Source organism: Quercus lobata, chromosome 5, assembly GCF_001633185.2.
Source record: "Quercus lobata isolate SW786 chromosome 5, ValleyOak3.0 Primary Assembly, whole genome shotgun sequence".
Taxonomy (NCBI): Eukaryota; Viridiplantae; Streptophyta; class Magnoliopsida; order Fagales; family Fagaceae; genus Quercus; species Quercus lobata.
This window is the reverse complement of record NC_044908.1, coordinates 85,081,359-85,187,356: the sequence shown is the minus strand read 5'-3', so window position 1 is coordinate 85,187,356 and position 105,998 is coordinate 85,081,359. Positions and strand designations below refer to the sequence as shown.

The 105,998-nt window shown below is 34.5% G+C and overlaps 6 protein-coding genes across 8 annotated transcripts; 1 reads left to right on the top strand and 5 right to left on the bottom strand.

Moving 5' to 3' along the window:
* The first annotated feature begins 25,847 nt into the window (after positions 1 to 25,847).
* LOC115991352 (shikimate O-hydroxycinnamoyltransferase-like) lies at positions 25,848 to 29,280 on the top strand. The gene is made up of 2 exons (XM_031115054.1): positions 25,848 to 26,291; positions 28,274 to 29,280. Exons 1-2 carry the CDS (start codon positions 25,848 to 25,850, stop codon positions 29,243 to 29,245), a joined length of 1,416 nt encoding a protein of 471 aa, XP_030970914.1. The 3' UTR covers positions 29,246 to 29,280.
* A 16,597-nt stretch (positions 29,281 to 45,877) lies between these two features.
* On the bottom strand, positions 45,878 to 48,436 carry LOC115988882. Its single transcript, XM_031112509.1, has 2 exons — positions 48,061 to 48,436; positions 45,878 to 46,397 (listed from the first exon to the last, which is right to left on the bottom strand). The coding sequence occupies exons 1-2, from the start codon at positions 48,295 to 48,297 to the stop codon at positions 46,233 to 46,235; spliced, it is 402 nt and encodes a 133-aa protein (XP_030968369.1). The 5' UTR covers positions 48,298 to 48,436; the 3' UTR covers positions 45,878 to 46,232.
* Positions 48,437 to 56,473: 8,037 nt separating this feature from the next.
* On the bottom strand, positions 56,474 to 58,854 carry LOC115988886. Its single transcript, XM_031112515.1, has 3 exons — positions 58,337 to 58,854; positions 57,463 to 57,507; positions 56,474 to 56,763 (listed from the first exon to the last, which is right to left on the bottom strand). Exons 1-3 carry the CDS (start codon positions 58,780 to 58,782, stop codon positions 56,706 to 56,708), a joined length of 549 nt encoding a protein of 182 aa, XP_030968375.1. The 5' UTR covers positions 58,783 to 58,854; the 3' UTR covers positions 56,474 to 56,705.
* An 853-nt stretch (positions 58,855 to 59,707) lies between these two features.
* On the bottom strand, positions 59,708 to 67,437 carry LOC115991582 (protein HIGH CHLOROPHYLL FLUORESCENCE PHENOTYPE 173, chloroplastic). 2 transcript variants are annotated; one of them, XM_031115387.1, is made up of 13 exons: positions 66,532 to 67,437; positions 65,308 to 65,520; positions 64,986 to 65,190; positions 64,753 to 64,828; positions 64,489 to 64,624; positions 64,271 to 64,375; positions 62,817 to 62,897; positions 61,714 to 61,803; positions 61,544 to 61,609; positions 60,634 to 60,690; positions 60,409 to 60,486; positions 60,283 to 60,330; positions 59,708 to 59,983 (listed from the first exon to the last, which is right to left on the bottom strand). In XM_031115387.1, the coding sequence occupies exons 1-13, from the start codon at positions 67,183 to 67,185 to the stop codon at positions 59,912 to 59,914; spliced, it is 1,881 nt and encodes a 626-aa protein (XP_030971247.1). In that variant the 5' UTR covers positions 67,186 to 67,437; the 3' UTR covers positions 59,708 to 59,911. The 2 variants fall into 2 exon arrangements, with proteins under 2 accessions (XP_030971247.1, XP_030971248.1); XM_031115388.1 differs by lacking the exons at positions 59,708 to 59,983; positions 60,283 to 60,330; positions 60,409 to 60,486 and having other exon boundaries at positions 60,634 to 60,706.
* Positions 67,438 to 68,678: 1,241 nt separating this feature from the next.
* LOC115991724 (histone acetyltransferase HAC1) lies at positions 68,679 to 82,574 on the bottom strand. Of its 2 annotated transcripts, XM_031115593.1 has the most exons (18): positions 82,190 to 82,574; positions 81,686 to 81,955; positions 78,849 to 78,966; positions 78,583 to 78,635; positions 78,353 to 78,537; positions 77,769 to 78,278; positions 75,772 to 77,627; positions 74,813 to 75,109; positions 74,442 to 74,720; positions 73,212 to 73,340; positions 72,906 to 73,106; positions 72,662 to 72,804; positions 72,255 to 72,567; positions 71,901 to 72,040; positions 70,964 to 71,042; positions 70,460 to 70,846; positions 69,558 to 69,775; positions 68,679 to 69,439 (listed from the first exon to the last, which is right to left on the bottom strand). In XM_031115593.1, the coding sequence occupies exons 2-18, from the start codon at positions 81,889 to 81,891 to the stop codon at positions 69,325 to 69,327; spliced, it is 5,229 nt and encodes a 1,742-aa protein (XP_030971453.1). In that variant the 5' UTR covers positions 81,892 to 81,955; positions 82,190 to 82,574; the 3' UTR covers positions 68,679 to 69,324. The 2 variants fall into 2 exon arrangements, with proteins under 2 accessions (XP_030971453.1, XP_030971452.1); XM_031115592.1 differs by having other exon boundaries at positions 78,353 to 78,635; positions 82,190 to 82,572.
* Positions 82,575 to 91,233: 8,659 nt separating this feature from the next.
* LOC115991734 lies at positions 91,234 to 103,191 on the bottom strand. Its single transcript, XM_031115611.1, has 13 exons — positions 103,003 to 103,191; positions 102,647 to 102,907; positions 99,382 to 99,511; positions 99,171 to 99,273; positions 98,701 to 98,824; positions 97,915 to 97,980; positions 96,798 to 96,836; positions 95,918 to 95,998; positions 95,746 to 95,793; positions 94,178 to 94,228; positions 93,990 to 94,058; positions 92,368 to 92,613; positions 91,234 to 92,057 (listed from the first exon to the last, which is right to left on the bottom strand). Exons 2-13 carry the CDS (start codon positions 102,824 to 102,826, stop codon positions 91,806 to 91,808), a joined length of 1,389 nt encoding a protein of 462 aa, XP_030971471.1. The 5' UTR covers positions 102,827 to 102,907; positions 103,003 to 103,191; the 3' UTR covers positions 91,234 to 91,805.
* Between the last annotated feature and the right edge of the window lie 2,807 nt (positions 103,192 to 105,998).

Here is a 105,998-nt window from a genome sequence, read left to right as displayed (position 1 = left end):
ACACATTTAGTGCTTAAAATTTAAATCCACTCTCCTCCACGTATTGAATTGTAAATTAAAAAATTTTTTTTTAAACTAATCTATTTTGTCTACTATAAAAAAATAATATTGAACAACCTGACTAAGGATCTCACTAATTCGGGCTCAACAAAAATCATCTTGGCCCCCAAACATATTCCTTAAATTCTTAAACAAAAAAAATAGAAATAAAAAGTATAAACCCAAATTGCAATAACAAAAATTAGCCCAATAAACAACAAGATTAGCCCAAACATACACATATGAATAAGTACTATTTATATATGAAATTTTTTTTGATTGTTAGATGGAAACTAAGCACAACATTAAATTTATATTATTATGTATTTATCCCTAAATTTTATTACATATACACAAATTTTATGAAGGAGAATAAATTTTCTACCAAATAACTTTTAAAAAAACCCTATTAATATTTTTTAATTCACTTTTCAAAGATAATAATAATGTTTTTTTAATATTTTCTTTTTTCCTCTAGCTACTTTCATTCTAGCTTCAAACTACATTGGAGCCATCTTTAAAAAAATTCACAAAAGCGATCAAGGCTCTATTTCCACGTTGACATGATATGGAATAATGCATTATTTAAAGGTAACTAAGAGAATGCTTTATGGTTCATTTGGATTTAAGGGAAGGGAGGGGGTGTAGAGTATAGTAAAGTAGAGTAGAATTGACCTAAAATTAACCTATTATTAGCCAACTTACTCCCCTCCACTCTCCTCTCAATCCAAACAAATCCTTAATTTCAACACTCACATTGACTAACTGATGGCATTAATTTTAACTTGACGGAGACATGCTGTTTTGGTTGAGAAATGAATAAAAATAAATAAATAAAAAACTTGCCTTGATTGTTTTTTTTTTTTTTTTTTTTTGAAGACAGTGATAATTATACAATATGAGTGCACCTAATAAAATACATGGCGGTAGCATGGGATATAACATAGTGCAATTTTTGTATTAGATGTACCTACCACTACTGAATTATGTGTCATTTTGAACTCTGATGCTTCCGGTCCTTACTACTTAAAGCTTTCAACCATTACTTCAAAAAAAAAAATTCCCCAACGCAACCCATAATACGCTCAGTGCCCTATGAACTATCCTTGTTGGAGAGAGCTATCCGCTATGGCCTCCAAATAAAAATGAGGTAGGGAACCAATTGGTGCACTGGCCATTGGCAATTAGATAAGTCTTGCCAGGAGGAAAAATTATTTGGTACTCAAAGTATATGGAAACTCCCATTTCTCATATGATTGATGACTCTCATCAAGAATTTAATGAGTAAAACCATCTATTATGTGAGTCGAAAAAATATCACATCTCTATAATTCGTGAGTATTGAATAATTACTTAGATAGACTAATAAGACTAGTTATGGCCTTTGAGTAATGATTAGCAACAATTTTGGGTGGATTTAAGTAAATATCCAACCTACTAATTGCTAATTCTTATGCAAAATTAAGTATTAGCCAAAAGTCTAAATAACATTGTTTAAATTGAATTAAATTCTAGAAAACCAAGTGACAATGAGTCAAGTCAATGGCAGCGGAAAAATGGAGAACGAAGATTTGGGAGTAAAGGTGGCAGCCCCACGAGTATTACTTCCCTTTTATTTTAGACCAATCAAGTATATATTCTGATAGCCCTTTTTTTTTTCTTTTTTTTCTTTTTTTCACACAACATTTGATAATACACTTAGTTGTACAAGTTATTCTTATAGACTAGCGACAATTTAGAGGCATCTTTTGGAGAATTAATTTTTTTTTTTTTTTTAAATGTCAAGATCATTAAAGTTCAATTGACACTTTCTGATAACGCTTCTTGGTGCTTCTAATGAAGACAACATGGTTCTAATTCTTCCTTCCCAGATATCATTTTCTTTAATAAAAAATGAATTAATTAAAAAAAATTATCAATTTAAACAAGAAGAAGTGAGTTGTGAGCGTTTGTGTATAAAAAAAGATGCATTGATCGAGAGAAAGAGTCCTTATTATAATTTATAGGTGTTTCAAGATTCGTTATTTTCAGTAGGAATTGAGGGAATGACAAGGTGAACAAATTGCCAGATGATATGGCAAATTCACACTATGAATTGAGGAACAAGTGTACCAGATAACATAAGAAGTCGAACTCTCAATCCATTCCCCCTAGTGCCAATAATTTCTGATAAATTATATGTGTTTTCTTACCTAAATTAAAATCATTATGAGGTTGGAACTATTATTAGAAGATACCAATTTGTAATTCAAGAACTCAAAAGTGATCTTGTTTGAAAATTGAAACATAAAGAAATATAATATACATTCAATTCTACGATGACAAAGACTGAGCAAGCCTACATCCTAGTTATTTGCTTCAACTTGCAAACAACTACCTAAACAATTAATATGAGTCAGTCAGTGCCTTAACTTTCCACCTTAAGGTTATTGCTCAAGAATGTACTGATCAGTGATTTCACCTCGTATCATCTATATGTTACTGAGTGATATAAGGAATGATGAAAGTGTCAAAGATGAGTCCCACGAGTTCATACTTAGAGACTCGTTAACGGGAGTTAATTTTCTAATATACCGACTGCCTTATACAAGAGTCTTTGGAGTGTTGGAGATATCATCATGATTAGTAAACCTGGCTAAGTTTACTCATAAAAAAAATTTAAAAAAAAAAAAAAAAAGAAGGTAAACCTGGTTAAGTAACTACAAGTAAAATTACTAAAAACGTCACTAAAAAGCCATCGTGTTCAAAAGATTGTTAGAAATTAAGACTCAAGAGTTTTGAGTTTTAAATATAAATATAACGTTCTAATTGGTGTAATTTTAAAATCCTTCTGGTTATATCACACTTTTGAATACATTTGTATTCAGAATACACAATTTCTTTCTTGCAAGTCTCGCAATCTGATTGGATTCTGATCTTTGATTTTTGTGGTTTCTATGACTGAGTTTATTTATTTATTTATTTTTTATTCCTTATTTGTTTGCATTTTCTAAAATGTAATTATAGATCTTTGAAACCAATGCGACGCCGTTTCACATAAGCCTATTAAAGCTTGCTGCCTAGTGCGACAGCGCTTTATAACCAATCTTATTAATGAATAAGCATACTTAAACAGTTTCACTTATTGTCGTTGGACTGTAATATAAATGATTTAAATGAATTTTAACAGCATTGATCAGGAGAAAGAGTCCTTATTATAATTTAGGCTGAAATACAAAATACATCTTCTAAGTTTCACCATAATTCATTTCAATCCTCTAATTTTGCTTTCGTTCAATTTCAAAAGTTTTCAGTTAAAACCTTAGTTAACATTCCATTAAATTGTCCGTTGACTCTCATTAAAATTGTGTTTGTTTTGGTCCATTCACAATATTTAATTAATAACCTTATTATTTTATTATTTCTTTTGAAAAAGAAGATAGAATTTTATGCATAAATGTAAGAAAAGACTGAACAAAGAGGCCAAGACCTAGCAACATGGATTGATAGATGATACCGCAGGGTCACACTACGAATTCTCAATCCATTCCCCTAGTGTCAATAAGAGTTTGGAGCTATTATTAGAAGATACCAGTCAATAATCCAAGAACTTGAAAGTGATCTTGCTTGAAAATTGAATCAAAAAGAAATATATTTTCGAATTAGTGAATCTAATTTCTACAATGACAGAGACTGAGTAGGCCTACATCCTTATTATTTCCTTCAACTTGATAACAACTACCTAAACAACTTGAGTCTGAGTCAATCAGTGTTTTAATTTTCTGCATTGAGGTGATTGTTGAAGAACACCTATCCATGCACATTCATATTTTGATTAGACCATTTTTTTTTTTTTTTTTTTTTTTGCAATAGATGCTGAAACATTAATTCTATGAAGTAAAGATAGTTGCATACTAGAGAACGAATGTGCATGAAAGACTTAAAAGGAAAATGCAAAACTAGACTTAGCATTTGACACATGAATTTTATGTTAGGACCCTATTTCCTCATTGACATGATATGGATTGATTAGAGCTATATCGTTTGCATTACCTTGCTGAAAGCAACCAATGCATTATTGAAGGTATCTACTAAAATATCTAAATTTCCATATTCACATGAATTGGTATACTTTTTCAAACTTTGATGGAGACATGCCGTTTAGCGTACTCAAATTGCATTTTCAAGTCTCAAGTAATAATTGGATGATTGAATCTCAACAAAAATGTTTTAAAATTAGAAAACCCCTCTAAAAAGTTTGTTTTAGCCATTAATTTCAATGTTAAAATTGAACCAACCCAATCTAGCAAGTGTATCAAAAAATAAATAAGTTTTACTTTAAGGGAGATTAAAATGTGGGTAGACGTATAGGTGTAAGCAATTTTTTTAAATTTTTTTTTAAGGAAATACTAGCAATTGTATTTGTGAATAGTTAAAGTTTTAAAATTTTAGATAAGTTAAAACTTAAGACTTTTAAAGTTTAGTTAAGGAGTAACTGAGTAAGAGAGATTTCTAAACAATTTTAAAAGTATTCTTTTTTCAAAAAATGAAAGAAAAGATAAGGATTAGAACGTGTGGTGGCGGACGTTTGTACTTTGTATTTGTGTAGAAGTTGAGTATTTTAAATGTTAAATAGGTATGCTAAATTTTAGGAAAATGAGGTGAATTTTTTATTTTAATTTTACAAAGAATTTTTTAAATGACTTTTATACCCTTATTTATTTATTAGTTTAAAGTAATGTTAGGTAAAGATTAAGCGTGATTTTGAAAATTCAAAGAACAGGTAACTAACTTTGTGAATCCACAGCTTCCTTATTTAAGGTTAATTTGCCAATCATGCATAAGTCCTACAGAAGATAATATTCTATTACATTTTACGGCAATTATATAGAAGTTTGCAGAAGACCCATAATGTCTATTTTCGGCAGAAGTCCAAGCGTAGAAGTTGGGCAGTAGCAAATCAGGTCCATAATTGATTGATTTTTGTTTTAGGGTGCGTTTGAATCGACTTCAAACGATTTTCGGAAATCAATTTCCGGAAAATGGAGCGTTTGGCTGTGACGGAAAATATTATTTTCCGGAAATCCTTTTCCTGTTGACCGAAATTTGAAGCCTTGACCACGGAAATTAGAATCTGCCTTCATTTTCACTTCATTTCATTTCCGGAAAAAGAGAGAGAGAGAGAGAGAGAGAAGAGAGAGCCCAGATCAGAGAGAGAGAGGGACGATCGCGCCGCTCGTCCGACGATCGCATCGCGCCGACGAGCGGCGCGGTGGACGATCGCGATCGTCGATCGAGCGACGCGATCGACGATCGCGATCGACGAGCACAGACGAGCGCGCTCGTCTCTCGTCGATCGACGATCGCGATGGACGAGCGCGCTCGTCGATCGACGAGCGCCGCTCGTCGGACACTCGTCGATCGACGAGCGCCGCTCGTCGGACACTCGTCGATCGACGAGCGCCGCTCGTCGGACGCTCGTCGGACGAGCGTTTCGCCGGATTTGATGTATTTTTGGTAAACTGATTAAACGAACCAAACACCAAAATTAATTTTCCGTAAAATAAATTTTGTGACAGCCAAACACATGAAAACGTTTTCCTTTCCGGAAAATAGCATATTTTCCGGAAATGATTTTACGCGAACCAAACACAGCCTTAGTTATTTCCTTATTTGTAAAATCATGTCCTTAATTCATTTAGCTGCACCACAAGGCCCCAACCTTCCTATGCATCATATGTGGTCCCAACGTCCCATCCCACTCTTTTAACATTTAAAAAAAAAAAAAAGGAAAGAAACATTGTTTTATTCAGTGATAGGCAATTTTGAAGTGATAGACAATTTTATCTTAACGAAAGGACTTTCTTCAATAGATGACATACGAAAGTGACCTTGTTTGCAAATTGAAACTTGGAGAAATATACTTCCAAATGAGGGACTCTGATTCCAGCAAACGACGTTTTCTTCAACTTGCAAAAAACGTCCTAAATAATATGGGTCAGTCAATGCATGCCTTAAATTTCCACATTGAGGTGATCGTTGAAAAACACTAATCCACACTCATATTTTGATTAGACCCTCTATCTTTTGCAATACGATGCTGAAAACAATAACTTGCAGATTGGACAAAGAATGCGCGTGAAAGACTTAAAGGAAAATGCAAAACTTGAATTAGCATTTAGCGCATGAATTCAAAGTTTGGAGTCTATTTCAACAATGACTTGATATGGATTTAGTAGGCCTTAATTAATTGTATGCATTTCCTTGCTGAAAGCAACCAATGCATTATTTGAGGTAACTAAGAAAAATTCTAAATTTCCACATTCACATGAATTGGTGTAATTTTAAACTTTAATGGAGACATGCCATTTAGTTTACTCCACATTACAATTTTAAGTCTCAACTAATAATTTAATGAACAAGAATTGCATCTCAGCAAAATTGATTGAGAAGTGGAGCAAAAAAAAAAAAAAAAAGACTAAAGTGCAAACTACACCCCTAAAGTTTAGGGGTCTTTAAATTTTACATATTGGAGTTTCAAAATTTGGATTTTAGCTTCTAAAGTTACATTTTGTTTGCATCAGTAATCTGATAGAAAAATGCATGTGCACAACGAAAAATTAACGGATCTACTTTATTCAAAATTGATAACATGTACTATATAAATTTCAGAATATGAGAACAAGAGAATTTCAAAACCAAGATTGTAAGCACTTGGGAATACTTTCAATCTTCACTCAAATTCCACTAACACCCAAGATATGTGGTCTCTCAATCAGTAATGTGAATTTGTTCAAGAGAGAATTTGAGAGTGTCCAACACTCACATACACCATTTCATGCAAGTTGTTCGTATTCAAAATCCGTATGTTTCTCTCTTAATAACTAATTATCTAATTGGGCTAGCCTTTTGGGTCTTTCCAATTGGACTCTAGTACATGGCTTGGAGTGGGACCAAAAGGGACCAATAAGACACTAGCTCCAATGGGCCTTAGGCTTTTCTGTCAACTCTTGACAAGTCTAAAGTTACCATTAACTATATTTAATACCACTATATAAATATAGTTGCACTCTAGGTCTTATCTATAAATTATATCCCAAGACTTTATTGTACATGCAACCCCTTTATAAAATATTCGTAGTAAGACAAAGTCATAAATGTAGAATGCCACTTTGTAGATTACTACATATTAATCCTTGAGTATCCAGTTTAATCCTTTTAAGTTATTCATCATATATTTATGAAATCCAATTTCATAAATATATACTTTAGTAATTTCTTACCAAAGTGGTTAGGCCTAACTCTTTGAATAACAAACCCATTAAACTTATCTCAAGGGAATATTTTGTATCTCCGTTAAGAGACTATGAATTCCATCTTGAAAATATATGTTCCATCAACATTAAATATGGCTGTCCAACATACGAAGGTTTTGACCGTTACTTTAGATCTCACTCCTGATATATCAAAGCAACCTACACTTTATGATCAAGTCCATTATTCTCTCAGGATTAAGAGTTCATGTAAATATAAGTCGTGAGATTTATTATTCAATTAATAGTCATTACAAGAATAATAAATCTCACAGCGGTCCAGTTCAATATGTCTTAACTCTTAAAACATATCAACATATCAACTAAAAGTCACCACTTCCATGATCAAGACAAATCATCTTAGTTGATATGTTATAGTTTTTGCAGATGAAACGCCCAATTTCATCACCAACTACAAATTACATTCTGAGTTTACAAAGAACTTGTAATTTATATCTTCTGTGACTTTTCACATAAACCACATTCTATGCATCTCATGGACTATATGATAATGTCTGAATATTCATGTTACCATTATTTCAGATAATAATAAAACAGCTTCATTAATTACAATATTAAGTCATACATCATGTCATACATAATGTCATACATAATATTACATATAGCATCAAACGATAGGATTTAAGGGCACTAATCCTAACATAATCGTACCATCTATATTTTTTGTTAAGTGCCACATAAGCTTGTTACACGTATTTAGTTTATCCAATAAAATAGTTTTTCGTCATTTCTATTATGTAACATGGCATTATTCTATTAGATGAACTAAACATGCATGACAAGCAAGCTTACGTGTCACTTAAGTGAAAATATGGATGGATGAGCTACTGATGCAATAGAATATAACTTCAGGAGGTAAAATCTAAATTCTAATCACTTACATCTGAGGATTGCATTGGTGTTGGAGATGAATTATCTCTCATGGTGCAATTTTTCTCCAATGGGAATTCACAAAGAAATGGATTTTTTTCATAGTTGCTTGCGTCAAAAGTTCCAAATTGTACTTTAATACCCGGGGTCCTACCTGATAAGTTGTTGTTATAAGCGACACTAAACACCACCGGAAAGGTAAGCTCAAGCAATTGTGGAGGGATGAAAAAGATCCAAGCTCTCTAATTCAGCCAAGTTTGACAATATCTTTGGAGTGGAACCTGTCAACTAATTGTGAGACAAGTTTAGTGAATGAATTCCTTGTAGCTGTCCAAGTTCAAGTGGTATTTTACCTGTTAGGTTGTTGATACTCAATATTTAGAGGGCATTTGATAATGCACTCTTTGTACAACTTATGCTTGTCGCATAAGCATAATTTAAAGGCATCTTTTGTTTTGTTCTGTTTCTTTTTTTATTTTTGAAAGACAAAGGCATCTTTTGGAGCATTTTATAATTAACAAATTATTCCAATGTATTAATTATAAAAATAAAAATAAAAAAAATAAGAAGTGAAAGTTTCTCGTGGCTAATGAATCTTAGAGTAAGAAGTTAGTGTTTTAATAAAAATAAAAATAAAATTGAATCACGAATTGACAGGGAGAAAGAGTTCTTATTAATTTATAAATTATTTTAAGTTATTAGTAGGTGCTAGGTAGGTAGGCGAACAAGTGTCTAATGAATGAGAAATGGGTAGGAGAAGATGTAGTGGAGATGGTATGAAATAAAGAAATGATCGGTCATTGACCTATTAAATTGACTAGATATTTTGCCCATGAACGCTCTTTGAAACCCTTCACCTAAATCAATAGTACAAGTAACTCCAGCCCATTTGATTAATTACCATCAATAGTTATTAGAAACTCTCCTACTTAGAATCATGTGCCTCATTAACCATAAGAAACTGAACCAACATTTCATTAATTGGGGCCATTACATTTGGAACTTGGGAGGCCCTATAAGCCTATAAATAGAATGGACCATATTAACACCAATACCACACACTTAACATAATCACAAGCTATTCTTTCCAAATAAATAAATAAATAAAATAAAATAAAAATTGATATGACCTTTAGCCCAGCCCAAAAATATTAGATTTCTAAGAATGGAGTTGGTATGAAAATGTGATATGACCCTTAGACAAGCCCAAAAAAATGGACGGTAAATCTGTGAAGGTTGTAGGTAGGATAATTGAGTCAAGTCATGGCACATTCATCGTTTATTGTCAAGTCATTTACTATTGTTGTGCTAATTGTATAAGTTCATATTTTATTTCCTTACATTAGGAAGAGATAGGTGAATAAATCTGTCAAGAAAAAATGGGTCACTCACTCAGTGCCTTAGATTTCTACATTGACGTGATCATTCAAGAATCCACGTTCATATTTTGATTAGGCCTTTATTTATTTATTTTGATGCGTAAAGATGTAGTAGATAGTGTGTTACTTTCAACATTTGTATGGATTAGTATGTTTTACTTTACATGTAATTTTCTATTGGGATTCCTTTTTCTTTTCTTTTTTAAAGGATCTTTTTGGAATAATTCACAGATTTTAATTTTATTTTATTTTTTTGGCATTACTAATCTCCAGTTATTATTACTTATTTGGAGAGCAGTGATTGTTTTAGTGTCTTGTTTCTTGTTTTACCCTATGTTTTAGTTTTACAGCTGTTCCTCAAACGTTGAATGAAATTTCTTAGTTACATTAAAATTGTTAAAGACATTATAAGGTTTTTTTTTTTTTTTTTTTTTTTTTAAAAAGACATGATAAGTTTTTTTTTTTGAGAAGGAACACGAACAGACAACACACACACAGAGGGAATGGGGACAAAGGCATAATATCACACAACTTACCAACTACAAAAGCCGGTAACTCTTGTAGTGTGTATGAAGGCTTTATACCTGTTTTTGAACTCACTATTAGGCGATGTGGTACTACCCACGTTATTTTTCTTTTGAGAAGGAACACAAACAGACAACACACACACATAAGGAATGGGGACAAAGGCATAATATCACATAACTTACCCACTACAAAAGCCAAGACATGATAAGTTGAATATAAACACAAATCTGCCTCCATTTCTTGTGTTACTAATATAAAGTTTCTCAAAAAAAAAGTGGTATGACAAAAATGATATTATGGATGTGGCTTAAGATTTTCAAGGAGCTAAAACTCTTGATTTGTCTTGGAATTGTTTTGGTGGTTGAATTGAGAATTGTAAGGCCACGATTTGTACCGACCCATAATAGTGCTGGGTTCGCACGTAAAAAGGCTCAAACAATATCATTTATAAAGCGTGGGTTTGAAAGGCTAGGCCTCAGTCACCAGACGGTTGGTTTTTCGTGGTATTCATACATAACTAAATCGTGATCACCATAGGAGTCTTTCTCCTGGAGGTGGGCTGGGAGGCTCTGGTTTTTGGCCATTTTTCTCAGCCCCCTTCTTGGCGCACTAACCTTTACATTATATAGCCCTTCTTGGTTGATCTTAGGCCTCCACTTGTTAGTCAGGCAGGTGCCCACTTCTGTACCCGTCCCATCAGCTGTCCCTCCTTGCTTTCTATTAGTTGCGATGATCGAAGTCACCCTGTCCAGGCATCTTTTCTCATTAACATGGTCAGGACGCTGGCGGGTGCATTTAATGCGAAGGGGACGTATTTACCCTGAACCATTTTTGCACCGTACCCCCACGTGGGTCCCATTCTACTCGCACTTCCTTCAGGGGGCTTTTTGGGGGCAGCCTTCATCGAGACGTTGCTCTTCCCCCTGAAGTCCTGGAGTGCTGAGGATAGGGTCGTCCTCGACTGTTCCCCTTAACACTTTGGCCTTTCCCCATTCGTCCTCGGCCCGCACCCTCCTCGGCATGGGCCCGAGCCCTAATAGAGCGTGGGCCTGATCATAAGTTCCCTGGGTCGGACCATAAGTTCCCTGGCCCTACAAGAATAAAAAAACACAAGTATGAGGCAAAATTAACGTACCTTTATTCTCAATAAATCCAATTCCAAGATAAGTCAAGACCTTTTACCTCGAAATTCAAATAGTGGGTCTCTTCTCATTGCTGTGTTTGGGGTTGAGAAAAAAAAATGAACTCTCTTTTGGATCTTCCACAAGTGGGAACGGGATTAAGGAGAAGCAACTACAACTTGTTTGAATTCATTTCATTAAATTTACTCATAAGATTGATTCACAAATGGGAAAAGAACCATTTCGCCAAAAAAAAAACAAAAACAAAAAAATAAACAAACAAATAGGAAAAGAATCATCAACTTACGCCAGAAGTGAATTTCAAATCAACCTCACCACTCCCAAGAACCTTGGTTTTGCTAGAGTCACTAAGCATAACAGTTTTTTCTTCTTCAAAAGAAGCGTACAATTTGAACCAATTTTTGTTATAGCAGATGTGCCTATTAGCACCAGAATCTACCCACCTCCTTTCAACATATTGCACCATATTGATGTCTGTAATCATAACCACTAAAGGCTCTTCGATTAAGTTAACCTGCGAGACAGATTCACGTTTCTGAAATTTGCAAAATCGAGCAATATGCCCACTCTTGCCACAGACAAAACAAGATCTATTAAATTGATCTTGTGAAGGGGGTCCTTGGTTCTTATTGTAATTTTTATTTGGGTTTCTCTTTTCTTGAGGTATATTATTATTTTTGAAAACTCTTTTTTTAGGCTTCAATTGACCATTTCTAGGAAAATGATTTTTGGGCATATTATTATTGGCTAAAATAAGGTTTACCTTTGTGGTGGAATTACCATTGCCCTCTTGTGTCATGAGTGCATCTTGTCTTCTAGCCTCCTCTTCCACACGGATGCGTGTGATCAAAGTCTCCAAGGATGTCTCCTTTTGTTTGTGCCACAAAGTCTTTTGGAACTCCCTCCAAGATTGTGGTAGTTTATCAACTATGCCAGCTACCACCAAATTGTCTCCAATCTTTATGCCTTCAGATCTCAATTCTGCCACAATCATTTAGAAGTCTTGTGCTTGATCTACCACCGATTTTCTATCCACCATCTAGTAATGGAAAAATCTACTAGTAACAAACTTCTTTGCACCAGCCTCCTTGGTGTCATACTTGTTTTGTAAAACTTTCCAAATTTTCTTGAAAGAAATATAATTTGTATCATAATAATCATAGAAATGATCGGCAAAGACAATTCAAAAGATAAGAGCGACAATTATATTCATCTTTTGTATATTTATCTATTTTTTCTTGATGGAGACTAAATTCTTCCTCACTCATCTCATCAGTAGAAACCTTTGATAGATTCTTGTCAATAAGGATGTAGGCGACTTTGAGAAGACTCAAGTAGAAGAGGATCTTTCCTTTCCACCCCTTGAAGTGGGCTCCTTTAAAGAGAAAGGGCTTGTTGAAATCTCCGACAATCTCATTTGATTTCTTTTGTGTAGGCTCCATATTTGAGTCTCCTTAAAATTGTTGGTGCAAACACAATAATAATGAAAATAACACAAGAGAAACTGAATAATACTTCTGAATATTATTAATTTAAAGAGAAAAATTACACAGCACAATTTGGGCTGAGGCGCGGCACTTGCTCTCTTTAAGGAGATTCAAGTCCTTGGTTGGCTAAACTCTACTAGAAAGAACACTAGAAAGAACACCATTCCTTACCAAGAACCTCTATCCTTTACCTCCTCTTTGCACACGTATCTAGTCCAACATCTAAGTCAATTCATAATAACTCATTAATCACCACAATTAAAAAAAAATAAAATAGTCTCTCTCCTTTTCAATGTAGGATTAAACAATTTCACAATTCCTCATTTTTCATATTCACTCCCACATTTTTACATTTATATTATAATATTTATTCATTTTAATTAATTAATATTAAAATGCTCCAACAATTGATTACTTATACAAAAATCTTATAAAGGAGAATAAATTATTACATAAAATTTTTGAAATCTTATTAATTTTTTTTCATTTTACTTTTCAATGATAACAATAATGTTTTTTTTATTAGCCTTTAAACAACATTAAGGACTAGTTTTCGTTCTACTTTTCAAATGAATTTAACATATAAAAGAGATAAAAACGCTGGCCTTTAACTTGTGATTTGTCTTCTTCCTCTGTTTAAGCAGTCTTAAAACAGGGGAATAATTTTTTCTCCTCAAAGGGGGAGTGCTTCTTCTCCTGCGAGTGAGCTTTTCTTTCCACTCTTCTTCTCCTAATCTAATAGCACACGGAGTTTGGAGGACTGGAGCCACAAAGCTTTGGCTGTGTCACAAGAAACAACGCCATGGATTCTGAAATAGTGGACCGCATTCAACGGATGCAACTTACGATGGATGAAGATGAAACCATTACAGGACGTACGTCCATTGAGAAGAAAGGAGATCCTGGAAGAATACTCCTTGAGTTTAATCGGTAAGTTTCTTACAACTAAACCGATTAATATTAGAGTAGCCAAGAATTTACTGAGATCTATATGGAAGATGGGGGGGAAGACTTGAAGATGGTGGAACTGGATGACGGTCTACTACAGTTCAAATTTTCAATGGAGTGCCAACTGAATTGGGTTTGGAACAACAGGCCTTGGTGTTTTGATAACCAAATCCTTGTTTTGCGGAGATGGGAAAAAGGTATGACTGCCCGTTCTGTGACCTTCACCCACATGCCGATTTGGGTCCAAGTTTGGGGGCTGCCATTTGATTTAATCACTGAAGAAGCTGCGCACGATATCGGGCAAGGGCTAGGCAAGGTCATTGAGGTGGACTGTAAAGCTCTCAAAACAGACCAAGCCCGTTTCCTCCGAATCAAGGTAGAGGTGCCGCTGGAAAACCACTGAGGCACTTTATTACGTTCCTATTATGCATGGGGAATAAAGACACAAACACGTGCCTCACTGTAGTCCCACGTGCACATGGAGTAGACCCACACGTAAAAACCAATGCCTTGTGGAAAAAAATCCCAAGACAAAAACTAAACACCAATACCTCACAAGACACCTCAGCGGGGACCAATCCAGTGGGAAAAAAGAGACAAGCAACCCAGGTACGCCTAGATGATGCTCAAGGTGACAAAGAAAAGACCAAACGGCTCAAGGTGGTGGCCGACCAAACATAACCTAATGTCCAAACGGTGGAGGCTGCGGCACAGCCCCCGGTCACAATGATCATTATAGGATGAAACTGCTAAGGGCTTGAAAACCGCCGGACAGTTAAAGTTTTTGCCGAATTGGTGAGAAGAAAAGCTCCCACAATTTTGTTTCTCATGGAAACAAAACTGAATGTTCGAGAGATGGAACCAATAAAGACCAAGTTGGGTTTTCAATCTATGAAAGATTGTATTTGTATTGTATGTTTCGACAAGGCCAGAGATGTCATAGCCATACTACCATATTTATTGATCAGCATCGACCGGCTAAAACCATGTCTTTTTATTATGTGTTAGATTTTACCAATTGAAAATTTGAGCCACATAATTAAACTGGACTTTAAATTGCCAATACTAATTCCACTTGAGGTCTAATTCGATGCAAAAGGTTTATTTAGCATTGCTCTGTCAAACATCGAGAAGACAAATTTCCTTGTACGTTCTCATGCATGGTTGTAAAACTAAGCTTTATTGTTGATAGCTAATTAACCAAGCTTGGCCACTTGGGAATATTTTTAGAAAACCATACCAAGCGCGGCCACCAACAAACTTTGAGGCTTTGTAGCTCTAATTGCTCAAGCTCCGATGATTCCGAACTACCCTCACTCTGTCCTCACCACCAAGTCTCATTTCACACAACTTGTTCTCAACTTTTACTCTAGTTTATCAGACCTTGCTGGAGGCCACAGCCTACGGCCTTCAACATTTATGTATTTAGACAATCTGTTAGTGGAGCAATTAGCAGCATCATACATTATTCTATTGCCATATTTAATTTTGTAGTGAAGGGCCATCAATCATCTTCACGCCATACCAAGATATTCTTTCCATTATATGTTATGTTTTGTGTGAATACTTTTCATTTCTACGATTCAATCTTATGCATGGGATGATGAAGGAGAACATCCAATTAATTGAACAGAAAAGTAATAACAAGTAACAACTCAAGGAATGCCATACCCCAAAAGTACTACCCTAGTCACAATTTAGGTTTCTTGAAGTTGTTTATAAAGCCTGGATGAGCTCAATATATGTTTCATTTGGAACTCTGCCCAAGCCACACAACGTGCCTAACAAATTCAATATCAGTCTGGGACCTCACAAAAGTTTTATGAGAGCTGTCTATACATGAACCATATGTTGCGGGTCCAGCCCACGTGATAACCTATACAATGGGCTAGCATCAAGAATTCTACTTCAAGTAGAATTAGGAGTCAGTAAAATCCTAGGAAAGCTAAAGACCTAATTCTATTTGAAATAGGAGACCGTGGTTAATGGTTTGCAAGACTCCTTATTTGACTTGTATTGGGATTATGGTGTGCAGCTTGGTTTTTATGGTTTTGAGCTATTTTAAATTGCTAATATTGTTAATAATATAATTCAGGACGTAACACCATATAATTTCAAGGCCTTGGTAGACATCTCTCACAATGATGTTCCTGGAAACAAAAACATGGTTTGTACCCACAAGAAGGAAGGTCTTTCATTGTGTAATGGGTCATTAGGATTAGTCAACCTTCTTAATCAAAACGTACGTTAGTTAGTGGAATTACTGATATTTGATTGTGATCGATCGCAATGCAGTTGAGAATTTGTCAAAAGCTGATAATTAGGATGGACTGATGGCAGACATAAAAAATATAGGAACTATTCCAGGGCTGAAGTTTAAACTGCTGAAATGGTCATCGTGTTATCCTAATTAACCAAACGTAGGTTACATGAAAGACAAATGGTGTATAACCCGATGACACATTTGTTCAATTTGAATTTGAAAAAATGGGCATTAAATCAGTCTACTATCGATAGGTGAGATAGCATTATTAAGACACGGTCGCGAACAATTCTTCATCAACCCCCACTTTTGTAAGTGGAAATAAGCATCATTTAGCCCCAAAGACACAAGGCATGATAAAGTGTTATCATAGGACTTTCTTTATGTTTTAATAATTTGTCATCTATTGAGGTGATAAGGGTCCTATTTCCCTACTTCAAGTTAATAAGATATTAGAATCTCAACATTTCCTTTATATGCTGGTCTATTTTCTTCATTGTGAATCTGACTAAACTTCTTGAATTTATAGCTGAGGTTGATTCTTTTCCAGAATTTTGTTATTCCTTTCATCAATGAGTTCCTTATGTGTATGTCTATGTTCACAGGACATTAGACAATACAATCTCCTCGTTACGAAAGGAATAAACACGAAATTACCAGATTTGTGAGATGCAAAAATAGAGAAAAAATATATACCAAAGTAAATCAATCACATAAGACAATATTTATATGGTTTGACAATTTGCTTATATCCACAAAATTGTAAAGATTTCAATTTTCATAGGAAAAAATACAAGATACGATAGTACAGACTTTTCTCTAAAAAAACAACACAAAACTTTAATCTCCAAAAATAACGTTTTTTCCAGGCATTGTCCTTAGACCCCCAATGAGGCCTCTCCATGAGCGCCTTGACTTAGGTCTATTGGCCCAAGTTTTCACTCCATGAACTAAGTCTCAGAAAAACTTTCATTGAAAACCATAACAATTTTATTTTAAGTCGAATCATAATCCAGATCAAACACATCTAGACTCTACAAAACCCAACATGTTAGAGATGAAACTAGGTGCAGCTTGCAACTAGAGCCCCCAAAGAAACGATTAGTAAGGAATAAGGATCTCCAATTACTGGTTACAAAATAAGGAAGTGAGCAATGAATTGAAGGAGTTCCTGAAGTGGCTCTTGTTTCTAATCCAAATGGAAATCCTTGAAAGTCAAAGCAGTTGTGAATAGTCAATATATTTACTGTTTATTGGTTGAACCTTATCTAGGCCTTGAATCATGTAAATGTTGTAATAAGGGGCACTACTGCTGTAGTACTGCATTTCACATTGGCCTCTATTCCTGTTTTTTTCTTTAATAATTTATTTATTGTTTTTTTTTTTTTTGAGAAAGTATTTATTTATTGTTGAATGCCTTCTCCCAAATTGTTTATTGTTCCACAATTCTTTTCTAATTAATGATTGAAGGTTTTTCTCATATACCTTTGAATAAAACATGGGTCCTGTTAATTGGTGCTTTTAAAATAATTATTAATAAATCATTTTATATAATTTTTATTGGAAATATAAAAATTTGTCAAAAAACAAATAGTCGTTTTTTCCCCCATAAAATATTGATGTGGAATATTTATAGCTCAAATAAGACTTTTCTTTAGAAGGAGGTGGTATACCATGTATCAGATGTAAGTTTCCTTCCTCCATCTCCATGTGAGAGGGAGGAAACATGCATCTAATGCATGTTGTATTCTCTCCTTTAGAAGGGTAGGGTGATGCTGGAAGCTGATGCCATGATTTGAAAGTGAATGTTATCAATAAATTAAAAAGAAGAAGAATATAGCAATTATAAAAAATAAATAAATAAATAAACTTTGCTATATATAAAATTTGTAATCGGTTAGATGCAATATAATCTTCTTCTGGGGGCGGCAGATAGCTAGATTAGGTAGAAAATAGCTAGGCCATTTTTAAAAAAATCATATTGGCTTTTGTATTTCAGTACTAGTTGGGACTTGGGAGTTTATTATTCGATTGTTAGGTGAATAGTACTTAATTTAATTTTATTGTTGTTAATTAATTTATGAATGAGGAGTTAGAACTTAGAGCATCTCTAGTAAATTCATCAAATTTTTGTACGGTTTGGAAAATGAACAATAATTTTTACCTTTTAGCTACTCACTTTTTCAAATACACTTTTCAACATATTCTTTATCCCATTCACTATCTCATTTAAATATTATTTCTTCATTAATTATTTATTCTTTTTTTAACAACTACACATCTTCCAACATTTTTTTATTCAATACCTGATAATTATAATAATAATAATAAAACATTTGAAAAATGATTTGATGGGCTACTGATCATGAGTGATGAGCTCAAAAAATTCCAGGTATAGAGAATCCATTAAAGACTATTTTTATGATGTCATTCTCTATTATAGAAATTTTTATGCATTTATACATTTAGCTACACCATTGAAAATGCCCTTATAATAAGTCATGTACCGGCCGATGCATGCACAGCACTTGCAACTAACTAGAGGATCTGAATCCGCCCGTAATATATAAAGATAACCACTTAGATTCCCCCACTAGCTCTTGCTCAAAAAAAAAAAAAAAAAAAAAAAAGATTCCCCCACTAGATAGTTTTATAGATTAGGATGAGCTTATATTATAATATTAACTGCTATGTACGGTGATACCAAATATTTCTTTTTAAAAAAAAAAAAAGTCATACCGATTACGCAAATATTTTCTTCTCAAAAAAAGAAAAAAGAAAAATGCAAATATTTAATAAAGAAGAAGTGTACGTTTGTCGAGACATACATATACCCTATCTAAAAATACAAAAGTTGCTTGTTACTTTTTTTTGAGGGGCAAGTTGTTTTTTTTTTTTTTTTTGGGTAATTGGTTTATAGGGGATTGACCCCCGAGCTTGACAAGGCACTAAGGCTTGGGTACCACTCAGGCACAAGACCCGGTGGTAAGTTGCTTGTTACTTAATGCTATATAGTTGCAGTATTTACATTAATGAATAGTAGAACATTATATTTTTAACGATCAAGTCATGAACTAAAGATTCAAAAGTGGAAAAAAAGAAAGTGTGGGTCCGAGAGGTCTGCAATCCGGCCCAAACTCTATCTGGGCCCAGGGCCCGTGCCGAGGAGGTATCTTGCCGAAGACGAATGATCAGTGGCCGAGGTAGCAAGGGGAACGGCTGAGACCTTACCCTGTCCTCGGCATTCCAGAGCTTCAATGGGAAGACCAACACCATGGTGTAGGCAATCCCCAAACAGCCCCTTTAAGGGGATGAGAACGGAATGGGGCCCATAGGGAAGCAGGGTGTGAAATTGGACCAAGGAAAATGCGTCCCCTCTTCAGTAAATGCACCTGCCAATACCCAGAGTTGTTTAATGAGAAAAGACGTTTGAACGGTGTAAGCCTCGATCCATGCCACTAATAGAAAGTTAGACGGGACGGTTGATGAGATGGATACAGAAATAAGCTCCTGCCTGACCTACAAGTGGAGGGTCAGAATCGACCAAGACGGACTATATAATAAAAAGGAAGGTGCACCCACAGGGGGGGGAAAGATGGCCAAAAACCAGAGCCTCCCAACCCGCCTCCAGGAGAAAGACTCCAGGGGTGAAGGAAAACTTAAACTTGTACGAACACCACGAAAAACCCACCGCCTGTCAACCAAGGTCTAGCCTTCCAAACCCACGCTCTACAAATGATATTGTTAGGGGCCTTTTCACGTGCGAACCCGACACCGTTACGGTCCGCCACGAATCGCGTCCTTACAGAAAGAATGTTAAAATGCAAAACTGACCTTTTAACTTTTTTCAGATTTCATTTCAGTCCCTAACTTTGCTTTCGTTCATTTCAGTCCTTTAAATTTCAGATTTATTCAATTAAAGCATTTTTGTTAACTTTTGTTAAAAAATTTTGAAAAAATAATATGAAAAATATTTTTCAATCATTAATTGAATTTTTTTAATTTAAAAAATTTGAAGAAAAATTTATAAAATTAAAAAAAATTAACTACAACATATAACAAAAGTTAATGGAAAACTCTTAATTGAATAAACTTGAAAGTTAGAGGACTAAAATAAAATCTCAAGAAACTTAGAGGATCAATTTTGCATTTTACCTAAGAAAGAAAGAAAGAAGTTGGGTTCAGAAACAAAATGTGGTGCAGGCAAGGAAGCGCTGTCCTAATTTGACCAACTCATATATATATATATATATATATATATATGGTGCTGTTAGATTGTTCATGTTTATTTCTTTCCTTTATATATGTAAAATGCCAAGAAGAAACGAACATGCTTTATTGCATTTGTCAATTTCGTCTGCACCATTTTTGTAATTTTGTTGCACTAGCTACTTGATTGGCTATATAACCTTATAAACTAAAAGCAGCATGAGGGACGTCCAAATCTTTTGTTAGATTTTGACTGAAACAGGCAAACTATTGTAAATTTCTAGTTTGAATGCATCTTCCTTTTTACCAATATGTATATATATATATATATATATAGATGAAGGAACGAATCTTCCAAGACGACAGTAGTCCTGTGGCTTACTTTCCAGTTCAACGCTATATAATTATATAATGTCTTATATATGACTATTCGGATATATATCTGCAGCTTTACTCCTCACACCATTCCTTTCCCACTGGAGTACTAGTACGTTCATTGCGCAATAATTCGTTATTATAAACTTTTTACTCAGACTTTGTTGTATTTGTAGAAAAACACTAATTCAAGACCAATAAGTCTAGTAGTGACTTTAGTTTGGGCGGGTGAAAAGTGGGAAATGAAAATGAGAGAACTAAAAGTGAGGAGAAAATAGGGAAGGAGGGAGAGGGTCTTTGATGGTAAATTACCCATCTACATCTCTCTTCCCTCCATACATATCTAGAAGTTTTAATTTCTTTATTTATTTATTTTATTTAATAGGCATATGAGAGTAAATTTATATAAATTACATTTTTTATATTTTCATTTTTCAATCATGGAAAAGAGATTTTTATCCCTCATTTTTTCATTTTCCCAACTAAATACATATGATAGAAAATTAGATTTTTTTTTTTCTTTCTACTATTACTTTTCTAATATCCCCAAATCAAAATAGCATAAAATTAAAAAATGCTTTACAATTATCTCTGTCACAAAATATTAATAGTGGATAATAAATTAGTGTTAATGATTTTTTTTTTTTTTAATAGAGTGGTGGTGGTAACGATTGACCTATATAAGAACTAACAATTATGAAGTTTATTGAGAAAAATATTGTCTATAGAATATAGATTACTCGTTCAATATAATATTGTAGATTACTCATTCAAGATAAACAACTTACAGCATTTGGATATATATTCGCTTTACTTCTTTCTTAAGAAAAGAAAAATAGTACTAACTGATCATTAATTAGTACTAGTTCATCAACATAAAAACCAAAGAGGAAGTACGTTACATATATTGTGATTCGGACATTCTTATTCTTCTTCTTTTTTTAATTTTTTCACGTTGCTAAATAATTACTTATATCATATGATAGACTTTAGTCGCACCAATGAGTCATTTTAATTTTATACAAATGCATCATCATCATATATTCAAGTGAGATGATGCATTTGTATAAAATTATTGAAGTGATGATGATGCATTTGGCTATGTTCATCAAAATAAATGTCCCTTTGGCTATATTCGAAATTTACCATTTCTATGATCTGTGAGATGATGCATTTGTATAAAATTATTGAAGTGATGATGATGCATTTGGCTATGTTCATCAAAATAATTGTCCCTTTGGCTATATTCGAAATGTACCATTTCTATGATCTATTTCTGCATTTTTGTCGGAAGCATGGTTGTTAAAAGTCTAGGCAGCGGAATTTGACCGTAAAAAGCTACCATAGGACGTTTGCAGCGGAAATTGAGGATGTGACAAGAACGACCAGTTCTGGGTCAAAAAAAAGAGAAGAAAATAAAAATATAATAATGAGCCCATTTCACTTGCTCCCTGGAATGCCACAAAGGACCAAATAAGTTTGTATGTACCTTGGGGCTTGGGCATTCAGCAGGCATATCTAGCTGTTATATATAAATATAATTTTTTACATATAGCTATATCAAAATTATCAATTTTGTTTGGAGGCAGTTCCCATTTTTTTTTATTGATTTTTAAATTGTTTATTTTGATAAAATATTGAGTGATGTAATATTATTTAAAGTTGCATCAAATTTAACTTGAACTAAACTCTATTATTATTATTATTATATAACACAAAGTAATAATTAAATTTTTATTGCATTGTATTATACAATTTTCAGTATCTATCAATTCAAAATCAAATTAAAAAAAAAAAAAGACATTTTTAATGAAAAAAATGTCATATGTAAGCAAAATAATAAAATTTCAAATATTTTAAAGAAAATATCAAACTTTTATCGGACTTAACAAAATTTCCCTTCCTTGATTCGACAACTCCACCAATGCCTTCAAGTTAGGTTGGAGATTTTCTGATTTAAGAAAGTTGGACCAGGTTGGAAAATACCCCAAACCTAACCTCACCTCTATCTGTGAGGATGAGCCATCTATATAACTTTCCTAAACATGATTTGGTTACATGTAGGCTACTCTTCAAACCTTTTTTTTTTCTTTAGAAATTTTTTTAAATTACTATAAATTTTATTATAAATGATTTACTAATTAACATTAAAATAAATGCAATTGGTGATTTTTGTATAACGTTTAAAAGTTGACATATTGGTTTGTAAAATTTACGTAATGAAATTTGTAATATTCCTACAGAATCACTTCTTTGATGTAATATCCCCGTAGCATCAATTTTTTGAAGTTGATTTACATAATTGATGATGTGGCTTGATGTGCCTTTTTTTTTAGTATTCACCAACATTACTTAATTGAATAACAATCACCGCCTATCATGAAGACATCAGGGAATATTTTTTTTATAAAATTTATTGCATATCTAGACTTATTGTGTTATAAAAAATTGTGAGTGGTTGACTCATATAAAAGTGATTTAGTCTAATCAAAACTTGGCATGTTAGCAATTTTTTTTTTTTTGGTGTCCCTAGCATTTTCCCTAAAGTTTTTATTGTTTCTTTGGACAACAAAATAACAATAATGAAATAGATGGTGCAAGTATTGTCATGCAATTTCTTTGTTGTGAAAAAAAAAAAAAAGGTTGGCAAACAATATGAAAGTAATAAACAATTACTCATAATTTATAACGTCAAAGTTATGACAAAAGTTAAAAATTGCGACTCAAAAGTTTATTATAAGTCTAAGTGTGGCTAGGGTTTAGCTTACTTCCAGTACTTTTTTAATTGAAATATCCTTTTGTTTTAATAAGAAATTGTCACATCGTCCACTAACTAAATAAAAAGTAGAGATTAAAGTCCACTATCACTTACTATTTTGTATTTAAAATAAAAGCAGATATCCAATTAAAAAAAAAAAAACTAAAAATAAGCTAAATCCGTGTAGTTGATAGTGACATCCAGTATTTTTTTAACTGGAATCTCATTTTGTTTTAATAAGAAACTGTCACATCGCCCACTAACTAAATAAAATGTGGAGATTAATTAAAGTTCACTATCACTTACTAAACCCATGTAGCTGATAGTGAGATCCTCCAAATTAAGTTCAGATTAAATCCAGCAATCAGGTGGTTGTAAGTGAAGTGAGTCTTTTTTTTTTTTTTTTTTGGTTGATGAGATTGAGTCCTTGTTAAGCTAGGCACATAAAATTATACAAATACGCAAGAAGGGTCCAAATTAAATTATACACCCTTTGCTTTCTTTGTTTATATTATTGATTTTTTACACACGGCAGTTACTTTGTTCGTATCGTAAGGGCTATATATAAGTGTGCGTTTGTTTCAGCTTTTAGGAGCTGAAACGCACATTTTTATAAAAGCTGGAGACAAATGTGCATTTGGCTCAGCCCAAAACGTAACCTTTTGGAAAAAGTTGCATTTTGGACCAAGGCAAAAAACGCACTGAGAACTCGCAAATGTTATGGACCGCAGGAGGCCCATAAACCAAAACACGCATGGAAATTTTAACTATCCATTGGGCTAGATAGTCAATTACGAAAATACCCTGATAAAAAGTTATCAGTTCTCACGCCTGAAGCACTCTCATGCCTCTCATCTCAAGCATAATCAAAATACAAACTCAAAAACATAATCAAACCACAATAATAAAAGCAAAAAAATTCTTGCTCTCATAAAACTGATATAATTTAAACAACAAATCTTAAATCAAAACAACAACAACAACAACAGCAGATCAAGAACAGAAAGAAAAAAAATTAGAACAACAATAAATGATCAAGAAAAAAAAAATAGAAGCCGATTTGACAAATCTAAAATCAGAAACAACAACTAATCAAGAACAAGAAAAAAAAATAGAAGCCGATATGACCCCTGGTTGCATGCACTCTGCAGTGAGGAGGAGGAGCAGCGGTGGTGGTGTGGTGGAGCAAAGATGATTTCTCCTTTCTCTCCATGTGTGTTTGTGTGTGTTTGAAGATAATGACACCAAAATGCAAGCAAGATTATGGAATCAAGTATCACACAGAGAGCTAGAGAATTTATGGAATCAAGTAGGGGAAAAAAAAAAAAAAAAAGAGAGAGAGAATGAGAGAGCTGGAGAAATAAGGAGAAAGGAAGGCTCTGGAATCAAGTGGAATGTAAAGGAAAAAAAAAAAGATGACGGAATCCTATGGGTATACGTGTGTGGTGGACAAAATGCAAGAGGAAAAAAAAAATGAGGAAACGTATGGATGAAAGAAAGGCAAAGAATTAGAAATCACTATTTAAAAATACTACCACAATATTTTCACAATAAATTTTAAGTAATTAGCTAATATTGGTGAGTAGAAATATAATTTCAATGGTGGATTCAAATTAGAACTAGTAACAACTTTCCATATAAGATTTTGTTATGATTCTTGTGAAAGTATTGCAAAAAATATTGTGGATGTAATATTTTTTGTTGAAAAATATAATTGTTGAGAATAAATAGAAAAAGAATAAATAAATATTAAAAAAGAATAAATTTGATTAAAAAATAAAGATTAAAAAAGTGGGTAGGCAAAAGGTAAATGTCACTGTTGATTATCCAAACAATACAAAAATTTACCTAACCTGCTAGAGATACTCTTATATATACATTGTCCTTTTTGGTAATTTATCCATCAAACTACCACTTTTATAAGTACTAGCCAAACACTTAGCTTTTTCGAAAAATACTTTTTAACAGCTTTTACCAAACACTCAGCTTTTTGAAAATGCACTTTTTTATTATGCACTTTTTAAAAACTCCACTTTTTCATTATGCATTTTTACAAAAAGCTGAACCAAACTCACCCTAAGTGTCACTCCCATGTTGGACAGTTGGGGAAGCCAAAGCCTTTGCTTTGTCTTTGCTTTGAACAATCAGCTACTGTCGTGATGATTACCTTTTTCTTTTATTTATACGAACTGTCTTGTATTTCATATTTCTATTTTCTAGCTTTACTAGCTAAAAGATTCCCGCTTTTACCAAAAGAAAAAAAAAAGTTTATAAGAAGAAAAGATTTTAAAAAGTTTACCCAAAAAAAAAAAAAAAAAAAAAGATGCTTGTGCAAATTGATTTTGGTGCTGCATGGCTCTTTCCTAGGTGTAATACTTTTCTATTCTACAAAAGCCTACCTTGACTAAATGATTAATTAAGAAATATCTCACACACAGTCCCACACAGGGGCCTCTATATATCCACTCCCCTATGACCTATCAAACCCCATCAACCATATAGTCTCTTACTGCTGTCTCTCTTTCTCTCTGTAAACATGGGTTCCGAAGGAGGTGGAGGAGAGTTGATTGTGAAAGTGAGCAAGAGGGAGGTTGTGGCTGCAGTGCTGCCATTGCAAGAGTATTGGCTACCACTATCCAACCTAGACTTGCTTCTACCCCCAGTTGATGTGGGTGTGTTTTTCTGTTACAAGAAGAACACCAGCTTATTGGGAAAGGACCTCTCTAATAATTTTGGCTCCAAGGTTGGGGTTCTTAAGAAGGCCTTGGCCCAAGCTCTAGTGACATACTATGCTTTTGCTGGTGAGGTGGTGTCAAACCCTGTTGGTCATGAGCCTGAGATTCTTTGCAATAACCGTGGTGTGGACTTTGTCGAAGCTTTTGCTGAGGCAGAGCTTAAAGACCTCGACTTTTATAACCCTGATGACACCATTGAAGGCAAACTTGTGCCCAAGAAGATGCATGGTGTGCTCGCTGTCCAGGTTCGTCACGTGTTTCTTATTCCCATGTATTCACGTACACCCCCACACGCACACGCACACGCACATAGCGGTAATATTTTTGGCTCCTGCTAGAGCCAAAATTATCTTAGCGTATAATCCCTATCATATTATAACGTCAATCTTTCTCCAACGGCTAATACATCTCAAATGAACCTTTTTTTTTTTTCCTTTAAAGGGAGAAAATCCTGGAAACTTTTTTTGGATATAATTTTTTTTTCTCCCTAAAATGTGTTTTTGGAAGATGCTAGCCACATAATTTTACATGCAAACAATTCAATTTCAATAGCCAGTAGAGTATTTTGCGATGAACTAAAAATCTGGAATAATAAGAAATGAGAATAGTTTTTGACACTACTATGAAAGAAACATTATGCCTTTTTTATTTATTTTATTTATGATTATCTATTTATAAATAAATAGATCAAAACCAAAAATAGATTTTATCTTAATTAAAACCACTTTTAATGAAAAAGTATTACTTAATTTGTTTTTAAATCAGAAATATTCCTTGTCTTTGTTTAGGCATCTCGTGGAATCCAGTTTAGATGTTACATTTACTTTATTAAAAAATTTGTGAGTTATGCAACAGTGCTTAGAACCCAAGTTATCCAAACTCACAAATATCTGAAATTAGATGCGTGGCTGATCAAAGTTTGCCGTACCGTCCCCACACAGTATATGTTTGTATTCAACTGAATGTGGTGTTTATGTTTTGCGTTTTCAGATTTTTTTTTTTTTTTTTTTTCTGTGCATAAACAGTAATATCACATTATTTTAGGAAAAAAATACTGTTTACAGGTCCCACAACACTATTCATATATTTAAAAATTATTTTACTATAGTACTTTCAGTTTTCAGTTTTAACAAAAATAAGTTCAATCTAAACATATCCACATAATGCGTTTTACTTTTTGGCTTCTTCCCAAATGCCAAACTGCTGGTTTTGAAACTTTGAATGTCACCTTTCATTTGGATCGTACGGTTATTCGTAGTTTCAGTCTGCCTTTGTTTCTAAACCATGCCGGCTGCCGCACCTTAATTTGCCACTTCAATTATATTATATGGATTTTACTAATGTATTCCCTTATGACATACATTAATTTCTATTTTTGGAAATGATTTTCTCGATAATTAAAAAAGTAATGACAGTTTTTTCAATTACCAAGAAAATATTTTCAAAAATATAAAGTTTAATGTGTGCCCTAAAGGCACACATTAACCGAACCCTTAATTTAAATTATTTTTTTTTTTTTTGAGTGTGAAAATTAAATTTTATGGTTCGTGATATTGAACAATAATTCATAAATTTTTTTATTTTCTAATGGTCCTGGCATGTATGGAAAATAAAAGGTAAATTGTTATTGATAAGAAAATATCTTATGTGTCGGATATGTGTTCCTAAATATTGTGTAGGTTCCACTTGCCTATAAAGTCTATGTTAAAGATGAAATTTTTTTTTTTTTTGGGTAAAAGTAGTTAAATTTCACATTATTATTAATATTTTTTGTTTTTACTCACTTTAATTGAATTTGTCAAAAGTAAGGCATTATTTTCACACAAGTGATATTGCTATAGTTAATTATTATTAACTATTTAGAAAAACAAGCTGTAAAAAATGGATTTTTTTTTTTTGGGTAATAAAAGAAAAGGAATCTATTATATATGTTGGACTAACAAACTTCATAAATTAATCATATTTCGGAGAGAAAAAAAAAAGAATAAAATTAATTAAAAAAGAAAGGCTCCTTTTGATATTAATTATTATATACCAAAAGTCATAACCTACTAACCCAATAAGTCAGTAACTTGTTAAAATTAAAACAGCAACCAATCCAAATAAACGCAACAAGTACATGAATTTGGTGAGGACGAATTAGTGAGATATTAAATGTTTGACAAGGCACGTAGTAAATAAATAAATACTAATACTGACATTTTGGTTTTATATTTGGAATATGCAGGCAACCGAGCTCAAGTGTGGCGGGTTGGTTGTGGCGTGCACGTTTGACCATAGAATTGCAGACGCCTACTCGGCCAACCTATTTCTTGTGTCATGGGCTGAGATGGCTCAGTCAAAACCCATCTCTACGGCGCCATGTTTTCGTCGTTCTTTACTCAATCCTAGACGCCCCGGTTCAATTCATCCATCTTTGAACGACATGTATGTTCCAGTGACCTCATTGCCTCCACCCAAAGACCCACAACCTGGTGATGATTATCTTATTAGCCGCATATACTACATTAAAGCTGACCAACTCAACCTGCTCCAATCACTAGCTACCACAACCAATGGTTGCAGGAGGACTAAACTAGAGTCCTTTAGTGCCTTCTTGTGGAAGATGGTTGCTAAACATGCTATTCTTAACAATGTGGACAAAAAGGTAACCAAAATGGGCATTGTTGTGGATGGTAGGACAAGGTTAAGTGATGGAGATATAGACAAAGCTTCACTCATGGGGTCTTACTTTGGAAATGTGCTATCCATACCCTATGGAGGCAAGGAAGTAAATGAGATTGATGAAAATCCATTGAGTTATGTGGCCAATGAAGTTCATGATTTCTTGGATGGTGCAGTGACCAAGGAACATTTCTTGGGGCTCATAGATTGGGTGGAGTCTCATCGTCCAGTGCCAGGGTTGGCTAAGATATATTGTAGTGGGAGTGAAGATGGACCAGCTTTTGTGGTATCATCAGGGCAAAGGTTCCCGGAGTCAAAGGTGGATTTTGGATGGGGTAAGCCAATATTTGGGTCATACCATTTTCCATGGGGAGGTGACTCAGGGTATGTGATGCCAATGCCAAGTCCAAGTTGCAACGGTGACTGGATTGTGTACGTGCACCTCTTGAAAGGCCAAGTGGAGTTGATAGAGACTGAAGCTGCTCATCTCTTTAGACCCTTGACTTTTGATTATCTCCAACATTGTGCTATTTAATTACTTATTTGTCGTGCTTTGTTCAATTTGGACGGCTTCAAAGGGTGGAGTTGGAACCTTGGAAGTCATATGCGTACTTATGTATGTAACTAAGAGTGCTCAATGCCTAGTGGGATTGGACAATCGTTCGCTTCGCAACTTTATCTTTTACTTTGTTGTATTATATTATGATGGTGATCTTTATCTACTGTTTGTAATTACCTTTTTATTATTATTATTTTTTTATTCAATGTACCAACCCACCATCTCTTTATCATTGATAATATTAATTGACTACTCTCTCAACTCTTTCAATTCTTCTTCTTTTTCTTTATTTATTAATTTTACATTCATAAATGAAATTTCGATGTGCCTTCCATTGTCTACCGCCTATTACAAGCAAAAATGATAACAGCTACTCAGGCGCAGATCGAAATTCTTTGTTTGGAGCCGAATTTTGGTATTAATATATTAGTTTCGAGTCAAAATAAACCATTTTACACATACGTAAACATACATACACAAATATAAACATTAATATTTTGATACTAAAGTAAGTCAAATATATATATTCGCAAGATAATTTTTTAAGGAAACTTATCATTTTTTAAACTCTAATGAGTATATGTGAGCGTTTGGGCAGGGCTGAAAGTTGCGTTTCAGCCCTGTGTTTTCATGCCTTTTTTTTTTTTTTTTTTTTTTTTGCTCTACACGTGAACAGTAAAATCACTGTGCAGGAGACAAAAAACACTATTTACGCACTGTTCACGCACTGTTTATGTACTGTTCATAGGTCCCACGACACTATTCACACATTTAAAAATTATTTTACTACAGTGTTTTCAGTTTTCAGTTTCAGTAACAATAAGCTCAATCCAAACGGACCCCATAAAAACTGTCTAATTTGATATTAAACATGTATAAAAAACGAATTAGAGGAAACAAAAACTATCTTGTCTCTATAACTACTAGACCAATTGACAAATTCTATTGGTTTTTAAGAGCATTATTGGACTAACTCAAACATTTGGGGGGGCCTAACTTCTATTTTTGTAGCCAAATATTTAAAATTTTAATACTTATACATAATATAAAATAATTTTTTAAAATTTTGGGTGCCCCCACCCCCCCAAGCCATGCTATAGCTTCGCCCTTGCAGCTACTATAGTAATATGATATAATATTGCCACATTTTTAAGGTGCAGTTTTTGTGCTAGACACATATATTATGATATATAAACAGCATTATGATTCATTAAAATAATAGGGGTTCTTTTTAAGATACAAAATAATAGGAATTAGGAATATTACAAATAAAGAGTGATGTTATTGGAACTACAAATTTTACTAAATTTTAAGTGACACCATATATATTTTTGTCATATCAACTTATAAGTATTATGTAGTTAAAATTTATAATAATTTTAACTATTTTCCTAAATACGTAATTATTAATGCCTATTTTTCAAAATCTAAATTAATCTCGTGTTATGTTATATTATATTATATAGCCCATAAAAATGAAATCTATCTCGTGTTATAGACGAGTCTTTTTCTTTTATTTTTTTAATAAAAAACTTATGTACTTTTCGATTCCTTTTCCATTGTCTATATATATGTAGTCTATAGGTTCTAACGGGATTGACGAAGTCATTAATACTGACGAAGTAACCTTCACAGACGAAACAACTAAGCATCCCTGACGATACAACCATGCCGCTGATGAAGGTAGAAAAGTCATTCAATACAGTCAATAAATGAGTCAGGCGGTTAAAAAGCCAGTTGTGCAAACCGTTGGAAGCCCATTAAAGCCCACATTTACTTGGGGTAAGGTGTTACCCAAAGGGGAATTAAGACCACCATAATAGCCACAACGGCTAGGAGCTAAGAGAATGTATATATATATATATATATATAACCCTCACACTTCCAACAGAAGGTACATTGTTTCTGACACAAAAACAGCATCCCTAATTATTTTTACTCTGTTATCTGTTATAAGTTTCTCATACTGACTTTGGCATCGGAGGCGTTGTGGCAAGCACCACACCGGTGACCATTGTGAGGAATTGCTACTTCCACGGTGATGCAAACGAATATCCAACTCCATCTGGACGTGTTCATTGCAACTGACAAATCTACACTTCATCAGGTTCTATAGTCTATGCTAGGCAAAAAGAAACGTCTAGTATGATTTATGAACAAATGACGCCATGCATTGTTTTCAAGATCTATAAATCGTTCGACCATTACAACTTAAAGTATAATTATGGCTGGGTTTGTATTCCACTTTAAATGTGTATCTGTGTTTTTTCTGTGGGTCCCATGTACTGTTCATAGGATCCGTAAATACAAATTCCAGTAAATTTTTTTTTTTTAAACTGGGTCTTACGGCAATATTCACACATTTAAAAATTATTTTGTTACAATGTTTTCAATTTTCAACAATAAATGGTATCCAAACAGACCTATATATAGGGAGAAAAATACCTGCGTTTGTGCCTTAGCAAGAATCATGAAGAGCTAGGGAAGTTATTTTATGAGACCCATATCAGGCACAGATTCCTTCATTTTGGGACCTAGAGTGAGTTATATTTTTTATTAAATACTTTGTTGTTGAGTTCTATTAATGGTGTCCTTAGAACATTTGTTAATGAATAATTTTAGGAAAATTTTGATATCATTTTCATGGAAAATATAAAAAATTGAAGAAAAAAAAAACAATTGCTTTTTTCTTTTCGCATAAAAATTTTCTAAGGATATTTCCTAAAATAATGTCCTTAGGGTATCCATAAAACACAGTTGGATTAACCTAGTTAATTAGCCAAGTGATTACTTAGTCCAAATTTCAGATCTAGGTTAACACAATCATATAATCATATCAATGTAAAGTGCGGAATGTAAAAAACACAAAGATATGATGACCCAGGAAACCACACCGGTAAAAACTTGGGGAGGATTTAACCTAGCTATCCTCAAGGTAAACTGAATCCACTATAAAAGAATCGAAGTTTTACAATAGCGACTTAGACCACTAACATCCTATTGCTACCTCATGTAGAAAACTTACTATCACGACCACGTGACAACTCCGAGATCACAGACTCCTTCTTTCTTGGATTCTCCAACAAGTACAAGCACTCTCGCTTGCATATCTTTAAGCTCTTTAGTGCAGCAACTAAATGATCATCAAGCTCTCAATGAAATCTCCTTCTTGATAATCCTAAGCATGTGTGAAGGCAACCACCTCTCAAATCTCACAAGAGATTCACACGCACAGCAAATAGAGTAACCTCAAAAACGTGACTAGGGTTTCCCTTTTATACTTAGGGCAAAACATAAAACCCTACATGTCATATGAGCTTAGGGCTGAGTTGGAAATTCTGCAAAAAAAACATTCTGCCCGACTTTCGATCGGTCGAGTCTAATTCTTGATCAATCAAGCCAAACCGAATTGCACAATGAATTCTACAGCAACTCGATTCCAACTTTACATAAAACACATACTTTAAGCAAGTCTAAAACAAGACTAAAAACCTGTTTTGATCATAGTTTGCCAACAATACAAATTAGAGTTCTAATACATTAGTTCCTAAGTACTTAGAACCTAACAGGGTTGATAAATGAACTCTTGTGGATCTTCCACAAGTAGAAAGGGGATTAAAGAGAAGCAAATACAACTTGTTTGAATTGATTTTATTAAATTTACTCATAAGATTGATTCACAAATGGAAAAGAACCATTTCATCAAAAAAAAAAAAAAACAAAAAACAAATAGGAAAAGAACCATCAACTTATGTTGGCTTGAATTAAGCAAAGACGGTGTCGTTTTATTTACTATTGGTTACATGACCAATGGTGGAGTTGCAAGTTGTTGGGTTCTAAGGCTTTAAGAACTAAATGTATTAGAACTTCATTTTGTATATGTTGGCAAACCATGATCAAAATATTTAGTCTAGGTTTAGACTTGCTCAAAATTTTTTTTTATGTAAGTTTGTAATCGAGTAATTGCAAGAAATTACTGTTCAAATTCTTCAAGGCTCGATCAATCGAAGAATAGACTCGATCGATCAAGAATCGTGGATCAGAAATTTTCTACAGAATTTTCAAACGCAACCCAAGCCCATATGACGTGTAGGGTTAAATGTTTCACTCCTAATATAAAAGGAAAAACTCTAACCACATTTTAGAGGTCTTTATGGTGTTGTGTGTTTAATCTTTTGTGAGATCTAAGAGATGTTTACCTTAGAACACACGCATAGTACTACCAAGATTAAGATTCACATCAAGAATTGGTAGGTGATTCAGTTGCTGCATAAAGAACATTCAAGGAGATCCAAAACCTTTGAGAGGTGTCTCAAAGTCACAACTAGGAGAACTTGTGCTGGTGTAGATTCAAAGGAAAGAAGTAGTCCATGGACTCGAAGCTGTCACGTGGTCATGGTTGTAAGTTTTTTACACTACGTAGCATTAGGATATTAGTAGTCTAAATCTTATTGTACAAACTTCAATTCTTTCATAGTAGATCTATTTTTACCTTGAGGATAGCTAAGTTAAATCCTCTTTAGGTTTTTTACCGGTTTGATTTTCCTAGGTCATCAGATCTTTATGTTTTTTACTTTCCGCATTATATTTGTTTTGCTCACAATAGTTTAACCTAGACTTGAATAACAAACTTGTTAATCAACTTGGCTTAATATTAGGTTAAACATATTGTGTTGAAGGGTCTAAAAACCTAACACAGGTGACTCACTCCCACTCACAACACTCACTCTTATGGTCATCAACCCATGAAGGAAGAAGATGAGTTGCATAATTGGTGTTGGACCTGACAATCTCCTTGATTTCTAGCAAACCCATCCTCTCTTCTTCAAAGCAACCTTTGTGTCCATGAATTTGAACTAGAACTATCAAACCCCACAATAAGCTCTTCTTCACCAAGGACCGTTTCATTGTGAAAATGAAGTAATGGTAATACTCCAACATTCATTGCTAAACTAGTTTACATACAAGGCAGGAGAATCCATTCAAGTCATAGTGGAAAGCCAATGGTGAAGAAGACTAGGAGACTAGGACTGTAGTATTGAGGCAAGCCAATGGTGAAGAAGGGAAGAACAATGTATCAAGGAGTTTGGAAAGGGAACTACCTTCCATTTTAATTTAGTTTACTCTTACTCTTACATTTGCGTTGGGTTTGTGTTTGCATTTGGAATTGATTTCAAAGCAAGAGATTTGAAAAATAATTATTAGTAAGAATTGTTTTGTATAAACTTAACTACACGTGGTAATATGAGCTTTGAATAATTTGTTCAAACAAAAACATTTGTTATATCTATCATGAATTTAAAATGACATCTTACACGAAATGGTTTTCATTTCACATATTAATAACGTTCAAATCCTTTTGTAAATTTCTTCAATAGAAAAAAAAATATTATATCATTTCATACTTTATAGTCAAGTAATTTAAATTAAAAATTGAAATCCAAATTCTTCTATCCAAATTGACCAATGTTTCACAAGTTCAAGTTGTGTTAAGTATAAATTAGATAGGCGAAGAGTCTTGTAAGTTATAAAACCTACTATTATTTCGAGTAGAAACATTCGAAGTTCAAAATTCAAATGCCCCCTCCTCCATTAATCCTTATTGGACTAGGAAAGCCCAAGGTTTGTGTAAACCTATTTGAAATAGGAGAGCCCATTAAGCTCCTATTTAAAGGAGGTGGAAAAAGAAAAACCAAACCCTAGAGAGTTTCATAAGGTTTTCTTTTTGAAACCCTAGCCTCCTCCTACAGAAGAAAGAGATCTTGTTGTATTTCTTGTACGCCTTTGGGTTCTATAACCAAGCAAAGACTCTCACACCATCATTGAAGATTTTATTGGTATTTCTATGTGAAGCTACTACAAATCAACTACGACAATCAAAGGGTTGTTGTAGAGTTAGTCACCTACTAAGATCTGTGCATCATTAGTTAGTCATGTACTGGGATCCATGCATCATTGGATAGTCACGTACTGGGAGTCGGGCATTAAATGGAGAGATTGCCGCTACATCACAAGTCCAATTGGATATTAGGGTAAGGGTTCAACTGTAGGTTGATATTAGGTACTGGGATTCTTTTACTTGTAACCGCTTGTTTTGATAATAGTGGATTTTAGGGAGTGGTAACCTTAAATTCACCTGGTGGGGTTTTGCCTCGGTGGTTTTCCCCATTCGTAAACAAATCACCAATGTCAAATTTATTTTCCGCTGCATTTAACTTAGTTGGTGATTTGTTTGTGCTACCACGCTTATTACATATAATTGAATCTAATTAATTTCACTTAGCTAAATTAATTGATTAAGTTACTAAAAGGGCCAATACATTCTTGGCCTATAGATAATTCACATTCGTGGGATTGCCTTTGTTTGGTTTTCATTTAGGCTCAACACTAATTAAGGTCCATTATTCATAAGTATAGATATAAATATACGTAGAGTAATGCCAACACAAAAATAACAAGAATACATGCAATCCACAACTAAATTGAAGCACCACAATCGCCAATGAGGGTTGATATAAAGAAGAGTAATTATTCTCAAGAAGAACAAATGTAAGTTACCAAAAAGCTATTAAAAAAGACTTTGTACTTATGGATTGCTTTTGTTTAGAGCACATTATGATGCATGGCATACACTTAATTATTTAGGAAGAATATGTCTTGGTATATGAATTGGGTAGTTTCAGCCTTACACTATTGTGAATTGAAAGTATAGGTTGCTGTAAGAGTTTGTTATATTACTAAATTTGCATTATCTAAATCTAAAAGATTCAAGTGTAATAAAAAAATATATATATTGCAACACACCAAACTCCTATGACAACCTATACTTTCAATTCACTAGTCTTTATATTCATGCATATTCACATTACTAATTATGTATATCTCCACCTTACACTATAGTGAATTGAAAGTATAAGTTGCTATAAGTATAAGTTGCCATAGGAGTTTGTTATATTGCTAAATTTTCATTATTTGAATCAAAAAGATTCAAGTGCAATAAAAAATATATATTGCAACACACCAAACTCCTATGGCAACCTATACTTTTAATTCATTGTACTCTTTATATTCATGTATGTTCACGTTGCTAATCATGTATATCTCTGCGTTACACTATAGTGAATTAGTATAGGTTGCCGTAAGAGTTTATTATATTGCTAAATTTGCATTATCTGATCTAAAAGATTTAGGTGCAATAAATCCTAATTTTTTTATCCTGTTTCAAAAATCAAATTTTTTAAGGGAACATTATTTATTGTCTTATATGCCTTTAAAAAATGTATAAGTTTCCAAAACTATCCTTAATAGATATTAGTTACAATTATTTTGAACAAATTGAAATAGAAATAAAATCTATAGCTTACCATGCGATGATAAAAAATTGTCCACCCTTCATATAAATTGGGGGAAATTGAACACGTGTATAATCCGTTGACCCCTCTCTCATCACGCAGACCACGTGCTAATTTCATTCGTCCTTCGTTACCCCGCCTCCTCCCCCAAGAGTTCTAAATGTCAAAATACTTTTGACCATTTTCTTCATCATATCCCCTTATCACTATTGCATGCCAAACATAAGGGTCATCTATTTTTTCAAGTGCATCATCCTCTCCTTCATAGATTCCACATCCATTCCAGTTTTGAAATATTTGCCCAACCTTCATATGTGCTATTACTAGCTGAAGAGCCACTCCTACCAACAAATATCCTTCATTAAAGTTAGGGATCCTCACAAAACCATCAATAGTTATGATTTTATTTTTAGGTCTTTTTGAGCGTAAGCCATGCGTCATTAGGTATCCCAAGCAGAAGTCACTAAGTCCACCATTTGAGAAATCATGTGGATGACAGTATAAAATTTCCTCCAATTCTATGGTAATATCATTTCCATAAATGGTTTTATAAAGACTCAACTATAGAGATGACGGAAATAGCAAAGCAAACTGTTTTTGGACCTTGATCTTTGACTGTAAAAAATGTGTTCCAATCATAACGTGGAGCCAAAACCCATCTGCCCCCATCAACCACTACATCAAAATAAGTCTATTACATCAAGTGGTAATATTAGACATAATATTACATCTACAAATTAAAATTCGTTGCAACAATAATTTAAAAGTGGTAAATTATTACATTAATAATAATTAGTTAAAATAACTTGTAATTTTTAGTTGCAATAGAGGCTTTAATACTAAATTGCATTAAGAAATATTTTTTGTAATAACTTAAATTGAAGAAATCATTGTAATAACTTGGTACCAATTATTTTGCAATCTATTACAATAGAAATTTCAAAGTGTTAGCTTATTGCAACAAATATATTATTGCAATAACTAAATATCAATTATTTTACAATCTATTGCAATAACAAACATGAAGTTGCAACAAATATATTATTACAATAACCTAATACCAAAATTATATTTGTCAATTATTTGCAATCTATTGCAATAAAATTCGTGAAATTATAGTCTATAGCAAATTATAGTCTATTGCTACAAGATATTTGAAGTAGTAAATTGTTTATTATAACAACAAATATAATATTACATCAAAATCGTCATTAAAATATTTAAAATTTATTGCAACAAGATTTTTTTAACACAAACCTACTACCTCAAATTTTATTGCAACATTTTGCATAAACTATTGCAATGACTTTGATGTTATTACAACAATTTTTTTCGTTGTAATAAACATTTTTTTGTTGTAGTGAACTTCTAGATTCAAAAGCTAGTGTAAAGAAAATAACAAAAAAACTAGATCAAGTTTCAGTTGTTTGAGAAAAATTGGATGAACTATAAAGAAACAAGAAAATAAAGTACTATACACATAAAATGAAAGGGAAGAAACAACTTACAGTCAGATTTTGTAAAATGAATTGAGCAGCATCATGCTTACTACCAAAAAACGCAGCTCCAATCTCTCTTTCTCTGGGAGCAACAGTACCCCATTTTCTATCAATAACTAGAGTAGACTCTTGGATGAACCTAGCAAGGAAGGTATTCCACAGTTTAGTTGCCTTAGGCCAACTAATTTCAGCATTTATCATCTCAATGTCCTGCATTGGTACTGAAACAAAAACATAGTCAGTATATAGAAAAGCTCAACTGCAACAACACAATAATTCCACAACCTAAATAAGCACACAATCAAAACAAAACAACAGTAACTGTCAATGAAGACACTGTTATATGCATGCACTGTTATATATACGCTGTTATATGCATGCATGTGGGTGTGTGTATACTGTTTCTAAATATGAAGAGACAATCGAAGCATCTACAAAAATTTGTATCAAAAGTGTTAAAGAGTATTGTGGATCAATAGTATTGCTTAATTCTCTTAAAGAGGAGAACCTAGTTTAGAACCCCCATAGTGACTTGGTGACTTTCTTTCTTTGATAACGTCTAAGTAAGAGCAATGCCATTGGATTCCAAGCAACTAAGTCATCTAAACAATTAACAAGAATGCAAAGCAATGAACAAATCAAAACCTAAGTGGACATTCTAAACATTGAATTAGGTTGATTCATTCGAAATTCTTACCTCCTATTGCGTTTGCAAGAATGAAGAAAAAATTACGTGGATTTAGATAGGGTCATTTTTTTGGAGACTCGCGTTTAAGAGATGAGTTTTGGGGGGAGGAAATTGTCAATATATTCATGGTTTTGATCTGCGTTTGTCAAGTTTTAGCTCTAGCTATATTGGTTTTTGTTTATGGGAGAGAAATAGTTTTTTTTTTTTTTTTTTTTTTTTTAATACGGCTGACGTTGGTTTGAATGAAGTGGGAAAATTTTTTGTGTTTTTAACTACTAGTGATAACTTCACTACATTTTGAGCCAAATAGACCTGTCTTTGGTCATGCGAAATTTTTTTTTTTTTTGGTTAATCTTAAAAAATAAATAGAATTGGCAAATTATCAGGTCGGATTGAGTTAGGTTTAATTATATTGTAGGTTAAACGGCATTTTAAACGGATTAACAATGGGTTTGGCTAATTGGGTTATGGGCAATTCGAACTGACTCGTATTTTCATATGAAAAAAATAAATAAATGTCAATTTTTTAGAAATAAATTATACATAATACTCTTTGTTTTTTTCTTTTTTCATTAAGTGACTGTGTAAATTTTATATTTAGTTGTACGTATCTCGAGAATGAATGACGAGAGTGAATGGTAGTTGTTGTGTGTAAAGAAATGAAATTTTTTTTTTTAAATCAAGAAAAATTAATATTTTAATGAAATATAGTGTAAACTAGATAATTTAATGTGGGGTGTTTTGAAAAGTGAGTATGTAAAATATAAAAAGTAGATTCTTATGTTAAAATAGATAAAAATTTTTGCACGAACTAATATGAATGTTCTTACGATTATGAGTGATGGGGTGATAAGTTTAGAGTGATGAGATATGAGAAAGCTTGTTTTTCTGAACTTTTTTTCAAGTTTTGAAAAAATTTTGGTATTTTTATTAGGGGTTGTAATTTAGAGGATTGAAAAATGTAAAATTTAAGTGACAAAACTAACCGCCTTTTTTTTAATATATTTATTTCAAGCGTGTTTTAACTTATTTCAAGGGTATTAAAAACTTTCAAGATAAAATTTAGTAATATTACTTGGCTTACTTGTAGTTTAGTATTTGTATCAACAGCTTTTAGTGAACATTCGATAAAAGTGGGCCAAAATAAGTTTTTTTTTTTTTTTTTTTTGAAACTGAAAATGAATTTCAGTTGACCGAAACTAGGCCAAGTTTAAGCTCCAATAGCGAGTTTGATTAAACTATTGGGAAGGATGACACTCAAGGGGTCAAACGAAAGAAATAAATTCTGGGGTTTTTTTTTTTTTTTTTTTTTTTGTCATTTAGCATGATTTTAGCAATTATTTTATTAGTTGACATTTTTTGAAACATTATTGTAAACATTAAAGTGCCTTGACATGGCTAATGCCGGTGACATATGTAGGGCAATTTTTGCTAACAAATTTTAAGGGCCTTAAAGTGCCTTGGACATGGCTAATGCCAGTGACATTCTTTTAGACTTCAATAATTGAATAAGAATAATTTACCTAAAAGATAACTAAGAAATACTTAACAAAACTTTCAAAAAGAATATTGAGTATCATAAAGTTGACATGGTATAAGAAGACAACTATCCAAAGAGATACTAATGGTTTACTTTAAGATGATCATCTCTCAAGTCATAACTAGTTCAATTTATTTGGGCTCATATATATGGGACATTGAGGAGTTATAGAAAGTTGTGATAAAGTGACTGAGAAAAAGGAAGTGAGAAGATTCTAAAGCTTATGTAGTTCCCCCTTATAAGTTATAACCTATATTCATATGGCGATACCCTAAAAAACTATATTTTCTTATTTTTTGAAAGTTTTTTTTTTTTTTTTTTTTGGTTTATTTTGGTAATTACAACAATGGAGAAGAGGAGCCTATAAAAGAGATGATATCATGTCATTGACCTATAAGACATTTGACTTCAAATTTTTTATGTGATAATACATTAAAATGGAATATATGTTTATAACATGGATTACCAACAAAAGACAATGATATTTTGAGTTTTAAATTGTAGTTTAATTAGTTACTTCAATCTCCCAACTTTTTCTAGCAACTATTCATGTTATTTTATCTTATTTGGCAATCATTAACTTGATTTTTGGTCTTCAATGATATAAAAAGTAAATTATACTTTCCTACATTCCCTTCAAATTGTACATAGAATTTTTGATGAAATGTGCAACATGCAGAAATTTAATCTAATTTTTGAAAGTATTTTTTTAGTCTTTCGCCTGAAAGTTGTTTGTACTTCTAATTCTTTATTATTATTATTTTTTGAGGTACAAGTTAATTATATATATATATATATATTTATATATTTATTTATTTATTTATATATAAAAAGGAGGACCTCTCTTGAGTAAGGTTCTAGCGAGGGTTTGGAGGTTTTTGGCGCAAGTTCAACTCCCATAAAAAATAGGGGTTCTGAGCCAAACCTGCGAGGCAAGAGAGATATGGATCATGAGCCTATCACATGATTTTGATAATAATATGAGGCCTGGGCCCAATTCATGAGGTGAAGAAATAATACAAGGCATGAGACCATTACATGATGTGCAAAATATAAGGGTTGTAAGCCTATTTTGCGAAGTAAAAAGGATTGTGGGCCATGAGCTGCCTTGGCATGTACTGTCCAACAATGTTGCACCACGTGGCCAGAGGAAAACAGTGGGCGCTGAACAATAAAATACTTAAAAAACAGAGGTCTAAAAAATAGTAGTAAAATAGAATTAATTTAATTATTGTGTTTAATCTTGTGTTTTATGCTTATTTGGAATTTAATTATATTGACATTTATTAATTTATTTTCCTGTTTGTTTATGAGAAAAAGTTTGAAAAATAGAATCAAGTACTTAGCATTATATATACATGTATTGTTTTGTAGTGAATAGTCATGCAAGAGATGAGGTTGTCATGGTATGCTTTCATTGGAGAGTGACACGTATATATGGAATGTGCCTTTTTTTTTTTTCTTTTCTTTTCTTTTTGTGAGTTATGCCATATGTGGTATTGAGTGGTTGCATGAGAAGTTAAAATAGGCCAATTGTTGTTACAAACTCTTCATTGCACACTCTGTACAAACACTGACTTGCAATGAAAAAACACGATTTTAGTCAAAATTATGAAAATGGAAAAAAATCATGTTTTCATTTCACAATTTTTCTTGAAATTGTGTTTTCAAAACTTCAACTCACATAACAGTGTGTACAATGATTGATGAGTGTGGAATAACCAGTATGTCATAATCATTACCCATTATATTATGAGGATATAAAACACATCCAGTCAAATGTGTAACAAAGAGCATATTCTTTTCAATTATTTCTTTATTTTTATTTTTATAATAACAATCTTTAAAGATATTAACACTAATGGATGTTTATATTTGCTTTCCTTGCTATATGACATAACAAATGTTTATCTCTTATGTTGTCTCTGCCTACATAAAACTGCATATTACCATTTCCTATAAATCAAGTAGCCCTTACATCACTTTTTCTGGTGGATCCCATTAAGTTAGCTCTTTTCATCTACTTTTGTTTGTGGAATTCTGATGATTGCATCTGAAATCTTTATTTGGATCCAATATCATCCAGATGCTTTAAGGCCTTCACAACTTTTGACTTTTAATTTGTCTCATCTCATTGTTTTGACCTATGGAAGTGACATTCTTATGAAAATTGAGTCATGGGCAGTTGAAAAATATGTTAGATTCTTTGTATCTTTACTCTTGTTTGTTAGTGTAACTTATCATGTTTATCCGTGAAAGTGTTTCAAAACATATTGCTGAATCAGCATGAATTAACCACAGAAAATTCATGCTCAGCCCCTCTGTTAAACAAAGGCATTTAACTTTAGACTTGTTTACTGAATGCTTACTATCTAAAAAGTTTTGCAGCTTTATTAGTCGCATTTATGCATCTGTTTTTTGCTCAAAACACATCAACTAAAGGAAGTCTTTGCGCGTGTCTGCTCACTTAAATCACATCACATATGACGATCCACACGCTAGACATGAATATTGTTGGTGATTTTCATAGGAATGTATGTATAAGTTATAAAATCTCATATATATATATATATATATTAATTACTTGATTACTTGATAGTTAGGGGGATTTGAACCTGATTCTCTTAGAAAAGAGCAGACAATATCATTAAGCTACAAGGCTCTTGGCTATAAGAGTTCGAATATGTTTATTGATAGATATGGATTTTTTGTAGAAGGTGTCAGTATTTATACACTCTTAGGGCTGTAACAAAGACCTTAGATAATCCATTCTTCCTTAATCTAATGTGTGAGAGGGATCTAACTGATGCTTAACATGTCCATTGAAAACATCCCACCGACCAAAAAAAAAAAAAGGATATTGGGGACGTTCAATTACTAAAATTTTAAAAAATAAAGGTCTTTTGTTACCAAAAATTGATGGTCTGTGCATTGCGTTTAAGGTGGTACATGGGTTCTTGATACACTTTGTGATGTTGCAATGTTCTGGATGTTATGGGATAGACTTGGTTTTGTGTGTAAGCGGGGTTCAATTTGCTTGTTAAAAAATTGGCCAATGATGCTTTAAAGACATTTAATAATCTAGCTTTTGGAATCCAGAGAAGACACTAGAAATGAAATTGCTCCTCTTTTGTATGATATTTCTACAACGGTAGTGTCTTTGTAGAGTTATTAAAGTGAATAGTTCTGTTGCTAAAAGAAGCTCATGACTGTGCTCCTAAAGCTTTGTTAAATAAATGACTTGGTGATGACATACAAAGAAAATTCATAACCAACATTTTATCAAGTTTTCTATCATTTGTCTGATATTCACTTAAATATAGAAAGGTTAGTTTCAATATACAGGGCGTAGCCAGGATTTTTAACTTGGGGACCGAGTTATAGTATTTATACAATAATCATAATTCACAAATATATTGAATACAAAGTTATCAACTATAATATATCCATAAATTGTCTAATTCACTATAGACATACATAATATCCAAATATATATATATATATATTTTTTTTTTTCATGACGATAATCTTTCATAGAATAAATTTAATCTATTATCATCAAATTATGAATTCTAAATGTTGCTACAGGCATCTTAAATTCAGCCACCATCATCAAATCATTAAAGAAGAACATTTTGCATTTAAAAAAAAAAAAAAAAACATTTGTTGCTACAAGTGTCCTAAATTTTAAATTACTAATATCTTTAATATGACTCAAGAATTAACCTAAAAAGAACCTTAATTTTTTTTCTCAATTATGTAGATGTTACTCACATTAAAGAAAAACAAATTCCACTATTATTTTAAGCAACATCCACTTTATCAGTCATATTATTTATTTTTTAAATATTTTAATGAATTATCCCCCAACACAAACCCACATCCTCACACACTTCCAAGTTCACTACTCTACTATAGCAGCAATGAGATGGAAAAAAAAGGGATAGATTTGTTTTTACTAGCTGTGAGGGTTTTCAGTTTTGTGTGACTATGTTGAGATGAGTTTTGTTTTGTTAATATTAACTAAACAATGAGGCTGACAACAATATTGAAGAGAAAAAGGCCAAAAGCACGTAGCTTGAGAATGAGAATGAAGAGCAAATGTAAAAGCTTTGTTTTGAAATGGGCTAACATCTATTCTATTTGTAGAGAGTAGTTCATTGTCTACTAGATAAATTACAAGTCTTTGGATAATTGGGGAGCTCAACTATTCTTCTATTTGAGAAGAAGTTTTACCTATTAGACAAAATTTAAGTCTTCTGAACAAATGGAGAGGGATATATATATATCAAAAGGGTTAAACTTTAAAAACCTTATTTACTCTTTAATTTATGTTAACATTTAATTATGCCCTCCTATTGACCATTGTGGCCGTACATATGTCAATTTATGCTTTATATATATCAGAAGGGTTAAACTTTAAAAAGCTTATTTACTCTTCAATTTATATTTAAATTTATGTTAATATTTAATTATGCCCTCCTATTGACCCTTGTGGCTGTACATATGTCAATTTATGCTTGGTTGAACGATGCTCCTTTTCTTGTTCCATTTATACATACCTCATATTTTATTATTTTTAACTAGTTATGAAAGACAAAAAATAAAAAAAAAAAAAATTTATGGGCTTCGGCCGAACCACACAGCCCAACTGAGAGAATGTCGGCGCCACCAACATATATTAGACTATTAGTATTATTGTGTGCGGGTTTTATTGGGCCTTCCTGTTCTTATATAGGAAAGGATGCTCTTATCATATTTGAATAGACCTACTAGTTTTTTTTTTTTTTTTTTTTTTTTTTTGAGAATCAATAGACCTACTAGTTTATTGTTCAGTATATAAATATTCATCGTCTTTAGATGGAAAATAAGATGTAAATATAGTTTTTTGTGTTTTTTAATGTTTGATAACATCAAAAAAATGTGTCAAAATATATATATATATATATATATATAAAACTTATTTTTAAATATTGTTTTTCATTAAACTTTTTATAAAAAATAAAAAAATTATATCTCAGTCTTACAAAAAGCTAAATAAGAAAAGTTAAAATTTTGTTTTTCAACTCATTTAAGATGCTACCAAATATGAGAAAATAAAATAATTTTATAAAATAATTTTTGAAAAATAACTCAATTTCTAAATAAATAAACATTTAAGTTTCTACTCTTAATTTATTGTTTTCATTGCTAGTGCATGTATGAGCCACATCATTATCTTGCACTTTTTATTTTGGATAGTTAAAAATATATATATTAATAAATTTAATATGTGCTATCATCAAATATACCAATGAAACAGAATTATTACCACATTACTAAACTTTGCTAATCAAACTTAATAATAAAATTTCAACCCAAGAAGATACATATGGGGTAATGTAATCATTCGTCATATATTAAAAATCCATATCAAATTGCAAAAAAATTGAAAAAGAAACACAGAATCAATCTAATTACTATGTGTTTCTCCTCACCACATGTATCTCCTTGTTTATATCATCTCATCTCCAAAACCAAATGTGACAATTTACAAGAAAATTTGTGTGACATCTAATAATTTTCCTTTGGGAGGAAAGTCAAGTTCAACATCATTTAAGACTTTTATTAACACATAGAAAATCAAAGAAAGAGAGAGAAAAAACACATTCATGAAAACAAACATTTTCCATTATTCTTGTTACAACCTAAAAGAAGGTTTGAAAGAAAAGCTGCTCCTCATCTGGCACCTCAATCTCATCCTTTGGAACTTTATCAACTTGAACAGTTCTCCTTTTTTCTTGTTCCATTATTTGACTGTATATGTTATATATACCTCATATTTGAACTAATTAAGAAAAGATAGGAAAACAAAATAGTTGGGGTGGGGCTATTCAAATTCTCATCAAAGCCTTGAAAATGGTTTATTAACCAGAGAAGCAAACAGAGAGGAAGCTGGGGACATATATGGGGCCTTGCCATTATGTGGTGGTTGATCATGAGCTCCATCCTCTTCACTTGCAGACTCTGTCTGATCTCCATTAGCTTCCTTCTCTGCATCATCTACCATCTGTTCTTTGTCATATAAACATGACAATATTTACATTAAAATTAAATAAACATCAATAAACTAAAATTAATTTTTACTTGGAACTGCTATAAAAATTAGAAATTTTATGGATAGGTTATGCAATGAACAAAAATGTACTCGATTCAAATTAAAAACCTTTTGAAGTAATCACTTGACTAAGTTTCATACTTCATATTGAATAGAATCATAGAAAAGATGATCACCGGGTAAAATAATATTACCAAACACAATAATTTTATTGAAATATTAAAATAAATATATTCTTACTGTAAGGAATAGGATTAAAAGGAAAAGTCCACTAGGATGGAAAGGGAAAGGATGAAAAATGGGGGAAGATTGGTGTTTTTCTTTTCTTCTTCTTCTTTTTTTTTTTTTTTTTTTTTTTGAGAAAAGAAAAAAGAGAATGATTTTCCACCCAAGCCTGCAAAACATAATCTCCCTAAAATTGGGGGCATGCATGCGTCAAGTTGGATCAGAATCAGATTGCAGAATTTCCAACCTGATCCGACCTCACTGGGTTGAGAAATACTCAAACTCATCCCAACTCGTAACAAGCATAGAAGCCAACTAGAGTGGGGTGGAGATTTTAGATTAAACATTGCATCACTAGTAAAAAAAAGATTTGCATTCACTATTTAAAACACTTTTCTATTAATAAATTATTACAGTTTGCATAATGTGCTAAAATTATATTCCAAATTTTCAAATACATTAAAATCAATTCTTAGAAATAAGTGTAATATAATAATTTTATAAATATATGTTGTGTTAGATTGGATCAGATGAGTATATAAAACTATCAATCCAAACTCGACCCAACACATGACAAAAAGAAAGTATCAACCCATAAAAACCAATCCAAGGCAGCAAATTGAATTAAATTGGATCAAATTGGTGAGTTAGATACATACTCTACCCAAAATGGGGAGAAAGAAAAGGAAGAGGGTGGATGCAAACTTTTAAAACAACTTTTACGCCCTTTATCCAAGTCATTGTCAGCCACTTATGAAATGTTGCTTTATAAAGAGTCAAGGAAAAAAAAATTATTGTAGTGCATTTTTTTAATATATAGATTTAATGAGACAAATTTTTCACGTGCACCTCTCACGTCTTGAAAGTGTTAGTCACCTCACCTCTAGGATTTGAGTTTAGTCACCTCACCTCTAGGATTTGAGTCTTTTCTGTTCATTCATTTATATTATCTCATCTTACTTGCAAAATCCTATTGATGAATTTAGAAATTCACTGTTATTTGCTGAACATCTATGCAAAACCAGATAAATAATTAAATATGTACAGTCTACTTGAAAATAGGATAAGCTTATATTTATTAAACTAAAGAAAAATCCTTAAATACACTGTTATAGTTAGTTCACGAGGGAGTTTAGTCCCCTAAGTTTAAATTAATAGGGGACTAAAAACTAAAAACTAGCATATAATCACTTTACATGGACTAAAATACATCAATTTAAGTTTGGTAGGGACTAAAATTGATCACTTCAAGTCTTTGAATTAATTTTAATTTCAAGGACTAAATAAAATCGCTCGTGAGCTAAAGTTTAGGAACTAACACCACATTTTGGCCCAATCAAAAAATCACAATTACACATCATAATTGTATGAGAAAGAGAAAGAGGAAGACCTTTCTGGTGATGGCTGGAGAGAGGGAAGGCATGATATCAACAAGACGTGTCTTAATACGATGCAAGGCATCCTTGGTGAGGCCTTGAGCTGCCACAGTCACATCTCTAACCACACCCTCCAAGAAGTGTTTCGCGTTGTCCAAAGCATCAGCTGGGACAGAAGCTGCAGCTAGTTTCTCCAATACCCTCTCCTTTATGGCTCCAAAGTTCTTCCTTATATCAGTAGCCACACCCATATCACTAGTATTCCCTTCTGTTATCTCTTGCTGTTCTTCCTTTTTGTTGCTCTTGCTCTTGTCCACAAACTTTGAAGTTGAATTACCATCTTTGTTTTTGTTGGTAGTTGTGTCGGTGCTATTTTTAGTAGTCTTATTATTAGTGGTTGTGTTTTCTCCAATGGGATTTATCTATCTATCTATCTATCTATCTAACCATCTATGTGACTATCTTGTTTTTTTGCTTGAATCGATTTTGTCGAGGTCTTTGTTTTGACAGAGATGGGGTTGTCTTAATTCTAATGTTTGATGTGATTTTTGTGTCTTTAGAAGGCAATGGAAGGACCAAGGCAGTTTCAACACCACTTAGCATTATATACATATATTGTTTTGTAGTGAATAGTCATGCAAGAGATGAGGTTGTCATTGTATGCTTTCATTGGTGAGTGACACATATATATTGTATGTCTCTTTGTTTGTGAGTTATGTGGCATTGAGGGGGTGCATGAGAAGTTAAAATAGACTAAGCTTTGATATACACTCTTCATTACACACTCTCAGTGAAAAAACACATGATTTCAATTTAAATTGGAGAAATAATAAATCTTGTTTTCATTTCACACATTTTCAATTGAAATTATATTGTCAAAACACGATTTCAACTCACGTGGTAATTTGTATATAATAAGTATACAATAGCCAGTGTGTAATAATCATTACTCATTAAATAATGCTATGGCAAAATGTTATCTTCATATACATGTTTTTCTCTTCTTTGCTTTCCTAGCTATATGGCATAAGAAATTAAGTATGCAAGATGTTGGACGTGACTAGCCAACCAATCAAAGTGGACAAAAATGAACCAAAGTGATCTAAATGGACCAAATAGAACAAAGAGGACCTGATGGAGAAAATAGGACCGAAAAGGAATAAGGCAGACCAAATAAGAATGAATAGACCGAATAGGACAGAAGTGAACAGAATGGACCGAATAGGACCTAAGTGGACCTAATAGGACCGAAGTGGACATAATGGACCGAATAGAATCAAAGTGGAAAAAATGGACCAAATAGGATAAAACTGGACCGAATGGCCCGAATAGGACTGAATAGAACCAAAGTGTACAAAATGCAGCAACTAGGACCAATGTGGACCGAATAGGGCCAATGTGGACTGAATAGACCGAATTAGACCAAAGCACATTGAATGAGACCGAATGGGCTGAATTGGACTGAATAGAACTTTAGTAGACAGAATGGACTAAATAGGATCAAATGGACTGAATAGGACTAAATTGGACCAAAGAGGATAGAATCGACTGAATAGAACCAATGTGGATTGAATAAAACTTTTGAATATTTATCATTTTTATTGCATTTTTAGGACTTATATTTCCAATTTCTAATGTCTATTTTAGTATTTTTCTTTGTATTTTTTTTAACTAAAAACTAAAGAGTTTAGCCCAACTATAATAAAATTTCATATTTTTCAACCAAAAAATGAAAAAAAAAAATTTTGAATTTTTGAGCTAAACTTGAAAAAAAAAAAAAAAAAAAAAAAAAAAAAAAAAAAAAAAAAAAACCCTATAGAAAGAATCAATTTAAGGCCCAAATAGTCTAAAATGGACTAAAGGGGGACTGCAATTGACCGAGTGGACCAAATAAAAATTGTTTAATTTTTAGGGAGAACAAATTATTTTCAAAAAAATTACACTTTATATTATGTGGGGCCCAAATGATTTACGGGCCGGGCCCATCTACCTGGGGAAAATCTGAAGGCCCAAGCCGAGGAGGGCTATGGCCCAAGCTCGACAAAATAGCCTGTGGATATCGCCGAGGACGGCTCAGTCCTCGGCAGACCCAAAGTCCCCTCCCCCCTGAAGGAAGGGTAAAAACGGTATAGGACCGAAACCAGGACGAAAGATCTAAAATATCCGGGGAAAGTTGCCCTTATTGCCATTCAATGCTCTGAACCTGACAAAGCCGCATTCTTTGGCTTTTACAGCCACCCCCAACGACTTTGAATATGGGCTGATAGGACAAGTATCAATCTTGGAAAGGTTGACCCTATACGTGGACGAAGGACAATGAACGCAGGAAAATATAAAAGGAAAAAGAAGTAACCTAAAGGGGAGGGGTTGGGAAAAATGGCAAAAAACCAGAGCCTCCCAGCCCACCTCCAGGAGAAAGACTCCAGAGGTGAAGGAAAACTGAAACTTGTATGAATACCACAAAAAGCCCACCGCCTGTCGACCAAGGCCTAGCCTTCCAAACCCACGCTCTACAAATGATATTGTTAGGGGCCTTTTCACGTGCGAACCCGACACTGTTACGGTCCGCCACGAATCGCGTCCTTACAATTGGCGCCGTCTGTGGGAAAGGCTTGTGTGTTGGTATAGGAAGTGGGTCGATAGAGTTTCTTCGATATATCTAACCGTTGGTTATAGAGTTCTAGTATAAAGTTCTGTTAGGGACTGCGTTTCTTGACTAGGGGCTTGGTTGAGGAGCTAACTCCCTTAAAGCCAAGGTCCCCCGTAAAGAGCAAACTAGGCACTTGGTAACGTTAACCGTATGGATAAACTCTAGGGGCTTGGCTGAGGAGTTAACTCCCCTAAAGCCAAGATCCCACACAAAGAGAAAACTAGGTTTTGGACAGAACCAAGGCATTGCATAGTCCACGGACTCAAACCTCTGGGGAAACCAACTACCTGGATGTGGAGAACTAGGTTTTGGACAGAACCAAGGCATTGCATAGTCCACGGACTCAAGCCTCTGGGGAAACCAACTACCTGGATGTGGAAAACTAGGTTTTGGACAGAACCAAGGCATTGCATAGTCCACGGACTCAAGCCTCTGGGGAAACCAACTACCTGGATGTGGAGAACTAGGTTTTGGACAGAACCAAGGCATTGCATAGTCCACGGACTCAAGCCTCTGGGGAAACCAACTACCTAGATGTGGAGAACTAGGTTTTGGACAGAACCAAGGCATTGCATAGTCCCCCAGACTCAAGCCTCTGGGGAAACCAACTACCTGGATGTGGAAAACTAGGTTTTGGACAGAACCAAGGCATTGCATAGTCCACGGACTCAAGCCTCTGGGGAAACCAACTACCTGGATGTGGAGAACTAGGTTTTGGACAGAACCAAGGCATTGCATAGTCCTCGGACTCAAGCCTCTGGGGAAACCAACTACCTAGATGTGGAAAACTAGGTTTTGGACAGAACCAAGGCATTGCATAGTCCTCGGACTCAAGCCTCTGGGGAAACCGACTACCTGGATGTGGAAAACTAGGTTTTGGACAGAACCAAGGCATTGCATAGTCCACGGACTCAAGCCTCTGGGGAAACCAACTACCTGGATGTGGAAACTAGGTTTTGGACAGAACCAAGGCATTGCATAGTCCTCGGACTCAAGCCTCTGGGGAAACCAACTACCTGGATGTGGAAAACTAGGTTTTGGACAGAACCAAGGCATTGCATAGTCCTCGGACTCAAGCCTCTGGGGAAACCGACTACCTGGATGTGGAAAACTAGGTTTTGGACAGAACCAAGGCATTGCATAGTCCTCGGACTCAAGCCTCTGGGGAAACCAACTACCTGGATGTGGAAAACTAGGTTTTGGACAGAACCAAGGCATTGCATGTCCACGGACTCAAGCCTCTGGGAAACCAACTACCTGGATGTGGAAAACTAGGTTTTGGACAGAACCAAGGCAGTGCTCCTCGGACTCAAGCCTCTGGGGAAACCAACTACCTGGATGGGGAACCAACTATTTAAAAAAAAAAAAAAAAAACTATGGCACATAAACCTCAAAATCCATCCGAAGAGAGCTCCGCGTTAACAGATGGGTTAATACCTTGATTGCGTGGATTCCTCGGTCTACCCCCTGATCCCCCAATATCAAAGAGGTTGATGCGATACGGCGCAACATATTATCCAGAAGCACAACCAAAGCCCCTCGCTACTCGGCTACCCTCTCGGACGAATTACTTAGAGTTTATCGTACTCGGACATCGCTCTAGCACGCATCGCGCAGCACTCAGCCGTTATCCCGGTTAGTTCCAGGAGTTTAATTTATTGATAATTAATCTTGTTATGCTTGATAATATTTGTAAGTCTAAACTAGTAGGAATCTGTGTTAAGGCGTTTCTCTACCTAGAATATCATTAAGGGCAAGCTCATATTTAATATTCATGCATAAAGTAGTGGTTACGGAGAAGAAAGATATGTATAGAGAAATAGACACATATTTTATTAAGACAAAGAAACGGTACAGTGTACAATGGAAAGCTGAAACAAAGCCTACATCGAAGCCAACTACGTAAATAACGAAGAATACAAGAGAGTGAAGATAAAGCCGAGGAGGTAACACAGAGGAGAAGTTGGCTACTACCTCGAGACCTTATTCCTCCTCAGTACTTTTGCACGCCCATAACAGAGGCAGCAAAAGAACCCAACTTGGGGCCTGCACCGATGAAGAAAAGGTGCAGGGAACCTGACCTCAGGCTAACACCATCTACAAAAAAGGTGCAGGGAGCCGGAAGCTGGGAAGCCCCCGCAGAAATTTGCCTGCTACAAGGCAGACAGCGCTGATGGCGGAAATTCCTTTTTCTGACATACCAAAAATCTGGCATGACCAGAACCTGCTTCGGATTTTGACTAAAAGAAGGAGGAGGAATACCATCTTCCTCCTGTCAAGACGGAGGACTGGCTTGAATCTGTGCCATCCTTGTCCATACCATATCACCTTGAGGATTCGGTGCCTCTGAAGCGTGCGGAGACCTTTCATCCCTATCCAAGCCTCAAACATCTTGCTTTGAGGCAGTGGCACTAGAAAGAGAGATCGCGGATATGGAAGAAATATAGTTCTGAAGGGAACGGGAGAGTTCATGTGCAAGTGAAGTGATCCCCTATCCCATTTATATCCAGAAGTAAACCGGTGGCATTTAATTCGCGCAGCGTCCCAAGGAACGCTACAGACAAAACGTCTCTGGCTCGATTTCCAACGTCATCTGCAACCCTGAGGTTAAAGGAGTCTCAAGAAGGTGCACCTCGAACACTGGGACGCCAAAAGGTACCGCGTGATCAAAGGTTATGGAAACACCTCTTAATTTGTGGGCCCAGTAAATTCGCGGCCCGGGCCCGTTCAGCATATGGGCCCAGGGACAGAACCAAGGCCTTGAATGGTCCTCGAACTCAAGCCTATGGGGAAACCAAGCACGAAAAATTATAAAAATTACAAGTTTTGGACAGAACCAAGGCCTTGTATGGTCCTCGGACTCAAGCCTATGGGGAAACCAAGTACCAAAAAATTATAAAAATTACAAGTTTTGGACAGAACCAAGGCCTTGTATGGTCCTCGGACTCAAGCCTATGGGGAAACCAAGTACAAAAAAATTATAAAAATTACAGGTTTTGGACAGAACCAAGGCCTTGTATGGTCCTCGAACCCAAGCCAATGGGGAAACCAGATACTTGGATAAGAAAAGGTTTGAATCTCGTAAGATGGGTTACTTGATAAAAATGTCAGGTCACTTCATCCACGGCTTAAACACCATAAAAGGTTAAGGCCAATAAAGGTGTAAGGAAGGGGGTAGAACGCCCCAGCACTTAGTCATATAAGAAGGCCGCTCATTTGGTGGGTGCTATATTTTCAAATGGTTATTCCTTACATGACATCAAGCCTTCGTTTTTCTCCTCGGCTAGCATGGGGTAAGTATTACTCTTCACTGATCGGCCTTATTATGCCAAGCATTTCTATTAAAGTTATGGCGACGTCTTTTTATTATCAAATCTTTTGGTCTTAGCCGTCATTGATTTAGATGCTATATTATTGTGCCGAGCAGCGTTTGTAGATCCAAAAAAAAAAAAAGAAGGCATAGAGACAAAACATGCGAAATAAAATAACAACGATTTTTATTAGTACGAAAAATTATTACAATGTACAAAGAAGGGCTCGAACGAGCCTATACAAAATGTGAACTGCCTAAGCGATAGTTACATCCGTAGTACAGATAAGTAAACTGCTAGGCGTCTTTTAAACTCGTCTTCAAAGTCTCTCCAATCTTTGCCTCAATACTGCTCATATTATGATAAGAACCTTCTTTGGGAAGAAATGGCGGAGGAGGAAATAGTAAGGAAGAAAGGAAGAAGTAGAGACACTTAGTCTCTGCCTCGATCCTGACTCCCAACACACTGGAGCCATACTAGGTATGCTCATAGGAAAGCGGTTGGTACTGATGATGGGTGTTCTCGACTCAGTCACGCCGAAAGTTTGACGTGACGAGTCCCTGCTTCGGATTTTGACTGAAAGAAGGGTGAGGTTGATTTTGAGTCTTCGCCATCCCTGTCCCGATCGAGCCATAATGAGCTTTATTGGAACATGGCGTTTATGGGAGGGGTTTGGCTCCTGCATCACTCGTTGTTATGATAAAGTGTATCACGATTTAGTTTGTGAACCAGTGGGTAAAATGAACCCTAGGGGAGGCCAAATATTTCAAATCTCAGAAAGATGAGAGGGAATTCTTTACAAAAACAATAACCTCCACGTTTCCTTCTTATACTGAGGGTGGAGCGGGAGACATTTAATAGGTTCAGATATCCAAAGGAATCTGCCAACACAAACATGCCGATTTCGTTTCTCCACCCCATCAAAACAAACCGCCGAATTAAAGCAGCCTCGTAAATAGTGGTCATTAAAAGCACGTTTTGGGATACCCAAACGATAAGAGCGCATCAAGCGCGAAATCAAAAAGCTGCCTCATAGACCGACGCATTTCTTGGATAGATGAGGAGCCGCCAGCATTATTAAAAGGCCAAGTTGATTGGGCCGTAGGAAGAGGTTTGGCATCACCAAAACCCCCCTTTCCAACCAAGAGGTTGAACAGCCGGGTTTTGAGGGGCTATTGTGGGGTCCAAATGATTTACGGGCCGGGCCCATCTACCTGGGGAAAATCCGAAGGCCCAAGCCGAGGAGGGCTATGGCCCAAGCTCGACAAAATAGCATGTGGATATCGCCGAGGACGGCTCAGTCCTCAGCAGACCCAAAGTCCCCCCCCTGAAGGAAGGGTAAAAACGGTATAGGACCGAAACCAGGACGAAAGATCTAAAATATCCGGGGAAAGTTACCCTTACTGCCATTCAATACTCTGAACCTGACAAAGCCGCATTCTTTGGCTTTTACAGCCACCCCCAACGACTTTGAATATGCGCTGATGGGACAAGTATCAATCTTGGAAAGGTTGACCCTATACGTGGACGAAGGACAATGAACGCAGGAAAATATAAAAGGAAAAAGAAGTAACCTAAAGGGGAGGGGTTGGGAAAAATGGCCAAAAACCAGAGCCTCCCAGCCCACCTCCAGGAGAAAGACTCCAGGGGTGAAGGAAAACCGAAACTTGTATGAATACCACAAAAAGCCCACCGCCTGTCGACCAAGGCCTAGCCTTCCAAACCCACGCTCTACAAATGATATTGTTAGGGGCCTTTTCACGTGCGAACCCGACACTGTTACGGTCCGCCACGAATCGCGTCCTTACATATTATAATACTAAATAATTGTTTATTCTCACGCATCGCGTGAATCTGCGACTAGTAATATCTAAAAGCTGAATTACTACTACGCTCTTGTTGACCCACACCAACATAGCATTTTGGTCTTTTTGGTCCATTTCAGTCTACTACCATTCATTTAGGTCCAAATCAATCCATTAACTAGGATTAAAATCTTTTTTTTTTTTTTTTTTTTTACTCCAAATTATCACATGAAAGTTTAGTGATGGTTTCTAAAAAGCAGAGTTAATTTATAATCACTCTGACCACAAAGAGAGAAATTTACTTTATTTATTTATTGTTATTATTATTCTATGTTCTATATAGCTTTGTAATTAGTTATTGCTCGTATTCATTTCAAGTCATTGATAGTCCACTAATTCTTGAGCTCCTCTTCTTTTTGTTGGGACGAGCTGTAAATGTTTGACCCACAATTCGGCTTTGCTAGGCTGCCTTCCATAAATGGGTTGGGCCTCACCCCATATCCTCTCTCCCTTATTTGCTCTTTGTACATAGATATTGAGATGGGCTTGGCCCACTTTCCTCTTATGCTTAATAATAATATATTATTCTTATTCATTATTTTTTATTTTTTATTTTTGGAAGGAAAAAAAAAAAAACCATTTCATGCTACATAGTAAAATTTTAAAAAGATACAAATTAATATTTCCGATTTGATGATTCTGCATACATATTTAACTTTAATTTAGGATGTCATCATTTCAACCATACCAAGTTGAAGACTGGAGAAAGAATACAAACATTACAAAATTGATAGAACTCAAAAAAGTACCTCTATACATTCTTATCAGTGGGAAAAAAGAATCTGTCTACAATCAAGATTCAACTGTTCCGCTAAATAAATCACATATAGTCTTTAAGGTCCATCATCACCATCCCCAATCAAATTGCAAATATCTGAGCACTCGACCAAACTACAGAAAATACAGATTACATGTAAACATGTTAAAACTAGAGTATTCAGAAGTATCATGTTGAATAGAAACAAAGAATAGCTGAAGAACTAAAAATATAAAATTAGTCCTAAACATTTTCAGATTTGGTGACTAATTTTAGACATTGTGATTAGTGAATTCGAAATTTATTATTGGAAGCACACTTTTTCTTTTAAAGGGAAGGAAATAGAAGAGGGATAAAATGACAAAAGAACAGTATAAGCCTTGGCTTCATTGAGGTTCTAAATGTTACCCTATGTTAAGTTTTGTGAAGTCCTGTCTTTATATGCACTAATTATCTTGTTGAAGTAAATACATTCATCAATTCCTTAGGAAAGAAAAGAATCATCTCAATTTGAAATGTATCCATTTTATAATTTAGATTAAATATTACAAATCTAAAGGATCCATTGTCACATGATCATGTCATTTAAAATTTTAAGTATTGTTATACTTTGTATAGTGTTAGATTCACAGCATCCCCCACAACAACCCCCCCCCCCCCCCCCCCCCCCCCCAAAAAAATAACAAGTTTTTGATAACTGATATAGTTCTTTTTCTTTTTCTCTTGAAGTTTGACATGGTTCATAAAGACCATAAACTTCATTATTTACTTTGGCTTTCTTTTAAACACAATCAGCATTTGGAAAAAAGGGATGTCAAGATTAGAACAATTACCAGTATTGCCGGCTTCGAAACCCTTGCTTGAAAACAACTAGAGGTCTGCAAGAAATTACAAAGGGATCGCAGTCAATATATCCACTTTAATTTACATGTTGAAGACAGCACCTACATTCACTACTCTCTAGTACTATTCAACCAAATTAGGTTGAATACCTAATTCAGAATAAGAAAAAAGTATGAAAATTTTCTAGTCAAACAAGCAATAAAAAAAAACAAATGGATGAAGCCTAATCACATTTTATTTCTAAGAAAAAAATCTTGGGTGCATTAACAAATGCTATCAAAGCCTTGGCTTATATGAAGATGAATAACAGTTAAAAATAGCCTTAATTAATTATATTTACACATTAACATGGACAAAATATATAATTAAAAGTCTGACAGAAATCCTTGTTTATGATTTTCTCTGCTCGTCCTGCCCATTTTTCCCCCTTATATTTACAGGCTAAATTCAGAGATGAGATCACATTTGCTATAATTTTGTAACATATAATGCCTCTTGAATCTAGATCAAAGTCAAAGGCTATCAACATCGTCTTCATAAGTATCTATCCAAAAGGGAATCCTTATCTATGTGCTCCATAATACATAATTTTAGTGTATTAATTACAAGAAAATTTTCATTCTATTTATCCGTTAATTACATGAACTGCACCAACACAATGGCAATGGAAACGTATTGAAAGTTTAAAATATAACAAAGTTTCGTTTTATGATCATAAATTTTGCAAATGCTATTATAACAAAGGAAAAAAAAACGCTATTGAGAATACATAAATAAATGGAACAAGAGTTTTTTTTTTTTTTCCTGAATCTAAAATTCAAAAATGCAAACTTAGGAAAATCATACTGTGGATAAACCTTATACCTTCTGACATTAAAAGGGCCTTCACCAGGGGAGCCTTCACCACCCCGGATGCAAGTGGTGACACATTTGATAGTGCAAGACTCAGCTTTCCTTGACTTAGGCCTTTGAATCCTAGCTTTCTTGCAATCCTTTGGCAAAGCACACTCACCTGAAAGTGTTTGTGGTATATTAGACAAAGTCTCTGATTCTTGGGGTGCCTCAATTGCTCCTACTCCTGCTGCAGAACTTATCACTACAGCAGCTACAAGAAAGCCAGTTAGTCCCACTCTACAGCTACTGCAAGCACCAATAAGACTTGTTGTAGTGTTCTTTATGATGCTAATACTACTGCTAGCAGTGTTCTTGTCGATGATGCTTAGAGTGTTATTGTTGATATTGCATTTGACACTTCTAAGATATGTTGAGGTTCTATGAAAAATTGCTGGACATGGGCTATGAATTAGCATTCTTTCTGCTGGTATAGAACCAAAGAGAGAGGAAAGGAACAAGCCCCCTCTATCAGATTTTCCTTATCTTTTCAGTTTTAACAACGTAGTGCTTGTGGTCCTAGGCCAACGGGGTCCATGTTCTTAGATTGTGTCTCTGTGCTGATCTACGTGTCATCTTTGGTTGCCAGCATATTGAGGGTCTATGTTTACAACCATGGTCCAATCTACATCTCTGATGGAGACCCATTTGATGATGGAATGGAGTGATTAGACTGTAATAATGGAGCACCCTCATATACCAGATTTATTTTTCCTTCGGATGGGATTATATGAAAAAAAATAAATAAAAGGAATTTTTGTGACTTTTAAGTAAGAAAAAATTGCAAATTAGATGTTTTTTGTAATTGTTTTCTACATAGCTCAATAGGAAAAGTCATTGCACCATTAATGGCAAAAACCTCTTGGTGTTGAATGTTAGTATGGCCAATGTCTCATCAAGTGATGGTCTTCTTTGAAGTGTGTATTATCAAAATTTGGATTGAGAAATAACTTGCCACTTCACATCACATTGCAATGAATTCTAGAGATAGATTGTAAGAATTTAAAAAATTAAATAATAAAAAATAGAACAACCTTTTTCTTTTTTCAAATTGTAAATGAAATTATAAAATTACATTTTAAAAGGTTGTGTTACGGTGTATATATTTGTATATTTTCCGTTTAGTAAAGTATTAATTTTTAGAATTGTATTTTTTCGATTAGTCAATATATTAATTTTTAGAAATTTAATAGATTATTTAAATTTTCATTAATTATGACATTGTCATGGTTCTGACTTTAAAACTTGAACCTCTTCATTTTTTATTTTTTTAATTATTTTCACAATTCGGTTTTAACAGCCTTGCTCATATCCATATCCCATTGAAAAATGTCCGGACTTTGCTTTTGAATGTTGTAAGATTGTACTCATCATCATTTGTATTATTGTCCATCTACATTTGGATTTACAATAAGAATACATACACATTGTATGACAGGGTAGTTACATAGGTGGCCAGAAAAGATTCAAAGATAAATTCATTAATAACTTTGCAAAAGAAAACTATATTTAAGAAACATATATCAAACAAGGTTACTAAAAGAATGATCAAGTGTTCTTCTCTAAAACAGACAACGCAGGTGTCAAATAGTTATTTGCTTTGTCAGGCAAATGTGCTACCTGTAGAGAGGACAGAAACACACTATTAGTTTAAATTTAAGCCAAGCCTAAGGGGAAAAAAATGAAAGTATTTATGGACATACACTTTGTTATACATTTTGTCATAACTTGATAACATTTGCAACTATGAATGGTAGAGAAACAATAGTGGGTCCATGTGCGACTAATGGTTCACCAACCATAATCATACATGCCATCAAGTTGTGGCAAAAGTTGTGACAAAATGTGTGGCCATAGAGGAGCTGAAAAAAGAATTTATATTGGCTTTTGTTACAAATTACTGATTGATTTTCACTCACTAGCTCATAGAGTTCCCTCCCTTGCTCAGCAACATATTCATAACATACCTGGACATGTCAAAGAATCACATTAGATTTATCCCACCTAAACTAACCACCAAAAAAAAGAAAAAGAGTGATACCCACATCAAAGCTCTTGTTTCTTGCTGTTGAGTCATGTAGTGCCTTCACACAGATATCAGCTACATCAGCACAGCTGATGCCCTTCATTAAGAATGAAAGTAGTTTCAATTAAATGCTATTTTATGACTTCAGAGGATAAATCATTCTCACTATACAAAAAGTATTCATTTTACTTACCATAGAGAGAAAAGATTAAGGCATTCTTAACCAAGAATAAGTCATTCTCACCTGAGAAATCCTGTTTCCTTGATCAAATATGAGGGCGCGTTGACCACCAGGTTCCTCCTGCAAGAACCAATTACTAATATTGCTGATCAGTTTTGCAGTGGAACCAACCAAACAATCTATAATAGAACTAGATAACATTATCAGAGTGGCAACATTTACATAACTTGAGGAGTGAAATTCACAAGTATCATAGAAAGTATAGCACAAATATATTGACTAGGTCTAGGTATCCTTAGAGATCTTTTTAAATACTTCCCAATACAATCTTTCTAGTGCATGTTTGTTAGAATATTATTGCCCAAAACATTATACCAAGGCTGAATGGAATACAGCTTATCAATACCAAGGTCATTCTTGGGTTTGTAATATAGCTTGTGTATACAGATGCTTCACCTATACTACATTATCTTTCTTGTCATTTGTAAAGTCCACTCCTACTACAAGGGCCGTCTCATATGCTACACATACTGAATGGTCAAATCTTTTGTTTCTTAACCTCTTAATCTTTCATACATTAAAGAGCATTTTCCATAGAACTTAACAGCAAGTGGAACTATTTTGTTTGAAGTTTCCTAATGCGAAAAGGAACTTGGAAGTTCTACATCTCCCCATGTAACACGAAACAGCCACCATTAGAGCATATATTTCAGCATTAACATAATAAAGGTAGTCATCAATGTATCTATTTCCAAGCATCAAAATGCCTAAGAAGCTGTGAAACTGATATTAGCAGCGTCAATGATCTAAGGTTAAATATTCTGAGGAATCAATCTTCCATGGCATTGTATATAGTTTTGTAAACATGCAACAGATACACACACATTCTCCAAACCAAAGGAAATACAAATAAAAGAAGTTAAAGAAAATTGACAAACTTGCCTAAATTTTGGGTAACAATTATTGGCTTTACCTTTAGGGGACCAGGACGAATGATTGTGTATCCAAGGCCTGATCTTCTCAATGAATCTTCCCCAGCCTGGGAACATTTTAAGAAAGAGAACATTACTTATGTGAGCAAATGTAGAAGTGAACATTATCTATTACAATAGTAAAAGGAACAAAAGAAAATAACCGACTAACCCTCTTAGCTTTAAGAACCTGCTCCCTTCTGGTGGGTTCTATCCCTAATCCTGTACATGAAACTAAGATAAAGTCCGTTTCTTGCCCAGTCTGCAATACATCAATTATCATCTCAATAACAGCCCGTTGAAAATACATATATACATCCTAGTCTCCATATAAAGTCAATACACAAAGTTCTGTAAAATATTTATTGTCCAGTGAGTGACACATTTTTCCATCTTGATGCAAACATAATATAAATACACTATAGCATGAAAAAACATCAAAACATAATTTCTAATTAAGATTGTTAGAATTATGGTTAAATAATTAAATTCACTATTTCTTAATAGCTTAATCTTTTGGGACAATCAGTAGCTTAAAATTTTGGGAAAATCAGTAATTTAACAAAGATAATGATAAGATATGTGCCACACAAACACTTATTAAGGTACCAAAGCCAGCATTGCATAATTGACATAAATGGCAATGCATCTTCAGATTACTGGACAATTGTTCAGAGAATAATAATCATGGTACTGTTTCCTCTGTAGTTTAATTTTAAGAGCTGACTCACTTCACAATATTTCTTGAGCTAGATGACCAAAAAAGGGCTTAATCAACATAAAAGTCATAAAAACACATTGACTAGGTTCTCAACAAGGTTTGTTCAAATCAAGGAGAATCTGTAATTGTGAAAACAAGAGCTATTATTTGAATTTGATGTCATGAATTTTCAATGCAAATTAACTTTTCCATCTATTTTTCCAGCCATTGTGAGAAGTGAGGGATTTGATATTGATTTATTCAGCATTATAAGTATTTTTTAGTGTGTGTTATGGTCAATTCTAAACTGAATTAAGCTTATATATTTTCCTTCATACATAATACATAAGAGAGACACACGAAGAGAGAAAATAAAAGAAAGTTCCACGAAAAGCAATATTAAGAAAGAATTAAGAAGCTATTTTAGCTATATTAATGACTAGAAACGGTGAAAATTAAAACAAATTATTTTGCAAACATTTGAACGGATGGTATAGCATACAATGTCCTTAACTAGTTTGTAAGGAAAACTGATTGTTTCTGATTTGCAAGAAATAACAAATAAAGGCACCTACAGGCAAGGCCTTTATATATTCAAATATAAGCTCAAAACTTCTCAGGTCTTGCTTCGGTCCTGTAGTTCCTTCATTAGGTCTCTGCAACAAGAATAATAAATTGAATCAGTGTGTGGACAAAAAGTAGTACTCCATCAAGGGGCAAAAGATAGGCTATATGATTGGAAGTCATGGTCCCCAAAATACTCAAGCTACACCAAAAGATATGAAGAGATAAAAGGACTTATACGGCTTAAGTTGTGACTGCTCTCTTTCACAATTGGAAAATATGGAGACTGCACTGTATGAGTGGTTCAATTAAGGGGTATTTTGAAGATAATATAAAAGGAAAAATCAATGCATTTTTGCAGTGATTAACAGATGATAGAATCAATGTAACAATATGAAAGAATATGGTAATGCAAGTAAAACACAATGCAAATCAAGACTATATTAATAACTTTTGAGACCTTACTTCTAGGAAACAGTATGTGATCCTGGTTGCATGAAAAAAAAATATTTAAATTCCGTCAAAAAGAAAACAATTTCAAATGATGATGACAGAGGAAGTTAAAAGAAGAAATTCTAAGCAGTAGTATAGCATACACAGTTTGTCAAAATATCTAACTAATCAATATTTAAAGTACTTTCAAGGAAAAAAAAGAAGAAAAAAAACATGACACTGTTGCTTTTTGAAGTGGTTTATGGTGATACTATGATAGAGAATACCATTCGAAATCACTCTATGCTAGTAAAGAAGTAGGTCTAGAAAACTATCTAATGTTCTGGGCCCTTCAGAATTCACGGATTTTCTATAACATTAATAGCTAGTGATCTATTCAAACCATTTCTCAGTTAGTACAACTTAGCCTTATGGTTTTCCAAAAAAATATGACAAGGTAGATAACCTTAAAATGTAAGATACTAGAGGGGGGGAAAAAAACATGTATGAATAAGCATAAAGGTGAAAAAAAGCAACAACCGAATACTGCAAAGTTGGTTCAGAGGGTTCCTTCATATGTACTGAAGACAATATTATGTTTTTAAAAAGGAATGACACATTTCAAATTGAATGTGGTGAAAGGGCATTGGCAAGGCCAAAACTACTTGGAATGTTGCCAAGAAAAAAAAATATTATGACTTATTATGTCATAGCGACAGTGTAACAAGAATGAGAAGGATAGTGTAAACAATGTATTTGCCATACCCTGACCATTATGATAAAACTTTGTTACACCAAACTTTATATTTTTAAGCTATAGAAACCTACTCTACACTGTTCTAAGCTGGATAAACCAAATTCAAGTTAGAGTAATAAAAGAGACTCAATTAGTATGCAAAAGTAATTTTATCACAACAGTGTCAATAGTGCATGTAGAAATCCCATGCTATTGTTAAAAGCCATAAACAGAAATGAAGGAAACAACACATTAACCAAATTCAAATCCCTGCAATCAGTCAGGTAATCAACAAACCTGTCTTCTAGGCTCAAACCGTATGGTCATTGTATGTACAAGGAATGGATCTAATGGTGGATCATCTGGTTTCACCGGGCGGAAGGATGAAAATGGTACTCTCACCTGTCAATTACATACAGTCCTGACTTGTCAAAAGGCTTATAAAAGAAAAAATGGGAACACAATTTGGTGGCACCAAAAGAAACAAAGTTTACTAAATAAAACAAAGGACCTACCCTACAAAATCCTGCCTTTGTATTAAATCTTGAAAAGTACAATTTGCTTTGAGTTGTATCTGCTGTAGGACCAGCTTCAAGAATTAAAATATAAGACCTTCCATTTCCACCAACAGAGAGAATAAGGCCCTCATACCTAAACAAGAAAGTTTTGAGCGTGGAAGAATGAAAGCCTTTATAGTTGAGGTATAATTAGTCATAAAGCATCCATAAAATAGCCATCATTCAGAGCAAGTTTCCATCAAGATTTCAAGTATGGCATACCTGTCAAGAGTGCGACCCAAAGGAAGTGAAAGCTTTGTTGACAGTTCAACATACCCTCCCCTGGTGAAAACATATCCTACAGTAGAATATGATAAACAAAGTTAAAGAAAGAATAAATACTGATTCTTTTGACATCATCTCCCCATTGTAGCACTTGTAAATCTAGTAATTCTCAGTTCTAATTGCCCCAAACTGAACATACATCATGGTTGCCTAATGTCCACCATTATTACCTGAGAAGACAGCATTTCCAGTCTCAGTGTACTCAAATTTAGCATCCATTCCACCATCATACTTAGAAGCAATCACATCCTGGAAGTAAGTTCCCTGGCGAACTTCCCACCCTTTCAATGAATCTGCAGATTTAAACTTTGCAAGCAGAAGCTTGCTTTTGCTGCTTTTTCCTGCTCGTAGTTGTGCTAGTTTATTGTTGTAGTCCTGTATTTCGAATTAGGCATCAATTTTATGCCAAACTTTAACAGAATAAATGTGTGTGCTAACCGCATTTTCAGAATTTCCAGAGAAAGGTTATGACGTTTCAGTATGAGGCCCTACCTGAAATGCTTTGGTGAGGTTGCAAACCCCTTTGTAATCAACTCTAACGAGATCCCCAGTGATGGCAGAACGGGCCGTAGCACAATATATTATCTTGCTGCATCCTTCCACAGCAGCATTGAGTGCGTATGGATCACCCACATCCCCAGTCACAATCTCTACTGACCTTGGAAGCATATTCACCACTTCCTCCTCCGCCTTCCTCACTAGAGCCTGATAATCATGAATAAGAAACCTTAAAACCTCTTGTATGGAGGCCTTCTATAAAATTTTGTATTATTAGGTTAAACTCAATGAACCAAATTCACAATTCATGTATACAAAGAGATTCCATTCATAAAAATTTACATCTGGAAATAAGTGAAGGATTTCATATATACTAAGAGACCGCAATGAATGAGACAGAGTTATGGTTTTTTGGTATTAGTATATCAGTTGAACAAGTTCATTCTGTACATTATTAAGTCACACCATCTGAATGATATTTGAAGGGAAATAATCAGTTAGATTTTTTCAATCCACCAACAATAAATGCCCATTCTCAGATGTTATACTATCAGGGTTCCCTTTGCTTGCTTTCTCTTAATGAATAACTTTGAACTTCCTCATAATACTCTATTAGTTAGAAAAAAAATCTAGCTACATGAACCAGTTACACAAAAGGTTCCTCACATCATGATTTTGGATTAATGAGCCATATACAGCCAGATTTAGACATTACAGGACTCCAAATCAGACAACAAAACCATTCATGATATTTCCAATTGGATTTCAATGAATGGCTGTCTCTATATATATGAGATCAAGATTTTGATTTGAGAAATTTTTTTACTTGATCCTATAAATCATCATCACTCCTACATGTATTATAGTCAATTGCTTTTTATTTAACTAGGACTAGCCAATTCACAAACATATTGTAAAACTAGAAAATAAAAACCTTCACACCATATATACATACCACAACATACAAAAAAGGGGATCAAAAGTGTTAATTTACCAATTCTTGCGAAAGCCTCGGCTATTACAAAAGGGTGAATTTAATCATTTACAGTGGAAATGGTTACTTAAAATATGGAAATCGTAAATTACCAATTCTCCCAAGGAAAGCTATTAAGAAATAGTAACTTAAATCATTTAGTCATCATTCTAACAAAAAGCAAAAGAGTAAGCACTTATATCAAAATAAAAGAATGCTGTAAGGAAAGAAAGAAAAAGACAGACCTTGACAGTGTAGCCTCTGAGCATGAGCTTGCGCACAACAATACGACCAATCCTGCTAGTTGCTCCAACAACAAGCACAGTAGTATTCTGAGCCCCAGGAATAGCAAACTCACACATAGGACCTTCTCTAATGAGAAGGGCATCAAGGGCATCCCTGTCATCAGCTCTAGTTGTTCTTGATATCTGCCCCAACCCTGAAAACTTCCTCCACACCTCATCAAACAACTGCCTTGACTTCCTCCCCAACCCCACAGGGTTCACATCATCCAAACTTATTGAAACTGAAGGCTGCTGTTGCTGTTGTTGTTGTTGTTCTAGTTTTATGGGCTCAGTTTCATTTTCATTAGCAGGAACAGCATTTTCATCCTGTACAAGTTTCTTGTTACTCTTTGTTTTGTTTTTCTTGTTCTTGTTTTTGTTGTCTTTGCCAGTTTGGGAAGCAGTGGCCTTGGGAACTAGTAGGAAGTTATTTTGGTTATGACGGTTGTTTTGGGCACGATTGGTATTTGTGCACCTACTAGTAATGTAGTAATAGGAGCTGGAGTTTGTGAAAGTTAAGGTACCAAGAAAACTGTTTGTGGGTCTTTTGTGATTGGTTTGGTAATGGTATGTATTGCTGTTACTGAAACTGGGACTTGTTGTAGTGGCATTCATGGTGTTGCTAATGATGCTTCTTCAACCATTAACAAACTCTCAAACTTGTGTGTTTTGAATATAAACCAAAAAAACAAAAACAAAAACAAAAACAAAAAAAAGAGAGAATAATTAAGAAGTGGATAATTCTATGAAAGGATTTGTATTTGGTGTATGAAAGAGAAATCTAAGTCAGAGAGAGGAAGCCAACAGTGGAAGATGGATTTTAGATCACAGAATGCGATTTGTGGTTTGTAAGAGAGGGAAGGAAAAGAGAGAGAGGGCATGCGAATGTGCCACGTAGAGTACCCACTTTCCTCTTGTTTACTTTCATTTTATTGGTGGTTAATACTTTCAGATAATGTGTGCACAGTTGAAAAACCATGAGAAATACGAGAAATTATATGGTGTTCTGATGGACCATATCACTTGTCTACTATTCTACTAAAGGACTTTTACTTGTTTAAAATTGCTTAATCAGTAATTAGTTTCTGTATATAAAGAAAGTTTTACTCAACAATTTTAAACAGGTAAGAGCTTTGTAATGGAATGATGGACCACGTCACTTGTCCACCATAAGCACTTTATAATTTCTCAAGAAATGGCCACCAAGAGGAAAATTTATAAATCAGATAATGAATTTATATATATATATATATATATATAATGAAATCTGACCCAGAGTCAAAGAAAAAAGGTAAAAATATATTTTTCCTCACTGAATTTAATCCAAATACGATTTTCATTTCTCAAATTTAAAACATTTCAATTTAATTTAGTCTTTAACATTTTCACATATCTCAAATTTAAATTGTTGCAATTTGTTTGTCTTTTAAAACTTTTAAAAGAGAATCGTTTTCACATATAACAAATGGAGTGTTGATGTGGCACATTAAGAAGGGGAAAAAAAATAAAAAAAAATAATAATAATTTAATGGGAGACAGATGAAAGGATGAGGTTAATATATTTAAAAAAAATTAAAAAAAAAACCTATAAAATCGATCTTGTTCTAAATTTTAGGGATTAAAAATAAATTTCAAACCAAAACTGAAAATTCTAGGAATTGTCAAAGTAACTCAAGGTAAAAAAAGTAAAACACAATTGAAGCCGTCATATCTGAATATTAATTTTGTTAGTGTTGAGTGCAAATGCAAGAGTGAATAACGAGTTAAAGTGAAGAGCAAAGCCAGGTGATTTTATTTGGCATCTCTCTCCATTGGAGACAATGAAATGCGAAAAGACTATCATGTAGATTTCCAAGGTTGATTCTAGTCCATGTGGTACTGGAATTTCCAAGTATAGGTGGCCCAAATTGTACCAAAAATTGCTAAGACATCACAGCTTCTGTAGTACTGGCTCATACATACTTCAAAGTTCATATTAGTTGAGCTTATTACAGTTACAGTTGGGCTTACAGTTACAGGATCTATAGGATTTTAGCACAATAATCATGGAATGAAATGTTTTCTGTGCAGAACCTATAAAAGTACAACCAACACAGCAAAAGAAAGAGTAACAATCAAAAACTATTTGTTCAATTACGTATAGACCATATAAACATAACTGTATCAATCAAAATGAATGCTTCAGTTTTGGAGACACTACTTATTTTTCCTTCTTTAAATAAGACATTCTACAAAAAAAGGTCAATATAAAACAAAAAATATAAAAAAGGAGGGATTTGGAACTAACATCCCTCTGACATTCCTTTGTAAAGAAAATATTTTTCTAGAAAGATTAGAACAATTATAGTACAATCGCCACCCAAGGATGACATTCTTACAGAATACAAGAGGATCATAAAATCAAAGAATCACCAAATCGGGCCAGAGTGAGAGACGCAGGCATCAGTACTCTAATACTCCGAGCAGCACTGTTAAGTGGTTGAAGAGGGTAGCTCCGGTCTATATACTTCACTTGCTGAGGGAGAAATGAGTCGTGGAGATATAAATGAAAAGAATATTTCCCTAAAAAGTGAATACGAACCAATCTGTTGTAGTGTTCTATGCTTATCCCCTTCCAACCGTCTAAACCCACCACTTTTACCATCACTGCCTGGTTTCCAGCAGTGTCATGGTGGAGCAGCACAAAAACTATGGTCTACCTCCCTCTAACTAGAGGGTTTTCTTCAAAACTCCATATTAGTATGTACAAATTGATCATCCAGCATTGCTGGCAACCTCTGCAGCTCTCTGTCTCATCATCTCCATCACGGCAGCTCTTCGGCGAGAGTCAGACTGCTGCTGTAGCCTCCTCAAATGTTCTTTTAGATCTCTGAACAAATTATTAAAAAGAACTCTTTAATATTCAAACACAAAATGAAAAAAAGGAGAGAGTTAAAGGAGCAAAGTTGGCAAGTGATTGATAATAGTAAAAATGTTGATTTATAAACCTGCAACGTGGTACATTGCACTCAGATTCTTTGCAAGCTCGAGCATGAAGTTGAAGGAGATACCACATTTTCTTACAAAGAACACAACCTCCAGATGCACGGGTTTTGCAATGTATCCCATGGCGAAAAAGACCCTTCACCTTGCGACAATTTGGGTATTGGCAATGTGAGGAACGACATTGTGATGCATGCACCAGAAGATCAAGCATCTTCCTAAGCTGCAATGTGAAATAACCAATGATGTTAGACCGAATCTATAAAGATGCCAAGGTCTCCAAATTGCATGTTCATACGGTCAATATATGATAGATATAATTAACAAACTTATTGCAAAACCTTAGACAAAAACATCCCGATTACTTTGATTGGACATGCAAAACCGCAAGGAAAGATGGGGAAATTTTTTGGATAATTTGATAATTGGGGGTGGAGGGATTTGAACCCTAGATGTCTCCATTGGGAATACTAAGAAGTGCCAACCAATTGAGCTACAAGGCTTTGGGCGAAAGATGGGGAAAATTTTGGAAAAACAATAGACAATTACAGTATTAACGTTAGGATAATTATAGGAAATATCTAATTCCCTCCCATCACCATACTTTACTAGGCCAAATCGATAATAGAGGACTAAAAACTAAACATGTAACAAACTGTCAAGTAAATACCCCACATAGACATAGTGACTCATGATAATACTAAACAATGAGGGAAGAAAGGGGGAATGTGATGTTTTCAGGTAAAGGAAACACAAAACAAGTATATTAAAGCATTGCAGCTTGTAGAGGTACTCACGTGTGCAGAAAAAAATTGCAATGAAACATTGAAAGATTGACCAAAGCAAGTGACTAAAAATATTATTTCACTGTATCTTTAATTACAAAAAAGATAATGATATGCAGAACCTGTTGAACTCGTATTTGCCTTGCTTCTTTATTCTGAGCATCACGGTCAGCTATGGATGGATGGTTTGTCAACCTATGAGGATGATCAATGCCCTTTTGATAGCATCCATTGCATACGTCATACTCAGGGCAGACTTCACATCTCCAACCCTGACCAGTTTCAATATCAAGATGACATACATTACATGTCGTCACAAATGCAGGAGCAGTTGGGTTATGCAGATGGTAAAGGACCATCATCGAAGAATGTTTAGCCCGCCGCAGGGTATCATACTGATAATGATTTCCTTGACAAAGACTCAGAAATGCTTGTCTAGTGTCAAAGAATTCACTCTCAAGGATCTCATCTTTATCCTTTGTATCAACAGGTACATCAGTAATTTCAACCTGCAGGGTTTAGCAATGTTCCATTTTTCAGTTAAAAAATTGCCAATACAATTTTCTCAGCTGTTTTCAAAACTGCTCACTTTCAAAATAGAAGTATTTTGTGGTAAAGGAACTTACTGGATATAGGACATGTTTTTCCCTCTGATTGTTTGGATGTCTTTCTCTTTCTTCACGTTTCTGTTCTGATTCATAACATCTGTGAGATATATGCAAACATCAGAACTAAAAAAACCATCTCAGGAAAATGTATAGTTATTTTCAAGGAACAGAAAGAGCAAACCCATCAATGTAGTTTACATTACTCCACCAAGCTGGAACCAAAGTACAAAGGGAACAGGATATGCAGATAAGAACATATTATTAAATCCTAACAAGAAACTTGCAGTGTAGAGTAACAAGTATACAGTTTTAAGAATAAAGGATCCAACAACGACTAAAAACTTCTGTTAATTCCTAGTCAGAAGCAAACATTTATTAAACAGCTCTTTCATTACTTACCAAAAAGGAAAGATAATTTATCAGCTAAAAATAAACCAGACCATTCTATTAAGGAAAATCTGCATTTTTAAATTTCAGACTTAAGCAAGAAACATCAGTTCACTTCCTAAAAGCTAGCAGAAACAAATATTACTTAGAACAAAACCCACTCCCAAAAGAAAGGTCTTGAAAATATAATATTAAAAAATTAACCAGTCAAGAAGTCCATTTTACATATTAATGAGCATGAGATTATGAAACCTTTTTTTCTTTTTTTTTTTGATAGGTTATGAAACATTTGAGAAAATGAAAACAGATTTACAAGCAGTTTTGCCACAAAGAGTGCCTAGAAGGTTTTGGGAAGCAAGGGCATATATGTAGCATTTTTGTTAAAAGTATATTCCGCGCCTACGATCAAATATCTGTACACTGGTATATCAGATTTAGGATAATAAAAAAAGTTTGAAAAATATTTATAAATTTTATGTAGTTTGTATTGTCAGTATCAATATATTGGGAACTGAATGATTCTGTAAACTATCTATAATGATGAAGGTAAAGATTGCAGAATTCTTACTTATCACACAGCTGGAAATTTTTGCACTGGTTGCAAACCCATCGATTTCCAGATACCATTAGGATACAACAGTGAGTGCATGCATGCTGCAAATGAACCATGATAAAATCTTCCTTCATTGGGCAGATGGTTTCACCAAGCTGGGGGGGGGGGAGAGAGGAAACCCTTGTAAGAACAAAAGATAAAACCTCCAAACAAACCAAGAAAAGACCATTTTGATGCTGTAGAAGTCTATAAGATTTTGATATAATTTATCCTTTTTTTTTAATAAGAATCACTTGAAAATCAGCAGATCTCCGAAAATCTGATTAGCAAGAAAAACGATAAGCAGAAAGATATGAAATAGAAAATTACTTTATGCATGAGCAGCAGATCCTTTGACGCGTTACCAGAAAGATCAGACTGACCAGTAGCTTTTAAAGCCCTCTTTGTTATGGTCTTCTTAGTTGTTCCTTTCTTATTTTGTTTTCTGCCATCTTCTTCTTGACGCATCTGATAAATCAGATCTTCCGCAGCACCAGGCCAGTAGTCACCATCAAAATATGGCAACCTAGCAGCAGTTACCTTAGCCTTACATTCACCAGTAGTTACAAAGAAATGGTCGTACAAATTAGTGAGATCAACCACAATATTTTCCTTGGCTGCTTTTCTTAACATTGCTAAATACCTGATACAGAAAGCATTCCAAGCAAGAGTTAAATAAGAATGAAAAAATGATAAAATGATTTAAAAAGTTAAGTTCTGAGAGTTATAAGGCTCACCATTCCCGGAGCTTATCAGATTTAGGTGTTTTTTGAATTTCTGGATGACAATATAAAATATAATCTTCACCCTTTAATGGAGGGCAAGCCCATATATAGCAGCTTGTAAAACCTCGTAACTTGCAATATTCAAGGTATCCAATCTGAAAAGAGCATAATATATGAAGGTCAATAGCTCAGATTGAAGATTCCAAACAAATGGTCACTTAGAAGGTAATGACACAAATGAGAGTCTGGAACCTACCAGAATTTCATGATAAACAAATGTACGAAGAGCCTCTCCAGTAACCGCTTTAATCTCAGGTCTGAAATACTTGACAGAGTCCAGGTATGAAAGATAGACGCGACGCTGATTTGGAAATTGAGATTCGGATCCAAATTCTTGAACATACATGCCAAACAGGCATACTTCTACACCTTCAATCTTCTGAAACAACAAAACTACCTGGAACAAAAAAGACTTAGTTAGTGAATAACTACTATTATAGCAATTTTGTGTTGCCTCTGTCAATATTAAAGACATACCAAACTCAATGGAGATTCTTCATACCTTGGATTTATATGGGAATTCAGTCGGATAATTCTCTTCTTGAAATATTTCAAGAAACCGCTGCTTCACTTCCAACTTTTTGTCAACGGATGAAACAACTCTAATTACAAGTGATTCTGCCCCAGGAACCTAGCAATATCAATTTAATTGAAATTAGCTAATAACAAATATCAGCTAGCAATATCAAGAGATTCTGCTCAAGGAACCTAGCAATATCACTTCCAACTTTTTCCACAGTACCCCCCATAAACTGGAAGTCAATAACCCCAGTTGCTATGGGAAGATCATTTAGTTGACCTGCACCAGAGTGTTAAACTCTTTTGGGGATTTTCCCTTTCTATGAGCAATCTGTTTAAAGTTGCCTCCTAGAGAAATAATAAATATATAAATACCCCAAGACATTGTAATCCCACCTAAATGACTGAACAAGCTACCTCCTATGTAGCATCTAGTATAGACAGGAAAGTAATCAGCTCTGAAACATACAGAAATAAAGTAACTACCCAAAAAAAATCTGTAAATATCAGGAGAGAAAATTCCAAGGAAGTGCCAGGAGCTCAAGCTAATGGACACTTGGCAAGTAATTCAGCCTTATATTGACTCCTAAAGAAGACCCTTGTACAACATGCTTCAATGAAAGGATGGTAACTAAATCAGCTAGATCAGAACTTCACTAACTCAGAAACAAAACCTTCATTCTCCCTAATGAAGATTAAATAAATAAATAAATAAAAACAAACCAACTTCCTCACCTCAGAACTTCAGGTTATATTCAATGCATTATGACTGTTTCATAATATTTAACGTCTATAGTGTTTACAAACAGTAACATTGATCCATTTTTAGTAGAACTTTCAAAACTATACACTAGTTAGGATGTGTCTATGCTGAGTGTCATATATTTGTTCACAACCGGTCTCAAGCCCAGAAAAAGGAGGGTTGCAGTAGGTTGACTGTCGTTGTAAAATTTAGTCACAATTATGAATGGGTTAATGGACTATTTGCACCCAAGTTCAAATTTGGGATTAAGGCTTGGTGGTTGTACGCACTAGTTAGAATCTGCCATCAAAAACTGAACGCTGACTTAATAAAAAATTTTATATAATGGCTAGCAGCTTTCACTTAACATTCTTCAGCAAAGAAACCCCATATGATGCCATGATGAAATGCAACATTTTATATCATCTTCACCAGAAAACAATTAAATGAGAGCATGTTACACGCAATCACCTCATCAAAACCTTTTCCATGAAGCCTTGCCCTCTCTTGTCTTTCCTGCTTCAGTCTCCTAAATAACCGCTGCTCTATATGGTCACTAAGAATTGTTCTTGGCAAATCTTTGGCCCCAAGAACAGCACTTTGTGGCAAGGGCTTACGCTCTCCTCTTTCAACCTCTTGTATATAGCAATTTGGGCAAGTGTATTCAGCTTGTCCACCATCATTTCTTCGACCATTAAATAAAGCACAGATTTGATGTTGCCAAGCTTCACACTTATCACATTGAACCCACTGCACAAGATCATTGACGGTTTAATACAAAAGAACAGTCGGTAAAATCATGCAATAAACCAATAAAAGCAAATTGAAATGAGAGAACATACCCATTCCTCAGTCTCTTCATCATTTTTCTTCTTTTCTAGCCTTGCCTTTGGAATCGCAGTCCCGTCAACAACTATGGTGTCTCCACGAGCCTCGTTATAACATGGAATACAGAAATAATGTCGTGTATCACCAGCACCCATGGTATAATACATTGCATTTCGCTTGATGCGAGCACCGCATGGAGTGCAATATATAGGTGGTGGTTCAAAAGTGAGCTTCTCAACTGCACACAACTGACAAGAATTCTCACTCATTGCATGCTCCATTGCTTGATTCTTTTCAGCCTTTGCTTTACTCTGTAAATAGGAAAAAAAATGAATTATCATCTAATTGGGATTATTGTCATCTAGTTTATTGGACTAAACTTTCTCATAAAATGATATTATAAAGAAAAAGGTCCAACAGCAAAAGACCCCCAGAAATCATAATTGGAATATTATAGTCCATATTACTTGCCTAGAACAATATACTAATATATGTAAGACAAGACTGTAGGACAAGGTGGCATACCAAGGGTAAAATATACAGGATATATTTTCTAGTGCACAACAATTAAAACTATTTTATGCAGATAAACACCAATAATCCATGTAATGATCATAGAAGACTAATTGTTTTAATGAATATTCACTTTAACAAAAGAAGTCGTAAGGGAGGAAAACAAACATGAAGAACATATATTATAACCAAAAGTTATTATGATAGGTAGTGGGGAAGAAAAAAATCCTCACTACCTCAAAGATGGACTCCCTTGTTTTCTCTCTAAAAGCAGGCCTCATTTCTTTTATAAACCAATTCAATGATGATATTTTAGTGAATCTCAAGACTAAAAAATAAGTTCAGAAAATTGTAAACTAGACCTTAAAAAAATTGTAAACTAATGACCTTTCTATAAACCATTTACATAAATAAAATTAACAGTGTGAACTTAGCTGCAAAGAAAATCCGAAAAACTTACTTGGCCAACCCACTGCCTGAGACCTGTGATATGCTCCCTAACCTGCTCTGGAGTGAAAAGTTCAGTCAATGATACACCCTTTATTTTTGGTTTCCCAGATTTGGTGGTACTAGCCGCATTTTCTGCAGGCTGTGTCGCAATTTCTTGCTTAGCTGGATCAATCTCTTTCTCAAGTTTAATATTTTCTTGCTTAGACAAAACAGAAGGCTCATTATATGCAATAGATTCACCATCAGGCCTTTGGTTGCAGTTATCATTTGCATCGTCCTTTTTCATCTCACCAAGACTTTCTTGTACAGAACTTTCAGCAATTTCCTTCTTTACCTCTGGAAACTCAGATTTAACGGGCATACAAATCTCATTAATTTGGTTATCTTGGAGGTGGACATCCTGCGACCCATGGGGCTCACTAAATGCAGAAACTGATACTGCAGAACTTTCACTCTCTGGAATAAGAGATTGGGAGGGCTGCTCTATCTTCAAGCGTTTTGAAGAGGGTAGTATATCTTCCGAAGTTTCAACAATAGAGGAAGTCGTTGACATCAATCTGGCCGAAGTGTCTCCGGTATCATAGGATTTACTAGATGCAGTAATTGAAGTTGGCAAACAAGCAGACTCCGTTCGAGAACGTGCAATATATCGTGCATTCAATTGTTGTTGCACTATATAGTTTCTTACAGGAACACAAACAGGGCAACTGGGATTCCTGCATTTCTTGAAATGTTCAACCAAGTCCTTGGTATGACGGCAACGAGGATACGTGCATGAAGCCAGATTGCATTTACGAATGTGCAACAACAACTCTTGGGCAATTACACATTGAGGTACTAGACATTTCCCTTTGGGGGATGTACATCGATTAGCATGTCGCAAGAACAAGAGCCATTTCTGTTGGTTTCTATACATCGCGTCAAGGCTAGGATTTCCAGATCTACAGGTAGCACCAGTTAAATTAGGGGGCTCAGTGGTGCTTCTACAAGCAGCAGTTCGACCAATAATAGATCCTTCTGATGATAAGTTATTGCACTGAGCTTCATCTTGCCTAGATATTCTCTGACGGAAATCCTCTTGCACATGATGCTCAAGCGGCATACTCCTTGGTACATGATTCCTGTCTTGTGATTGAGGATGCCATTGACCCTGCAGTACAGATTCTGATTGTGCTCCAACAGAAAGGCAGCTATAATCGCTTTGGGAATCCGTAACCAGTTGGTTTGGATGTAGCAACTGTTGCATTTGTTGAGAATTTTGAGACATTGGCGAGCAGATATCATGCTGTGAAGACGGAAGAGAGATCTGTTGAGCACTCCTGGATCGATCTTCAGCAGAGTTCTGCGGGAATTGGTTCTGCGTCTCAGACAATTGGAATTGTTCAGAAACTTGTGAGTTCATAACTTCATTGTGGTGCTCCACCCCAGGTTCACGTTTCACTTGGTTGCCTATATCGGATGTCAGTTGAGACTGACCAAAAGTATCATTATTTAGCATATTCTGGTGCTGTTGAAGCTGCTTTTGTTGGCGTTGCTGTTGAACAAATTGCTGCTGTTGAAACTGATGGGGCTGCTGTTGAAATTGCTGCTGTTGATGAGAGTGTAGTAGATTGTCTCTTGAAGTCATTGAAGCTTGAAAATTCATCTTTTCCGATTGATCAACTGATGGAGTCTTTATATAGGCAGCCTGTTGCGTTGCTTGCAAATTTGACTGATTGCTTATCAGAGAAGAGTTGGTTTTGGATATAGAAGGCAAGCTAACTGAACTCAAGTTCTGAGTATTCATCTTTGATCCAACAGATGTTGCAGCACCATAGAAGTTTCCAGACCCAAAAGAATCGGAATTGCTCATTCCATATCCATCACCTAATCATTAAATTGTTCGTTGTGAGATTGCTGATTTGTGTCAAAATTAACATATATCTTCCCACATAAAGTATGATGTAATACACAGAAAAGAAGCTATAAACACACACACAAAAGAAAGGAGGGAAGGAGGGGCATTACCCTGCATTATCGGTTGCTGATGTTGATCAAAGTGAGGCTGAAAATGTTTGGGTGAATTACTATAAGATGTGGCAGAAAGATAGCCCTCAGAGGTACCACGTTCATTCACAAGTTGTAAATTATTCCCCATCAACCCTAACCCACCACCATTTAAAGCCCCATTTGCAAACCCATAAGCTTTCTGCTGCAAGCCAGACCTAATTCCACTTCCCATTTGACTACCAAGGCTGTGCAATATGCGGCTATTTTGGCCACCATGATGCTGCTTTTGCTGCGGTGGTTGTGATACCATCGTTGACTCAACATTGGAAAACCCACCACCATTATTAGAAGATTCCATGTTCATATAAGACTGGCTGTTATTAATATTACTGTTATTGTTATTACTATTAAATCCAGGAGTGGGAATCATTTGGCTTGTAATTGTTTGAGCACCCATTGATGACAAGTTTCCACCAGAACTAAGGGAAAAATTGGCAGGAGACTGCTGATATCCATTAGACAAAGAACCTGCAAGAGTAGAGACTGTAATGCTGTTGCAAAGAAGCAAAGAGAAATAACATTTGTAAAATAATTGCAATTACCATCAGATCTATTAAAGGAACCACCATGTATGCCACCACTTGGCAACAGGCTTCCAGGGTTGACAGTCGTAGGTGCACTAGCAGCGATCATTGAAGCATCTACAGAAGATGCAACAATCATGGTTGAATTCCCACTGTGTGACATGCCAGGTGTTGGTATCATTGTACCAACAGGGGAGGAAGAATTAACAAGCTGTGGATATGGAGTCCGAGGATTCATATGTGAGCGTTTAATCAATTGATGCAAACGGCTCTCAAGTGTATCAAGGTTCATGTAATCCTCCTATGACAGAATTTACAAACATTAGATAACAGGAACAATATAGTCAGATAGATATATAAAACTCCTGGGAACAATGCAAGAATGCAAAACATTTTCAGTAAAAAAAAAAATATTATAATAGCAGAAGCAAAGAAAAGTGATATGCTTTTAGCGTGACTTTGAGAAACAGTGAGGACACCCACTTGCTTAAATAAGGGTAAGGGCAACAAAAACCTTTGAATGAGCTGATCTCAATAAACCCTCCTCTAAACGCTTCACAATATCCTTAAACTTCTTTCTTGTATTTTCATCAAGTGGCTGCTGCTGGTGCCGCTGCGATAAGATAGTATAGCTGGAAAAAGAGCAGAAGATCATAAAGTTTTATCAACACTGAGCAATAAAAAATTGCACAAATGTCTAAAGCAAGTTCTTGGATAATAATCTAACACTATTATAAAAGAACATCAAGTTCATATTCATACAAGAATGATTCCTCAATAATGGTCCAATAGCTGTCCCACATTTTCTGGACAATCTTCCCCCTCCCTTTTCCTTGTCCCAAGGGAAGGGGATGGGGAATTTAAGATAAATGATTAAACAGAACTTTAAAAAAAAAAAAGGATTAAATCAGAACCAATTTAATCATACTACCATTAATCATCCATTCCCCCACAAATCACTCAGATTTTTTTTTAATAAAAAAGGGAAGTAAATAGAGCTCAAGAAGAGGATTAAATCAGAGCTGATTCAACAATACTACCATGATTCATCCATTCAACGATGTATCACTCCTAGTTAAAAAAAAAAAAAAAAACATATTTACGCTGTCTATTCTAGGCATATGTTGATAGAAACATCTAAAAATTTCTGTCCACATAAAAGACAGAGTCAAATACTAAAACAGCATATTCTTGCGAATGAATTTCATCTGTAGCCTAAGCAAAGTTAATTATGAGAGACATAAATCATACTACATAAGTTATGTGGCACACTTAATTTGCAAAAATTAACCTTTTTTTTTTTTTTTTTGAGAAATAGCAAAAATTAACTTAGGAGTATTGTACAAATACAATTGGTTTTGCAATAATTGGGATCCACCGTTATGTGATTGTATGCCTCCCATATGTGGAGTAAAATCATATTATGCTTCATGTGCCAATTAACTCCTGTTTACACTTTAAACCGTCAAAACGGTGAAACAAAAGTCGGGATATTGATGGACATCCACCAATACTATCATTTCTTAAATTTTGATAAGTAGTCCCTGTTACAAACACATTGAGAGAAATCTTGAAATGTCTAGCATATTGGGAAATAGTTTTTTTCCATATATATAGATTAATGAAACCTTTATTAAAAATAAAAATTTTATTTTAAAAAAAAAAGGTAAAAGAAACAGCACAGACCATGCCCAATTCACACAGGCATATAATAGGGAAGGCCAAGAATACCAACAGAAAGTTCACAGATCTAAAAATTTGACAAGCAAAGAAAATGAGAGGCCACTCATCACAGACATCCAATCATACAAAGTAAGCAAGAAAAAAAGTTTCAGCTCCAGAATTGAAAGATCCTCCCCCTCAAGTATTCGATGGTTCCACTCTCCATATAGTCCACATGAGACAGTTTTAAAATAATAAAAAAAAAAAATTGAATAAAAAAATACCCTAAGAGAGTGCTTAATCACATCCAAATACCTACACAAACACTACCAGATCCTTCATTAATAAACCCACATCCAAGCTACTGACAATCTACCATTAATTAGTAACATTTGCTTTTCAGTAAAGACTATTTTTTGTTAGGGGTATCAGTAAAGGCGAACAATGATATGATGAAGATCTCACATTTACATTTCACAGATGATACGCTCATTAGGAGCTCAATTCAAAGCTAAAGCTATTTGAGATGGCATTCTTGAACAAATTAAGAAGAGATTACAGGGTTGGATAAAGATTTTATCTCTCAAAAGGGAGAAGTTTACTTTAATTAAAAGCACACTTTCAAGTCTTCCCACCTACTTTATGACTTTCTTCCCTCTCTCCCGGCTAGTGTGGCCTATCCTATGGAGAAAATTCAGACAGATTTCCTTTGGGGTGGTTTGGTAGATGAGTTAAAATTCCATCATGTTAATGGACTCAAGAGAGAGGTTTAGGGATTAGACCAGATTTTCTGGAATGGACAGCTTTACAAGCCCATGAGTCTTATTTTTGTTTAGAGTTCTTTTCTATAGGGTTTAAAATTCTTGATTTCTTTTTAGTCTTTCTAGGAAAAGGTCATTTAGAGTCATGATCCTAGGAGTAGTTTTTTGATAAGTACAGAAAGTTCACTGAATCAGAAACATCCGGTACACAAAAAGTATACTAGATGAATCAGTCTAGGAAGCACGGACACTTCATTTAGAGTGCCGTACCCATGTTATATCTGTATCGTGCCCACCGTGTCATACCCATGTCCTTGTCCGTGCTTCCTAGTGAATCACTACATTAAGATCTAAATCTAAGAGTACAATCACAATCCATAAAATCTAAGAAATAAGAGAAAGGGTATAGCCTATAAAAGACATAGCGAAAATGCTTTTAATAAATCCCAGCAGCTTATATTAAGCTATGAGGGTGTGATTGCCTTCTTCTACAAACTGTGATTGCTTAGAATAACCTAAGTATGATTACCTAGTACTTTATCTTTATCTATTTCATGATCAATTAATTGTTTTAATATCAACACACCCCCCCACCCCCCCACCAACACATTCAAAACCCCATCTTTTCAATATCTAAACCCTTAAACATCGAACCTTACTCAAGAAACCCTTCAAGATGAAGACCTATCAACCAAAAAAAAAAAAAACCTTCAAGCTTCGGTCGTGCAACACTAAACATTACTCAATTGGGTCAATATCTCTTAAAGCTTAACTTCCACTAGTAACATTACCCCACATTCAATTCAAAAAATGTAAAAACAACAAAACAAACACTAACAAATCCCATCTTAACTTAAACTTCCAATAGTAACAAAATAAGCACATTCAATTCAAGCATAACAACAATCAATCAAACGATCAAGCTTACATTTTTTCTTGCATAAGAATCCGAGCTCTAGGCATCTCATTATCAGCTGCAAAAAAACCGCGCACTCCGCCACCTCCACCTCCTCCAGCACCCAAATTCTGCATCTGTTGAACAAGCGTGTTCCCGTTCTGCGATGTGGCGGATGCCGCCGCCTGGTTCTGCGCAGCAGCAGCAGCGGGACCCGACATATGCGCCTGCACATTCATCGCCTCTTCTTTTTCCTTCTTCTCAACAAGCTCCACCGCATACCTCACTCATAACCATCCAACACTACACCCAAAAAATCAAAAATCCCCAAAAATCAGCACACAAAATCAAGAATTTTTGGAATCGAATTTCAACAAAAAAATTGGTGATTGTAATTAGGTAGTGACAGCAAGGGCAATTGTGTAATTAACTCAAAATTCCGAATTTGGGGGAAAATTGCCGTGATTTTTAAACCCTAGGTTTGAAGGTGAGTGAATCGAAATTGAAGAAACCAAAAAAAACCCTAAGGAATCGAACCTTGGGAAGTACAACCGAGAGCAGCAGCGATCGGAGGTACAACACACAAAAACCACTGACGATCGGCGATTTTTTTGGTTGTTTTGCAGTGAACAAAGATTTGGGGGAAAAGATTGAAAGGTAACGAAAAAAAGCAAAATTGAAAGCTTTTTAAGGGTTTGTACGAATTGGGGAACGAGCTCGCACGTGCGGGGAATTTCACACGAGCGAAGATTTTTTTTTTTTTTTTTTTGGGGTTGCGAAGACGAAGAAGAAGAACAAAGAACGAAGGGCAACGAAGATGAAGGAAGAGAAAGAGAGATGGAATCGTAAGGGAACGAAAAAAAAGTCTGTGTAAGAGAGAGAGGTTGGGGAATTAATTTTGTTTATTAATTTTTTTTATTTCATGTGGGTAATTGTAATTGGGGATTTGATAAGGGTTTCAATTTAGGGATTTTTTTTTTTTTTTTTTTTTGAGATAGAGAGAATAAAATTATTGAATAAATATAAATAGTTATAAAATAAATAAATTATTTATATATAAAAAAATTATAATTTTTGCTTTTGTTTGTGTGTGTGTTTCTTTTTTTTTTTTTTTCAAAGAGTAAAAGTAAACGGATGTAGAGAGGAGTTGGACTTTGGGTATGTGGGATTTTTACCATATTACCCATGAATTTAGCCACCAATCTTTCCCTAACTTCTAGGTATATGTATGATTTACAGGGTAATTACTTTAAATAAAAACTAAAAAGATAATAATAAAAAAAATAAAAAAATAATCAGTGTGTTTTAGGATAAGTATGTGCAAAATCACAAAATTTTATCTTGGTTTTCAAATTGAATTTTGATGTTACAATTACATCAATCCTAAATTTATATAGGATTTAAAAAATTTGTAAATAGAGAACGTTTTATTGTACCTATTCTTATCTTTTTTGCAAGTTCCATATTTGCATGATCTTAACTATTCATTTATATACTCTCTATCAAAAACAAAAACATTAACCTCTCTCTCTCTCTCTCTCTCTCTCTCTCTCTCTATATATATATATATATATATTACACTAGATAGAATTTCTAGTTTAACCTAATTAAAATGTATATGTGTGTGAAGCTACCTCTAGAAAACTTAAACCTCGAAACTTGTCATCCACACTCCACAAATACTTATACTTATAGAGTGAATATTAAGTATTAGAATTTTGTGTATATGGTTCATATATATAGGGCATAAAATATATGGTAGAAATCTCTTATAAGTATTACTCCCAGGCACATCTGGGTCACATTGCAAAGGACGTACAATACATTGCCTCTTTTTTCCCCAGCTTTTAGCTTTTCTCATGTACATAGTCATTGTAACAATATTACTTATTCACTTGCAAGATGAGCAATTATAGGTCCTCAGTTGTTAGTTTGTATGGAAGATGTTCTAACATATATTGAATCTGTACTTCCAACTGATTTAAAAAACTTCCCTTAATAATAAGATCTAACCTTCTTCTCAAAAAAATTATATTGAATATTAATAAATATATTTTATGGGGCCCAATAATTCATGGACCAGGCCCATTTGCCCTTAGAGAGTCCAAAGGCCCGAGCCGAGGAGAACTGTGGCCCAAGCTCTACAATACAGAGCACAAAACAATTTTGGGAGGCAGCCGAGGACAGTCCAGTCCTCGGCAAATCCTGAATCCCACCGGAATAAAGGGGTAAAACTGGTATAGGGACGAATTTGTAAGGAGATCCAAAATATCTTGGGGAAGTTATCCTTACTACCCTTCCAGATAAGACCCAACACATGACAGAGCCGTACTCTGCAGCCTTATCAACCATCCCCAACAATTCTGGGATTAGATTGATGGGACAAATATCAGTCTTGCAAAGATTGACCCTACACGTGGACGAAGGACAATTAACGCAGACGAGTATAAAAGAAGAAAGTAAGTAAATCTAAAGGGGGGGATCCCACCTCCGAAAAAGAAAGACTACATGGGGGAGAATCTCTCAACAACACCGAACCTCACTGAAGAAAGTCCGTCGTTGGGTAACCGGGATAAGGCCTCAATGGTCCTCGGATCAACTCCGAGGAGTCCCATCCCATAGGGTGCGACGCCTTAGGGCTTAAATGTTCAAGCCCAACTCCTTTTCCTATAGGAATCCCTCCAAAACCAGGACCGGGCACCGCCCCGTGACCAACGGCTAGCTTTTTCAGGCCCACTCTCTACAAATCATATTGTAAGGGATCTTTCGTGTGTGAGCCCAAAAATGTTAATGGGCCGCAAAGGAATCGTGTCCTTACATATTTAAAATCAAAAAAAAATTGTAAAAAAAAATAAAATATCTAATTTAATTATAAATTATTTAGTAAATATAATTTAATTAAATAAGAAATTGATTAATATTAGGATACTTTATCAAAAAAGACAATGAATTCTAGGTAGTTCAAAATTTATTAGGTGACTAAGGAAATACTCAACTACTATAAAGGAATTGTCACATCTAAAAGGTTCTCTTAATACATAAAGAGTGTTGGATTGTGTGGATGGCCTGGTGAAACCTGATATGGATGATGTTTTGTAGCAACGTTTTACAGTTGATGAGGTGATAACAATGCCTCTTCAAATGATCAAAAACACCTTGTCTATATTGTATGTTAATTTTTCTTTTATCATACTTGTTACAAATCTTTGTGACTGTAGTTGTGTTGTCCTTTTTGAATTATGGTCATTTTTTGCACTCATCTCATTATACTTATATTGTTCTTATTCCTTATAATCTAGTGTCCTTCAATCACTAATTACCAATCCTATTATTTACGAAATATTATTTTTAAGTTGATCACAAAATTTTTAGCAAATAGAATAAAACAAGTGTTTCCAAGGATATTTTATGATAGTTAAAGTGACTTCTCAAATATTATAAAATTACCCCTAATTTTTTGAAAAAAAAAAATTTCAAAATATGTAGTCGGTCCCTTCAAACTTCTCAAATATTAGACTTTTATCCCTAAATTTACCTAAACTTTACAAAAGAAATATGGTTAGTCCCCCAAACTCTTCATATTTCTTGTATGACTCAATTATATTAGTTCAATTTTTTATTTGTTATAATTTTGGCCCCCTTATTCATAAAATCTTAGTTTTGCCCCTTCTTATGCATAAAGTGGTTCGAAGGGAGTGATGAATGTGAAGTTGGGTATGAGCAAAGTTATGGTAAGATTAAGTGGCCCTTCATAAGGGAAATAATGGAAAAGTTGGGTTTGATAATAAATGGATAAAGTTAATTATAGGTTGTCTTGATAAATTACACATTCTCCTAGAAGCTTATGTTCTTAAAAAATTGTAAATCTAATCATTTAACCATAATTTTAACATGTCTATCTTATATTTCCTATTTAGTTCATCTTAATGGTTCACCTAAAGGATATAATATCCTTATCCCTACTAGGGCCTAAGGGTTAGAAGTAGGAGGATCTTTTATCCTGTTGTCTATTTCTTCCTTGTATTGAGGGGCTTACATCTTTAATCAAACAAGCTAAGGTTAAAGACTCTTTCAAATGTGTTACAACAAATAGAATTGTTCATCATATCATTTATTTGCTTTTTCATTGATGACAACCTTATCTTTAGTAGAGCTGCAAAATAAGCATATACCAATATACATGCTATTGATTTGTTTGAGGCCACTTTAGGACAAAGGGTGAGTAGAGCTAAGACCTCCCTTTTTTATTTCCCAAGTTTGAATACCCCTTAAACAACAAAAGAATCCATCATTATTCCATTAAGGACTCAAGATTTTAGGATATCTCAAGAAATAACTTGGCTTCCCTAATTTCATTAGCTGAGGAAACAAGCATTTTATGAGTTGAAAGATATGATGTGGAGGAAAGTAAGGGGTTGAAAGAAAGAAAGTCGTCTCAAACTAGGAGATAGAACTTATTCAAGGCTATGACTTTTATTTTTCATAATTCAATTATGACTTTAAAACCCTAATAGATTACACAATTTAACAAAGAAAATAATTTTTTTAAAGATAGATAGATGTCACACACACACACACACACACACACACACGCACACACATATATATCTTCTGTGTATGCTTTTAAATTCCTCTCTCTCTCTCTCTCTCTCTCTTTCTCTCTGTTTTTCATATTCAATTTTCTATTGACTAATTTGTTCGAATTTTTTTTTTTCCATTTAGCCTTAAATTTTTAACAATTTCATTAGTGGTGATGTTTGTAAAACAATGTGGAAAAATAGCATCTCGAGTTTGTAAGACTCAAGTTTCATGATAGAACTCGAGTCTTAAATACTCGAGTTCCTAAGCTAGCAAACAAAAATTATCCACGTTGAATCCACCATTCTAGATTGTTCCCCTTCTTCCTTTAAACTTCTTCTTTCTCATCTACTTCTACAAATTCTTCCTCTGTTTTTCAGATCGTTCTGCTTCTTTGGATCTCTAGATCTCTGTTTTTCTTCATCGGATCTGCATTTTCCAGATTGTGTTATCTGTTCTTCCTCTTCCTTCAGTTCTGGTTCTTCATCTTCATCTTCAGATTCTTCTATAGAACTCAAGTCTGAGAAACTTGAGTTCCACGTGGATAAATTGCTCCACCTTAACACTAGAACTTGAGTCTTTGAGGCTTGAGTTTGTCACCAAACTTAAGCTTTACAGACTCGAGATGCTAGTTTCCTAAACGGTTTCATAAATGTGCTTACTAACAAAGTAATCTCTAAAAGTTATGCTAGATGGAAAATATCCCCTACTTTTTTCTATTTCAATATGCAATGGTTTGAAGGAGAAAATTGGCATATAACACCAATTTTCAAACATATTTGTTAGTTAGCACATTTCCAAACTTATTAGCAAACTAACATCTCAAGTCTCTTAGACTCGAGTTCACTATAGCAACTCGAGTCTTGGAAACTCAATTTCCATTATTAGCAAGTGGAAATTGATTATTAAAAACTCAATTTCCTCAAAACAAAACTAAAAGAACAAAATTCACAAACAACTTTAGCTCCTCACGCGTGAGCTTCAGGTCTCATTCTCACCTTCAATTTCTCATAGGACTGTATAGCATCTTTCTAGTTCTCACCTTCAAATCCTTCATAGGTCTTCACCAACAAGACCAAACCCAAACCCAACAAACACACCGATCGGAACCTGCAAAACTAAACCCAACAAACACGCTGATCAGAACCTAGAAAACCAAACCCAACAAATGCACCACCACCTCATCCCAATCCCAATCGTCGCCTGGGTTCAAACCTTATCCCGATCCTAATCGCCATCTGGGTTCGCCGCCTGGGTTCAGTCCGAGCTACCACCTGGAACTTGAGTTTGTTGCATCGTGTTACTATTTTGATCTCATTGGGTTTGTTGCTTCATGATTCTGTTTTTGATCTCTCTGATTGTTGTGGTTTCTGTTTTGATCTTTGTGTTTCTGTTTTTGTTTTAGGGAAATAGAGTGTTAAAGAATCAGTTCACATGGAACTCAAGTTTGTGAGACTTGAGTTGCTATAGTGAAATCGAGTCTAACAAACTCGAGATGTTAGTTTGCTAATTAGTTTGAAAACAATGCTAACTAACGAATATGTTTGAAAATGGGTGTTATTTGCCATTTTTTTCCATGGTTTGAATATTATTTTAGACAAGAATAGATATTATGGTCCATTTAGTGTCAATTTTTTTTAAAAAAAAATATTGGGTTATTCTTTTCGTTTCTCTTTCCCCCCCCCCCTCCCCTTTTTAAAAAAATCTTTTTGCATCTTAATCTGGATGTGGTTGGATTAGGATATAAGACTTATAAGTATATCCTAAGCAAAATATATCCTAATAAAAAAATAGAATAGCAATTGGTGGGCTGGGCCACGTCCAATGGACACGTTAGATTGGGCCTCAAAAGTTTCAACCTTGCATCCTCCATATTCATTATCTTTCTTAAAATGTACAAACTTAGGACGATTAAGGATTAACCCTCTTTTTAGGACTATAGGATGATTTCAATTCCTAGTCTCCTACAAGGCTACAATCTCCAAAATGTGTTGATCTTTTTCTATTTTTGAAAGTGTTGATGTTAGATCCCTTATTATTATTGCTTAAGGTGTGTCGACATGTATGTGCTTGCCTTCGAGTGTGAAAACTTATATAATGGACCATGCATGTAATTTTGTGAGGTTTAAGTATAGGCTCTAAACTAGGTTGGCATCCTTCTATTGAACTCAAAACAAAATGCTTTTTGCATTGCTTACTTATAACAATTCCACGCAAACAAGTGGAAGCTGTTATTACAAGATACATGTGAAACATGGCCTATTACTTAATAAGCATTTATGCACTCTATTATACCATTTTATTAGAAGTTTTTGTTATATTTTTTAATTGATAAAACTTAAGTACAGCTTTAGAACAGAGGTATTGTATATTAGGTTTCATAATTAATTTAAACTACATTACAATATTGGGAAATAAGCCACATAGTTAAATTTGGAGAACATAACACATCTTGTGTTGCATTGACCAATGCAATCGCATGAATAAATATAAATGAGGAATTTTTATGGTACAACATCTAAGCAATGGTATATTAATTTAAAATTTTATCCTTTACATCTAAGCAATGGTATGAAAATTTTTAAGAATCTTTGCTATTAATGCAATCAATGGTATAAAAGTAAGTCACTAATTCATCAAACACAATAAATCATTCCGTGTATAATTTCAAGACATTTGGTAAGTATTGTGAAATTATATAAGGGCAAAACCTAGGTACATTACTTAGGTGTAGTTCTTTAGATTCTCTTTTTAAAATTCATTCTTATGACTTTTTTCTCTGTATTTTTTATAGGTAATAGATATTTTCATTAATAAAAAAGTACATCATGTTCACGATGATGAACAGACTGTACTTGAAACAAATCAAAGAGAAACAGAAACAAATTGTAGAAAATCAAATACGAAAATACATTGTGTAAAACCCCAAATATGAGACCACCCAAATAATGTCCCAACTAACAAAAACTTCAAAAGATCAACAGATTTCTCAATATCCTCAAAAGTGTGAGTATTTTGTTCCCTCCAAATTAGCCACATCAAACAGGTTGGCACCATATTTTAGACCGAAGAAGAGTGTATCCCTAAATAGTTCTCCCATGTACAAAGAAAAGAAACAACCGTCCTTGGCATCACCCACTATATACCAAATATTAAAAATAAATAAATAAATAAACTTCACTCCATACGGCATGTGCAAACTTACAATGAAGTAAAAGATGATCCACTATTTCTCAATCACAGCGGCACAAATAGCACCAATTAACCAAAGACAAGTTCCTTTTTACAAGGTTATCAATAGTAATAATACTATCTCAAGCTGTTGTCCATAAAAAATTAAAAAAAAAAAAAAAAAAACTCTTTTAGGTACCTTAACACTCCAAATTAGGGGTGTGTAGCCAACCCGCCAAAACCAACCCGACTCGACCCAACCCGCCGAGTTTGGTCGGTTTTTAGTGGTTGGTGGGTTGGGTTGGGTTATGAAATTTTTTTTAATAATGGGTCGGGTTGGGTGCGGGTCATAACAATCACAAACCCACCTAACCCAACCCGACCCACCTATATATTTAAAATTTAAATTATATATATTTAGAAATATATTATATAATTAATAATGTTTTCTCATATTCGGCTCTACCTATCTAAAATCCAATTACCTTCTTATTTCTCTCTCTACTACCTCCCACTCCCACTCTCCCATTCCACTCTTATTTGTTTATAACTGAGTTAGGATACTAGTTCATGTATATTTTGTTTATCAACTCAATTGGATGTGTTTTGTTTATAACTGAGTTAAAATACTAGTTTATGAATATTTTATTTATCAACTTAGGCGGTAGGTGAGATATATATTTTTCCTACTCAAGTTAATAATAATAGTAGTAATAAATAATACATAAAAAATAAATAAAAAAAGGGTCCAACCCATGGATTCAACCGGACCTAATCTGATCCATGTGGGTTGGGTTCAGTTGGGTTGTACCCTTGTGATGGGTTGGGTTAGGTTGGGTTGAATTTTTTTTTAACCTACCATGGTGGGTTGGGTCGAAAAATCCCCTCAACCTAATCCGACCCGACCATGCACACCCTTACTCCAAGTATACTTCCAAGGGAAAGGAATGGTAGAAGGAGCATATAAGGAATTATAGAAGGAGCGCACATCAAAAACACCGTTCAAAGTTTACTTCCAAAACAAACTATCAACTCCCTCACCCCTTGGCATTTTGGAATAAATATACTCGTAAAAAGCATCCACTCTCTCCACCTCCAAATCATCAGAAGAATAGTGGAATTGAATATTCCAACTCCTATTACCACACCATGTGACTTTTTTCTCATGGAATAGAAATGTTTTAGGTTAACGGCATTTGGAGATTTTTAGTTAAGTAGTCACATGTTTAAATTTTAAAAAATAAACTTAAGAAACAACACTTAAGGATTTTTTTTTTTTTTTTTTTTTTTAAGCAAGTAACAATACCTAAGTACTATACTTAAATTTTGCTCATTATATAATTATCAATCATTTAATTATTTTCACCAAAACATTATCAATAAAATTAATATTATATAAGTTCATGATATACATATATATCATATAACAAAGTTGGATGCACTTTGCCAAAAACCTTGTAGCTGATTGGCATAACCTATCCTCCTTTATTAAGAGAACTAAGTTAAAATCTCCCCTTCCAATGGTTATAAGTTAATTATAATTATCATCACCAATTGTGAGGTTGTAGTCACCGGGTGTAGTTGAACTTGAAAGTCGTCGGATTGATGGGTTTACACTTTACAGTGCAGGCTTGCGGCAAACAGGGAGGAATGGTAGAGTTGGAAATGGGCTTTGCGGTGGCAAGTAATATGGGTTGGGTTATAAGCAACCCATTTTAGCTTATAAGCAACGAATTGATTTTTAGAATCTACTTAGTTGAGGTACCAAACAACCAAATGCTTATAAGAAACGAATTGATTCTTAGAATCTAATACTAATTAGAGTTACCAAATAACCAAAACAAGGAGTGCATTAATTTGTCTCGAGAAAAAAAAAATTAATACATTACCAAACGTTGCCATAAATATTATTTACCATTACCATTTAAAAACATGAAATTCTTCTCCCTGAGAGGTTTTATGGGGGAATTGTCTTTCCTTGCTTCTTCCTGATATGATATCTGCACCACCACCAGAATGAACAGAACAAATAGTACAACAGTTGTGGGTTCAAGTCCTTAGAGATGGTAGGGATTATCTCCCTAGATCCACACAGAGAGAGAGAGAGAGAGAGAGAGAGAGAGAATGTACATGCTTCTTTAAGCAATATAATAATTAACATGGGCAAGGACAAGGCAGAGAAATACAATTTAAACAAACATCAACAGATGAAAATGAAAATATACAATACACCCGGCTCCCTGCCCCAGCATCAAACAACCTCTATGCCTAACATAATGTTACTCAGCCTACAATTCCCTGAGATCCCAGATCCCACCGTATAATCAAACAAAAATGAATTGGGTCTGTTTTCAGTGGGCAGCTGTCCTGGTTAGAGAATGGGGGGCAATGCAAAGTGAATACATCAATTATACGTTGAAGACCGGGGTTTTGGTGGTATATAAAAAGAGTTACCACAGTCAATCGGAGTTTGCAACAATGGATTCCATCTATCAAATATGATTCGGCCTCCTCGGCCAATTCGTCCACGAAATTTACAAGGTGGTGCAGATACATTATTTCTTGTTGATGAATCAGATGGCGGTACAATGCCTGCAGCTGCCAGCTTCTCTGGAACTAGAGGTTTGGTGAACAATAAAATTGGTTCAAGAGGATCCTGCATCATTCAATCCCGTGTTAAAATTCACAATTAGTGATAAATTTGATATTCTTCAAGCAAAAGCAGATACGATCACAAGTTATAAAGACTTGATCTTTCCTGACCCATTTTATATTGGGTAGTTAATATTTTACTCATGACACAAAATTTCAGCTATTACTTTCGGATTCTTTCCCCCTCCTGAGAAGAGAGGAGAGAGATTTTTTTTTTGTAGGGGGTGGGGGGGGGGGGGGGGGGGGGGGGGGGGGGGGGGATTCATAGAAAAGGAGAAAGACAGTATGATTGGGCAGAAGAGCTATGAGAGTACCATTTTATGAAGCCATCCTTGTGGTACATGTCGCCGCCTAAACTCTTGTTTCATGCTTCCTGAGGGAACTGTAACCAAATTGGAGTCTGTGAAAGGAGGATTCTGTATTGAAGGAGGCCGTGTACGGGGACGGCTGTTTGCAAGGTCATCTGAATCCACATATTCTTCTTCGCTAGAACCAAACTTGCAAGAGAAGGGTGGAAATCCAGGAAGCACCAAGCTATCTTCCAGGAGCTCTGTTTCATGCTGAAAACCAAGAAGAATTCACTCAACAATTAACACCAGGTTTCTAATAAACGGAATTGGCATATATACTCGACCCTTGAAGATACAAGTAACCATCCCAAGAATCACTTAAAATTGCAAAATGAATAATGCAACATATCCTTTTTTTTTATAGGTAAATATGCAACATATTCAATACAAGAAAATATCATGCTAACCAAAACATAGGGCAGACGCAAAAGATTAAAAGGTTATCATGAGGACTCTTCACACATGCAGAACATATAATCTAAAACCACATTGTGGAGGAATCTCTCCAACTCTATACCATACCTAACAGGATACATATTTAGAGGCTACCACCTTAAAAAAAATCTGTACTTGAAATATCCCCTACAAAATAACCTTTTCCAGCATGAAACTGCATACAATCATAGCATCCTAATACATTACTGAAAATCATACTCTACCCAAAGAAAAAAAACCCCCCACCCCCCCCTAATAGACCCCCAAGCACTTTGTGCATGGGGAGGTGCCAATTCAACTATGAGGCCCTTGGCATAGGGAATGCAACCCAAGTACACAAGAAGCATAGAAAACAGCACCCCAGAGGGTAAACAGGAAAAAATCACAAATCAGATACTAAGCTTAACAACATTGATGCATCTGAGAAAGACTGAAGAACCAAAAGCAGCATGAACTGAAGCCCATTCAAATAAAGCCTTGGGAAAACTCTATTTGATCTCTCCTAGTGACTCACTCTTTAACTTCAAATTCCTGCCATTACTCTCCATTCATATACACCACATAGGATGGAGTTAAGCTCCATTCAACTAGGCTCTTCCCACCACCAAGCTTCCTCGCCCCAAGCAGTCAACAATTGAACCATAGAATTGTCACAAAACACAATGGAGTGCAATAAAGATCATAAGCAAAGGAACAAGAAATAAACAGTGGTTCAATTATTCTCCATATTTAGAACGAACTAAGGATAAGATTCCTATTATTGCACTTCCAAAAATTGGCTGTCAAAATGCAACCTAAAGCTGCGGTTTACACAAAATAAATTAAAAGTAGTGAGGGTTCTGGTACAACAGATGCTTTCCATGTGAAAGTACACTCAATCAAACCACAAAGTAGAAAGCTGAACGTCTAAAATTTGAATTAAGAAACAAGCAGATAGCTATGCAGGGAAAAAAAAAGAGGGGGGGGGGGGGGGGAGATTCTCTTATTGTGACCAAGAATCTTTAATATGATGTTCCAAAAATACCATACGAAGATAGAAGACACAAAGTAATGGTGCATTCCCAAATATAAATGCAACCAAAGAGAATAATATACACTTATAAATAAAAAAGAAAAAAAATCAAAGAGGATAATACACATCATATGCATACCTTATACTTCATTTGGATCCTTTGAAGGCTAACTTCAGTCTCCATTATTTCTCTCTTTTTCTCCTCTCTCTACACACGATCAAATACTGAACATTGAGTCTTACAAGTCCATACAGAAGATCTCCATCCCCACATAAATGAAAAACTACCTAATATATATTTCAAAACTTCAATTAGGAAGAACAAACCTTAATTAGAGCCTCTAGAATGGTCTTGGCTTGGTCAAGGTTCCGCCTGACCTGAAAAAAAATTAAACCGAATGTACAAATTTAATTATACGTTTATCACCGAAAAAAATAACAAATAAAATTCAAAGACGAGAAATGTATACATTTGAAGTTCCCAGTCCTGCCAAGGTCTCAAAAAGGTAACATTTGAATGCCAGCTCACTTCATGAAAGAGCTATTGGTAAAGTAGTAAACCAAGCATGCCTTGTTAATTGCTATACAAAATAAATCCAGAAACCTTTCTTCAATGTATCCCCACCACACCAAAGGTCATACCAGAATTGCACCTTACTACTCTCTCTTATCTTAAAAAATATAAAACAAGAGAGGGATTCCCATACTCTTTTTATACTCTTCCACAAACTCACACTATTGGATTCTCTAAACTCCTTAGACGTTCAGGCACTCAAGCTTCCCCATATTTGCAGATATAAGTGACCTCCAAAGCTGATCTTATTCCACTCCAAACCTCCAATACCATTTACCTAATAATGCACGATTAAAAGGTTTAAATTTTCAAATCCCCAATCTGCCTGTTTTAATTGGCGGACACACTATGTTCTAATATACCAAGTTATTTGTATTCATCCCCAATACTTCCCCATGGGAAGCCCTTTGTAACTCCTCCAACTTGTTCGCAACTGAGCTATGCATTTTAAACAAAGACACAAATAGGGGCAAGCTTAGTTTGGTTCAGAGTCATGGAAGGCGGAGAATTTCCCATCAAACCAAGCCCCTCAGGTTTTTAGTTATTTATTTATTTATAATTGGCAAGTTACGCACCCAATGGGTCTTGAACCCACAACGTCACCTTTCACCTAGAACTTATAAGGGGAGGAGATAACAATCGAACTAGAGGTCATTGGCAAACCAAGCCCCTTGGTTTTAAGCACCAAATGCAGGAAGCCTGAAGATAATTTTATCTTAACATTGTTTTGTTTATTTTTACAAGCCAATTATATTTTTATTTGTCATTTGGATTTTATTTTAAGTCTCATTAGTTACTTAGCCTATTAGTATTTTAATTTCATAGAGTAAAGGTTAGTTTTGTAATTCAGTTATTTAGGCTTTCATAAATCAACTAAAATTAGGATCTAGTCCTAGTTGTCTATACATGCATGCTATTGTACTGACTTGGCTTGTAAGCTCACAAGCCCACGTATATCAGCACACACATGCTTGGACAAACACACAATTTTTTTTAATATGTAATATTTGGACAAATCTACAAATTAAAGTACACTAATGATTATATATTTGATTGGGCCAGGCGTAGGCTCATCAAACTAAACAAACTAAGCAACCTTAAGCTTGGAAATTTCCTCATAATGAGCTCAAGTTTTTATATTCATAATTACACACGCACCCAATTGGTCCTGAACCTACAATCTTATCTTCCACCTTTAGAAAGTGCCATTTGAGCTAGAGCTCACTAGCACCTAAGCAAAGCATGATTCAAACTTGAGTAAAACTCAAAGACCAAAGTAAGCAAAAAAATCAGTAATGGATTAAGTGAAAGTAGTGCTAACCTGACGAAGCTTTTCAAATGATTGTACATTGTTTTCCCTCCTTTGCATCTAAAAAAAATATCACCATGAGGATGTTTAGACGTTGATGTTTACAAATTTTATCATCTAGAAAGAGAACTTTTCACTCAAAAACTAAGTTAAAATGCAAAAGTGAGCCAAGCTCAACACTTACCCTTCTTGTGTGAAGTCTGTGGGTTTTCTCCCTTGGCCTAAAGACATTGTAGGGATTGGTATCATTAACAGGTGGAGGAGGCTGTAAAAAACAAGTAGTAGAGGCTGTGAATAGCTTAAAATTAATGGGCAGTTGAATCAAATTATTTCATGCAAATAGTATGAGGAAATATCTATGTTTATGGAGCAAGACTTGCCACGTAGATTACTCAAGTAGTTTTGCAGCAAGTCTTGATTTTGTTGAAGGACCAGTCCAATAAATGTTTTTTTTTTTTTAAATGTAACTACATGTTTCTTTTTTAAGCATAGTACAATTTTTTAAAAGGGCAGTATTAAAATAGAAAAATATAATTAGTACCAACTCTAGGTTAGTTTTATGGAACTTATGGGGAAAATGTTCCAGGAATTGGCATTTTCTAATTTGCTTGCAAACAACAAAAGAATTCCAGTATGGTAGTAAAACGCTGGAAAATGGCACCCCAAAAATTATTCTAAAATACATTTCCCTATAAGTGAACTGGTAAACATTCAGCTTATTGATAGGCCTTCAAGTATAAGTTCTATAAAAGAAAAGCATTTATGCCTTCATTATCTAATACTCTTTCCTTTTATTAATTATTGTAGAAAAGATTCAAATCCATTCCATGCATATTTAAAAAAACATTTTTACCATTAAAATATATTTTCAATGAGAAAAATAGAGCCACAATTATGAACATATATCCTAAAAAAGAATTTTTAAAAAAATCAAGGATTGAGTTTACTTATTCCCTACACTTGTATAATTGCATTAAATGTTATAAAAAAAATGTATTAAATGTCATAATATGACTACATGCAAATCTTGGCACACAATCTAACCATAAAGTGACAATACAAACCTGCAAACGCCGTAAAATAGGCTTTTGCCATCTTTCACGCTGGCCAAAGAAAAGAAAAGGAGCATAAATAGTCATGAAAGAACAAAAACCACTTATATTGAACAGCAAATGAAATTTTATAATTATGTAATATGAATTGACAATAAATTAATCCCCCCAACCTATGTGAAGAGTTCCTACTATTTTTCGGTGTCTTCTCTTACTCGGTTGACTAAACTACATTCTAGTTGCATAAAAACGACAACAGTGCATATTACCATAGTTATACCACCATCTCCAATTGCTGAAGCTCATTGAACCCACATGTCACTGCTCACCATGATCACATGAAAGATGTAATATGGCAAGTCATTCAGAAAGCTAAATGCTCAGCCATGTGAGGCATACATTTCACAAGTGTAGCATAGAAGGCTAAAAAGGTAAAACTTCCAGCCTAAACCTTTCCACACATGACCATTATCTCATTTTAGTAAGCTCGTGGCCAGAATCAGTGCCTTGCCATGAGGTGAGCTTCAAAATTGCCATTTATAACCCTGGGTGTGTACGTCCAGTGTAAGCATTCCAAAATTAGCCAAGTGTTCTCTGATCGTAACATGATGAACATCAATATCAGTGTCATTTCTAACTCAAAAATCCGTAAAATTATGCTTGCTATTGCTGTATTGTTTAAGTCCATCAAAATATAATGTAGCCACCTTAAACTTATATTGCTTACCATGCATGGTTTTTTCTTATGTTACTACGAACCAAGTCCCTGTCAGGTTTTTTTTAGCATTTTCTCATACGCTAAAATATTTTGCCACTGCTTCACAAATATTCAATTGCCGAGAACTTTATTTGAGTGGTCTCACACTCTTGGATGTAGTAATATGAATTCAAAGTTCATATAGATTGTCTTTCTAATTGTAATCATTATCTCTTTGTATTCTTTTGGAGAGCTGTGTATACATCCTGCAGCTTCTTTTATATTAATTATCAAAAAAAAGAAAAAAAAATTAATGCCTAAACCCACAAATAATACAAAACACTGTAGAGACCCAGCAGTTTCTAACAGATTCATGCTATCCCAATGACGTAAAATCTCTCAATATCATTAAGTACAGTTTTTAAAACATACCTTCTCTTTCCAATAGTTATAAACAGACTGGATAACAGCATATCTGATGGAGTGAACTTGTAAAGCCTAGTATTCAAAGGAAAGGAAACAAAGAAAATTTAGATGCAACCTTTTATACCTACAACAAATAACTAAAGAGAGCAACCAATGAGATTTAAGAAAGCAAAAAATTTAGATGCAACCTTTTATACCTGAATAACATTTAATGTAATCCAGCAAATGATTTCTATTTTTTTTTTTTTTTTTTTTGGATAATTAACAACAAATGATTTCTATTTCTTGCATCAAAGGTACTTAACGACCATAAGGTAAGCAAATCATAGATTAAGGGAGAAACAAGACAGATGCCGATTCCCCACCCCCACCCCACTTCTGGGGGCCACCCTTCAGGTGGGAAAATACAGTAACTAATATTATTTCAACAATATGCCTTTTTTATGGACGAAAAAGATAGAAGAATATGCCATATTACCTCCAAACAGTGGTTGATTTCTAATTGATGCATCTATGCAGCCAAGTTAAGTGCTCTTGTAAGCTTAGGACTTTAAAGAACACTTTACAAAGTTTCATTTCTTGCTGAATTTCAACCTCATCAGGAACAGAGCAATGGGAACTTTTTCTATATATTCCTACACACATACCTAAGCAACTAATACCTCATTCCTCATTTAGCAAGACCAAAAAAAAGGGTACCAATCATAGCCATTTAATGCACAAAGTAATGCAGACCATCAACTAACATTCATATTGATGAGAATATACAAAATCAAAAAAAAAAAATTTCACCTCAATAGCGGCATCCAGTTGTAGAAGTACAGGAATTGGTGAACCGAGAGTAGGTGTAATAACTCCTGCTCTTTCTCGAGCCTTATGGTCCAATACCTCCAACTTAAAAATAAGAAACTCTAACCTGCAATTACAAATGCACCTCAATGATTACATTATGACTAAAATTTGTGCACAGAAATTTGAAAAATAACTTGTAATTATAGTCCTTCTAGAATGATTCAGCATTTCTATTCACAAATTCATTTCCATTTTTAAACACTTCCTATAGCTTATAGCTGTTTCAGACCAATTTCCATAGACAAAGTAAAAAAAAGGGTTATAACTTCTAGTTATTATGGTATAACACCATGAAACTATTAAGCCACTAAAAAGATATTGATTAAAGGAGAACATTAAACGAAACCAACTAGTGTCAAATAAAAGGATAGAACCAGGAAAAATGATAACGTAACGTTTGATGTGATTACTTTTCAGGTGCAAGACTCTTCCTTTCATTGTTGAAGTCTTGAAGCCAATCGTCATCCTCATTGTCCAAGTCATACTCAACAAATTCTCCAAGCTCAGCCCGAGCTGAAAATAAATTTAACAGAATTTAAGCATGCTACAACAATCAGATACAACTCAAAAGAACTTCCATACTAATTATAACATCAAAAAGGATCTATCTAGTTCACAAACCTCCCCTTCCACGTAAGTAAGATGTTGGTTGACTGAAAGTGCGGGAATAGTCTCTTTCATATGTATCCACAACTACATACTGAGGAGTAGGTATCTCTGCAGCCACTTTCTTGGTAGGGGCTTGATGTACCTAATGAACATAAATCTTTAAAATTAATTTAAACAATAGTATCAGAACACCTCTCCATTTAAACACAATCATATGTTTAAATTGACAAAATTCTAATTGTTGTAAAAGGTAATTTTCATGATGTTACCATATAATTTTTGGGAGCAGTACACACACAAACACACATATTAAGATGTGTACAAGCCCTTTTCAAAAAATACAAATCAAAGAGAAAGAGAATCAATAAACTTAACCAAAAAAAAGAAGGGATGCCAACCAGTACACTCATCCAATCATACAAAGAAAATAAGGTATGCTCTTTGAATACAAAAGTAGGACATTCAAGACCATCAAAGACCCTCTTATTTCTTTTGTACCACAGATTCCACATGACACATGAAGGCACAGCTGGCCACACATTGGATGTTCTATGGCAATGAAAACGTCTTTTCCAACACTCCAATAGCTCATACGCAAATCTGAGCATCACCCACATCAGCCCAAATAATGAAAAAAGTGAAGGACTAGATATTCGTTGCCTAAGAACAGTGAAGAAACAGGTGATCAATAGATTCCCCACTGCTTTTACACATATATAACCAATCAACTATCAACAAATGCCTCTTGTGAGTTGCGAAGATTATCTACTGTCAAGATTTTCCCAAGAGCTCTAGCCATACAAAGAACGCCAGCTTACAAGAGACCTTGGCAATCAAAATTCTCTTCCATGGGAAGGAAGAACTTGTGGAGCCCTTAAGGGCATTATAGCATGAATAAACCTAAAACACCTCTTTTCTTAATGGCATCCATGAGGCACATAAATACCTAACAAAGAAGGCAAATTATCATACATTAGCTCAAAAAAAGAAGCTACTGATTCCAGCTCCCAATCCTTGAAAGACATAATAAAGTGAGGATTACAGCTACTGAAGCCTCCTTGTCAACCGCTAAGGCATATAGGTCTGGGAACAAGTCCTTTAAGAGAGTCGTCATCACACCAGATGTTTCACTAAAATCTCACTCTGGAATCTTCTTGTACCTTGAAGCATAAGAATTTGGGGGACTCTCATCCCCTGCTTATACTCTTACACAAACTAACCTTATGTGGACCCTGAAGGTTTTGTTGTCCATCCTCCCCAACTTTCACCATACTTTGCATAAATTACTCTTCTCCAAAGATGATCATTTTCCACTTCAAATCTCCATAGCCATTACCCTAAAAGAGCTTGGTTAAAAGAGCTAAGCTTTTTGATACTCAATCCTCCCTCTTTTATAGGGAATATACTACTCTCCAATCCACCAAATGGAGCTTTTTGGCATCCCCAATCTTCCCCATAGAATGTTCCTTTGAAGTTTCCCCAACTTATTAGCCACTTGAGTAGGCATCATAAACAATAACAAAAAATAGGCAGGAATAGAAGAGTGTACTATTCATCACGATCAACCTCCTGCCTTTGGACAAATACAGCTTTTTCCACCCTGCTAGTCGTCTTCCCACCCAACTTATTTAAGCTGTACCTGACAAAGGCCTAATAAGAAATTATACCTTATTCTCCACTATATTTCCTTTTATTTTTTCTAATTCATTTCGTGAGATAGACAAGGAAACTCATTCATGCTATTTAGTTGCCATCTCTCTAGCTTTGTGGTATCCTATATGAGTCCCAAAATGTATCAACAACTTTTCTGCTTGCTAGTGGGCTCTATTAGAAATTACCACATGACCCACGCATGTAGCTACCAAAGCACCATTATCCATTGCAATATTGCATAAAATTGGAAAAGCTCTTCTCAAAGGGACCTCCACAAAACAAACACCAGAAACTCTAATATTGAAGAAAGACAATTTTTTCTTTTAAAAAAAAGAGTCTCCATATATTTTTAGAAAACATAATGGAAAGTTTGTCCACACATCCCTCTTACACAAATCCCTATCCACCATTCCATATTTGCCGCATCACATATCCCCACAGACCATCCATCTCTGTTGCTCCTTTGAAATGTGCCTCCACTTAAATTCTGACAATTTGACTGTGTCAAATTCCTTCCATGGAAATTCACATCACCATAGTCACCTAAATCCATATAGAAAAATTACTCAAAACTTCTACCTTCCAGATTATCATTACCCTAACCCATCCTTCCCTTCCTCTCTTATAGAATGCCACAAAGAAACCACCAAGAACTAATCAACCATGTCAAACTCTTATGATATAAATCCCTAAAAAAATTTGGGTTCCCATTGCAAATACACGACCCAGCAAGCATATAGGTGTCAAAGCCTCCTTATTTGTTGCAATAGCGTACAAAACTGGAAAGCATGTTATAAATGGGCCTCCTCACACCACACAATATGCCAAAAACGACCACGAAATAATCCCCAACACTGGATAAACGAAAGCCTAGGTAGAGACTTCCAAATCTTCTGATCCTTTTCCACAAATCCACTATATAACTAGTTCATCGGTGCATCTCCCATACACCAATTTCTAGTAATCACTCCACATTTATCATTGCCCTATTCTGAGTAAGGAGTGAGAAGGTGGCTCTACCACTAAGTTGGAGCTAAGCTGAAAATCTGTTCCTGGCCTGGACAGAGAAGGCCATCACCCCATATTTGCAAAAATTAGCAATAAAACATCTCCTGTAGACTATTCCTGCCATTTGCTCCCCTGTCATTTCCCTCCACCTGAATCCTCTCCTAACCAACATCCCCCCCCCCCCAACTCCCCACTGGAAAAAAAGAAATGATCTTGCATTGACGGAACAAGACAAAGAAGAACTAGTGTTATAGCAGAATACATATAATGTCATACCACTAACCTTTAGATCAAATAGTATTGAAAGTTTAAGAAACTCATCTATAGTTCAAAATTCAGTATGAGGGTGAGTTACACTACATATGCATACACAAAAACACAACAATATTACGTCAAAAACTTCACCAAACCCGCCATATTAACAAAGTACTCACACTCCACAACCACAATTCACACTCTTTACTCAAAACCCACTTGACCCCATTCCTTCTCTAGCCATAAAACCAAAACCCCGTCACAAAAAAACCTCAAAACTCACCTGGGTCTCCAAAAAAATTCATAACGCACACCAACTGTTCGACAAAATGCCCCAGCGAAGAAACCACAAAAAAAATACCTCGGGTTCAGCTGCATCGGAAGAGAGACGAAGCAAGTGGGAATTGCGAGTGGAAGAAGCAGTGGTGGCGGCGTTGGCCGTAGTGGGGACATCGTCATCTTCGAAGTCCTTGACACTCTTGACGATAGGAAGCTTCTTGTGAATGTCGAGAGGACGAGGCCTGAACGACAACCTACTCATGTCGTTTTCGTCGTTGCCACCATTACTACAGCTACTAGTGCACTTTCTTCAATCCAATTCTCCTTCTAACACCTATAAACACTTGCATACACACACAGCCATGTCTGTGTTAGAAAATTGATACAAAGAGAGAAGCAAATATGTATAGGTATATGTATATGTATGTAAATACTTACAAAAAAATTGGGGCTTTTTTTTTGAAGGGGGGGGGGGGGGGTGTTAATTTGTTTGTTCTTCTCTGAATCTGCTTCGGTTTCCTTTCGATTCTTCGTTTTGGATTTCGAAATTCTATCTGTTTTTTTAGGGTTTAGTGTAAGCAAAGAACGGAGAGGAAATTGGGGAAAATTTAAAAATAATGATAAAAGAAAAAGAATATGGATTTTCTAGTTTGGTTTGGGTTCCATGGGCCGGTTTGAGTTGACATTTTTCTTTTTCAATTTAATTTTTGCTATAAAAATACTTTTTCCTAGGTGTAAATGCAACTCTTTAAAATAAATAAATAAAAAATATTTCGACATTTACATAGGGATTTGAAACCTAAAATATTTCTTGATCGTAAGTACCAAAATATATGGATATAAGTGCAACCTGATTGTTGGGATTTGAAGACTCTAAACCAATTTCATTAGTTTTGGGTTGGTTTGATTTGATTTAGGTAAGATAAAATTTGGATTTGAATGTTTTCAGTTGGATTAGGGATGACAAATTTTTGATTTTGTCCTATAGGTATTTATGTATCCTATCTCAAATGGGGTAGAAAAAAAATCCATGAGGAAGGGATGAGTAGGGTAAGGATAGGGTTTTAAACTTATCACCCACAATGAGTGCTGGATAGGGGTTCATGTTGGCTATCCACCTCACACTAAGGTAAGGAAAACCTACCCATGGAAATAAGGATGACAACAGGACAAAGGGAAACAAGCCATAATTGTGAAGAGAGATTGAGAAGTATTTTGGAGATAATAATAAGATGTGCATAAACCCACAAAAATAAATAAATAAATGACACTAGTGCTTATGGGAGTAAATGAGAAAGAATAGGAAGGGATGACAATGAGAGATGGAGACAGAGATACAAAAGAATAAAGTCTTAGTCACAAAACTTTTGAAGAAAGCCATGGATTCTCAAGAGATTAATTGAGCGACCATACGTATTCTTCTTTTACATTCTATCTTATCCAAAATCACACTCTATCTTTTTTGATTTTCTTAAGAAGAATTACATAACTATTCCCTATTGGTGCATTGATTGCTCTCATTTGCATATGATCAAACAATCTTAGGCGACTCTTACTCATATTTAACATTTTCATTTAGTTACATTCATTTTATGAACAAGTTGCTTTTTAAGCCTAACATGCAATGTGTTAGGCATTGAAAATGTAAAATCATAATACCTAGAGAGGAAATTTCTCTATGTTTGATGTACTTTTTGCACCCACCATGAGACATAATCTCATTTATATTTATTGCTTGGATAAAAACTAAAAAGGGATTTGATGTTCGTTTTCTATTTGGAAAAGTGTTAATTGAGAAGCATGGTAGGATCTTAACATGGAAACTAAAATTAATGGATTGTATCATCTTAGTAGATGTGAATGGAATATTTTGTTGCATTCATAGATAATTTTTCTTGTTATAGACAAATATATTTAATATCTACAAATCTGAAGCTTTGAAAATTTTCAAGAGTACAAAGAGGGAGTTGAAGATGAGCTAGGAAGAAATATTAAGATATTATGATCAAATTGTAGGGAGATTAGAAGATTTATTAAAAGGCAATGGGACAATATATTAACTTACTGTACACAATACTAGAACAAAATAGCTAAAAGGCATAATAAAGCCCTATTAGACATTGTATGGTCACTATTTAAAGCCCAATATTTATTTCAAAAACATCTTGATAACCATAGCCACATGACCAAAATATCAAAAGTGGATGCATTAGTTTTGACCCCAAAAAAAATAAATAAAACAAAAAAACAAAAACAAAAAACTATTTAATGGCAAGCAATTTTATATCTTTAATCAAAGGTGCATTAGTACATTCTTTTTCTCAAGAAGTAAATTAAGAAAGTGTTACAGGGAAAAAAAAAAAAAAAAGGCTAAAAATTCTTCTGGCAATAAGTATCGTGGCAAGTTGAAGCATTGTCGTACACTTGATTCATATCTGCCACATTGAGAATGTCCATGAGAATCTATTTGAAAGAACTTAGATATTATATGTAAATAATCAAACCCAATTTTATGCTCCATTATTAAATAATGAAGTTCAAACATAATATGTAATCACTGTGCATAGAAAATATGAAGTTCCCGCAATAGTTACAAGAATATTCAATTTTACATGATGTTTTTTTCTTAGTATTTTATTTAAAATTTTAAATAATATATTACAATATAAAGGTCAAAAGGAAGGAGTTAGGGGCAATTGTTGCCCTACCCTAAAGGTTTTCAGTTTGCTCATAGTTAAAAGAGCACAAGGGGAAATTACCCCATTTCAAAATTTAATGAAAAGGCTAGAATGATCACAAATTTCCGTATGATCAATATTAGAATAAATGGTCACATGTAAGTTTTCTAACTCCAAAAACATAAATTTCTGCCTTAAGTAATACAATCCTACAGGTGTGCATCCAACTCACGAACAAAACGAAACTAATTCAACTCAATCTAAGCTAATGTCTCAAATTGCTTTTCACGGGTTGGTGTGTTGGAAATTTAATTTATGTCTCAAGTTAGGTTGGGTTCAGGTTGATAGTTGTTTTAACCCTTCTAACCCAACTTAACCTACAATATAAATAAGTTTATTTTATTACCCTTATTTTAATTTTTTTTTATTTGATTTGGTATTTAAAAATTAGTTCTTAATGATTTTGGAAATTTACCATATAATTTAAACATATTATGTGAACATGTAATTTATTAAAAAATTAGTTAAATACTTAATGGAATTTTAGTTTTTTTACAAGATATAAACATGTAAACTCAACCAATCCAATCCTGCCCATATTCACCCCATAATGTCAGTCACACAAAAAATGGAAAAGAGTGACGTTAATGAAAAACCAGCCAAGTAAGTGAGAGGGATTTTTCCATCAAATTCCTTGAAGAAGGTTAGTGATAAGTGACCATGTGGTTGACAGCTACAAAATGGGGCAAGTTATTC

Bases quoted from the DNA above. Each gene is read 5' to 3' on its own strand.
- LOC115991734 (XM_031115611.1), bottom strand. From the start codon at position 102,826: ATGAGTAGGTTGTCGTTCAGGCCTCGTCCTCTCGACATTCACAAGAAG. The intron at 95,999-96,797 runs GTTTGTATTGTC...TGTTTTTTACAG, and splicing joins CTATTTTACGGCGTTTGCAG to CCTCCTCCACCTGTTAATGA. The intron at 92,614-93,989 runs GTATGCATATGA...CTTGGTTTTCAG, and splicing joins GGATCCAAATGAAGTATAAG to CATGAAACAGAGCTCCTGGA.
- LOC115991724 (XM_031115592.1), bottom strand. From the start codon at position 81,891: ATGAATGTGCAGGCGCATATGTCGGGTCCCGCTGCTGCTGCTGCGCAG. The intron at 78,636-78,848 runs GTTTTTGTTGCC...ATTCTGTCATAG, and splicing joins TGAGATCAGCTCATTCAAAG to GAGGATTACATGAACCTTGA. The intron at 74,721-74,812 runs GTATGTTCTCTC...GATCTTGTGCAG, and splicing joins ATGAAGAGACTGAGGAATGG to TGGGTTCAATGTGATAAGTG.
- LOC115988882 (XM_031112509.1), bottom strand. From the start codon at position 48,297: ATGGGTGTGGCTACTGATATAAGGAAGAACTTTGGAGCCATAAAGGAG. The intron at 46,398-48,060 runs GTCTTCCTCTTT...GACAAAGAACAG, and splicing joins CTCCAGCCATCACCAGAAAG to ATGGTAGATGATGCAGAGAA.
- LOC115991582 (XM_031115387.1), bottom strand. From the start codon at position 67,185: ATGAATGCCACTACAACAAGTCCCAGTTTCAGTAACAGCAATACATAC. The intron at 65,191-65,307 runs GTAGGGCCTCAT...TTCGAAATACAG, and splicing joins ACCTCACCAAAGCATTTCAG to GACTACAACAATAAACTAGC. The intron at 60,691-61,543 runs GTAAAGCCAATA...TGGTTCTTGCAG, and splicing joins TTCGTCCTGGTCCCCTAAAG to GAGGAACCTGGTGGTCAACG.
- LOC115988886 (XM_031112515.1), bottom strand. From the start codon at position 58,782: ATGCTAATTCATAGCCCATGTCCAGCAATTTTTCATAGAACCTCAACA. The intron at 57,508-58,336 runs GTATAAGGTTTA...AATTTCTTGCAG, and splicing joins GGCCCTTTTAATGTCAGAAG to ACCTCTAGTTGTTTTCAAGC. The intron at 56,764-57,462 runs GTAATTGTTCTA...TATTTTCTGTAG, and splicing joins TTTCGAAGCCGGCAATACTG to TTTGGTCGAGTGCTCAGATA.
- LOC115991352 (XM_031115054.1), top strand. From the start codon at position 25,848: ATGGGTTCCGAAGGAGGTGGAGGAGAGTTGATTGTGAAAGTGAGCAAG. The intron at 26,292-28,273 runs GTTCGTCACGTG...TGGAATATGCAG, and splicing joins ATGGTGTGCTCGCTGTCCAG to GCAACCGAGCTCAAGTGTGG.